General features: G+C 39.7%; 2 protein-coding genes and 1 long non-coding RNA gene across 7 annotated transcripts in view; 2 read left to right on the forward strand and 1 right to left on the reverse strand.

Moving 5' to 3' along the window:
- CSTF3 (cleavage stimulation factor subunit 3) overlaps window positions 1-31,609 on the reverse strand; it is a 43,428-nt gene extending 11,819 nt beyond the window's left edge. The window contains exons 1-8 of the mRNA XM_079310146.1: window positions 31,413-31,609; window positions 23,865-23,966; window positions 23,640-23,735; window positions 3,205-3,237; window positions 2,728-2,825; window positions 1,369-1,435; window positions 1,237-1,271; window positions 1,020-1,146 (exon numbers count right to left, since the gene is read on the reverse strand). Coding sequence (XP_079166272.1) covers window positions 1,020-1,146; window positions 1,237-1,271; window positions 1,369-1,435; window positions 2,728-2,825; window positions 3,205-3,237; window positions 23,640-23,735; window positions 23,865-23,966; window positions 31,413-31,442 — 588 coding nt within the window. The 5' untranslated portion in view covers window positions 31,443-31,609. The remainder of the gene's footprint in view (window positions 1-1,019; window positions 1,147-1,236; window positions 1,272-1,368; window positions 1,436-2,727; window positions 2,826-3,204; window positions 3,238-23,639; window positions 23,736-23,864; window positions 23,967-31,412) is intronic.
- Window positions 31,610-48,579: 16,970 nt separating this feature from the next.
- Window positions 48,580-51,404, forward strand: LOC306803791. Its single transcript, XR_013774700.1, has 2 exons — window positions 48,580-50,444; window positions 51,292-51,404. It is a non-coding gene; the product is annotated as an uncharacterized lncRNA (long non-coding RNA).
- An 8,048-nt stretch (window positions 51,405-59,452) lies between these two features.
- Window positions 59,453-120,736, forward strand: HIPK3 (homeodomain interacting protein kinase 3). 5 transcript variants are annotated; one of them, XM_079310126.1, is made up of 16 exons: window positions 59,453-59,663; window positions 72,400-73,447; window positions 100,978-101,101; window positions 103,934-104,053; window positions 105,226-105,312; window positions 106,149-106,333; window positions 107,120-107,279; window positions 107,670-107,793; window positions 109,920-110,041; window positions 110,153-110,280; window positions 110,382-110,543; window positions 111,426-111,692; window positions 112,919-113,059; window positions 114,416-114,651; window positions 114,942-115,069; window positions 116,604-120,736. In XM_079310126.1, exons 2-16 carry the CDS (start codon window positions 72,402-72,404, stop codon window positions 117,078-117,080), a joined length of 3,507 nt encoding a protein of 1,168 aa, XP_079166252.1. In that variant the 5' UTR covers window positions 59,453-59,663; window positions 72,400-72,401; the 3' UTR covers window positions 117,081-120,736. The 5 variants fall into 5 exon arrangements, with proteins under 5 accessions (XP_079166252.1, XP_079166255.1, XP_079166253.1 ...); XM_079310129.1 differs by having other exon boundaries at window positions 110,156-110,280; XM_079310127.1 differs by lacking the exon at window positions 59,453-59,663 and adding an exon at window positions 59,975-60,092.
- The last annotated feature ends 1,806 nt before the right edge of the window (window positions 120,737-122,542 follow it).

Genomic DNA, 122,542 nt, shown 5'->3' on the forward strand with positions numbered 1-122,542 from the left:
ACTTCCAGGTGCTCAGCCAAAGCTGCAAACTGGGCAGGTCTGACCATTGCTTTGGCAGCCTCTCCAAGTGTATATTTATAATGGAAGCAGGAGGAACCAGCAGTGAAAGCCTTGGCTTGCTGTGTGGGAGGGGAAGGGGTGCTTTATGGGGCAGTGGTGTTGGAGATTTTCCTACACTGGGGAAGGTGTGGTATCCCCAGACACCTGTGGGGCAATCAGCTGTCATGGTACACTCATGGCTGGGGATGCCTGGAGTGCTCCCCCCCAGAGGTTTTCCCACCCACAGTTCCCCACCAGCTAAGCACCATGGATTATTATTGAGGGCACCAAGCTCACAACTTGCATAATTAGCAACAAGCAAAGAGAAACTGGCCCTTCTTTCCTGCTCAGGGCTCAGTGACCCACAGTGGCCATGCAGCAGGACCAGGGTGTATGAGCATCCCTGCCTGGCAGTGCTGAGCACGAGGAATCTACACCAGCCCTGCATTCACACCAGGGCTGGCTGGTCACCAGATGTGTTTAACAACACACTTTAAAGGTGCAGCTACAAACTGGCCTGAAAGGGCAGTGAGCTGAGCCGAGTGTGGGAGCAGACTCAGCTGAAGGGGTGCTGGAGATGTTTCAGGTGAAGGATGGTGAGGAGCATTTTTAAGCACTGACACCATGTAACTTAATGCTGTGCAGGAAGTCCAAACCATCCCAGCATCCAAACCATCCCAGCTAATGCCATCTGACCCCATTTGACTCCAAGTGAAAGATGCTCACTCACTCACCAGCAATTCCCCTGGGCCAGCTGGGAAACGGGACAATCAAATGTACCTCATGGAGAGTCTTTGAAAGAAATTTAAAAATCACTTGGATACCTGTAGAGTTTTGCCACAGGAGCTGGTACACACTGCACACAAAAATGTGTTTCTACTGCTTTTACACACCCTTGTTTAGTGGATGCACCTGGGGCACCACATTAGACCACAAGATAACCCTTTCTGAATGCCACAAAGAGCCCCATTGCTGGTTACCTCTTCATATTTGTTATAATCCCTCCAGAGCTGCTCTATGTTTATCATGGGGTTGACACAGCCTCGCTGGTAAACCCTACGGACAGCTGTGATCCTCTGGTTCTCTGCATAGGATCCCACTGCTTCTCTAAACAGGGGAGAGACAGCAACATCAGCCAGGGCAGATCACAACTGGCAGCAACATCAGCTTCCAAAAAGGGAATTTGGAGGTACTTACACGCCTTTCAAAAAATTGATGTAATCCACCCAGATCTAGGTGAGAAAAAAATATTACATATAGTGAAACCAATGGTTAGCTGTACTTGTCATAAAGGTAGAAATAAAATGTGTTTTGATTAAGGAAACATACCTGGTATGACATGATTTCCATGCCAATCTTATCCAGAGCAAAATCATATGCCTGAGCCATTTTTTCTCTGAGGAAAAGAACCACAAAGACCATAAAACAAGTGTTTAGTATTTCAAAGTTCTTTATTTAAGAGTCTTCTTTTGTGCAGCAAATTCTAACCAAACACCAAGGAATGAGAAATATCATTCAATAGCTGAGAGCAAAAATTGGTATTCAGATAGCTTTAAATTATTTAGATTCTGTTCTGGCTGTTTGTTTTATTCAAGAATTCTTTAAATCCATTGGTGGCAATCCAGTATTTTAACAGTTCCTGGCCCACCCCAAGTCAGTGGAAATACATAAACATGGAAATCCATAAATCCATGAAGTTGAGAAGAAACCAACTGCTCTCCACATCTTCTGAGCTGAGAGATGCACCCACAGTTTCTTATTTTTTCCCCTCATAGTTCCCCAAACCTTTCTGTAATTCTCCAGGAACCCCAAAAGGCTGGGACAATTAGGAGTAACTACCTTGTGTGGAAACTGCCCAGAATACTTCACATGATTTCTCATTTCCCCCAGATTCAAAGTATTTTTCCTCAAATTTAAAATGTTCACAGAATTTCCTTGGTTAAGTTTCAGTGAAAACTATTTTTTCTCTCCCCAGCTATTCTCCTAGTTTCCTTTACTCAAACACACTTCAATACCATTGAATGAACTGACACTTCTAAAATTGTTCCAAAACAGTCTTGTAAAAATAAATTAAAACCCCTTGCTTATTTTCTCTGTTAATTCATCACTTATTTTGCCAATTATTTGCAAAGAAATTATGGTGGGCTGGGAAAAAAATAGTTTATAGATACTGGAAGTCACTGCTATTTTTTGAAACTCAACCCACAGGAATATAAATAAGCAAAATGTAATAACTGAAAAGGGATGAACACTAACATATCCCAAAATTCTGACACCCTACATTTTATGATTTTTTTATGCATTCTAGAACTTCCTCCAATTCCTGAACTCTTTGCTGCTACTGGTGTCAGCTGGAACCAGTGCTAAATTTTGTGGACTCTAATCAGGACAGTGAGGGCAAGGACAAAAAGGAAGAAATGTGTTTCAGGCTGGCTGAAGCACCAATCCCACCTGCAGGGAACTGGGATTGAAACCCCAGCTCTTATCCCATCCTATCAGAGGAATTCAGGGAGCTCAATTAAAGAGACTTTAATGTGTTCTAAATACAGATTATATGTGAACCCCCCCCAACACTCTGACAGAAAATGCCCAGATTTGTCACCCAGGTTCCTCCCCATCCCCTGGTCAAAAATCAAGAAGAGATTCACCATAAAACTAAAACAATTCAGAGCAACTCTGGCAACTTACTTGTAACTAGGTAGCTTCCCCTTGGTTTCTCGTACATAGGAAAGGTAACATTTCCATAAATCAATGTGTAAAACCTTCATAAGGCAGCGCTGAAATAACTGTTTAATACATCAAGAAGATCTGATCAGGATTCCAGATATAAAAAGCAGGTTTCTACTTTTAAAGCTATGCAAAATGATTTTAAATAATCCTTGTAATTATGATTGGGATTTATAAGAAAGAATAAGTTCAGCTACTCATTCTTTTGCTTAAAGCATCTCCATGCTATGCAAGGGAACTGGAGAGAATTAAACAGAGAAATCCCCCTGCACAATTCACTGATTAGAGCTTGGCAGCAACAAGAAGTCAACTTTAGTGATTTTTTTAATCTGTTTCACATTCAATGACACCTACAGCATTTTTTCAATCTGATTTAGCCCAATCACAAGCTATTTGTTCTTGCTATAGAGATATATTACATATATTAATATGACTCACCTTTTCCACTTTGTCATAATTTTTTGCTTTAATCTACAGGGAAGCAGAAAAAAAAAAAAAACAAATCACTTAAGAAACTATTTTAGAATTGTAGGAATATATTCTTCATACAGTATTATAGCATTCCAGTCTGTATTTTGTCTGCCTAAACTAATTACACCAAAACACCACATTGCAAAAATTTAATTAAACATACAAAAGTAATGTACTTTGTTGCAAAATTAGCAGGTTTTTTTTTATTTTTATGTCTTCAATTCCAAAATGTAGGTACCAGTAAGCAAATTTGCTTTCAGGTTTGAACATCCAGACTTTGCCTTTTCTTTCAAGGAACCTATTGCAGATATAGATTTAGGTACCAGAGCTTCCAGACCAAGATTTAGTGAATTAAGGGTAAAATACTATATTTACAAAACTACTAGGCTAATAAATGTATCATGCTTGAATATTCATTTCTCCCAGTGCACTTTGCTGAGTAAGGGAATAGCCACCATGGAGAACCTGTTTCTCCAGAGCTGCCCCAGCCCTGTGCTCCCCTGGAGGAGGGACCAAAGCACACTCACAGCCAGCAGCAGCTGCACTCGTGCAGACACACACACACACAGGGGCAGGGGGAGAAATTCAGACCCCAGCTAACAGGCTGCCTTTCACACAGCACAAAGGAAAGCTGAGGAGGAGGGCACAGTGGCATCCTGCATGGATTTGTTAGCTCAGCTATGGGCTAGGAAATCTCTACAGACACACCCTGATGACACAAGGAAAATCAGCAACACCTTTTATGAAATAAAGCTTTGTTATGCTGTGCTGCATTTCTGCAAAGCATCAAACTCCCCTTTTAAATCTCTTTGTTGACTTAGAGGATTCCCAGCCTTCACTGTGGTGTGAAACACAAGCACCTCCCCATTTCCCTGAGGAGCACAGTGTATGCAGCAAACCACTTTTGCACCAGGGGTTCATCATTTCATTTTAGACCATTCCCACTCTAGAGCACAGCAGAATTTTGAATGGATGCATTAAGAGACAGAGTGCAGGGGATCTAAAATAAGTACACCCCACCTCCTGTTTCCTGAGCCTCAACTTCTGCAACACCCAGGGTCTGAGAGGCTTAGAAGAACCATCCCCATTTCTCTCACTCCCAGAAAAGATCAGTTAAAAATGAGAGAATTGAAATAATACTGAAAAAAACCAAAACTTTATTGCCACACAAGGCAGACTGAACCCTTGTGTCTGTACCATACTTGAACTGGAGCACTATCCCACCCAGGTTGAAAGAATTCCACACAATCCAGGATGGCAGGAAGGTAAACCTAATTGTGTCTTGTAAAGAGTCCAAAAAAAAAAAAGACATTTTTACTTCATCATTTTTTGACAGCAATTTTTCATGTCTCTCAGCACCTCTTATAATATGAAAAGAATTCACTAGAGACAGAGCTCTGCCTATGCCTCCCACTCCCTGAAATCTCCTGCTATCCTTGGCTGAGTGAAAAAGAACAAATGAATCTTGGTTTCTCTGTCTTAGCACACAGGACAGCTGCCTGCACCTTCTTTCTCTTGTACTTAAGTAAAACCTTCAACAAGATATGCAGGATTAATTTTCTTTTTTAAACAGAGTGAAATAGGAGACAGTATGAACGCTTTTTGTGAAAATTAAATAATTAATTCATGGCTTTGCCACTGACAAAAGGCATCACCCTCTAGTTATTCAGTAACAAGATGAAAAATAATTTTTAAGAGCTCAGAATGAAAAGCTGTAAGCAGACAGGGCAAAAAAAAAAAAGAGTTTGCCTCCCAGGTGCAGCCAGGTAAACAGTGTCAGCAAGTTTAGTAGCTCCTGGCAGCACTGTCACCAGGCAACATCAAAGGATGGAGCACAAGGAATATGTATCAATTAGAATGCATGCACTTCCCAGAACCAAAGACCTTGAAAAGAAAACTACTTTGCTAAGAAAAGAAGGTATATTCTTTATTTGCATGTGCTATGACTCAAAGCAAAATATTTTCTCAGTGATTATCATATATATGAAAAGCTGCTGACCACATCTGGACTTGGAGTCAGCATTCTGTATTTGTCAAATCCACACAAGTGGTTTGGTATCTGAAAATTCCCAAGTCTTGGCACCAGTGAAGTTAGGAGCTTGGCAAGCAGAAGGATTTGTTTAAAAAGGAAAGCAAAGCAATATTGGCCAGTGCTTACTGGGTCTCTCAGTGGAAAAGCATCTCCCCTGCAGGAATCTGCATTTCTTGGCTCACCACTCTCAGGCACACACCAAATTCCACCCCCAGTGAGGGCAGGTGCTGCCTCCAGCACCCACCACCACACATTCCTTGCTTTTCCTATGACACACACTGCCACAGGCAGTGATGAGATGTGGGAAAGCATTAAGAAGGAACTGACATCAATACTGTAATTTTGTCCTTAAAAGACAAACACAGAGACAACTATAAAGATTTACAGCAGCTTATCCTCCAGTTTCTAAGGCAGCCAGGATTCCTGTTCTGACTGTTCAAGGGGCAGGTATAACCCTCACAGGCTGACACAGAGGAGAGGCTCCATCACAAATCCAGCTCCTACCCAAGGTAAAATCCATACCATGAGTGTCTCCCTCCATCATTAAAGACTACACAAAGACCACCCAGTCTGACCAGCTATGCTGGGACATTCGTGCAGCAAAGCACACCTTGTACCCTTGACAAGGAGGAATTCCACCTGTTTTGTTAGAAGAGTAACTTTAAATTTGATGCTCTAATCAGAAATTTAAGTCAACACTGTATTATCTTTGAACAAGATGAATTTGTAGTATGAGTCAAATTTCTCCCCAGAATTCCCTCTAATGAGCTCCACAAACACTGAAGGGCAAAACTTAATCCATAAATTACACAGCACTTCACCCATTTAAACAGACTTTTACAAGACACATGAATCATTTATGATTATGCAAGGCAAATGATTTTACTAATCTAGAGACTTAATACTAGTTCTAGTTGTCTTAATGTTTGGGGTTTTTTAAAAAAAATGGATACACAGCATCTGTTTCACAGTACAAAATTACAACTAGAGTCTAAATATATGTATTTGGAAATATTGCTTTTGTTTGTTAACTGAAGGGAACTCACTGTAAAAGACTAATATTCAGTTACATGATGGGGGAGTAGATAAAGAAAATAAAAATTTAAAAAATAAAATCAGACTACACAAAATTTATCATCACTGAATGTATTTGTGCTGACAATTTGCTTTCTTTTTTTTAACATCTTGATTGTCAGGGTGAAATAATCAACTCCCCAGTTGTCAAGCACAGTGGGGTGCAATTTAGGTCTCTAGCAGTATAGAACAGTGGGTGTAACAAAATACATTCACATTTCTCTGCTGCATGTATTTCACTTGTGCCAGATATTCCAAACCCTTTCTTTAAAGCATGCGATTGCAGATGCAATTTCTGTAATATATTGTTTTGGTACAATTTGTACCAGATAAGGCTTGATATATTAGCTATTTCTGCTCTCTTCATCCAGAGTTTTAATATTCCCTGTGAAAATACAGCTTTTATCTTGCTATTAGTAAAGCTTGAAAGGAAGAGATTGAGTACACTGGCCATGGGAAAACTCATTTTCTCAAAAGGCAGCAAGATGAGATTCTACATATTTTCATTCAGAACTGTAATTTTTCACATTCACCTGGTTATATGTTTCAATTTCAAAGTCTGCTATAAATTGGGATTTGAGAAGTTCCTTAAGATTATTCTAAATTAAATGCCTCCAACTCCTCCAACAAGGACTATTTACAGACCTTCCAGAACCATGACATGAAAATTTAGAAAATGTAGAAGTTGTTTCCACTAGATATATCACGGGAAAAACAGGATTTACTCACAGCTGCCAAAAAAAATAGCAAAAAACCCCCACTATTTTGCAGACTCTTCTGAGGAAACCTAAGAATAGAGTATTTCAGTTGGAAGGAACCCACCCTGAATCAGCCAGTCCCACTTCAGGGCTGACAAAAGGTTCAAGGATGTTCTTAAGGGCACTTAAACCCCAAGCTCTGGGCACTGACCACCTCTCTGGAATGCCTGTCCCAGCATTCCACCAGCTGCCTGATCCCCATCATCTTTGAGGTGCCACTATATTTCAAGTTAGATACACTTTCAATTTGCTCTCAGTATTTAAGAATAAAAAAAAACTTCACAGTAATTGAGAATATTGGCCTTGCTAATAAAGCAAAGCTGGAGTTCTGTAAATCAAATTACCAGTCAATATCCTGCACTCCAAAATAGCTGAACAGGCACTTACTGAACAGATAGTGAGAAAGCTGACTTTTAATAGCAACATTCTGAGCCACATTACCATTTTCAACAGAAAAGGGTGGCCATGTCTACAGGAAAAATGATAATTAGGAAATGAAGGGCAGCAATTTTCATAAGGAGCTAAGTGGCAGCAGGAACTGGGGACAGGGCAGTGGCAGAGAGCCACTGCATGAATGGGCAGTAATATGCAAGACTGCTCCTCACTCTCTTAACTTTTTGAAAATTCTCATTACAGCCTCATTGCCCTAAGCCTTTAATAAAATCTGCAACAGCCTTCAGAAACAATTAACCAAAGCATATCAAGCTAAGACACTCTGCCAACATCTCTCCTCTCAGAGGCAGCAGCCTGGAGAATCCCTGCACTGACTAACTGCAAAAATCAGACTGAAGTCTTGAAAAGGCTATTTCTGAAACTGCAAACACAAGACTGGATTTATCTGGAGGTCTGAAAAGAAAGGAACCCAGCTGCACCAGCCTGGGGGTGGTGAGGGAGCAGCTCAGAGCAGGCAGCTCTGGAAAAGGGTGCAGAAGAAATCCCCTCTGCAGAGTAACATTCCCCAGCTAAACAGTGTTAAGAGTCATTCTTAATTAGAAAAACTATGTAAACAAGTAATTACCAATTACAAAACTCTGCAAGTGGAAGATGTATTTCTGTTTAATCTATCAGACTGACAGGCATGATACCTTTAATTTTCAGATGCATCAGGAAAGGAATCAATCCATACAAATACATGAATAGAAGATGTATGAGCAAACTGCATTGCAGAAGGGCAGTAACACAAGGCCTGAGAATATGGACAACCTCTCTGCTACTCACAGTAAACATTGATCTAGAAGTGATGGAGGATTAATGCACTGCAGGAAATAAACTTTGCTACCAGTAATATAGTTTGGAATACAAAATACCTACCCCATCTAATTCCTGAATATCTACTCTAGTGTAACTTCACTAACAAATAAGGGCTCAGAGACAGAGCTACTAAAACCAGCAGTTGTGCTTTGGTTTGCACCTTAGTGCAATTTGATTAATTTTCACAAATAGACAAATCTGCAGGATTAGCATCTGCCCCCACCTTACAAAAAAATTCTGACATCCTGGTCCTGTAGGGAGGGCCTTCCTTCATGTTCATATTTTGAAAAGAATGCACAATTTTCTCAAGAGACTAGACAGAGGGTATACAGAGATATATTTACTTATAGGCAGCCTTAAAAAAACCAAACCTATAGTAACAAAACTCTTCAGTGATTTTTCTGATTGAAGAATGATTCTGAATTGCAATCACTGATTCACTCCTACTGCATTTATTTCAGACATCAAATACATCTCTTTTGTTTTTAATCTGATTATTAAAAAAAAGCAATTTCCCATGTGTCTCTTCTCTTTCTTCCTATCTACAGCACCCTACAGTTATCTTTTCTCATTTTGGAGTTTTGCTTTCTTTCAAGAACACACTTCCATTGAAAAAACCCCAAACACACCCCTCACCCTAATCTGCAGTTAAGTTTAAACACCAAACCCAGCTGTTACTACTTGCACTGCTTTTTTTCCTGACTGTGAGATGTTTATCTCACATATTAGTAGTGAAGCTGCACAAACAGCCCCTTTAAGTCATGATGAAAAGCACACTCTGTGCTCTTCAAAACAAAAAGACAGCATCACTCCTCTCTTACTTTACCACCCTACAGCTCTGACATTGAAAAATTGGGGATGAAGAAGAGAAGTGCTCCATGTCTAAGCTTTCTCTTCCTGTGAGTTTACTGAAGTGGCTGTTCTTTGATGAAGCTCCCAGATAATAGAGCTCACATAAGCACTGCCAGCTTTTTTTTTCCCTTGCTCTGTTTCTAACAATTCTTTACTATGCTCTCAAAACTCAGGAAAACCATTACCTTTGACATTTAAGCAATTTGCCCATTATGAAATGGAATGTATTATTAGCTGTATGAAGTAATTTAAAAATGCTAAGCACCCACTACATTCTAGCCAGGTTCTATTTCATAACCAGATTCTCAATCTCATTTTAATGAAAAGTCAATTTTCAACACGCCCTGTGGCTTGTAATTTCCTCTTCAATTTCACACTCCCTTTAAGCCACAGCAGAAAACACCACCCCACATTCACACCCCTGAAGACTTGTTTCCTATGTGCTTTAGTTCACTTCTGCCTGTCATTCCTTTCTCAATGTCTTTTATACTTTACAGAAGTAGTGGGATGTTCTAGGATGTGTTTTTGGACAGCTAACATTCACAGATCTACTGGGATCCTTTGCAGTTCTTAGGAAGCATGCAAAGCAGCAGTGATTTTCCTCCTAGAATTAATTTTTTTATCATTTAACTCTCAAATTATTCAAAAGCACATACTGCATCATGGATTGCAAGTTGGTCTCTAACATGACAAAATGCAAGTGTAAATTAAACATTTGCAGTCTTATCTGTTGGCCAGATCACTGAAGTTAAAGTTATATTAAGAGGGAAGCCTAAAGCCAAAGTATTTGGCCTATCTCGTTGGGCTAGAGACCTTTAATTTGTAAAATCAAATTACATCCTTTGTCTACTTCAACTGGTTTTCAAAAGAGAACAGTCCCTCAGCAGGGCCAATGGAACTGGACACAAGCACTCCTCTAATGCTTTTTTCAGCTGATTTAATAGGATAATAGGCACCAGGGCCTATTATCTGAGGAGCACAGATCCACTGCAGTCTGCCAGTGCCACCAGACAGGCTCCACCCCATAATCCAAGCTGGAAATTCCTTGCAACACTCAGACCTAAAAAAACAAGGCAGGGGTCAGATCACTGAAACAGATTACATGGAATAAAGGGTATGTGAGGCATGACCACCTAGGGGAAAAACCCAATTGTTCCACTACACAGATCTCACACCTTACAAGGTCTGACCTAAGATTTAATTTATTAAGACTCTTAATTTGAAATCATGGGGTTTTTTTTCATTTCTATCAGAAATTAGTGCCCATTACAGTAAGGTACAGGTGTTTAAAAAAATCATTCCTGCTGTCATTTTGCTATCCTCCAATTTTTAAAGAAAGTAGCAATTTACTATGTCATTTGAGGTTACAGCTGGAGAAAATGGGTGTTTTAGGGGGAACTGGGTTCCCCATTAGGTTTATAACTTTATAATTTCTCACTATACTCATCACATGCCTACAGTTTAGACACATTCTTTTCAGAAGAAAAGGATTTGCACAGAAGGGCAGAAAAGAGTAAGTTTGATAAGCATTGTTTTCCAAGCTGCCAATTATAGTATTTCAGAGAATCTGTTTTAGTAAAATACAGCTATCAAATAATTTTTATGGAAGAAATCTCTGCTCATTCACCAAGTATATGTAAATAATACACCTGAGCAATTTCAAAGAGATCTTACTTCTTAAAGAGATCTGTGAAAATCAAATTTTTGAAAAGCTACACATTTGTAAGGCAGCCTCCACAGTGACTTTGCAAAAGGGGCTGGTACCCCAAATGAGGATATCTTAAGACCTGAAAGAACTGCTGCTCTTTTGAGTGTTCAAATTAATTCAATGGCCATGCATTAATGGCTCACATTTTCTAGCATGGAATTGGTTTCATAAAGGATCTCCCCAGTAAGGCCAACTAAACAATTAATTCTCCTAGGGAAAAGGAATACAGGTTATTCAAAGAGTAAAAATGGTACCAGAAGATGCAATAATATCATACAGCATAATGTTTTTACTGTTGTAATATTAGCAGCAGACCAGCTTGGCCCATTAGCAGAGAATAAATTATTCTTAGCATTTTGCCTCTGTTATTACAACATAAAGAACAATTTTCCAATAATTTGTAGCAGAAATGGCATAGAGAATGGTTCTCAAAACCATTAGAGTGATCCTCAGCCTCCAAAAGGGCCTAAGGGCTCTCTCATGTCTGACCACACAAGCCAGCTGTCTCATCCCAGGAAACCATAAATCAGAAATCTGGAAGTTAATAGTGCAGAATAATGCTCAGGCACAAGTAATTCTCTGCTACTGCATCCCAGCATCAATTTGCAGCTGAAAAGATGTTGTATTTTGTATACAAAATAAACCCTGCTCAAGGTAACCCACTAAACCCAAACCAAGCACACTCCAACTGCAGTGCTACAAAAAGAATTTTTAAAGGAAAGGATGTGGTTCCTGGGTTTGCTGTGGATTTTCTATGAAATCATTAAGAAACATGATTATGTCAACCATTTACTGAACTAGGATAATAATCTGCCTCAGATGATGACTGAGCTGCTTCTGGTTTACATTAAAGAAGATTCCTGAATTAATTAATTAATGAAGTATTCCTACTGAAGTTCAGGGAAGTTATTTTTCTAATATAGGCAGCTACCCTCCTCAAAAATCTTTCACATGTCTGTGAGAAATCAAGGGATTTCCCCCATCTTTTTTGAGAATGCATAATCTTAATCATAGTCACTGAGAAATCTCATCCATAATATTAAATTAATATTAGAGAAGGAAATACCCTATCTGAAGAGTGACTCACAGAATCACACACCCAGATTTCTGTCTTTTGGCCATGAAGACAAAACAGAATTCACTACAAAAACAGCATTCAGTGGTAAAATAGTTTCCTTCAAGATAGCAGTTTTACTGCAGGATCTCCTCAATATCTAGTTACCATATCTAGACTGATCATCAACAATTTAATACAAAATCATGTGAACAATGCAAATCTTCTTAGTAAAAACTTGATCCAAAAACTTTTTATGAACAGGCTCTGCATAGCTACTGTGGATCCTCTTTCCAGAACAATTGAAATTGAGTGCAATTACTGCTAATGAGACTGCTTGTATTACAAAGCCCTCACGTTTCTAGAATATTTAAATGCTATACTGCTTTTCCTTTTAAACAATGTATAAGTAGAGTTTTTAAAGTGGGTTCCTCTTCTCCTTCCCAAAATTTCAGCTTCATGCCCTCAAAGGTTAAAACTAAGTCTGCTCAACTTCCACCCACAGGAATAGTCCCTTTATTCAAAAAGTAGGATCAAGACAAAAATATTTGTATAGCTACTTTTAAATCTATGAGTTGATGTTAGTGCTTAGATAATTTAATATGGGATTTCACACTTGAGTAATTGGCTACATAGAGATGCACTGAAGCTGGAAAATAAAACCACAGATCACATTCCCATGCTTTAGAAATGAAATGTAGGGGACACTGCCACTGAAAGGTGAGAGGGGTCAGCTCTACACTGAATTCTTTCAATTTTCAGGTCAACTGAAAATGACTGACACTTTGTGTAAGGTTGGTTCCTGTTTGTGGGCTTTTTTCCAAACACTCTGTACTATCAGAATTATAGGATTAAAACCCATTGAAGTCAGCTACACTTCTAAGATAAAAGACTTGTAAAGACAATTCATTACATTGCTCCTATTTGAAATTCACAGGTGTTGGGTTAGGACAGAAAGAGCTGCTCTGATGTCAGATTTCAGTCTAACAGTCAAGTGCTAGTGTTCATTTCCCATGCAGCCTAGACAGGTGTATTTGCAGCTTATTTCAGCTCTCAGGAGGAAGATGAAATGCAGAAGCCCATCATAAAAGCAGTACAGAAACCCACAGCCCTTGTAGCCTAAACAAGAGAGACATGCAAAGTTCCCTCCCACCTATCCCCCTCTCATTATATTGAGAAGAAATACCATATTTAACAAATAACATATTTAAGAGGAAGACTCTGATTTTGGAGCAGTGAAAAGAAACTGGCACAGCTAAACCCCTAGCCTTGCCAAAAAAAGGTCAGCCATGAGCCAAATGCTAGAACTGACCAGAAATGTGTACAGACACCTGTACACAACAAATACTGCTGTCAGTCCTGGCCCCTTTGCTAGAGAACACTCTGAACAATTACAGCTTCTCTGCAGTAAAGCCCTCTTTGGTACTAATAATCTCATTTCTCTGTTGCTTTTCACAGGGAAAAGTGTTTTCTTTTGCACCCCACCACCACCAAGTGCTGGTCTTGTTCAGTTTGATACTTCCCTACCCCTCTAACCAAGCATTTTGGGGCTCTTCTGCTATAATTGATCATTCAGAAGCCCATGGTAAAGTCTTCTAAACTTTCTGGAGAATAGAGTCTCTTCAGTAGATGAACAGCAGGCAATTATTTGGTCCAGACTGTCAGGACTTGGCTATGACTGCTAAGCTAGGTGCATTTTTATGCAAATACAGAGTACATTCAGACAGCACATTACAGAATGCTGCAAATGCCTAAAAGAAAATTAAAGCATAGTGTTAAAAATGGCATGTAGGCTCTCAGCTAATTCAATTTGCACAAAAGCACATGAGGGATGTCAGAAATTTAAGACAGCTCTTTTTTCTTCTATTTTGCTGCTTTAAGCTAGGATGCCAGGATGGTTTGATATAAAACCACCAAGCACGTGACAATACCAAAGCACTCTGTAAAAGTGACACATAACTAACACTTCAGCTTAACTGCTAACCTCCAGCATATTGCAAAGTACAAAACACAGATCTGCTACCAAAACTAAATTGAGAAGGTGCAGCTCCCAGCAAGGCAGGCCAAGGTTCCAAAGGCAAGATGCCCAAACTTTAGCCCAGGTTTGGAGGAGAATGGTGCTTGGCAATGTGCTTGGCTCGGTTTGGGTGCACGTCGCCATGGTGACACAGCAGGTTTAAAAATCCTCTCTGAAGGCTCAGCATCACTCCAAAACCGCTGTGACTGAGTCAGCCAGCACTTGAGAAGAGAACTGGCTTCCAGTATTGACTGCAGCAGAAATCTCTGCCCACAGGTAAAAAACAGAATTTTCTAGGCCAGCCTAGGAGGCAAACACAGGTACTACACTGGGCTCAAGCAGCTGCAGCTACTCAGCAGTTGCTCAACATTTCTGTGCATTAGAGGCACAAAGGCACACTCCAAGGGCAGTGAAAAATGTTAGACTGGGAAGCTTGTGCAGAAATGACAGACTGCAAGCAGGGTCTTCATCTGACTCAGACAAAAGATCAATCAAAATTATCAAATTTAATTTATTTACAAACACCAGTACTTTTCTCTGGCAAATTAAAAAGCTCACAGCTGACCTTATTCACAACTTTTCTAGGGGTAAACCCAAATTTTGGGAACATCAGTAAAATGACAAATAAATATGTTGTATCTAACTTCATGCCTTTTTTTCTTTTGCAAATAGCTGATAATGCAACAGTAATTTCTTTAATAGCTAAGACTACTAGCACAAAACTTACCTCCATTTGCTTAGTGCCAGAAAATATTCCTGAATTCAAGTCTGTCAGCTAATTTTAAAGTTCCACAGTTCTTCCCTTTTAATACCCATCCTGTACACATACAAAAAAGCATGTGCTTTTGTGTATCAATCTGAAATTGAATCCCCCCCTAAAAAGAGGGAGACCTGAATTAAGTTTAGTCACATCTTATATGGGAGAACTTAGTTTTATTCTTTAACAATAAATCATACAGTCTGTTTCCTGCTCAGGCTTACAAGCACTGATATTTTATCAAGAGCAAATACTGTGAAATACTCTGAGGTGCTTGCCCATCCTGCTTAAGTATTTCTGTGCAGAATTTCAGACAAGCTAAATTTATTGATAACATTTCCCTGGGGAATGGTAACTGGTGGACAACAAATGAAACCTGCTAGACTAAGGCCCTCAGTGTAGTGTTCTTATCCAGCATGAAGGAAATGTTTCTTCATGTATGAACCTGTCAGCACTGTCAGGTTGTGCAGTGTTCCAAAGCACACTGCTTGTAACTAAAACTACTAATTACTGCAATACCATGGAAAATCTTGAGAAGGGGTCAACTGACATAGCTGGTGGAAAGAAAACTGCAAGCTAAGCTTCCAAAAGCAAATGTGTTACAAAAGCAATTTTTTGTAAACTTATTCACTCATCTTCAGCTTGTATTAATTGTATATTATAAATGCTTAACACCTCTAAGTAGCTGCAAGCCTACAAGTATTAAAGTACCTTCATTCCAGCCCCTGCTGCACTACCATTGATGGCAAGGCTGCCTGTACCTCAAGCTCCTGCATGCTGAGCATCTGTGACACCATAAGAGTAACCAACAGAGACTAACTAAACCATGATTCAGGGAAAATTCAAAAGAAATTAATTCTAAACTGTTTCTACAATACAGTGCCCAACACAGGCTATTAAATGTGTTTTACAAATGCAACACCATTACTAACCAGCAGCTATTCAGCTGCATAAGCAAAATTCAGAGAGAGCAAGAGTACCAGATTTCTTCTGCAGTAATTACAATGTCAAAAAGTTTGTCGTGGGATTAATTTGAGATTTATTTTTATATCAAATCAGCAGTTACATTTCATTACTAGGGAATCTCCCCCCCAGTCCTCTGGCTGCCCCATCTAAATGGTCAATCCAACTATGGCATGCAGGAACACATCTGAGCTGTGCAGTGCCAGTTCTTGCCAGGGCCTCCTGGGACCTCCTGACCATCTAAGGACCAACTGCAAGGACATGCTGAAAGATACAGCCCCCAGCAACACCTGAGAGTTCCCAATTCTTACACTGAATACACTCCTGCATCTGCCCATAAAAACACACAAAACCAGTACAGGGATGGGTAGGTAGAATGGAGAAAAGGCAGGCCAATGCTGGGTTCAAGACAATAGAAATAAAGAGGAAATCCAGCTCTGTCTTCCCACTCCTTTATATACAGCACTTAGCCTTGCTTTTGCACTCAAACTGAAACTTTTTCACTGAAATTCTAATTATATTCTACAAACATTATTTTTCTAAGTAACTATGAACTTTCAGGTAGCTTGAGTAAATTACCTGTAGACAATTTGCACTGATAAGCTTACCCACTCCTATTTCTACTCTATGATTTAAAAAGAATATTATTTATGCTGTGTGACCTTATTATCTAAATGTATATATACACAAATAAACACAGAAGCACATCCATAGTCTGAGAGATTCCTGAGGAATCCACAGGCATAGAACCTATACTAAGTCTCCATTTAACCATAAAAATTAAAATAATCAAAATCCTAAATTAAGAGAATGCTTTAAACATAGTTTGATGTTTAAATGCAGTTCCACTGAACACAGTGAAGTTAGCTGACATGCTAACTTCCTGTGTTATCTGCAGGACAGCATATGTACAACTACACACCATTTTTGCAAATCTAAATTTCAAACAGCTCATTTTTATTTTGTTTAAACAGCAAAAACTGTGTTTGAAAACCTACACTTTGAAGGTAAACAACAGCTGAAGGAAGTTGACTTTGCCTCAGTCTGCATGTAGAAAATACTATAAATTGAACATTTAGGTATTATTTTAGTCCAAATGCAAGACCTGAAATGTATTTTAAGCAATGTATTAATTCTCACAAAAACCAGAAAGTATCAGATTATTTATAGCAAGAATGTATAGTCATTTCTTGTTCTAGTTTCACACACCAGTTATTTCTGACTCTCTATGTCAAGCACTAATGCAAATCTTGAACTGGACAGTGTCTTGTCCTCATTAGAATCTCTGTTTCGTCCAGATATATTACAGGAATCAAAGGAGGCAAGACACTTGATCCTCTATCACAATATTAAACTTACCAAATTAGCTGACTTAGAGGAATAGTTTGAATTAAGGATAAGAACTATGCAATTTAAACATATGTACAGACTGCTTTGCTGAAACTCAGAGCCAGGGTGAAAGCAGGAGTAAAATTACCACAAATCCTCAGCATAGTAACTCTTCTTTTGGAGCATGTCAGAGATGTTAAAGCTCTGAAAGCCTGGAGCCCAGCACCTGCCAACAGACCAGCAGTGTGTGCTCACTGCAAACTAAGATGAATATTAATGCACAGCCCCTGCCAGGCTTGTCCAACCTGCTTTTGAGGGAACAGAGACAGCCCAGCTGTTTACACTTTCAGGTTAACAGGGAGGTCTAGCAAGCAGTCTTGCTCAAGATGCAACAGGACTCCACTTCAGAGAAGTTAGTACTGAAAACTGTGCAGAAACTGAATCAAAAAAGAACACCTTTCTAGTTAACTGCCTATCCTCAAAATGCAACATTTACCATGTTCCAGTGAACCCTGGAAATGCTCCCATGCTTTGGTATTAGGAATGTTTGTCATTACCAAAGCAGCTAAACCCCAATACAGATCAGATTCAAATTACTGTAATATTTCCTCATGTGTGGTTAACTACATGTATGTAATGTGCACAAAGCAAAACCTGTGCAATGCTACAGAGTTATGGACCACTGCATACTCCTTCTTTTCACTTTTGAACTCTTTTATGTAAGAAACAAAAAAAAAGATGTCATAGGATATCAGGTACACAACATGTCATTGCAGAAATCCAATCTGGACTGCCACTGGATATGGAGCAGCCACCACACTGAAGCCACTGGGGAGAAAAATCAAGAGAAAAACAAGGGGGCAACCCAACATACACCTGTAAATGAAGACCACTGGTACTAAGAGAACCATGGAATGCCATAGGGAAGGGCTTGTTTCCACAGACCCTCCAGCTAAGAAAAGTCACTGGATTTTATCCCAGCTGTGACTCCAAGTCTTCCCACAGTCTGTAAAGGCATTCTGCAGCAGTCACATTAATTTATGTAGTAGCACTAGCAGAGAAGGTTTAATGGAAAGTGTACTCTCAACCATCACCCTCCTCAAAATCTGAATAAGGAACATCAGGAAACTCTACCAGCTGGCAGCTGGAAGAGATGTAGAAAAGAATCAGAAAATTGGGAGTTTCCCAAGCAGAGGGAGAACCAATCCATACTGAATACAGGGCACACAAGAAACCTGTTTTTACCTCTAACCTTCTTTTACTATGCTTTCAGGTTCAGACATACAAAGCCCAAGTTTGTGCCTGACCTGACACACAGATCCCCCCCTCAAAATATCAACAAAGAATCAACAAATGACTTCAACAAAAGAAAGCACACAATGAGATTAAGTTTTCACTGTCCTTGTTACATTTAAAAGTCAGACTTCAGAAGTGTGGTGAGTAAGAGTTTGTAGCTAACATGTCTAATGGGGGTATATTTCTGTCACCCCACATGGAAAGAATACAACAGAACAGAAAGTAGTTTGTGTTTATTCATGTGTAAATAGCAACACACTATAGAAGAGGGTTCAGAGTAATCTCTTCATTAGGCAACACTTCCACTGCAAAAATTTCCTAAAACTTCTCCATAGTATTTTAAAGGACCAAATACAGAAAACAGAATTATGAGGAAACCCACTAGCATTGTACTGCACACATCTTCTCCAACTACAGATGTCAGTATGTGGGTAACTTTCTGATATTACACAGCTTGCAGGACCAGGGGAACTATGCAAGATGTACACACCTGTAGTGACATTTTGAGCAGAAGAGACAGGAAAGAAGTGCATTCACTTTCTAGTGCAAGTCTACAATAACCACACAGACAGAACAACATTTATTAACAGGAATGGAACAAGTCCACACATGAGTAAGAAAAGATCATAAATAATACAGTTGTAAAAAAGATTGAAAATCTCAGACTGAGGGAGTCAAGACTGTGCAGTATGGGTATTTGTACAGAGCACCTGTACAGCAGTTTCTCAAAGCAGAAGCTTACCATGAGAAATGTGGCTGGCTAGTGGGGTGGGCATGGATTATCATGGGGATGCCTTCCATTAAGAAATTCACTAAGATCAGCAGGTGATACACACAATATTTTCAGTTGAAAGTGCCACTAAACAGAATCTCAGCCAAGTCTATTCTACTTTGACTTCTGATCACTCCAACTTCATCCTGACAGAAGTCAGTTCCCATTTTTCCCCAAGCAGAATAATTTTGGTGATATGTACAACATTCGCTTTTCTGAATTCATAACCAGACTAAAGTAAAACAGGGGAAGAAAATGCTTTGAAGAAACACAGACATTTTAAACAAAAACAATCATTTTTCTAAATGGTTTTATTTACATTTTCATATACAAGTATGTTAAATGATACATTCTGACTAGTATCCACACCAGTGTGAATTACATGGATTAAAGATACTGATGTATTGCATATGATGAAATGCAAAACAATCAACCCTAAGCTGTGACCCCACCCTTGAATCCTCATACAGCATCTGGTTTGTTACCAAGACATTTAAAATTCAAAGTGACTGTATGAAATAGAAATTATCTAAACAAATGTATCTGGTTGCATTTCTTTAGGACAAGCAATAACACAGGAGTCTTACTTGCAAAATTCGCAAGACAAAAAATACATATTAACAGCCAAACCTTTTACATGCATGGTACCAGCTTTGAATTTATTGTTTCTAGCCTTGGGCTACTTGTCACAACTGTCTTCTGGATATCATTTTTATGCTTTTAATTATGGCAACTTTTCAACCCCTACTAACAACTGTTCAAAGTGACCAGGACATAGTGCTGTACACTCAATAAAAAAAAAATAAATGGTGTGGTGTGAACTGGCCTGAAGCATTCAGGACAATTACAGAGGAAAATTTCCATGCAGAGTAACTGGAGCTAAAAATTCCTTAGCTCATAAAAAAAAAATGTTGCAAATATGTAAATACAGTTTAATAAATGTGCCTAAGAAAATTTTTAACCTGGTGACTTCATAAAGGAAACTAGCAGAGGAAAAAAGTCAACTTCAAATGCTTGCTTCAGAACTACTGAAGTATTTATGACACTGGTAAAGTAAAAGTTCTTTCATGAGCATGGAAAGATTATCAGGTCTTCCTGCATCTAAAAGATGGTTCAAACAGTCAAAGTGACAAAGGAAATAGTAACAGACAGCTGAGCCTACAGGACCATAGGGTATTAAATTGGATTTATTTTCACATTTCTGCAGCACCTTTTAGCCAGGTGCTAAAAGCACTTTAATCACTAAAGCAGCCTCACAACAACCCTGTGAGGTAGGTAGGTATCTGTTTCATAATGGCAAACAGGTTAAATAACTTACCCAAGGAGACACAGCACATCAGCAGAGCAGGCTAGAGTCCAGATCGTGTGATCTATGAATTTAACATTATTGCACATGTGGGGCTGAGATTTAGACACTCCTTTACACAACTGTGAAAGAGGCACTGCCATGTGAATCAAGTCAAGTTTTCTGAGAGGAGGTTTTTATGAGGAAGGTATCAAGAGAAAAAGGTACTTTAAGTAACTAGAGAAAACAAGATTCTTGGAAGAGTAGCACTACTGTTTCATTTCCTAAATTTAAAGAGATGCAGAACAGCAGGTTAACTATTTTACTTGCTTACATACTTATCAAATCCAAAACTCTACTTAGATGTTCAAATAGTATGACCCCAAACCAGCTTTGAACTGGGAGTTGTTTCATCCACTTATTTCTAAGTCCTGCAATTCTTTGAAGGTCAGAAGAAGTAAGAACCAGTGCAAGAATCCAAACTTTTTCATCAATTTCAACTTTAATAGTGTAATTTCCATAACCAACTGTCAAAGCATACTCTTCCAAATTAATCTCCACGCTCTACTGACTACCTAACCAGTCACAAAGCAGAGAGCAGAGTATATAAATCAGTGCTTGCCAGACCAAATGCTAAATGTGAGGTATTTGGTTACTTGAGCAGGCTCTGTGTATCAGTAGTGGTGAGCTGGATGATACACCAAGTGCTGAGCACTGCTCTCCACTGTATTCCACTAGGGAACACAGTCATACACAAAAAGCAGAACAGTCAGTGAGCTGAACAAACAGTCATAACACCAAGAGGCAATCATGACAAAAGGAACTGGCACATGCAGTTTTTGTTCAGATAGTTTATCAACAAGTCCTACTGAAGACTGGAAGTGACTCAAGAGAACACATTTGTTAAGTCAGACATATTAACAACTTTGAGAGTACAGAATGTTGAAGGGCTAATTTCTTTTTCATAGGGCCATTTTCATAACCCTCACCCTGGCTCATCTTCTAAGACACCACAACTAGGTCATGTTATTCAGCTCTGATTGTCTTTCAGAGGGCAAAATTCTCTAGGGAAAGACAAGCTACTAGAAAAGAACTCCCCCTTCCCTCCCCCTTTCTGTTTTCCTGGGATGCAAAGAGCAAGTGTTTCCATGTTAAAGAGTAAAATGCTTGTTTTGACATCAGAGGAAATGAAGGTTACAGATGACTGAAGATTTTGCAATTTTCAGATTTCAATAATGAGGCAGCAAAAGTAAATTGAAAGCAGTGCTGGAGATCTACCACAGGTTTATTTTACTAAGCCATGGCTAGAAAGTTCTATACTTCTGAACAACCCAAGAAAAACTTTCTAGCAGGAGGAGACTATTAAAATTGCCAAGGAAAAAGCTTTTGGAAAACACTTTCCTTGTACATCTCAAGGCTGCAATAAAAGAAGCCTGAACACAATTCCTCTACTCAGATAGCCTTTAAAACTTAACTGAAGCCTTAATTTAACCACAGGGTTAAAAGAACATTGGATTAAGCATTTTCATTTGAATTCACCTAGATGGACTGTACAAATGATATGCAACTGAAAGCAACGCTGACAATGGTGCTCAATTCTGTGAGTTTTTTTAGAGAGGAATTTGGAAATAAGTTATTTCAACTTTTATATGCTCACATATGTTTAAAAAAACCAGAGAAAAGTATATTGTTTCATTTAAAAATTGGCCACTTTATCCCCTGTAACATTTCTGTAACCAAGAAAGTTGAAAAGTAAGTCATAACTGGGATTTTACAAATTTGGCTGTTAAGACAGAAGTTATATTTCTGAAAATTGCCCTCTTAATTTCTTTCAAATATAATCCTCTTCAGGTGCAACCTCTACCAGAAATCTACAGTTCCTACATTTCCATTGTTTTGAATAACAGAATTATGTATTCCATTTGTCTAATATTTGAAGAGTATTAATAAGCAGACACACAAGAACTAGTGATGGTTATGACAGCTCTTTCCCCCTCAGATTTACCTTGTGTTCCCTGCTAACCATTAACTGCTGAGGTGCTGATCTGCCAGATTAGATTCTGATTAGATTCTGAAAACTAGAACCTGTAGCAAGCATTTCAGGGTACAAGAGGCTAATGGATTTGGCTGCAGGGTCCAAAAAGGAAAAAATATGTATTTGTATGTTAGTCCATTTGCAATCTCCCAAACAGGAATAACCACCAACATTCTACCTACTGCTACAAACTGCTGGAAACAAGATAGTGAAAACTCTGTATACTTAATTTGGTAGCATTCAATTTAGATGACACTATTTTGCACTGTAGCATTGTATAATAAACTGCAATACAAAAATTTCACAAATTCCCATGATCCCAATTTTCCTTATCTTCAAAATTTACTGCCAGGTATTTCTGGATACATAATGTAAAATAAGATATGGTAATTATGCAATGGAATTTCACATCAAATGGAAGAGAGAGAGCTCATTTCTCATCTACAGAATACAGGTCCCCACCCCTGAAGTTCAGCATATCAAAAATCTGTCTCAAGGAAATGTGCAGCTGGAAGATGCCCACAGAAACCATGTGTATTAGTATTAAATAACAGCTACAGAAAGGAATCAAACCAAAATGAACACCACAACCACCTCCCCCCATGATTATACAGGGAATTTCATGGCATGTCATTAGAGGCAGTTCAACTGACCAATGCACTTAGTGGTAAGTCTAACCCAGTTATGGAAACAATCACAATTTGTTGGGATTTTTAAAAGCTAATGAGTTGGGCTAATGCATTTTCATTCCAGAAATTAGCTTCCACCCCCACACCCTCCCTGCAAACATTGTTCACAGAAACATTCAATTTCCTAAGAAAGCAAGAAAAAAAAAAATAAATAAAAGAACCAAATATTCAGAGTAAAGTCACTCAAATAAGTTTGTATGTGTAAATAAAAAAAAATCCTCTAAGTAAATGACACGGGAGGCAATAAATTGACACGACAAGCAAATAAAAGGCTAAAGCACTCCAATACCATTGAAATAGTTTTAATGTTGTTGCAATTCCATAATGCAACAATCATCAACTCATGAAAGACCCAATACTTTAGAATTCATTTTAATCATTCCTTTGTACCTATTTTACAAAATAAAGGCAAGGTATATTTAAAATCCCCCTTCCCCTAGATATTATGTGCCTATCTTATTCATGCTTATAAAAATATAAACTTAAAATCCTATGAAATGTTATATAAGAAAAAATGTAAAAATATTAACCTCTGCTTCAATGTACAGTTTCCAGAATCTGCCAGAACTGGGGAACTGGGCAACAAGGCGTTCATAGGTCTTCCGTGCTTTGTCTATAGGCTGATTCTAAAAATTGAAAATCAAAACAGCATTTACAATATTATGATTTCTGTAAATGAATATGCTGATTTTACTCCAGAACCAAATAGTGTGAGTGGACCATAGATAAGGAAATGTAATCCTATATCACTAAACCTGTGCCTCTCGAATGAGAATGCTCCAAGCGTCAAGGTCATATGGATTTTCTTCTAGTTTCTTTTCAGCTTTCTTCACTTTTTCTGGGACATATTCAGCAGTCTAGAAAAATTAAAAAGAAGACATGAGAGATCACAAGCAGTGTTTGAAAAGTTCTGTCCCACCTACACAGTCAAGCTAAAGATAACATTCTGACAATGTAACATTCCACAGCTCAGCTTTTGGGATGGAGTTTCTAAACTGGAATTCAGCAGGAAAACAAATTGTCCCAGGAAGATAAAGCACACTTAGCACAAGTTCTACATGTTATGGACATTAACCAAGATGTTAGACTAAACCAATTCAATGTCTCTAAAACATAAAAACAAATTTGAGTTTGCCAGAGTATTTTACTGCACCATGAATTTTTAACATTTTTACCAACCTGGAACTTTAAGATGTAAAAAGTAAATTCAGCCCAGTATTTCTATTACAGAGCTCAGGCAAATAAATCCAGGTTACTGCAGGAGTCATTCTGCACATTGGTATCACATGTTTAACAAGAAAACCAGGAGGTGATGGTTTAGCAGAAACAGATACACACCATCCAAGCACAATTTCTGATCTCTCAATCCTACAGATGCCTTCCTGTAGTTTTGGCACTGACATCACCTTTTTTTTTTTTTTCTTAACACTTAGACATTCCTACTGAAGTTTATTTAAAAGCTTTACCAAATTCAATGCAAACTTGTTAACATACTTACTAGTACAGTAACAAACATTTTTGGAAATAACTTGCTTTATGATTTTCAGGGTTTTTTTTTTTCCTAGATCTAACACTGTTAACACAAAGTAGAATAAAAAAATTACATTGTGAAGGTCATGTACAGACACCCTTAAAATACACGCTTATTACAACCCTAAATGGACCTGAATTTATTATAAAGCTTGTTTTTTATTCTGACCTGTACTCAAAACCTCTTATTCACTAACTTTGAAAACTCATTTTTAGGCAGATAACAGTAATACAAAAACCACACCAACTAAATTCTTATATTTGTGAGATGTAACAATGGTAACCCTTAAATTGTTACTGTAGGACCTTGCTGGTGAAATTTCACAATTTCACTATATAATTACTGTTAGAATATTCATCTCTAATGTACAGTGTGGTGTGACTCATTTACTGTGCAGAAAATCCTAAAAAAATACCCCAAACCCTGTCATTTGCTATAATATTATTTCAAGGAATTGATTTCAATTCTGAATATTGGGTCTACATCCCAGAATCCCAGAGCAAGAATACAGGTCAACACATCCTTCTAAAGCTGAAAAAGACAAAACAGCACAGACAGAACCAACACTCCTCTCTGTCAAAATTCACTTTTTAGAATGAGAAGTAGAAGGTAACCACACTAGTTCTGAATAATTTTCAGCATGACAAGTTTTTGTGTCAGTCCTATTAACAGGATATAATTCAAAATATATCCCTAAGAAGATATTTTTAAATAAAACTACTTAAAAATGGAAAAAATTAAAAATGTTACAGAACTGTTAAATAGGCATGTAGTGGCAGATATGCAACAATTGGAGAAGTAAAAAAATCAGCAGGCTGGGCTTTATAAGAGTTTAAAGACCATTATTCCTTTTGATTCACTTTTCAAGCAATTCTTAACACTAATTAATGCAAAGCAATGTAGCTTGGAAGGCAAATATCAAGTCTCACAGTAAACTACTATAAAATTAATTTTGTTAAAAAGTAGAAGTAGCTCAAAGCTGTCAGCTGTAAAGCAGTGAATTTATAAACTTCCATAGGAGTAGTTTTATTTCCCTAAGTCCATCAAAATTTTGATTCTGTAGTACTAGGCTGTAGTTCAAGTGATACAGGCTTAAGATGTAAAACAGTATAAAATGAACTAGTGGTTTTATTTCTTCAAAAAATAACATGCATAAATATAATTCTAGAAACAGCACTGAAGCTGAAATTTCAGAAGTTTAAAATTATTTCTGTCAGCTACCTCTACAGGTGACCCAAAGCTGAAATGAAACAAAAAAAGCCCAAACCCCTCCCTCCCCCCAGAAAAAAGCAGCAGCATTTCACTGTAGTGGCAGCTGAGTTAAGACTTCCAGGAATTTGATTTCACCTATGCAGATACAGGGTCATAAACTCAGAAAGGAAGAAACAATTCACAAAAAACCAGATGGGGATAAAATGCACAAGCACTGCAATCCTAAATTAATTTTTTATGTTTGATACATGAGTCAATCTGTGCAAGAAGCACAATTATTTTAGTGGAAAATAAAAAGGACTAATTTTTAAAGTTGGGAAATAATTGTTTAGCAGCAGCAGATCAAGTTCTCCATCCAGTTATACATGACAAATTACAGGCACTGTACAACAGCCAATATCCAAAACAGTGAATATGTAACTATTGGGTGTTCACTGCCATTATCCTGCCCCTAGACAAGCATTTCCAGAACAGGGAGTTAATCAGCAGAAAAATAATCCTGTTAGAAAAGTGATTAACTTTCTAATGGTTCAGCCCCCTGCTTTCAGGATCAGATGCAGAAAAGAGGTTGCAAAATCATTCAGGACTCTAGCAGCCCCAACTTAAAGCAGCTCAAATAGCATCAAACTGAGTATGGTCAGATATTGGCTTTTAAATTTTCTTTACTACCTGAAAAACATAGTGCACACAGACTGTAAAAACTTTTTTTCCTCTGCTTTTGTTAACTATGTTCAGTAGATCTCTACATCACCAGGATCCCATCCCATAAACAACTCTTTGAAAGTCATGGAATTATTTTAGCACTTAGGATTTCTACAAATTATTACCACCTAGTCCAGTTCACAACTACCCTTTTATTATTTATACACTGACAAACAGCAATAGATTTGAAGTTTCACAGATATCAGAAGTACAAAAAGATCTTTCCAAAAGCTGAAGAGACCTAAATTCAAATTTTCTAAGGAGAAATCTAGGAGCTCCTTCCTGCAAAACATATCAACTGCACAAAACCAATTCTGAATTCATAAAGAATGTCTGAGAGAACAAAAGCAGAGGGAAAAAAGTTCACTTTTAGTATCTGCTTATTTATCAATCACCACCCAAGGGAATACTCTTGGTTTATACCATATTCCTAAAATCAATACTTTCCTCAAGCCTCTTGAATGAATTTTCCAGACTCCAAAGAAAATACCTAAACACATTTAAAATTATTTGCAAGACTAAATACATCCAATTGTTTAAAGCATCCTCCTGTTTCCACAACAGGATCCTCTGCAGTGGAAAGGAAATGTGTTTAAAACAGCTTTTATATCCATGAAATAACTTCTACAAACTATACACATAGGCTGTTGTATACAAAAAGGCAGGAATTTTAGTGGCTAGTTTAGTCAAATTGCTTCAATATCCAAAAAGAGGTTTCTGGCCATTAAGACAGAGCCACTGCTTGGTGGTTTTGGCTGAGTGTTTCACTCTTTAGCACAGCCTGGCCTGCAACAGACCCAGTGAATGAAATTTCTAATATATTAACATGTAAGTTAACAAGCATTCTTAGTTGTCCAGTTTGCTAAATTTACAGGTTGGTTTAGTCTAAGGCCTTTTTCCCATAAAGTTTATTTATAGCTGCATATGCAGAGAAAAAGTTTTAAAATCCCTTCCTCAGTAACACATCCCTTCACTGGGGGAACTTTAGTTTCAGCTCATCAATCCCTGCACTTTCTTAAATGTTTTTGATGCCTTGACTACTTCTACTCTACACTAAACCACTTCAACTGTGAACAGCCTTGAAAAAAAGTCCTTTTAAGTCTGGGTCACCATGAGCAGACACAACTCAGCATATTCACCTTGACCCAAAAAGGGTCCTTTTGTCAGTACTGCCCCATCCCAACATAATCTGGCCTCAAAACTCCAGATAAAGTTTCAGATCAGTAATGTTTACCATTCTTTCCTCATAGGACCATTTCCCAAATGTTGGACTGACACATTTTTGCCTGGAACTTCTTACTGGTGTACCTGGAACTGACTGACTCTGCAACACACCTAAATTATAATTTATTTACAGCTGTGTAAAAATTGTCATTAAACCACTGCATCACAAACTCAGAAGTTTTGTTTCACCAACACTTGTACTCATTTTGTCTGCTCTTAAAGAAGTTTCTCTGAAAAGGTTTCTTCTGTGCTGTTAAACACACACAATCCTGTAAGTAAAATCTTCTTTCAGCACTGCATTCAGTGACATCTCTTTTTAAAATACTAAAGTTAACTACAACATTTACTATTGTCTTTAGCATGTGGAAACTTTCATGATGTACCACATCAAACAGACACAAGACAAAGAGAGGAAGGAATCAAAAGGGATCAAAAGTACCATCAAGAAACCAGAACAAACTGTTTTTGAGTTATTTTCTATAGTCACAGGGGCAATACAGACATCTTTTTTCCCCCACAGTTTAAGTCTTAGACCAGATCCATATTCATGTAACATGAAAAAATTTATCACAGACCGGGGTATGTATCTTAGAAACTCTAACTGGAAGTGTAAAATGCATGTTCTGACCTTAAAACATCAAAAAACAACTAATGCAGGAGGCAAAGCAAGTGTTATATGACTTTCAGATTAATCTGATGCCTGGCAAGTATTTATAAAGTGGGGGGAAAAAGTGGGGAATTTAGTTTTTGTTAGCAAGCAGACAAAACAACCACCACAACTGAAATGAAATTAGATGTGTACATTAAGGACCACCAAAATGTCAAGACACACACACAGGTGCAAGCATGGGCTCTTTGTAACCCTGGCACATTTAACTGGGATGAGCCTGGCAGGGAATTTTCTGGCAATCAGTGGCAGATGCAGCCTTTTCAGCCTACAAAAGTGCATTTCTATACTACAGACAGGGCTGAGTGCTTGGTATTCCAGAAAGTGACCCTGGAAATTCTGGTTTGTTAAACACAGGCCTGACAGATTTTAAGTCCTCACATGACTGAACTGGTTCTTCAGGACTAATTTGGGCCCAGCACAGTTAACACGGAGCAAGAACTTGAAATGCACTCCAAGTGTTGTAGCTGCATTGTATTTCTTTGTCCTCCTGCTCCAGTCTACTCCACAATAAGATAATGAGGAGACAACATACATAACACAGATTAGGCTCCTGATTCACACAGTAAAGCAGCCCAAAAATTCCTGGAGCAAAGCTTGGCCTAAAGGCAGCAAAGCCACATTTCACCTGCACTGCATCTGGTACAATAAACCTCCTAAAGCCCAGCTTACCATCTTAAACCTTACATTCCCTGTACCCTCCCTCTCTTCCTACAATCAGCATTCCACTCTGCTTTTCCTTTCCACACTGCCACAGCTCTCTCTGCTTGCTGCAGACATGGCAGTTTATTATTCACCTGGCTGCCTTTTGGCAGTAAGCTGGGATCTGGGAAGCAAGATGCAGAGCCTGAGAGTGAGTCAAAGCCAGAGCTGTGCCTTGTCAAAGACTTCTCAGCCACATCACACTCTCACATCTAACACACAGCACAGATGCAAATTAACCGGGCACTCCCCGTTTCATACTGAGCACCAACCCAAAACCTCAGAGCTGGCAGCAGCAGATGAGACCTGGAAGAGCCAAGGCAGCTGCAATCCCACCTCTGGCCAGCTTCAGCTTCCTCCAGCTAGGCACAGAGCACTGTGCATGCTCAGCTCAAGGCCTTTGGGGTGTCCCAGTCACCAGGCTCTGCTGCTCCTCCCTCCAGGGACACTGGATTTACATCCCCCACGCCAATGCAGAGCACAGCCAGGCTCACTGAGGGGAGGGAGTGCTCAAAACTCCATGGCAGTGCTGCTAAAAACCCTGGGATCTGCATACGGCCTATGGCAACAGAGTCAGAAACTAAAGTCTGCCAGGAAAGAAAAAAGCTGCTATTGAAAGTGAAGAAAAGCAATGGAAGGGAGTAATTGACCATAACAAAATTAAAGACTTGTTGGAAATCAGAATTCAGAGGCTTTCATCAAGAAGATGGAGCAGTATAAATGAAAAAAATTAACCCAATCTGTAAGAACCTATAAGAGCTGTTTTAATCTGAAGCACATCCAATATGAACACAAGAACTGTAAAAATAAAGGGCAAGAAAAAGAACCTTAGTATGGCCCAAAGGCCAAGTCACAGGTTAGACTATGTGGTTTACAGAGGCTGCAAATTACAATTTACAGGTTTGGGAATGCTAAACTCCTCTGAGATACAGCGTAACAGCCTTACACCTGCCATTTTTATGCACTGTACAGACAGGAACTCAACTTTTTGCTTATCAAATTGTCCCTTGCAATTGAAAAAGTCTAAAGTCAGCATGGCTGAAGTTAAACAGTAACACTTTACAAGCAACAGAAACACACATGCTACTTTAACAGTTCAATTAAATGAAACATCTACCTAGCCTTAAAAACGTATTGGGGTGGGAGATTAAATCTGGAACATGCTACACACCAGCTTAAACTAATTTGCTGAGGCATATTCTTATTTCTCTGCAGCCATCCATCTCATGAAGAAGAGAACCATCCTGAGGAGCTCAAACACTCCAAATACCCTCAGCAGCCTGATCAACTTGGAGCACTGGGAAATTTGGGGAAATTATCCTAACGAGGCAGAAACTGAGTGTTTTACACTCTGAGCATTACACTTCCTATACCCACGTGATCTGATAAAATGTACACACCCAGACACACAGAAATTCACTCGTTTTGTAAGAAATTAACATTCTACCAACAGAAAGGCACCAACTTGGTTTTAAGTATTTCTAAGGACTGCACTGGCCACTAGGACACGTGATTTATCCATAACTCTTCCCTCCACCAGGAGCTTTCATCCCCATCCCTCCAATTAGTAGCGATTTTAAATATAATCCCGACTACTAAAAAAAAAAGCCATTTTGGAGAAACCCTGCCAGTAATTTAGAAATCGTTGAGAGCAATAAAAAGGGACATACAACATTCCGGTGGCACCTCTCTATAAAATAAGAGATTAGGGTAAATACATATGTTAGTCTTTCAAAAAACCAAGCCAAACTCCGCTGAAGGTGCAGTTATTTCACAGAATCCGGTGGGTTTTAATTGCGCTCAGAGAGGGAGACTCCAGCCCCTTCGGCCGCCCTAAACCTAAACAAGTTCTTCCTCCTGCTGAGGTGGCACTTCCTGGGTTTTAGTTTAGCTCCCTACTACACGGAATAAACGCTGCAGCACAAAGAACACCCTTTATCAAGTAATCCCGTATTTACAGTTTCTGGTTAAAGGATTAAGTGTATTTTAATGCTTTATTCTGGAGGGAGATGGCGCCGTTAAAGAACGCCCGAGCCCGGCCAACGCTCGCTTTACATAACATCGCAAACTGCCGCTGTAAACAGCTCGCCCGGGCTGCAATTTTCTTCACCCACCACGACGGAGCGATGGCCGGGGATCCACTGCGCACCTCGCGCGGGCCGTGAGGGCACAGCGAGCCCGGCTCTCCCCTCAGCCCGCCCGCACCGAGCCCGCACCGCCCCGCCGCCTCAGGGCGCGGCCCGCGCTCCCCCGGGCCCCGCTCACCTGGTCGCCGGCGGTTCCCTCTCCGGACATGGCGCGTTCAGGCCGGGCTGGGGCGGGGGAGCCCCGAGCGGGTTAAAGCCCCTTAACAAACGCTGCTCCGGCCGCAGCCGCCGCGCCCGGAGAGCGGCAGCGAGCGAGCGGCAAAATGGCGGCGGCAGCTCCGGCCCGGGGGCGGGGGAGCGGGGCTGGCGGGCGGAAGTGCGTCATCGCGGCGCGCGCGGGCGGCCGGAAGGGGCGGGGCCGGGGCGGTACTGAGGCGGGGCTTCCTCTTCCCGCTCCGCTCCTTTTTCTCTCCTTTTTCTCTCCTTTTTCTCTCCTTTTTCTCTCCTTTCCGCATTATTTCGGCTCCTCCGGCGCTTTGCCGTCGCTGAGGTAGCGCCAGCCGCAGACGCGTCCCTCCCACCTCACAAGATTTGCTAATGGAGGCGAGTTCAAAACACAGCTCGCGGTCACAAAAGACCTGAAGCGTGCAGGAGGCGGCTCCCCGTGAAGTTACTTAGTTTTGTTTATAAAATATCCATCAGCTTGTTCTTGAGAAAAGCGCCTTGAATCAGCCACCGCAGGGAAACCGTGCTATATGAAAAATAAATAAAGTAAAATAAATGTAGAAGGCTTGGCAGATAGCAAGGTGATTTAGCCGCCTTCACCACAGCGGTGTAAGTGTTCTTAAATTTGTGTAATGCAGAAATGCATGAAGTAACTCGGTGTTAGAAATGGGGTTTATTACGCCTGATCTTCCAGAAGTCACTGTCTTAAACCACAGAAACGTGTCCATGAGGAAATCTGAAACTTCGCCTGGAATAAATAAAGGGAGCAGGGGAGTGCAGTGACATTACTCAGAATTCTGATTCTTCAAAAGTGAAATACAAACATGTCTTGGCAGGTAAGCTGGAGAACAGAGACTTTGTGATACGAGCCTAATTTGTTTGAAAACATTTGAGAAATAAATGCTATTTCTTTTCAAAAACCCTGCAATTTTCCAATTCATTCCTGGAATATTTTCCCATTTCTAACACATGAACTAATTCCTTCCGAGTAATTGCTTGAAGCCATGCCGGTGAAACCTCTGATTAGACAATACTTGTGTTATTTTGGGGCAGCTGCCCAGGAATTGAAGACTGCTGTACTTACAGGTCTGTGGTGCTTGTAACTGGAAGAAAATGAGAACCTGAATAGGTGTTGAACCTTAAAGGCTGCCAGGCCAAGATCTTGGCAAAGCAAATTTGGAAGGAAGCTGCTTTCACAGAGACAGGACAGAGGTTGGCAAACAGACCTGACATACCTGTCTCCCAAAGCATTTTAGCAGCTTATTTTCAATGCTAATTATGAAATCACAGCAACTACAACCACTAAAATCATTGTTTGCACCTTTATTTCTAAAGGGATTCAATCAGACATATTATTATCACTGCTCAGCGCTAGAGAGAAAGTTTAAGGCCCGTAGATTCGAGCTGCTCTGTTAATTAAAAAATAATTCCAGCAGTCTACATAGTTGCAGAAATGTATTTTAACAGTGTAATTAGCTGTGACTCCCCGGGAGGTGGCAGGCAAACACCGCGGCGGCTCGGCTGGAAGGGAGCCAGGGGACGGGCTGGAACCGGCATTGAAGAGCCACATCTTGAGAAGATGAATCATTTTGGAAGTATTTTAACTTTATTTTAGGGAAAAGTCACGCGCGTGTTGGGTGTGAAGGTTTTAACTGTTAATTAGAAGGGCAGAAAGTAGGAGCATATGGAAGGAAAATAGAGTCATCAAAGGACGATTGGAAATCAAAGAGGGAACTTGCCAGTAGGCAGCATAGAGATCATCCAACAAATAAAAAGGGAGAACAAAATGAGGTGGGGCTGAACATACTTACTTATAATTGGTTTTGTGCTTTTGCATACCAGTATTTAGCCTCAGGTGTTTTCTAGTGTATGCTTGCTTACTCTGGTTGCAAATACACAAACAAAGCTGTGTGGAAAACACAGTGGTAATTGCAGTTATTTCTCACTTAAAAATTTAGTGTTCATTGTGATTAGTGGATATAATACTGAAGTGCTTCCAAAAAATTGCTAGTGATTAACAATAAATAATTGACTATCTAAGCATAATGTTGCTTGCACTCAATAGCTGAATAATCCAATCATCATAAGATGACATGTAAGAGTGGGTTTATAAGACATTACATGCTGTTCATTTTCATAATATACTGGAGAATGTGAACACAGAACACCACAGGTTTCCAGGGTGTTTTGGGCAGAACTCTTGTTTTCTTAAACACAAAGTGTCCACAGCTAGGAAGCTTACCCTGTCACCATAACTCCTACCTGTGCAAGCTCCGTGTTTGTGCAGCCTGGAGAAACAGGAAAGGTGGAACTGGCCACCCGGTCCACCTGTATTGGGGGTGGGGAGGTTGCTATGCAACTTTAGTATTTGATGTTTTGCTTGAAAGCTCAGCTCCAGGAAACAAGGGTTTACATAAGAATCAATCAATCTTTCTTTCTTCTAAGTTTGTTTCCTTCTGTTATGAAACAAAGCTTGTTTGCGTGATGCAAGTACATCATTGCAAGATTCCCAGAAACCTAGGAGCAATGGGAAAGAAACCAAAGTTTGGGATTGTTTCAATCTCCTCATGTTAGGTAAACTTGATTTACAAATCCTGGAAATGCCAGTATAATGGAATAGTAACCACCCCCTCCTCCTGCATTCATGGTGTACAGCTTGATCCACAAAACACCCCTTGCTTCAGTTCACCTTCAAAACCCACGGTGGCTGTGCTGTGTGTCCCACCCTAAGCTCCATCTCTGTCTCTAATGAGGCCATTATTGTTATCAAAGCTAATTTTGAAGAATTGAGTGATGTTCCTGACCTCTGTGTGAATCTCCTGTACTGCTGATGTCACCTCCTCCAGACCTGCACATGAAATCCCAGCCCCCTACGAGTTTGCCCCTGTGTAAATTTACCTTGACAGATTGCATGTGCTTTGAATTAAGGACTGTGTTTTCATATTTATCTCTAAAGCATCTGGGTGCCATGGTGATCATACCAGACAAGCAGACAAATACACTTATGCTTAATGGTAACTGCAGTGCTGGGGTCCTTTTCTGCAAGAGGCTGGGATTCATGTTAACAGAGCTCTCTTCTGCAGTTAAACCAATGATTCCAAGTTTTCTTGTGGGCCTTTTTTTTTAGTAAATTTATAAGGACACAAAGCTAAGGAGGTGCTTGTATGTTCTCTTTATTAGCTAAGCTTGTGCTGCATTTGAACCTGGAATGATACCACAGCCCAGTCACCACATGCTACAGTAGAATTTGCTTTGTTGTTGTATTTCTGAAACAGTATAACACTGCACTTTGAAATCTCATTTAAGAGAAATGTCTCAGCCTAAATATAAGAAAAAGCACCCTTCAGGTCAACAGTCCGAGAAGTATTGCCCCTTCCAGGCAACTCTAATTATGTATTGATTGTACTTAAATCTTGCATTACAGTTCATTTCATGTTACATTCATTCCTTTGTTATTTCTTCCCTTGTGTTGTTTTGACAGTTTTTAAATAATAATACATGGGTGAGTGTTTACTGTGGAACGGCCATTTCATTTTATTAGCATACAGAAGGCAATGAGGCAGAAAAGGAAATGTCATGCTTATATATTAGTTAGTACTTGTTCCAAGCAGCATCTTTCCAAAGACTGGGGACAGTTCCTGGGGAAATTACTCAAAATGTAATGATCCTGCAGTGATTTAACACAAAAAAATGAGGTGCCTTGGATTTTTATTATATTTGTTTGCTCTTTGACCAGAAATGATGTGTCTTTATTTCTCATCATTCAGGCTTTCTGTTGTCACTCTCATGGCAGTCATTTGTCTTGGTTTTGTTCCTTGGAGCAAAGAACTGGAGCTGCTGTGTATCAGAAGTATGCATCCATTATATGAAAAACAGATTTTCAATGCAAATTTCGTCGAAAATGAATGAATCTCACATTTTTCCCTCTTTTTCCCCCCGTAATTCGCTAGAAATCATGAGCACAGAAGGATGTGTATATCCCAGCTCAGTTTGGAAGCGCCATCCGCTCAGACATGACAGTAGGTTTGGGAACACTGTCAGCACTAATTACCTTGTAAATCCAGGCGCCCATTGCAAGAACTGCAGCTTTCCCAGTGACAAACATAGTGCCAGGAGATTTGGAACAATTAAGCAGTAATTGTTCTCGCAGAATGGGAGAAACAAGCCTCTGGGCTGTAGTTTGGATGCTGAAAGGAGCAGGGCGCTTTCCCACAAAGCAGTATGGAAAGCTCTGGAGCCGCCGTGGCTCCAGCTCCCATTCCTGGCGAGAGCGAGCCCGGGGAAAATCGCTGCTCTGACGGGACAGAAGCAGCCCGTGGGCTGTGTCAGGCCAGTCTGACAAAGCTGCTGCTGATGCTTTTGTGCAGCTTCTGAGCCTCCCGTTGCTGTGTCCCCGCAGAAATGCTGCGTGTCTCAAGCGCAACAGGTCCTTAATCAGGGAGAACTGGACCGGTTTCTATCTGATAACTTTGCTACTATTAAGAAATTCTTTTCAGGAGCCTCCTTTGTTTCGTGATCCCCGAGATGAATAAAGAAGTTATTCCTTAATTTCTTGAGTGTACAGTCAAGAAATAACCGCGTGCTGCGGTCCTGCGTGAGCAGGAATTTTTGGAATACAGAGCCGGGCTGCTGTTCCTGGCTGATCGAGGTCTTGGCAGCAGCGTGGAAAACAGCACCGGTGCTGAGGTATTACCGAGGGATGTCCGGGGGAAAAGCAAGTGGCAATCCTTGGTTCAGATAACGCAGACAATGTTAAGGGGCATGATGGGCGGACTGATGTCTGTGTGTAAGAATGAAGGGTGGCACTGCGATAGCGCCTTGTGAGATGTTTGCTCATCAAAGGATGTAATTGTGCTCAGAGACTGAAAGCCAGCAGGTTTGGCGGGTTGTGTGCAGTACTTGAAGGACTGAGTGCATTGTGTGTGTTATCTGCTCGATGTGCTTTTCTCCAGCCCTGTCTCTGTCCTCACACTGCCTTTTGTTTCAGCCTTTGCCTTGTGACTCATCTTTAGAATACGCGTTTGCTGGGTTTCGCAATGAATCCCACTCCTTCCCTTTGCCACTCTTTTCAGGTTTGCTTTGAGAATTCGTATTTATAAATTCACGAGGATGGTTTTTTGGTTTTTTTCCTTTTTCTAACAGAAGGTACTGGTTACCAGCGTTAAAGAGCCACGCCTAAACTATGTGCTAAATCATTTATTTTCTGAACTAATTAAAGTCTGTAGGGAAAAGCACTGCTCTAAGCACCAAAAAAGGGAGAACACTGTGAGAAATGTTAATACCAAGCAATAATGAAGAAAAATGTCACTGTTTTAAACACAGTGGTAAGTGACCCTTACAACTGTGATAAATTTCAAACCTATATCTGCTCACATTTTCAAAGGTTTCAGAAGAACACTGTGGATTAAAAACTGTTATTAATTGCTTTACACTTCTCTTTTGTAGTTAAAAGCAGGAGCAGCTGTCACTCACACAGAACCACTGCTATCTGAAAGAATTAACTGCTTAGATTAAATACATTAAAGTATCTCTACAGCTTTTTAAAATGCCTATGTCTACATGCATATATTAAATTGAGTACACAGTTTCTCTTTCCCAATTGAATTTCATTTGTTCTGAGTTTTGCCTTTATCTGCTCTTAAAAACGAGAACACCCAGCACAGGATGGTCACAACATAGACAAAGGCATTTATAAACTCCAGACATAAGGCAATTTCAGTCCTGCATTTGGAAGTTCTGGGGTTTTTTTCTTCGAAATCAATTTAAAATATTTTGTATTATTAAAATGCATTTTAGCTAAGACTGGCCTTAGGAGCTATTTTTTCAGTGCTCTTGCTTCTGTATACTCAGGGCATTGCTTATACATTTTTCTCATATCTTGTGTGCTTGACATCGGGTTCTAGAACATGAACTGAGTTGTTACCAAATGTGGGCCAAGAGCTACATTTAGGGTGATAAAGTGAGTTGTCTGAGAGCCATCTGACAGAACTTTCTGGTAGCATTGCCATCTATTTCAGTAAAGCATCCCAATGACACAGAACAGCAAATGACTAAGAAATTCCAGCAATGTAAGAAAGAGGAATGAAAACCAAGCAACTATTTTAAGAGAAACTATTTCATCTTTTATTTTTGTGAATTCACAAAAAAATATTATTCCTAATGTTTATCTAAGTACATAGGATTCAATTCAATTAATTAGTTTCGTATTTTAGAAAGATTTTGTATAAATACAGCTTCCCATTTCAAGCTGAGAATAAAGGGGTAAGTGAATACTTTAGGTACTTGTAAAATGACAAAATTCAGAGAAAGAATTTGTGTTACTATTTTGTGATTGTGTTTGAAACAATATTTAGAATGCAGTCAAAATGATAAGAATTAAGCCTGCCATAGACTAAAGCAGATACCCAGAGCTTGAGGGGGATAGAGTAAGAGAAGTGTAGTAGCCCTTTGCTTTCTCTTCAGCCAATTTTGTGAATAAAAAAAAAAAAATGCAAGGTACAAAGTCTTCAGTGTGACAAAGCCTGTTGAATTTGTCTCCTTCAAATCCTAGGCACACTTGAATCAGCACTGAAATTTACTGTCAAGTTCATATTCAGGGAGTAATCAATGCTTAATATTGGAGTGCATTTTGAAAAATACTATAAAAATAAAAAAAAAACCAGACCTGGCTTCACCATTGCTAAAGGAAGAATAAGTCCAAACATGCCATCTGAAGAGTTTGTTCTTTCCATGTGACTATCTCAGATCTTTATTTCTTCTCTTTAGATTGTTCTTGGATTAAATTTTGAACCTAGAGAAGTTGGTTGTAATGCTCACAAAGATCTTACTGTCTTACTCTAAAGAGTCATCACTTGCTGGAATTTGCAAATCTCCAGCTCAAAATGGAGTTACAATACATTTGAGGTGGCCATCTCATTTCCAAGTGCAGTGCTGTTTTCTGCACATCAGCTGTGTCAGATCCTGTAGACTGTTGCATTTGTCCCCTAATTGCAAGAATAATATCTTGTCCCTAACAATTACTATAAAAATGTGAAGAGGTGCTATAGTTCCAGAGCAAATTTTTTCCTTGACACCTATTGACCCTTCAAATCCTTTTAGGAGCTGGCTATCTTGAAAAGAAATCACTAAATCCTTATTGAATTTGCTCTCTGGCCTCCATCTTTCCTCTCTGCCTGTTTCCTGACCAGAAAAGCAAAAAGGTATTTTTAAAAAAGGCATTAAAAAGAGGGGAGTTCAGTCCAGACTGGTCTGGCAGCTCTAGGCTGTTTGAGCAGAGGAGGAGTAAACAGCTTTTATAAGGATGTTTACAATTGCAAAGAGTAAAAAGGTAAACCCAGAAAAAGACATATAAGCTTGTTTATTTGCTCACCTCTTAAACTTTCCCTGCCAGCTTTTGAGTATCCTGTCACATCCAGCTCTGCTATTCATAAAGCATCTGCCCTGCTTTTTTCACTGCTGTTTCTGCTACCAATGGTGTGCTTGCAGCTCATCAATTCTCCTTTACTGTAGGCTAGCTCCCCTACAAAGGCAGCATGTGAAATCCAGAACAGGGTTAGGGTACTGTAAAACATCACTAATCTAGTGGGTGCTGAACTGGAATGTGTTCCTCACAAGATCTGGGATCTTCCCTATTCCGTCTGAAGGCTAACACTATTTTTTCCCCTTTAACTTAGTTTTTTGTCTCTTCTTTCTTACAGAATATTTAATTTAATAAATTGCATTCAGACAGGATTAAAAAAAAAAAAAAGGTTGAAGGCATTTAAGAAGAGACACCAAACTCAATATTTTGGTCATTTCTCTGGAATAATCTGTGCCAGTAACTGTGTCACATCACTCTGCACAGCCCTGGGGTTCTACATGTGTCATGGGTGACACAGTCTTCTTCATATTCTCTTTGAAAATGGGGAGGTGGAAGTAAACAGGCTCCTCCCAGACACTTCTGAAGTAGCTTTAGGACTGCAGAGTAGGTGCCATGGTACTCATTAAGTTGTGCCCTGGTTTCCTCAAGTGTCCCAGTGTAGGAGTTGTTACTGAGGCAACTCAGGGACTCCTGTGCAACTCCCATAAAAACAAGTCACTGGGGCGTGTCAGGCGTCTGCTTGTACATACACAGGGCTCTGCATTTACATTTGCCTTCTTGTTTTTGAAGTTAAGCCACTGGGAAAAGCAAATGGGGATGGAAATAGTGATTTAAACAGAATACTTGAAGGATTTTTCAGTATCTTGATTTTATGTTCTTTTTCTGTGTTCGGCTTTGGGTAGAAGAGAACAGAAATGCTGCTTGTTACTGAGCTCAGTCTTCATGAGATGGGTGGGTGGCTTTACCAAATGGCAGTCATCTCTGTCAACTCTGGCACTGAGGGTTGAGCAGAATCATTCCAGCTTGGACTGGGAAGGGTAATTTCTCCATTTGATATGGAGAACTTTCTCCATGGAGCCACCAGTGTTGTGTCCATTGCAGCCACATGAGAGTGCAGGGTGACCCAGTGAAGGATATGATCATGTTGTTCTATACATGTTAGTGATGGCTGGAGTGCTGTGCTGGAATCACAGCTATTCCCTTGGGCTGGAAATGGAAGGGAGGCAGGAACCTGTCATTTAGCCCCAAGTGGAAGAGCAGACCCTGGGGCCAGGCAGCAGACATGATTCTCTCTTATTAAATCACAAGTTGCATATAGTAATTTGTCTAACCTTTTTGGCTTTTTGTGTGTATAGAGCAGATGCTAATGCACCTGAAAATAGCAACTCTGAAATTTATCTATTCATCCTTGTTGCATATTTTAATGCTTGCGTGTATATTTATATGCATATGTATAAAAATATGTCTACAAATACATCTGACAGGAGCATTTCCTGGTAATCCCTGACCCACTCATTTCCATCATGCAGAGCTGACTCCCACATATCTGCTCTGCTCTCCAGAGCCCATTCTGCACAGTAACATCCATGCTGCTTCTGCTGCTAGGCTGAGCACAGACTCTTACTGGAAATTACAAGGCACTCACAGGCTGCCTGCATATGCCATCTCTTGGAATAAAACCCCTGTTTATTCCCATCCTCCCCTGGAGCAGAATATGTGTAGATACTCTTCTATGGAGTATTTTCTTCTATGAAAATCTTGGTCAAAGTATAGAAGGCAGGCAAGACTTGCAAGTTGTTGCCTAATACAGTTTTATCTCCAGATGTGTTTTCTGCTCAAATCCTGCATTTAGGGCATCTTTATTTGTGATAGCTGAATGTCCTGATAAGGGGAATCTCAGACAGGTAATGTGAGATCTTCATGTAGTGGTGCTTGTTGGGTTAGCTAATTTCAAAACTGCTTGTTTTGGCAAGCTGCTCTATGTTGCCTAACTCTTGTTCCACAGATGCCACAAGCAGATCCCAGAAATGAAAGATTCCTTTGAAATGCATCCAGGGTTTGCTAGTAGGACTTAGAGGAGTTTTGGAGTAGCTCAATTTGCCGTGGTGATGAAGTCTAAGGGCATCTCTGAATTTAAGACTGGCTTGACAGACCTGGGAGGAGGCATATTTTAGTGAGTGCTTTGGCTGGTGTGAATACCTGTTGGGAAAGGTCCATCCCAGGCTACTTGTCCACCTGCTGCTGGGTTTCCTTGCCAGTTTAGTCAGACAATTCATTTCAGACTGTAGCCAGATGATGAGATGTCATATAGGTGCTGATTGCAAAATAAAAAAAATTTTTTTAAAAAGGGGATGAAGTGCTAGAAAGTGCTAGAAAGAGAAGAAATCACTGTAAAGACTCTGAACAACTGATGGTGTTAAGAATGATCAGGCTGAAAATTAATTTCATAATCCTAAATATATGCTTAAAATACTGAGACCAGCAGAGTGTCAGGATACTGACACATGTTGGCAACATCCAGGTGTTTGAAAAGGTTAGGCAGAAACAAAATGTACTCTGCTCAGCAGTACAAATTAGGGCCTTGTCTTAGTGGGGTGTCCAAGACAAGTCTCTGCATCTCCTGAATTTTTTCTGCATGGGTTGCCACATCCATTGATCTCCGTGCACAGGTTTTATTGTACCAGCATGGAGGTACTGGGGAAAGATTAGCTCTGAAAGCAAGTTTTAAAATAATTGCTTTAGAGCAATTTTGAAAGATGTTTTTTTCCTTTTATTCAACCATGAAATGGAAGTGTCCTGCTGATGGCTCCAGCATATTTTTTAATTGAATAATTAGCATGGATAATAGGCATTCAGCAGCGTTTTTGTTGATAATCACTGGATTTACTAATCTCCCAGAAGGTGGGATGATTCAGAATCTTTTAATGCCCCAAAATAGAAGATAATTAAAACCCTACACACACAACTTGAAATAGAAATGAGTACAAATGGTGAAGAGAAATTAGAAAGTGAGCTTGAGGGAAAAGGATGGTGGTGGTGAATAGTCAGGATACTTATGAATTGACACGTTCAGTACTTGGAGATTTCCTTGCACTGCCACACTTGGCTCTCACTGTGCTGTGCATGGTGGGGCTCAGCAGACTCTGGTCACACAAGCTGACAGGAGTGGGTGTTGCAGGAGTCAGCTGCTGAAAATGGTGTGTGCAGCAATCCCTGGTGAGCTGGCACGGGGAGAGGACACTGGCAGGGTTTGTGGGGAGGGTTTGCTCACAGAATCGCTGGTATGCTGCTCCCAAAGAAAATCCAGCCAGGGAGTGCCAGCCCTGGCATTGAATTGACACAAAGTAGGCTTTTTCTCTTGAATGTGGAAGAGATATTATTTTGACATCAACTTTTCCTCTTCTGAAAAAGTGGGAAAAACCCTGCAGTCACAAATCTGTCATTTACTTGACTGGATGAGGATAGTCATGCTGAGGTGACTGGGCATGGGGTGGAACCCAAATGGAAAAAGGAGTTACTAATCTTATTTCCAATGTCCATAAAACAAAGCCATTAATTAACCTGTTTAATAAGTACTGTTTCTGAGGTACAGTGGATACTTGAGACTTCACTATTCACTTTAAAGAATGAATGATTAAGTTTGTATTGGCACAAGCAGGGCAGAGCTGGATTTCTCACCAGTGTGCTTCTCTGCCAAATTCTGGCTATTAAAATACATGAGTGTGTGTTTGAAACATCATTTTCCAGCTTTGTAAAAGAGATGCCATTCAAAAGCAAACATTATTTGCTAATTTGGAGGCTCTCTTTGGTTTGTGGCAAACATCTGTCATGAAATTGGGAATCTTTAGAGAGGCCTGGTTTGCTCCCACAGAAATTTTTATTGACACATGGGTGGAAGAGAGAAAGAGCACAGCAGTGGGCAGTGTAACCTTAAATTGCTCTGACCCTTCCCAGGCTGTGATGCCTTCCTAGTGAAGACTCAACAAAGACAATTGTTCCTTGAGGAGCAGTGAAGAGTGGAGTATCCTCCTGCCACTAACCAATTCCAGATTAGATAAACCAGTGGATTTCATGGAGTAACCCTGACACAACAGAAGGATATTTACCTGATTGTGCCTGCATGGGAGCTGTTTTGGGCATAAACCCACACAGATCACTGCACCAGGATGGCTTGGCAGCCTCTCTGTGAGTGAGCAGTGCTGTGATTTGGCAGAACTCAGAGGAAAAATTGGGCAGTGTCTCTGGAATCCTGCTTGCCTCTAGCACATAGCATTGTTCTCTGTCGTGTAGCAGGACTCTGCTGCAGACAAATGAACACCAAAATAAAGCAGATTTGGAGCACTGCTTTCGATGAAAAGGCAGACTGTGCCTGGATTTTGTGCATCAGGCAGTGTAAGAGCTACCCAGAGCATCGTGTATCCTTCACACAGCAAGCAAGCAAGAAAAAATGTATTCATTTCTCCAGCTAGGTATGTCCACTTGGGGACACATGTTACCAGGAAGGGAATGGCCAAGAGGATCAAAATGGTTTCATTCCCCATTAAATCTCCACAAGACACAGAAAGGAGGAGCTGCAATGCCTTCTATTCAAGTGGCATGTCTTAGGAGTCTCTCCTCATCTTAGTGTAGCTGGTTTTGGGTTTGTTTTTTCTTAAAATCCTGCTGTTCTTGAAAAATAAGTTCAGTTAATTGAGATTTTCCATGGGCAACTGTTTTAGAAAAGAAAACGAAGCAGTGAGCTTTAAAAACACAAAGACTGGCATTTAAACAAACCCAGTATTTATCATCATTTTGAGGTCCTTTGGATGTCTGACTCTAGTTTATAGGTCTATATCATGCTTTCACAGACATTATTGTACCAACTATCTCTGGGATAAAAGCTTGTAAAAGCATTACTTTTGCCCCAAAGTTCCATGGGGTAGTATAGTATTTTACCACTGCCATGTCAAGGGGGTTTGAGTTGGAGTTTTTTTGAGCATAATATTCATTAAATACTTAAGAAAGATCTGATACTGCAAACTTAATCCCAGAAGATCATGTGGGGAATTATTAGGCAGTGATTATTCACATAACTAAGAATTCTTCATGTGGTAACATTTTTACAGTAATGAAAGCATATAGCCTAAATATTGTAAGGTATTTGACATATAGGGAGTTCTAAATTAAAACTGGACTTTGTTAATAGAATACAGTTATTATCACTGCTGAGCCTTCCTACAATATCTTTTGTAAATTTTCCCCTCCTCTTGTCTTTTCCTTCTTTCAAAAGCCATAATCCTGGAATAGAAGGTTTTGAAACTGAATTTTATATAAACCAAGTGGTAGAGCCATTTCAGATGCTTTGAATTCACTTTGGGATGTTCTGTGCTCCAAAATTTTATTCATTTAGTGCTTTGGAGTACAACTGGGATCAGAGAACACATTGTCAATGTTAATAAAATCATGTTACCTCAACATTATCCATCCAGTTTTGTAATAGAGGAGGGATGGTGCCTGTATTATTTCACATAATCAAAAGAACAGTTGTTGATTAGTTATTAAAATTTCCATTCCATATATACAAAGCAGTGGGAATCTCAAAGATTTCCAAGATGCTTTTAATATACATAGGGCTACTCTTTGTCCATGTGCTGGTGGAATTATTGGGAATTCAAATCCATGCAGAGTTCACTTTTTGTTGTAGTCACAAGACATTTTGTATGGATGACAATCTTTGATTTCATTTTTTTTTTTTTAGCTAGGTATTACTGTTTTGAGCAGCTTGGGATTTAAGAACACATTTTGTTTAATGTACATTGGATCTGTTTTGATTTTCAGAAGGCTACTTGTCCCTTGCATGGTTTATTATCATTTTGATTGACTGAATGACATTAAGCATCCAGAAATTTTGAGTGAAAGTTGCATTCAAAGGTAATGCTGTTCTCTCTTTTCCATGTGCCAAACATGCTGCTTGATTGCTGGGGAGACAAAACTCTCCATGTGCATCCCAAGAGTGAGCATGACCCAGGGAAGGGAAAGGAAGCTGAGCCTTGGATTGTCCCATCTTCAGCTGCACTGGCAGAGGGAAGAAAGTAAGGAGGTGGGAATTTTCCTCTTCTCTTGTCCTGTGATTGAGGAAAATGTAGATTAACCTTTCAGTTTCTCTGGGAAGTAGGATACTAAGCAGCATTCCCCTGTGGTGGTTACAGAGTCCATGATTTGAAAGAGGAGGAGGGTGGTGGGAACCTTCCCTGTTACCATTGCTGGGAACTTTGTAGTGATGTTGCTTTTTTCACTCTTTTTCTTTTTTTTTTTTTTCCCTAGTGAATTATTACTTTGGTCAATATACATTATTTCATGCTGGTAAAAATAATTAGCATATGAGAATGATAAATAGCTTATGGCCATGAGGTACAACTTAAATTGCCTGGATTATCCAAAGAAAAGAGGGAGTACAAGTGGGGATTTGGCACTGGAGACTTTGCTTGCTGATAACTTCATGTATCTCCTTCCACTTTCAAATATTAAAACTCAGGCTGAGAAAACCAGTGCTAAATGTTTTCTTTTGTTTAGTTGCCCTGGTTAATTTTGCTTTTTTTTTCCTGTAAGTTATATATAAAGAAAAATCTATTTTAAAAGCTTTTGGAGAAGTCTTTGTCTTCCATCTGGCATGAAGAGCATTTCTGGAGGGGAGGGGAAAGAAACAGAGTACTGTCTGAGGTAAATTTGATAGTAGAAGATGGGATAAAACAAGAGGCACTTAGACTAATTTAATTAATGCCATGGTGGATTTAAGAATATGCTGTCCTCTCCAAGCATAAACATAGATCAGTGGCTGAATTAAGGAGGCAGTATTAGACTGCACCTGTTGGGTTTCAAACTGAATTCAGACCTTGTTTCAGTATTGCAGTTGGGACTGGCAGTTGCTGAAGGGATTAAATTATTTAAAGCCTTCAGCTGGCTAGTGTAGGCTAGCAGTAGCTTATAAAACACTTAATCTATTTTTTTAATCTCTTCATATGTTTGCTTTACTTAGACAGTAAAACTATACACGACACACACCTGCCACATTCTGAAGCCTCTTTGTCAGATATTTTACATTTATCAATTAGAGCAGCCTTTAAACTGTAGCCATTTGGGTTTCACACACAATACACTTCTTGTTAGCCTGCACGTTTTCTTCAGTGAACTCAAACCCAAATATGCAGACATAAAGTCATTTTCCCACAATTTGGCCTAAAAATGATGTTCCCTTCTAAAGGCAAATGCTGCTCTCCAAATAATTAATGTTTACTGTTACCTTTTGGGTCGTCATTTAAAAAAAGAAACAAACAGTTTGGAGCTCTGGAACTATTTTTGCAGTGCATTAGCTGACTGCTTATAACATAGTAGAGTAAAGCTGTTCAAAAATAGGTGATACTGTTCAGCTTGTTACGTGTCTCTTGTTTCTAGAAAGCCAAGAGTAAGTAATGAATAGCAGCAATATGGATTGGTAGGAAAAGCCATTTGGATAGCTGTGCAACACAGGATTAGTTAGGCAAATCCTCTTAGGTTTGATAAGCCATTGCTTAGACCTACAGTTTATTTTGTCATTGGTTCTCCTATTAATGTCTTCTTTCTGTCGGAGTTTATTACTCTGATTTCAGTTTTGCATCATACCTTTTTGTGTCAAAGTGAAGTGCCACTTCCATCCTTGTAAGAGCAACTTACACCCTTCCTAATGATAAGCAGAGAAATGCCTGGAGTCAATTCAAATCAATGCTGGCATCCTCTTAAGAGTCTTTTAAATAATCAACTTTTTATATGGATCATTTCTGTTGAGCAACTGGTGTATGACATCTTTTTAATTTGGCCTTCAGTGTTAAGTTACAGGACAAGCAGGCATATGTGTCTGCTAATAAGGATGAGCAAATGCTAATTCATGGAGATGAGATGGTTTCTGCAGCATGCTCTTCATAAAAAGCATATAGTTTTGATATTTCTGGGCAACCTTTAATTTTTTTCTTCTTTATGACATTGCAAAAAAAAAAAAATTATTTCTGTAAAAGGGGTTTTTCTAGTACCATCAATACAGAATAACTTTGCTGCTTGATCTCCTCTAGGCTGGGATTTTTTTTTGGATAATGTGTAGAATATACTTGAAAAATATAAAGTACACATGTTGAAGTCGTTTTACTAATTAGTGTTCACACTCTGTCTCTTTTTAAAACTGGATAACGTGCCATTTTTCAGAAATAAGAACAGAAAAAACAGAGGAGAAATGAAAAGTTTTAACCTGCTGTTCAAGAGATAGAGACTAACAAGCAGACACCTCAGGACTAGAGCAAGATGGCTCAGCCAGCTGGGTGGGGGGAAAATGTGCAAAAAGGCATGGGAAGAATTGGGCATTTCAGTGGGTGGTAATCAGAGTTTCATCAGCACTGGGATTTCAGATTGCTAGACAATGCTTTGTACGTGTCAGGGCTCGTGGCTGCTGTGTGCATGGAGCACAAAATGTGGGAGAATGCTGCTCCCAGTGCTCCTTGTTAGTCAGAATTTACTGCAAGTCTTTGTTCAGCAGTCATCTGAATATTGTTTCTTCTCTAAAAGGGTGTTACACCTGAAATTCACTTTCACCCTGAGTGACCTGGGAAACTTTTCGTGTGTGATTCATCTGATGTGATCTGTGAATTGGGTTAACCTCTGCCATGTCCCCCAGACCAAACCAAAATAAATCTGAATTATAGTAGAAATTTAACTGTGAGAATACAATAGAAAATCAATTGAAATCAGAGCTGCCTGTAAAACCTGCAGGAAAAGACTCTGGCTGCAAGAGAAAAGTGGGGAATGCACATGACTGAGTGGTACCTTTGGGTTGGTGTCTGTGAAAAACGAGAGCTGCTGCAGTTTGCTCCTGCCTGCCAATGCCCTGGAGGCCATTCCAGCAGGGAGTGGAGCACAGTGTGTGCCCTGGCACACCTCTGTGCTGGAGGCTCTGGTGGCACAGGCACAGCACCTCCGTTCCCAGAGCCTGCTGGAATTACAGCACGCCAGGAGAAGGGGTCTGAACCTTTGGCTGGGCAGGAGGGAGGGCCCTGGAAGTGAAAAATAACCACACAGCCTAGGAGAAGCATGTTCTTAATATGGGATAAAAATTGCTGAATGCAGTGAAATTTAATAATCTTGAATTTATGGAATGTTTATAAAGTTTAAGGGCACCTCATTCAAATAAAATGAAAACCTTGCTGATATAACTACTGATTTTTTACTTCCTCACAGACCCCTGCAGAGCACCATGATCTCCCTTTAGCTGGAAAGCAAATTTCCTGCAAAGCTTTGTGATGGCCAGAAGAATAATCTGATTTTACCACCATTTCTCTTTGATTCTTTGGCTGTTTTTCAGTCCTGCTGTGTTGCTGGGACCATCAAGGGCATGATGTGGACACATCCAGGATGCACTGAAACAGCATCAGGGAGAGGGATGTCCCAGTGAGCCTCAGGAGACACACTCATCTCAAGAGCTTTAAAAATAAAGCAGTGATGATCAGTGCAAGAGGAAACAGCTTAGCAACTTTTTGTAAAAATTATTTTAAATTTTTTTAAACCAAACCACGCAATTTGCAGTAATTGCATATTCCCAATGCCAGGATGGGATTATATTTGTAAGGTTTTCTTAATGAATAAAATATTCAGTGAGTTTTCTTTTGGTTAATATCTAGATTAAGGTCAGCACTTTTGCAGTATTAACCATTCTTTTCTGGAAAATACTGATTAAACCTGACTCTCCACTAAGAAAGACTGATTCAACTGAGCTGGAAGAATTCATGAAAATGTAATGATTTTGTAAGAATCTGTAATTAATAATGTCAACATGTTGCAATGTAATCAAACTGTTGCCTTTAAATCATGATTTCCTTCCAATGTACTTCAGCTCAATTACTTCTCTGGGCTGTCTTGGTGTGTCTTAGGTAGAAGAACCTTTCTACATGTGTCAAGGCAAACATTTTAGGGGATGTGTTATCCACTTTATTTTACATACTCATTAGCACCAATTAAGCAAGAATGTATAAAGAGAGGTGAAATTATTTTAATTATTTATTTGAGGAAAAAAAACCCCATGGATTTGTCATTCTGATTTGTGGAAATGAATTCTTTTTAGGCAGCATTAGTGATATTTCCTGTGAAAGGTTACTTTTAATGGTATAATGTATGCTCTCTGGCTCAGACAGAATAATTTTCTGAGCAAATATTGATTTAGGATTAGAGTGAAAAATAGATCTCACTTTCTCATGTTAAACTAATTTCAAATTAAGATTTAAATTAAAAGGTTAGAAAGAGGTCTCAAAAATAAATCACTTTGGAGGCCTCACAACTTCATTATTGTTTGTCTAATAAACATCAAGCTTTAAAAATGATACCCTGGATAGAAACTAAATGAAAATTATGATTCAGAAAGGAGCTTTGCCAAGATGTTTTGATGAGGAAGTTTGATTCCACAGTCACTTAGTGAGTGTAATAAGGTACAAAAAGCAAAGTAAAGTTGTTGTAAATAATGTAAATGCAAATGATATTAGAAATGACAGAACTGAGTCTGCTGGAGCAGAAGGGATTTCTGAGGCTACTGTGGAAAATATGAGATAAAACCACTGAAATGAAAGGGGGGAAGGATAAATGCCCAGGTTGCTGCCATCAAGATACTCCACCAGCCATCAGAAATAAAGGCAGGAGATGCACTTTTGTCTTAGGTTTAAAGCTTAACTTAAGGGGCATGGGTCAACCAGCTCATTTTTAAGTATGACTTAGTGCAAAAGCTACAGACAGTGATTAAATTAGTTTTAAGTGCCTTACACTAAGAAGTACATTGCTGAAGACTAGATAACTAGGCAATTTCCTTTTGTGTTTTTAATTAAAGATAATATTTTGTGTTTGGAAATGCAACACAAGGAAGTTAATTATTGAATTAGGCTAGGGCTTTTCAGTATCATCTGCTGAGTGGAATGCTGTTCTGCCTTAAAAGCCTCATATAAGCAGCTAAAGCAATCTTTCACACATGTAACAGATACAACTATTTAATAAAAAATGAATGAGAAGCTACTCATGCCCTGCTGTGAAATAGTTATTAGTTCCTACTATAATACATGAATTTGATTCTCCTGAAGAAATGCATTTAAATGATAAAGAACAGTTGATGTCTGATTGTTACATTTCATGTGTTAAACCAAAAAATATTTATACTGCTTTTAAGTTCAGGAGACAAATAGCTGTCATCATGCCAGGCTATAAAAAGCTGATTTCCATGTCTTTATGATGGTATGTGATAATGAGTGGAACCACACTAACAATCCAGGTTTCTTTAGGATTTTATTTTAATACTTTTTTCATTAAACTGACATTTCCAAGGGCTCTCTTTTGAGGGGGGATGAACACGTTTAAACACTACTTGAAGAAATGGAAAATGTCTGAATAAAATCTAGATCCCACCCATTCTACTAAAGTTGTGTTTTTTTAAGATTTCAGTGGGACTTGCATTTTATTTATTGAGCTTTACCTGACACACACATTTTTGTCTTTCAGGAGAAAAAACAAGTCTTGGCAGTCCTACAATAATGAATAAAAACTGGCACTGGCAGAATTTCTTCCTTCAGGAAACAAGGACTCCTGAGGCAGGTGGGCAGCTGGTGCCCTGCTCTGATGCTCCCTACAGTGCTGGCCAAGGTTGTCTCCTCCTTCCCTGCACACTCTTCTTTTTCTCTCTGAATCCATCTGTTGTCTCTTGTCTGATACTTGGATAGCAAGCTCTGGAAGATTTCATTTGGAAGCCATCTTTGTGGTTTATATTTATTATTTTATTGACTCCTGACCATGAAATTCTCTCCATAATTTGGGCTACTTTGTTAATTAATTAAAAATAGTACCAATATTCTGGGTATTCCCTTAAATGTTTAATATAAGCATTGTGAGAATTTTGATTGATTCCACAAAAAGCATCAGGAGATACTTCAATGAAAATGGAACTTCTACTATTATTCCAGCATAGATCTGAAGAGCAGCACACATAAGAAAATAAATAACATGTTCAGTGTGCAAATTTTCATCTTGAGTATTCAGCAATTTCTTCTTGAGTTTCTCTAAATAATGAACCACTTGCACAGTCTGGGATGTTGCTTCTCAAGACCTGTGCACATCCTTTCCCTGTTCTGTAATCTCTGCTTAAGCATAAGTCATAAACAAGTGATTTAAAAGAGATATGAAACTGGCTACATGTGTGTACACAAAGTAGTGCTCAAAAATAAACACCTTAAAATACAATCAGTGTTTTAAAGTATCTACTCTGCACACAGTCTGCTTGAAGAGCCCATACCTATTGATGAAAAAATGATTTTTCCTGCTCTTTTCCCTGCCTTAATTTTGAGATGTTTCAGTCTGTGCTCCAACTTGCCCTTTTAGTTATTACCTTCAGCTGCTTCTTGGTATTTTTGTGAAACATGAGTGACAGTGATCCATTTCCTCACAGGATGCACTTTTATCACATTTTGAGCATTATCCAGAATAAGAACCATCCATTACAGTGTCCCCATTTCTGTAATTAAATATTAAATTGATTAATAAAGCATATTTTAATAAAAATGTCTCCTCTCAGATTTGTATGTTTTATTTTAAATTATTTTATTACATGCATATAGAAAAATCATGGAGTCTATACAGATGCTTTTTGTCATTGAGGTAGAAACAGGATAAACTAATTTGCACGTATTAAATTTGCAGAAGGATCTCCAGTTTTCTTGAGACCTTCAGTTGAAGTGGCATCTGAGACTGGAGCTTTTCTTGTGTCTCTGAGTCCTGATGGCAATTTGTCCATTCCTTGTGAGCCCCTCCAAGAGAAAATCCAGCAAAATCACTGCAGTGCTGTTGCCAAACTCCAAGGATGCCGTGAGAATTTTTGCATGTACATGGAATTAAATCTCACCATGATCTCACCAGGCTCAGTCTTCCTGGGCTATTTTGTGCTCTGAGGTTTCTGTCCTTTCATTTTCTCACCTGTTGTATCTCACTGCTGCTCATTTTGGTGTTGAGTATGATGTGTGTGACCATGTTTTTATTTATAAATATCTATTTGCCATTTTCCTTTCCATTTCTCTCTTTCTTTCCAGCATCAGATCATGTCTAAGGCTCCCTGTTTCAGAAGCAGAGAGTGGTAATTTTATCAAAATATGATAAAGCCATAAAACCCAACTGATTTCCTGTCTGCCTTCACACAAAATCAAATTAAAATGTCAGATGGGTAGACATGATATTTTCGTGTATTTTACACTAAAACATTTTAAAATTAAATTTATGTCTGTGCTTCTAAGAAAACAATGTGAGTTTTACATTTAACTAGCAAAAAGGCGTTAAAAAATTTAAAAATAATATTTATAAAGGTTTTATTGAAAGTGCTACAGGTCAGAGCAAGCAGTCAGCTCAGCAGTGTTACCTGATCTTCCCCTGCATTGTCTGGGGAAGGATTGCTCAGAGGTGACAGGGCTCTGTGCCAGCCTGCTGCCATTGTCCCTGCCATGTGATACTTTCTGCCCAGTGTCTCATTACCAGGAGGGGACACGGTGTATTTCACTGGGTCAAAACAATTCATTAAACTGCTGCCCAGCATCACCTTTTCCTTTGGAACCCATTGGGGCTGTTACTGGTTAGCAGCAGTAAAATAAAAAAAAAAAAAATAAGCGCGAGTTTTGTAACCTTTGTAAGAATTCTGCACCTCTGAATAAACACATTTACAGGGAAATATATTGTGTACTAAAGGAGGATTTTATTTTTCTTTATGATGGTTTGATCTGTTTTCATAACTCGTGTAATTAATGTGCCTTTTCTCTTGCTCATTCTAGGAGGAGAGTCTCTAATGTGGTAATTTAAACCCTTAGAAGATATTTTTAACTGGTTTTCCATTAAGGATGTCTCATGAGGGAGGGGAGAAATAAGGATATGTGCTTTTAAAAGGTAGGGGAACACATGGAGAAGTTGCTGATGTATTGAACTCTTAAGAGAGGGTGTAGGTGGACATTTGCAAGCCACGTGCACATTGACTGGGGTGAAAATGCTTCTCAGGAGGGATTTGTGCCACAGACAGATTAGTGACAGGGCCTTACACCAGTGCAACAAAAGGGGGTTTTGTGCAGTTTGGGTTTCATTTTTAGCTGCTGATAGCAAAGCCCTGGCTCAGTCCTCAAGTGCTTTCACAGTGAGGTTGGAGAGACCCAGGTAATCATCTTCCATTTAATTCTAGAATAGGCTTGGATGTGACTGAGTGCCTGGCAGAGTTAAAGCAGGCTCCACTCCTGTGTGCTGCAGCTTGTGGGGGAGACTGGAACACCCTGCATTGAGATAAAACTTCTCTTTGCAACAGCAAAACATCAGCCTGGAGCAGCAGCCAGTTCATCAGTGTTTACTCTGGGAGGTTTTGGAATATGCAAAAGCACAGCCCCAGAAACATTCACTGCTGTCAATAGTTTCCTTATTTTTAGTTTCCTAGTTTTCCTATTGACTCCCTGGAGTAATGCAGGATTATGTTTTAATTCTGTAATTTGACTGCCTGCTTGTGTTTAGTGAGGTTTATTTGTAGGAATGATGTGTTTTGGAAGGTGAGGTCAGCTGGAACATTTGTTGTGCTCTTTGTCATCCTGCAGCCCTTGATCTTCCAATGTGTCAGTCACCAAGGAGAGAAGTCATTACTCACCTGTAAAAATGAAATAATTTAGTGTTAGTGGATGGTACCCTATGGATATTCTTAAACTAGGGTGCTTATTGATGCTTATTGTAAAAGCCAGATACTGTAAAATATATTTGTCCTTGCCAAACACCTCAAAAATAGAAACATACTGCATTTTGTACACATTTAACATTCATTAACACTAACTTTCAATTCTTTTCCTGCTTGAGTGAGTGAGCAGAAAAATGTAATTATTAAGTACACTTATGTGAAAGACACTCAGACACCACAAAGGCTTCTGATCACATGAAAATAGCTGATTAGAAAGACTCTTGCAAGAAAATTTAGTGTCAAACTAGAAATGTACATTATCATGATGCATGATAAGAGTAAAACCAGACTGAAAATGAAAATACAGTCTGAAAAATACCACACCATGATAGATACTCAATTTACTCAATCCAGTAAAGATATTTCAACCACCCCACAAAATACTGCATTTCATTGACTCTTTGTTAAAGAAAATACGTTAATAAGAACAAGATCTCAGCAGAGTTTAAAACACAGCAATGAAGCACTGTCAAATCTTTACCTATTGATGCAGTATGAACACAAGCAGAGAAATGAGCATCTCACAGTGTCCCTGAGCAAAATTATCTGTGACAATTAGCAGGGTGCCATATTTTTAAATTATAGTTGTCCCAGTTAGCTGTTTCAACAGCTATGGCACTGAAAAGGACAATAAGGTTGAAAATAAATGATTAAAAGAAAAAAAGAGAGATAAATTCTGTAAGACCTTAATTGAACTTGTAGGTATTTGTGTAATTTCAAGATAAATTCATTATTTTTTTTTACTTTTTTTTTATTTGTTCCTTTTGCCTTTCACATAAACATCACTCTTCTGTTAAAGGTCAGATTTGATGATCTTGGAGGTCTTTCCAATCTTAATGATTCTATAGTGTAGTTATTCTGCCTTTCTGTGATGTGAAAAATTAGGGGATTAGTGTTTTAGTTTGGATGAGGAGTGCATTTCATCTCAAGTTTCTCAGCTTTTATCCACATGATAACCAAAAAGATTTTGGATTCCTTCTCACATTTTCTAAGAATGATCATTTTAGTCACCTTTAAATGCCATACAAGTTTATTTCCTAGGAGTTACCATTACCTGGCAGAATCTGAAATAAGTGTCAGGATGGTGCAGGAGATCTCTTGGAACTGAGTTTTAAAGGCTGAGGAAGGAACAAGTAGAAGCACAGGCAATCTGCAAGATGCTTTAATCTGATTTTCTTCTTTGGAAGAGCCACAGTGGATCACTCCTCATGCCTTGGGAGGTGCACAGAGATCTGTGGTGTTTTTTAAAAAATCTTTCTAGAGTAGCCAGGATGTTGAATTTGTAAGTTAAACAGCAAACAATAAAAAAATATTTTCCCCCACCTCTGCTCCACTGTGTATTTTTTTTTTTTTTTTTTTAGTATAGCATTAAATCTGCACAAAATAAAGTGGAAATAAAAGGTAAAATTTGGGCTTATTTTTGCAAATGACTCAGTGTAAAATGCATAGAGAAACCTATGTGTTTTTAATTGAGGAAACACAGTGCTTCTCAACTGACCTTCCAGTTGTTGCAAAAAGGAGCAAAGTGTATGTTTGCTTTAAATTTGAAAGTAATTTTCCATTTACACCCAGCAACAGGAGGCTGGATTTTGGATATATCTAGCAAACATATCTATGGGGAGGGGAGATGGGAAACTTTGAACTGTGCTTATCTGAATATGATGGCAATCAGTGGGAAGTGTAGAATTAAATTTTTGTATTTTAAATGAGTACTTTTTATCAGTTTAACAGTGATCCCTTTACAGGTTTCCACAGGAATTGGGATCTTGAAAAACTTTTGATTCATATGCAGAATATCGAATGTTTGTTTCTTATAATACTTAAGTGACAGTAACATCTGTTTAAAAAATGCTTTAGATAATGAATTGTGAGTAAAAAAAACACCTAATTTTGTCCAGTCTTTTGTCTCTTTGGGAAGGATAAATAATGTAATTTTAGCCAGTGTGAAAACCAGTAAATATTGTCATTTCAAATCCTATCATTTGAATCAATTAATTAATTCCCTGCTTAACAAATTACTGAATACTGTGAGAAAGAGTAGAGACTGTGGCCTGCAAGTTTTAAAAAAAGACAAATTTAAGTGGAACCTTTGCTTGTTCCACCTGTGAAGGCCTGGAAAGCTGCAGTGCTCACACCACCACATTGCCAACCAGCTTCTGGGTTTTTTTATTTCATAATTTCTACCTAGAAAACACAGCTGGAGCCTGCAGAGCTCTCCCAGAGCTGTGGACAGAGGGAAAACTCTGCCTTCCTCTTTGTGTCAGCTCTGACAGTCACTGAGTGTTTTCCTGAACCAAGAAAAGCCTTTTTTGCTGGGTGAGTTGAATCTGCTAAATGGGATGTTCAGTGCCAGCAGTGGAGAGCTATCCCTGGGAAAATGGAACTGCTCAGGAGGATGGTGAGAGGCCAGTTCTGTCCCTTTTCCCTGGGAATGTGGCTTGCTGTTCCATGCACTTGCACCTGTGTTATTGGGGACTGCTGGATGGAATTACAGCCCTGTGCTCTTGCCTTCTCCTGTCTTATCTTTGTGGCTTTGCTCTACCAGCAGAGACTCATTCAGGACTCCAGCCTGTTCAAAAATTAAGAGTCTAGCTGATACAAGCAACTCATAAACTGATATGAACAACTCACACTGGCTGTAAAAAGTGTTTTGATGATACAGCTTACAGCAGTTTGACCAGTAAAACAAATTGTTCTAGCCAAAGCATTTTTAGTCTGCATCTACACTTGGGATTTTGATAACAAAAATAGCACAAAATGTCATTGGTAGGTGTTCTGCCAAAAGCTTCTTGCCTGTGTTTGTCCTCATATAGTTTCTTTTTGCTGCATAATAGATTACATCTGTTGGAAGTACCTTCTTCTTCCAACTTCTGGGTTTTTTTTTCCACTCAGAGCACTCTCACCTAACTGTTATCCTCTGCAAAGGTTTAGAGACAAGAGGAGCAGGAGCCCACAGAGGTGTGTGTTTCAGAGCTGAGCTTCATAAATGAATCTAAATGACACGGGGCCTCCTTCCACTGAGTTACTTAAGCACTTTGAAACAAAACACTCCCCTCCAAACGCTATCAGGAGCCCACAGTGCTGAGAAGTGTAACAGGAGTTTCCACATTAACCCCTCAGCTGCCTACCAGCACAAAGGATGTGCCAGGAGAAAAATAGGACAGGGGAGTGTTTGCTGTTTTCCAGGTGACAAAAAAGAAGTAATGTGAGGGTTTCTCAGACACAGTCACATTTAACCTCTGATAGAAACGATCATCAGTGTGTTTAAAGCTCGCTGATACATCTAATGTTGTTTTACTGTGCTTTGTGGGCACTTAAAAAGTATTTTGTGGCCAAAGTAATCCTTAGGAGTCACTGCCAGAGGAGGTTCATCACTTGAGCCCTCGGTCCCAACGCTGAGGAAATGTGCAGTGAATGAGGAAAACTTTTAATCGCAACAGCTCCCAAAGAAGGGAGCTTACTGAGAGAGGAAATAAGGACAAATGGTGGATCTGCAGAGGGGTGCTGTGCTCCACCAAGCAGCTGAAGGAGTTTCAAAGAGATTTGAGAGTTTGATTACACGCTGGTGATACTCCTGTTGCAAGGTGAGTCTAGCTTGATCTAATTAGCAAAAACTGGAACATGAGGACAAGAACTGACAGGGCTGGGATGTTTCAGGAGGTGCTGTCATTTAGCAAACGTGACCAACGCAAAACTCCAGTGAGAGAACAGTGGTTAAGAGAGGTTAATGAGCCCAAAGTCACCCCTTCTTTTCTAAATTTAAATTAAAATCTGTTCCTGAAAGTTGGTTAAAATTTGGCATATGTATCCATGGAGCACTGGATTCAGAATTTTGCCTGTTAGTAGAGGATTGGTGTCGTTCAAATTTACAACTGTATTTGGATTATTTTGGTTATCAAACTGTGAGAAGGTACATGGTGAAAAATGAGAAATTTGCTAAAAATAGATCCTAAAAAGGTGCTGGAAGAATTATGGTGAGACTCATCAGTGAATCACAATTTGGGGTGATATACACCAATTTAAGTTTGCAGATGAAGATTGAATCAGCACATATTTAACGTGCTTTTTTTGTTAAGCCATTTTAGATTTTGTATGGTTAAGTAATCAACAAGAATGTTTATCAACATTTACTGTCTATTTATATGTTAATAAAATGTGTAGAAATAACTCTGTAGGATGTTATTTTTTAGGAGCTTGATTAATATTTCTAAAATTAGTAAGCAATAGATGTGATGAGCAGCTCTTGAGTGCTATAATTTACTACCACTGACACCCACCTATTTCTTCCCAATCCCTAAATTATATGGCTCATTACTTACAAGACTGAGAATTGGTGGTGTTGTGGTGTTAAATACAATGTTAGGTTTTAGCATTTCTGTACAATAAGTCTGACTTCTCCAATTAATTAATTCAAATTCTGACTTCACCTCCTAACAATCTTTATTACAAGGATTAGTCCTAAATAAAGGTTAAAATCAAGCAGACACGTGTTGAAAATACTGGAACAAGTAGCGAGAAAAAATAGCAGAGTACGTGTAGTTGTGCAAGTAAATAAAGAAATTCTTTGTTATTTTTGGCAAGAGGTGGAGAAGCATGTGATGTCCAGTTGTAGCTGCAGCCAAGGATTTATCTTGGGGCTAAATACTTTATAGGCAAACAGTGTAATTCCTTTCTCGCCCCACATCAGCTGAACACTATTTCGGGTCAAGAATGCTGTTTGCACAAGTTGACCAGTCCTACAACCAACCACTAAAATTTAAGTGATGTATAATATTAGGGACACGTTGTTGCTGGGGTGGGGGTGTATCCTGTTATTTCGCGAAGCGTGGAGCAAGGCGGAATGCTGAACTGTGATGCAGGATGCGAACTGGTCAATATCCCGGAGCTAGTGATGGGCTCGGGCTAGCGGGGCAAGCGATGCTGGCCAGGGAAGGATGTCAGACCACTGGAAGGTTGGTGTTTCACGGCTATTTGCAGGGCTGGCTGGGCGAGTATCTTCGTCTTACAAGGCCAGAGCATCCATCTAAATGAATCGGGAGTTTCCATGCTCATTCTCACCTTGTCATCTCCGGCTTTTGAGCCGGGCCTTTCTCCGGGCACCAGTTCGCTCATCGTTGTGTTAGGTGTGAATGGTGTTAGGGCAGCTATCGAGCCGGGGAGAAGAGCTCACCGTGCGGGGAGCGGCGACTGGGACGGCAGCACCGGAGGGGCACCGGGCTGTGCCTGGGAGAGCAGAGCAGCGGGAGCATCTTTACCTGTCCCTACCGGCACTTGCGGGGGGACCGTCAGCAGGCGCTGTCCGGTGGGTGCGGAGGGCAGGGGGAGCGGGGAACGGGCGGGAGCGCGCTCCGGGCGGGCGCTGCCGGCGGAGCGGGGAACGGGCGGGAGCGCGCTCCGGGCCGGCGCTGCCGGCGGAGCGGGGAACGGGCGGGAGCGCGCTCCGGGCGGGCGCTGCCGGCGGAGCGGGGAACGGGCGGGAGCGCGCTCCGGGCCGGCGCTGCCGGCGGAGCGGGGAACGGGCGGGAGCGCGCTCCGGGCCGGCGCTGCCGGCGGAGCGGGGCCGCGCTGCGGCGCGCGGCGGGGCCGGGCGGGGGCGCTGCCGCTGCCGGTGCCGCCGGGCCGGGCGGAGCGGGCGGGCGGCCGGAGCGCCCCGCAGGCTGCGCCCCGCGGGCCGGGCCGGGCGGGGGCCGGAGCGGGGCTCGGCCGGCGCCCCCTCCGCTGCGCTCGGCGCGACCGCGGCCCGCCGCTCCGGGGCCATGGGCGGCGGCGGGCGCCGCTAGGCCGCCGCGGGCAGGGCGGAGGCGGGAGGAGGCGGAGGCGGAGGAGGCGGCGGCCGGGGGCGGGCTGGGTTCCTCCCCGGGAAGATGAGGCGGAGGCCCGGTCTGTCGAGCGGGCTGAGCTGGGGCTCTTCCCTCGCAGCCGCCAGGACAAGATGGCAGCGGCCGAGGCGGCGGCGGCGGCAGCAGCAGCAGCGGCGGCGGGGCTGAGCGGCTGAGCCCGGCCGGAGCGGCGCCTCCCGGAGCGCTCCCGGACATGCCCAGGGCGGCGGCGGCAGCGCGGCCCGACCCGTGAAGGTGAGCGCCGAGCGGCGGAGCGGGGCCGGCCCGGCGGGCGCTGAGCGGCGCTGCCTCCGCCGCCGGCGTTCGCGCCCTGCCCGCGGGGGCTCCGCGCAGCCCCGACCCCCCTGCCCGGGCTGGCAGCCGGCAGCGCCGCTTCCCCTCCGCGGCGCCTCCCCGAAGTTTCCCGTTCCCGGGCTCCGAGGCAGGCCGGAGGGTGAGGTTTGCCCGCCCCTCGGGCGCTGCCCTCCTCCGCGCCTTGTATGGAGCGGCGGGGCCGCGGGGGGTCCGGGGTGGCGCCGGGCGCTCCTCCCGGCGCGGGCGCTGCTCAGTGCCGGCGGGACGCGACCCTGGCCCGCTGAGCCCCGAGCAGACACCGCGGCAAATGCAGCCCGGGGCCGCTATCGCTCGCAGCAACTGGAGGGGAAGTGGACGCTTTAAAATCTGGTCAGTTCCCAAGAGCGAGCTGTGTGGGAACAGAGGGGATTGTTTGCTTTTTGAGGGCTCCGCCGTAATGGTTGCGGCAGGGATCGTGCGGGGTTTGTTCTGGATTCGTCGTGGTGTCGATTGTGAAGCTGGCAGGTGCGTTTGCGTCTGTTTAACGCGGGGGGAAATAGTGATGAGTTTGTGAAAATTATTTTTGTTTAAATCCAGCCCTCAGTCGTCAGTACTGTGTCCTTACGCGTATGTAATAAAGAGCTTTCTTTTGAGGCTATACTTTTGTTACTAACTGTTGCATCTGACTTGAAATGTCAGAAACTGCGATTGTTTCCTTTTTTGCTAACTTAGTTTTAAGGACTCCAGGGCTTGACTGGCCAGAAATTATGTTGCGCTCTGATATTTTCGCGTCTTCCTCCTTGTATATCGCCTTGTTTATTTCAATTATTGCGGTGCCTTTAAATTGTGGGAAAATATGTTACTACGAGAGACGAGGTAAATCTACAGTTGGTGATAACAATGCATGTTTCGGTGATTATTTATTTTCAACCCAGTGTTGCCTCCCATGACATCGTTTGCGAAAAGTTTAGGCTCTGATTGAGCAGGGATGGACTGCGAGGACTTACTTTCTGACATAATAATAATTCCATAACAGACTTAATTCGCTCCAGCTTTTCTATAAGTTTCAAACACACGCAGCAACTGCCCAACAAGTGTGGAAGCCAGCCGAGAGATTAATTAAGCACCTGGAAAATAGGTCAATACTGTATTACGGAGCGGCGTGGTGAGATGGCAAATAAATAGAGCGAAGTGTTAAGGCGGGTTTAAGCGGGGGAAAACTGATCCCGCTTTATCTGCGCTGCCGCGGACCTTTTATGGTAGCGGCACCCGGGGGATGCTCGCAGCCCTGCCAGACGGGGCTGGGGTTTTTCACTCCCTCCACCTTCTCCTGGGGGCTTTGCTGCCTCAGGGTGTGGCACGGCTTGTGCTTCTAAAGGATTTTATTTTTTTTTTTTTTCCCCCGTAGATAAATTTGGCTGGGTGTTCTAATTCCGATTGTGGTGTGTGGCTGGCCGGGCTTGGGGACGGTTTGTAATTGGATGGATTCCACGAGCTGGAATAAAGTTTCATTGAAAATTTGCTCGGGTCTCTGCGGTGATTCTGTTTTTTCTTTGTTTCAGGTTGGTTTTTTTTTTTGTGTTTGCATGTTTCCTCCCTCCTCTCTTTCAAACAACTACCTACAGAAACAGGGAAATGAGACCGGCTCCTGCATAACAAGATAGCAGAGACAAAGACAGGGTGTGGGGAGGAAGACTGAGCTTGCAACTCATCCCACAGAACTAACTGATGGAAATACTAGAATTTGCATGAGCTGCTTTTCTCTTTGTGTCCTCCAATTCGTAGCAGTTGCTTCCAAACAAATGTTGTTTTGGAGGTGATTTTTTCCAAAAGCATCTCTCTGTTAAAGGGAATGGGAGCAGCACTTTCAGAGGCAAAGGGTTGGGTAGGGGAACAGAATTAACTGTGCTTAATTCTTGTGAAAACCCCAATCCAAAGGTGCAGGAATGTCAGGCTGTGTTTTTCCAGGCCCATGTGTTTAGGTGTATATATCCCTCTTTGTGTACTATTTCAAGGGATTGCACACTTCCTGCTTTTAGAACAGTTCTCTTTTTACCTCTATAGGTTCTCTTTCTTGTATTTTCTCTTTTGCCACTGTGCTGATCAGGGCAACAAAGGCTCTTTTGACAATGGGAATTTAGTAGTTGGCTTTCTTGTGTGTGAGGGGGGAGAAGAGCAGCATTGGTAACAGGAACAGCACTGTCATTTGAGGCTGAACATATATTTTGGAGGAATGTTAAATACAGATGGAGAAACTGCTTTTAGTGGAGCTAAATTTTGCTGTTGCAGTGTGGGGTGTCGTGGCAGAGTGCTGAACAATTCCTGCAGGCAGTGTTGCTTCCTGCACACAACTTTGGGGAATAAAGGAGAGGACAGAGGGGCCTCCTTATATTTTTTTTTTTTATTGGATCAGCCTCGACTTTTCTGAATATATGAAATTATCTCATCTGATCTGCAGAAGCACTGCAGCTGAATTAAATTGCTCTGACTGACAGAAGCAGGAGTTGGGTAGAGCAGGCCTGGTGATCCCTGGTCCAGGGAAGAAGAAATGTGGAAGCAGCATGGTGGTGCTCTATTCTATTCTATTCTATTCTATTCTATTCTATTCTATTCTATTCTATTCTATTCTATTCTATTCTATTCTATTCTATTCTATTCTATTCTATTCTATTCTATTCATCTCATTATTTTGGGTAGGTATGGGATGGGACTTTAGGTATCTGAAGCTGTGTTTCAGAGCCCTGGCTGGGTTAAGCACAAGCCCAAACATGGGGAAAGGAGCAAGGATGGGCACTGAGCATGTTTGAGATGACTGCTGTGTGTGCAGTGCACCTGAAATGACTGTGTGACTCTATTTAAAGCAGCCTAAAATAACTGATGCTTTGATATGGGTTAGTAATGGGTTACCTTTTCTGACTTCTACAGGCAGTGAACACCCCCTGTTTAACCTGAAATAACCTATAATGAAGGATAAAGCCTGGAAAATCCTGTTACCTGGTCTTGGCTTCCCCCACCTCCATCTAGAGACTGTTTTAGTTTAGAGCCTCTACCTCTTTTGCAGAATTTTAGAGAAATTGTGGCTTTGTTTTTCTTCAGAGTCCCTGAGCTTTGAGTGACAGGTGAGCAGGGCAGCAACATGTAGTTGTGAAAGTGGATTTTAGTTGGTGGCTTTATTTGATAATGGAATATTTTCTGCAGGCTAAGTTCTTCCCCCCCAGTTTTTCAGTTGTTTTATTTCCATGTAGTGAGTGTTAGAAAAGGTGACAGGAGTTGCTGTGAGTCTTGATTTTAGGTGCAGTTTGGGGATAATACTTGTAAAGTTTTGTAGTATTTTTTTCATGGTATGTCACTTTTTTTCCATATAGCTTCTTAATCCTTCATTTCACTTTTGAGAGTGGGTAACTTCCTGACAGAAGGGAGTTAATCTCTGCTATAGCAGTTGGGCTTGGAAAAGGAAGAAGAGCCAATTAAAAAACTGAACTGTTTTTTAAGCAAGTCAGCTCAAATAATTTAGTTCTGTTTTATTTTATTTTTTTCTTCTTATGCTGAGACTTGGAATCAGTGTAATTTCAAAATACCTCTCCTAATATTAACTTTACATATTTGTTAGTTTCAGCATTATGTAAACTTTTTGTACAGTCTTTTTTTACATTATATCTTCAGAAAAAATATTGTAAAATTATTCCTTTTTGTAAGTAAGAAGTAGGATCCTTTTCCCCACTTTTCTCCAGCTCTCTTATGTTCTCCAGTATTTGGGTATAACAGGAAAATGCTAAGGTTGGGTTCCAAAACAGAGCAATAAAATAAGATGCAGTCAAACATCCAAAGACAAAACAGATATAAGAAATATTTTCCTATCTTTTTGGATGATCAAAGCTCCAGCAACTCCCACTATTAATAAAGTAATTGGACTCTTATGTGCAGAGGACTCTTTTTGCATGTTAGGAGGGACACTCCCATCAAAAAAGCTAATTTAAATCAGTAATCTCAAACTTATGCTTTTAATTCTTGATGAAATAATGTAGCAGTTCTAGAAAACTTTTTAGTGCTTTTTAAGCCACGTTAAAAATGAAGTACAAATAACATTTTTAATGTAAAAAGTCGATTATTGCCAAATGAAAATTCTGCTTTTATTTGTGAACATCAGTTGCTGGGTACATGTGGTGCTGTAGTAACCACTCTTTTAGAATAAATGCTAAGGAAAACTCCTGAGCAAGAAATTCCTGAATCCCAAAAGCACCCATAAAGAAGAGGTTTTGGAGGTGCCCATGGCTTTTTTCCAGCCCTGTTGAGTTTCATGCTCCTGTGATCTGAGTGTGTTGAGCTGCTCTGGGTCACCACACTCCACTCTGCTCTTCTTTGTGTGACCAGGACACTAAACTTCCAAGGAACTTAAATTGCTGGGTGAGGCAAGATTTTTATCACAAAGCTTGCCTTGGGACAAGCAGCCACCAGTACCTGAGGAAACCACTAGTATCAGGTATCCATAAAGAATATTTATGGATATTTACACAGTTTTTTACTTATTTACACAATTACAATTGTTTACACATTTTTTTTCTAAAGCTTTATTCATTTACTTTTGCAAAACTAATTTACTTTTTCGTATATAGATAGAATAAACATTTCTTTTGTGTTTTTTGTTGGCACAATTTAGACAATTTCCAGGAGGATTTTTAATTGTTTCTTGTAAGATGCCTTTTTGACTGAAGCTGTTGATGTGCATCATTATCTTGTCAACATCTTCCTTCTTGTGTTTTTCCTAGAAAATTTGGTCATAGTCTACTTTTTACTCCTTTCAATTCTTCCCTTTTTTTTTTTGTTTTTAAATATTGGACTGGGTTGCTTGTCTACAATCTGTGTTGTTTGTTTTTTCCCTCAATTTCTTTTTGAAGATTTATAGGATTGTATGTGGGTAGAAAAGGTACTCAGATAATCTTATTTTTCAGCATTTGAATCTGTTAAATATAGGAATTTTGGTGTTTGAGATCTTGTCAAGTTCTTCAGAAGGAACCAGATTTGTTCCTAAAAGGAGAAAAAAAAGCTCTTTGTCTCCTCTTAACTTTTAATACCAACTTATTTGGTGATTCATGGAATTAGTTGGTGTTCAGCCTAGTAAGATTGCTTCAATGAGATATTAAAAAGTGATTTTAATAACTTCTCTTTATGACTTTTGTGCTGATGCTGTGGGTTGCCTTCTTCCTCTGAGCCCAGCAAGAGGACATTGTGCAAAGTTTTCCCAAGAAATATTTTGGGAGCTCTTTGTGACAAATGTTGTCTGAGACTAAATGTGTTTTTAAAACTCTGCCACGGAGGTGTCTAAACATTCTTTTGAAGATTAAAACAAGAGTGGCTGGTAAAAGTTTATTTATCCTACAAGTGGAAAGATTATTAAACATGGAAGGGAATACAACAGAGAAAAAATGTATGCACATTTATCAGCATTATTATGGCCCCCAGGTAGTAGGTCATATGCTGCATATAATCTTGCCTTTCTTTTCACATGCTTTCTGGGCAATTAAATCAATAATTTCCTTTGCATAGGGGAGGGGGAGAAATTTCTTGTCCTGGTGGCTTTGGGAAATATGGATTATTACAGTTATTGATTCATTAGGAGGCAGAAGGCTGATCCTTCTGTGAGAGAGAATGGATTTCTAATGCACTGGTTTTTACCTGTAGGAAATTCTGCTTTCCTCCCCATCCTTAAAAAGCTGAAAAAAGTGGTAAACACCTTTTCCCTCTAATTTTTCTTTACTATTCCACATATGCCATGTCCAATTTTTACAGCTGTTTTTGGTAAGCAACCAATGCTATTTTCATGTTATTGTTTACAAGGAAAGAAAAACACCTGCTGTATAAAAGCACTAACCACTTTGAAATTACAAATTTTTATTATGGGAAAAATACTGGGACTTCATAGAGCTTTTTTTCTGTCTGTGTATGTATAAAAATACCTTCCAAACATGTGCTTGCTCTGTGTGTGTGTGTGTTTACCTCAGTCTGTATATGTTTGCAAATTGTTACTGGGTGTAGCTGGGGCAACCAATCTGAAAACTGCAGCAGAAAAACATCAATCCAGATAAGTATGTTGGATTAGATGCCTTAATTATTTTACAGTTAAATCAGTTTTAAAACAAATAAAGGCTGAAGTTCTTATTTACTCTTGGCATTTTTATTGCAGAGGAAGTTGAATGTGCTCTAGGTGTGCTGTCATGACAACTCAGTAACCACTTGGTAATGACATTCTTGTTGGTTTTCTTGGAAGAGGGATTGATTTTTCCATGTATTTGGGCAGAGATTTAACTCAAATATTACTTACTAGCAGGTAGTTCTCAATGTGTAGGAAACAGTTTTATTTACCTCCTTGGTACAGGAGAGCCTGATTTGCAAATTTTTGCATTGCATGTCATACTCAATGAGCTCAACAGGTTTTTTTGTGTGTGTGCTGCTGCAGACTTAATGTGCTGCTCCTGTGGGGAGAACAGGAATTTTGTGGTGCTGTTGTTGGTTTTGGTATTTTGTTGCTTGTTTGTTTTTGTTTGGGGTTTGTTTTTGTCCAGCTGAAAATCTTTTTTTTAATGAGAGGGAGAAAGAATTTTGGATGAGTTTCTTCCTCCTTGAGTAGTTGAGAGGACTTGATGAACTCTGTGTAAGTAGAACCCCGTTCATGTGCATGCAGATGTGCTGCCAGGCATTCTCTATCAAATTTTATTTCTGCTTTAGGGAAGGTGGCAAAATCTTTAGGAAATACTTAGGGCAATGAAAAAGTGTCCTGCCTGTCTGCTTGTCCTTGGTCCCTCCTGCATGGAACAGCAGTTTGAATAGATTCTTCAGCACTACTCTCTGCAGAAGGTGTGGGCTCTCCTAAACCCCACTGCTGGGGTTTTATTTTATTTGAGTGTGCCTGCTGTTTCCAGGTTCACAAAGAATTAGTCTTCTAAAAGAAGAGATTAGGCTGGCTGGTTGAAATGTGCTGTTTGTGTTGATGGTGGCACATTCTGATTTGGAGGGCATGTTCTCACTGGGGGCTGGTGGCCAGCACTGCACTGCTTGTGTGTTGCTTTCCAGTTGCACAGCAGCAGCTTGCCCAGAAGAAAAAGAAATGCTTCAAGTGTTGTTTCATTTATCTTTTCAGCTATGATTGCAGTCATATTGGTATCACAAGATTTAGCTTTTGATATTCGTGGAAAAATATGAATAAAGCAATTGTATTCTGGAGAACTGCTGCTGGTGCTATGGCAGCATTGAGTCATAGCAGTTCACTGGGATATTTTATGTAAAATATGTTTGTGCTCAGTCTATGGCGTCAGTTCTGTTTCCAAGTATCCATACAGTGATGCAATTGAGGCTGGTTTGTATCACACTTGAACCAATTGATATTTTCAATTTCTGCTATCTGTGCAACATTTGTGGTGTCTGATTAAAAATATCTCCAGTATTGCACAGATCTAAGCACACCCTGTAACTTTTTTTTTGGTAGTTAGTAACTAAGTTCTCCAAGGACAGAATTGGATCATTGTATCATTTGCTTCCCACTGAAACTCTAAAGCTTGGAACCAACCTTTGGCCTTTCAGCCTGGACCTGAGCAGGACTGAGGTTTCATTTGGGGCAAAGGCTACTTTGGCTCAGCTGAATGCTCTGGGTGTGTGATGGGCCAAAATCCCTGAGCTCTGAAATGCATGTTTTTATCAAGATTTCACTTGTCATTTAACTGTTTGCTACCCCAGAACTGGCTGTTGGTTTCTTTGAGTTATCATCAGCATCACCCAGTTCTCTCTGGGGGAGTGTGCATGGAATTTTGTGTCCAGAATTGCCTCTGTGGGTGTGTGGGGAAACCATTTATACAGCATGAGTTACCTGAAACACCTTGGTGCTTCCTCCTCTGCCCTGCTCTGTCCCTTCTGAGGGTCCCTGATGTGCTCTCATAGCTGCTTTGGAGGTGGCTGGAGGCTGGGGCTCCCTGGGCTTGTATTTCTGGGCACTTCACACTCTGAGGATGTGTTTTCCTTTATAAATTGCATGAAACCTCAATTGTCAGTGTTCTGTTATTAATTGTACAGCTGGAGTGAGGGAATTCCTCAGGGTGAACAGGTCATGGGGTATGAAAGTATCAGTACAGCTTGTTCAGCTATGTATCCAAAATAAACAATAACATAGAGGTGCTGCTACTACTGCTAATAAACTTTCATCTGTGTGGAAAGAGAGGGCAGCTGAACCAGCTTTGTGTTTGCTAAATAACTTGAGAAGTTGGGTGGCACCTAATATAAGGAGAACAATTGTTCTACCTGGAAAAAATGACAGTAAGTACCCCTACAGTGTTTCCAAAGTGATGCATAATGCAAACAAAACATTTCCTAAGTGCCACTGCTCAAATTGTGCATTTGCTGGGAGTTACTGACTGTTTAGAAAGCTGCACTGTTGAGAAGATGTGAGAGTTTTGGAGCTGATTTTTACCCATGGAGGCCAGAAAGAAGTTGGAAAACAAGTTTTCTTGGGTTACAGTGTAACTCTGTTATTAGGTGAATTTACTACAGCAGGAGGAAGGAGCTCTGCGTTTTGCAGAGGAATTAAGGGAGCAGTGTGGCAGTTTTTCCTGAGCTCCCCTGCAGTGGATTTATTAACCAGTTCCTTTACCACACACCTCCCTCACTCAGTCATGTGGAAATGTCACTGTACAGTTAATTATTAATGGTGCTCAGCCCTGGAACAGCCTGTGCTGCTCCAGGTTGTCACAGTCTGCCAAATCAGTCGTGTTCTGAGTTTGCCTAGAACTGCCCAGAAGGCTGGAGGTGCAATTTTGAGAATTAAAGAGCATTGTTACACTTAGGTGAACATTAGCAAGGTGTTAACCAGAGGTGCCTCATTTTGCTGAGACACATCTGCGTGTGTCACATTGACACATTTGCTGCTCAGTTTCTGGGGGAGACAAACTGAAGTGCCTCCTGTTCACTGATATTACTTGATGAAAATATGTTTGTTAATTTATTTAAAGGAATAAACAATGAATTTACTTAGTTGAAATTGGTTTGCTTCATTACTTTGTTCATGCTTTTTTCAGAAGCACAGAATTCACAGTCTTAATTCTGGTCAGAAGTCACATGTTTTGTATAGTTTCATGTTTATTAAGCCAAGTTTTCCCAGTTCTCTCTGCTTCAAAGCAAGAAGACTCATTCCTTTGCAGGAAGCCTTTCTAGAGATGGTAGGTTATAGATGGGATGCTTTTGCTTACTCTGCTTTGGTTTGCATCCTCAAGGAGTCTTGTATGGCACACATGTGGTTTTTATTTTAGATTAAATTGAACTGTAAGATGTGCACCAGTTGCTTATGTGTGTTCAGGCTCAGGTAACCTCCCTGAAATGAGCACAGAATATTTTTCTTTATACTGGTTGGCTTTACACATCCCTCTCATTCTGCTGCTGGGCTTGTTAATGTAGATGTAGCTTCAGTTTGTATGAGGAAGCAGGAACAGTCTCATTAAGAAGTATGCACTCAGTTAAATGTTTTGTGACAGGGGAAAAGAAAGATCCACTCTCTGCTAGGTGAAAATGTGCTGTGCATTATTTTATTTTGCTGGGAGTCCTGGTTTATAAAAAAAAAAAGGGGCAACAAAAAACCTGTAACACAATAACTCTTTATTCTTTCAGGTGTAGCTATCCATAGGATTGTAAAACAATCCAAATACCTCTTAAAAAAGCTTCTGAACTCCACAAACAAATCAACCCAGTAAGAAAAATAGAACCAAAATACCAAACCAACCCCAACCACAAAAAAACCCCCACAACCCCCAACCAACAAAAAACCCCTTACAACACAGCAGTGATGTTCTGTCCAGGGTGTTGTGGTATTTTCCCTTTCTCTTGAAGGTTTGTTGTGCAGCTCTTTTGTCTGTGGGGATTTATTTTCATCTGGATAGGGGGGGAAATCAGTTCTGTTTATCAACTTAGCTTCTCAAAGCAGAGCCCCCCCAACAGCTGGTTGCATTGGATAGTTCCATGCTGTGCTGATAGATGTCATTGCATGTAAGTTGGGTAAAGTGTCTGAAATGCCTTCTGAGCACTCTGAGTGTGTGGCTGAGGTCTTTAAGCTGTCTCAGGTGTAGGATGCTGCAGGGTTTTGTGTGCCTGTTTCACCTTATTCACTGGTTATGTGAAGATACTGTAGCTTCCCCAAATGATATTGGCATCTAGAAGTGTGTGTTTAGAAAAAGACAAGCACAGTGTTGGGAGTAATGAAGAAATGTTTAGGAGAAGGTAAGAAATTAGATGATTGTACAAGTCCATTTTTATTTGTGTAGAGTAAATTTTTATTAGTCCAGTTTGTCATGATTGTATCAAAGGTTGATCTTCCAGGGTATGTTATCTCTTCTATTTAGTGCTCAATCTTCTTTTTTTAAATTTTTTTTTTTTTGAGTTCTTGTAATAACTCAGTAAACATTTCTTATCTGTGAACAGAGCTGTTACTGTGGTCAGAGTTCAGGGTTGTGGAGCTCAGCCTGTGAGAAAAACACTAACCCCAAAAGATGATAGTCTAGTTTTTCTTATCCAGCTGAAATTAATGTTGAAAGAAAGCTGGGACTGTGTTCCTCCAGACCTTCTGGATTGGTTTGAGCAGCATGAGCTATAGAAAATTTACTTGTTTTTAAATGCCAGGCTCAGGTGAGGATGTCCTGTCTTCTGAAAACATCTTTAATTTCAGTGGAGCTTTTTCAAAGTAGTTATAATCATCATCTAGTGCCTTCAACTTTGGTGTCATGCTTACCCAGGCAAATATTTCTCCAGAAGTTAAATGGAGCAGGATTTTTGCTGTTAGGTCACAGCAGATCCAGAGCAAATAGAGCTGCTAGGGTTGCTGTGGAAATGTTTTTTTTAGTTTGAATATTCTACTTGTTTCATGCACATATGTGTCAAAAAGTAAGGGGATTGTGATGAAAAAGCAAGCAGAGTAGTATTTAGTGAAAACCTCAAGAAGGTTTTAAGAAGAAAACTCCCAAATATAATTTTGATATTTTGGTATCGTTGGCAGATGTGGTATTTGAGTCATCCCAGAACAGGAGGAATGTAAGGTGCTGATAGAAGATTTGGCTTTGCTGAACTGTGCAGGTGCCACTGAAAGCTCCATATATGGATGGATATATGCGTTTTTTGGGGCAGTCAGTGAGGACTGATTTTTGGGTATCTAAATTATGTGATCAATGTAAGTGATGTATTTAAATACAATTATGAAAAGGCAGTAGTAAATGCTTATGCACCTTGTAATGAGGCACATTATTTAGGAGAGAAGTCAAGAGCTTGGGGAATTTTTTCCCCCAAGTGTTTTAAAGTTAATAGTTAGTGTGAAATCCTTGGTGTGCAGCAGGAGGCCAGTGGCAGCCCCATCATGTTTGGTGGTGGGAGAGCCCAGCTGCTGGCTGGTTCCTGGCTGTCTCCAGCTTTCTACACCTCTGGCTCTGAGAAAACACCTTTGGGAAGGAGAGAGCTTTGAAGTTTTTCTCTGCAGCTGGGACAAAACCCATTAGAGGATTCTAAACTGAGGTGTTGGTATGATTATTTTAATTGCTCTTAAGATATCGAAATGTTCATTTGCATAAATCAAATCACAGCTTCAGAATAATTATGCTGTGCTTTTGGTTAGTTTTCATTTGATCACAGTCACTGCAATGTCTAGCTCAAGTTTTATGTGACTCATCAGCAATTTAAATGCCTATTACCAGAATTTTCATGTGCTTGGTATGATTAAGTGATCTAATTAAGGTATTATTGGTCTTGAATTTGTCTCTTGGAGCTGATCAAGGTTCCAGGGAAGTTATGGTTTATACCAGTCTGTAGTTACACTGGGGTCCATCCAGAGCCTTTTTCTTAGTATTTACCTTACCTACATGACAGACAAGTTTCAGGCTGGTATTTGACAGGTCTGGGAGGGGACACTGGGTCATAGAGGACACCTGGAAGATAAACTCAGTGCCTTTACCTCCCTGACTGTCACTGGAACACCAATTTCTGCAGTGAGGCTCAGGGAGGGCACCTGCCTTTGGTGAATGGATTGGGTTACTGTACATAGTAAGTTACTGGAACCTTGTCGTTGTTTATGTGTACATACCCATGCTCCCTAAGCTATTTTGGGCCCCATCACATGGCTTGATCACTTTCATTTTCATCCCAGTGAAATTCTTTGAGCTGTGGCAGTTGTGACATTTGTCTGTTCTTGGAAGCCTGGTGGTGTTTACAAGGAATAGGTTGGATACCTTGTGTAACAGGTAGCATTGACTCACAATTAAGATCTTATGAGTTATGTCTTCATTGCTAAACATTTGAATTGGTTTTTTAGAACGCTGTGCTACTTTTGTGTGTAGAAATGGTGGGAGGTTTTAAATGAAAGTTGAGTTTAACAGCACAAAGGTAGGAGCCCTGCTTGAAAAATGAGCTGTAGTGCTCTGCTGCAGCCTGTCTCAGTCCTGTGCAACCCAGCTAAAGCACTTAACTGCAGTGACCTGCTGCTGCAAAAGACTTCCTGTGGGCACTGGTGAAGTGTGAGGACCATGTTCTGGCCACAAGAAACTAAACAGAAAACAACTTTAGACCAGCTCATTTGGAGAGCATAATTGTGTCCTGATTTTTTGTTTTCAAAGTAGCAGCTTCTGGAAAGCTTGAAAACGTGCATAATTTTCACTTCTTTTTTCTTTTTCTCTTCCCCCTGTAGGTATGGCCTCACAAGTCTTGGTCTATCCACCATATGTTTATCAAACCCAGTCAAGTGCCTTTTGTAGTGTGAAGAAACTCAAACTAGAACCAAGCAGTTGCGTGTACCACGAAAGAACCTACCCGCAAATCTACGTGAATGGTCAAAACTTTGGGATTTCTCCCCACAGGGTTAGTACTTTCTTTCAGACTAAAAACCCATTGGACAGACCTCGAGGACAGAGCTTTTGGTCGCAGTCAAATGCTGTTGCTTTGAAAACCCCTGCAGGTGCTAGCAAGGCTGAGCTGGAGGCCCCCGGGGCCGGGAGCCGCTCGGAGATCCTGGAAGGAGCGCAGAGATGCGGGTTGAAGCGTAAGAGCGAGGAGCTGGAGAACCAGAGCAGCAGCATGCAGATCGTGGATGAGCTCTCCATCCTGCCCTCCATGCTGCAGGGCAGCGTGGGCAACCCGCTGGCAGTGGTGGCTTCCAAGCAGGGCAGCAGCGGGGACGGGGATTACCAGCTGGTGCAGCACGAGGTGCTGTGCTCGGTGAAAAACACCTACGAGGTCCTGGATTTCCTGGGAAGAGGCACCTTTGGGCAAGTGGTGAAGTGCTGGAAAAGGGGGACGAACGAGATCGTGGCCATCAAAATCCTGAAGAACCATCCCTCGTACGTGCGGCAGGGGCAGATCGAGGTGAGCATCTTGGCCAGGCTGAGCACCGAGAACGCCGATGAGTTTAACTTTGTGAGAGCCTACGAGTGCTTCCAGCATCGCAACCACACGTGCCTGGTGTTTGAGATGTTGGAACAGAATCTCTACGACTTCCTGAAACAAAACAAGTTCAGCCCTCTGCAACTGAAAGTAATAAGGCCTATTCTGCAACAGGTGGCCACTGCACTGAAAAAACTGAAAAGTCTGGGTTTAATCCATGCTGACCTCAAACCAGAGAACATTATGTTGGTGGATCCTGTTCGGCAGCCTTACCGGGTCAAAGTCATAGACTTTGGGTCTGCCAGCCATGTATCAAAGACTATTTGTTCCACTTATTTACAATCTCGGTATTACAGGTGGGTGTCTTTTATTTTGGTTTTTTTACCTGTTGTGGAACAAGGTTTTAGCATTTCTTAATGGCTTTAATAATTACTCCTCCAGATAACGAGTGAGAATAATTTGGAAAAGATAAAACCATCAAGGAGTGTGAGAATTATGTAGCTGGTTGCCATTTTGAATGTGAATACTTGCTTTGAATGTTTTGATAGTGTTGTCCTTTTCCTGGAAATATGTTTTGTGTTGCTCTCTGAAATCATCACATACTGTTATTTTGAGACCTCTGTGACTGTTCAGAAGGAAAAGAAAAATAATTCTCTTCTACTTGCTTGCTTAGGATGTCTTTCCAGCCTTCCTAACATGATGGATTTTTTTTTTCCTGTAAGCAGCTGGACAGTGTACTACAAGTGCCATGTTTCTATATCCTGTTGCCAAAGATTATGTAAATGCCTGTGTTTTTCTCCAGCACTTGTAAATATTTTCCCTAGTTCTTAGAAACTCCATTCTGACTGAGTGCCTTCAGCAGCTGTGGAGTTCAGTAAACTTCTGAAGTTAGGGGGTGATGGGATGCTTAAATGTTTAGGGTGATACCAGAAGGGCATTTAAAGCGATTTTGGTATATGGTTGCATTCTACTTTTGCCTGAAAATGGATGCATGCTTTTGATAGTTTTGTTTGATTATTTTTTTAAACTTTCTTTGAATAGTTACCCAATCTGCCTGACATGTAAAAATTATCAATATTTAGTCCTTTTGTTTTTCTTACAAGCTAAACTTGTCTTGATTGAAGATCTTTCTCAGTTCTGCTTTGCATCATGGGCAGTAGTATGTGCTGTGCATCTCCTGTCTGCCAGTTCAGTAAGAAACTGGTGAACTAGAACAATGAGTACTTCGTAAAATATTTAAAATTTTCTTCAGCTATTCCTGCTGGAAATGAAAACTTCTGCAGTGCAGTTCTAGGCTTGGTGAAATTAGTGATTGGAGTTCATGCCAGAGGAATCTATTTTGTGACTGTAGCTTGTAAACAAGAATGCTTCATGTACAGTGCTCACATAGAATATTCTGATTCATCACCTGCACTCTCTATTACTTAATTGCAAACTGCAGCAGAGGATTTAAAAACTACACGAAGTTCATCAACAGAAAACTAAATTGGGAAACTTAAATTATGGATTGATGCGTGTCCACATTATACAAAAATATATACGAGAGGGAATAAAAAATTAAGTAACTTGGGAATTCATTTTGGTGTAAAAGCTGTGCACTACTTAACATACTGTGGTTCAGGACAAATCAGGCCAGGCTTGCAAAGATGGCAGGAATTCTAGACAAGTGCAAAAGTCTTGCCTTCATCTGGTCTGTCCAGAGTCATAATCCAGCAGATACACAAGATGGGAATGTTTCCCTACCTGTTTTGGGTTTTTTATTTATTACAATTACAGATTCCTGTGAGCTGTTGCCATTTTCCCTTCTCTCTCCCCAAGAACTGACAGAGGGAGGCTGTGCACAGCCAGCCTGGGTGGTCCTATTGTAGTATTTCAGCCTCAACTAACTACTCAGCTATTTTTTTTTCTTCTGTTTCAGATGGCTCAATAGACAAGATACTGTTCTTTTTTAGTTGCCTACATAAAAATGTAGTAGCTGTAGTTCTGTTTTACTTGGCTTGATGTTGCTTTGCAGCTCTCAGTAGAATTCTGCCATTGCTGGCAGGATCAGCCTGCAGCTCCTTGGCATTTTGGATGCTTGTATTGCACTCAAGTGTGTGTAAGTGGGGTTCCCTGTGGATGTTTATTCAAAAATAGCATCCCCCAAGAATAAGATAAGATTTGTGGATGCATAGACTTGTGTTGCCTCAATGATGTTGAATGATGTGGACACGTATGGCATGTGCACCTGAAATTTCCTAGTTATTAAGTTGTGCTTAAGTGCTTTGTAAATATTCAGGCTTCAGTAGATCTTATTCTTTGTTCTTTATAGTTTTGTAATCCTTCTATAAAGTAGCATCTAAGTCAGTAATGTGTGAAAATCAAAAGGACATAAAGAGAAGAAAAATGGTTAGGGTCCATTTACTTGGTGGTTTTTTTTATTTGAATATATAAATATTGGTTGGGATAATTTTGAAGAAAAAACAAACAACTATACTTCAAAGTTATTTCCAACAAAAGTTTTTGCTTCTGAACAAGTTTTTAGCATGCTGGATTTCATCATGGATGCATAGCTCTCTACCAGTTGAGTAACTCAAATTAACTTGGTTTGCAGGAACCTGGTATTTCCTCAAAATTTCCTTTTTGTTCCATTGGAAGCACCAGATTAATGTAAATAATATAAAAAAATAGGTATTTGATTCAAAAAGTTTTAAAATAGATGATGCTGGGGAAATTTGAAGTGAAAAGTCTTAGAGAAGAATGAGAAGGGCCTTCAGAGAATTTTAAGAATCTTGTTTTAAGAGAGATTGTGCTTTTGTCAATCAAATAAGGAGCAGTTATATATAAAATATAACTGTACTTAAATGCTTTTGGTATTAGAAAAGCCTGGGAGTGATAGTGCAGGTTTGACCTGTTTGAATATGACATGTTGAAACAAGTTTTACAAAACTGAATAAAGAGAAAAGGTTGTTGTTGTTTGGTGGATCTTTTGTTGGTTTGGGGGTTTTGTTTTTGGTTTTTTTTTCTAGTCTGATCGTTACTTCTGTTTTTTTTGTTCCTGTGACCATAGGGAACTAATGATCATGAGAATGAAGAGTGCCCCAAAGTCCAGTGTTAGGGTGTTTATTTTGAATTCTCATGCCACTATTTTGCATTTGTAAGAGGAAGTGAGTAATGAGTTGGAAAAATGAGTAATAAGAGGATTAGGACTTTAAGAGGGGAACATAATTTAGCCAGGTGAATGGATAATAGGCTGGCTTACCTTAGCCTATAGCAGAAGGAGAGGTGGGTGACCTGATGATGACTGTTAGAGATATTAGGGTACTTTTGTATGAGGAGAGGTCCTAAACAAGTGAGACTAAGTGGATTTTAAAAGGGTAGAAGCTAGCAGAAAAATGGAAACTGCATGGGGTGATAATGGCTTGATATTTTCCTGTTTCTGTTTCAGCTTTGTCAAGCAAAGAGAAAATAATAAAATGGTTAAAAGAAGTATGGAAAATAGATTTTGACATTTTGTTACCTTTTGGAAGCTCCTGTTGGTTGTATTGCTAGAAATTGTTGAGTATGGGTGTGAATAAATGCCAGCTACACAGTGTCTGAAGTCACAGATGATTTTTTTTATTTGTTTTAAAGATCAGGTGTTATTCTCACTGCTCTTTTCCCTGAAAGGCAGTGCCTGTGCTTACATGCTCTTTTTATGCTGGTCTGGATTTTAATAGCTGTGGACTAGAGAGATCTGGTATTTGAAGCCCTTTTCTGCTTCTGGCCTCACACGTTAAGACTGCTGACCTTTTGTGAGTGATCTAAGGAGGTAAATAACTAAGCAGTGTGTACATTTTCAAAAGAAAATACCCTCCATGCAGCATAGGTGATCAGGCTTTTATCATTTATGGAAATGGTATGAGGAGTGTGTTGCTGTGCTTTTGGTCAACTGTGCCCCAAATCATGGAAAGGGGAGTGTTGCATCCCAAATGGGAAGCACTGCAGGCTCTGGAGGAGGAGAATCAAAACATCTGTTTCTAAGTCTGGTCTCTGGTGCTCATCTGGGAAGGCAGAAAGTTTTCCCAGGGCATGGTGTTTGTCTCTGGAAGTCATTTTCCTTTGTTTTGCTCTTTCCTGAGGTGAGATGCGTTTGGGAAGGCACGTATGAGAAGAAAGGCTTCCAAAAGGCTGTCTGTAGTGGGCAGTAGGCTCCGAGAGGAGTGCAATGGGCAGGGTGGTGCTGCCCATCTGCTTCAGGGAGCCAGGCTCCTTCCCTTCTCTTGCCATGGGAAGCAGTGACCTTCTCTGTGTTGCATTCAGAGGTGACTTTTCAGGGAATTACCACCTGTTTTTTGTTTTATTTTTTTTTTTTTTTTTTTTCAAGGGGAATCACCTTCATATTGATTTAATTTGGGTTGTCTTCCTAAGGGGATTTTGAAGATGAGTCTCCAGTAAGCCTTACCAAACTCATCATTCATAAAACCCTCCAATATTGTGGATGTGCCAGCAGTCATTGCAGGCGTAGGAGTGAATGTGTAACTTGATTGCAGGCTCCTGCAGCACAGCCCCAAAGGGAGCTGAACAGTGGCTCATCATCATCCCTTGTAGCTGCCTCCGTGGTTATTTCATCTCCTGTCTCCAAAGAAAACATCATCACCTCTGTGCTGTGTCAGATTCTATTGCTGGTAGAGTGCAGCTGGAAGCTTGACTGAAAATATGGTGAAAAGGATGTTCCTTTTGGCATCCAGGGGTCTGTTGTTTAGCACAGCCAAATTCATTGGGAAAACAAATCATGGGAAGCAATATAAGTGATCTCCAGATTAAACTGGGCACCTGTAGGCAACTGCAGTGATGTGGCAGGATGGAAGGTGTCTGGTTAGTGAGAGATGCTCATAGCTCAGAAATGCTTTTCTGTTCCACTGGTGAGAGCAGTAAGATATGATCCTGGGTATTCTGCAGTGCACTGATAAGGAAAAGCAAGTGATGTGAGTAGGTGCACTCAGTGCAGTCACCCCATTCCAGAGCTGGGCAGTGATATCCTCCCTCCAGCCTTCCAGCTCAGGGTAGTTGCTAATCAACAGGCTCGTTCCAGACAAAATGCCAAATGTCAATAGTGTTGCAGGGGAGCTCAGAGAGATGGAAAAACTGCTGTTGGATGTGTTCCTGGTGGATGAGAGCAGCCTTTCCCCCTCTCCTTCTCTTACCCTGCTCTCCCATGAAGATCAGAGAGGACAGAGGAGAAGTGATAATGATTGTGTTCTGTGGTCACAGCACTGTTTTCACTTGCCCAGTCAGTCCTGCTGCAGCTCCAAGAGCAATTTGGTCTGATATGGGCCCTTGTGTTTTAAAGGGTTTTGGAAGAAGAATAAAGTGGTTGAGCTGTGTGGTTTAATTACTGCCCGTGGGCTGGGCTCAGCGAGGGCTCTGTGCGTGCTCTGAGGCTGTTACAGCAGGACAGCTTTTTATTTATGACTTTTGCAGCTTCATGCTAAGTTTCTGAATAAACCACCATCAGCTTATGCTGGTTTTCCCCCCCTCTAGTTTATGCAATTTGCTTGACTTCTTGTTCTCCTTTCCTTCAAAATTAGGAAAAGAATTCTCATGGCCGTAAATTCCTGGGAGGTTTGTTTTTTCCCTGGCCTTTTTAACTTGGTTAGATGTGGTCCTTGTCACTCCTGAGAACACAGGGTGACAGTGACTCTCCCTGGAGTGGATCTTGGGAGTTGAATGTTTTCTCTCTGTAGGTTGGGGTTGTCAGCAGGATGGGTTGTTATGACTCAATAACTCAACTATTGCATCTGAGTAACTGGAGGATTACCTTCCCTGATATCAGATCAGCATACAACTTGTGTGTGTTTAAAATAGGATTTAAAAACCTGTATACAAATAGGCATCTCTCTTCATACAGCTTTTCTTTAAAGCAGTGAGCAAGGGGAGAAGTTGTGCAAAACTGACATCTTGGGAAGCAGCTGCCTTTTAAGTTCACCCATTGCTGTCACATACTTGAAGCTTTATCTAGAGTGGGGTGTCATGGGGTTTTTTCTCCTTTCACAATGCCTGAAATTCTTGTTTAGTATTAATTAAATTTTGGGGTTGGTATGTTTAAATGAGAAGCAGAGCTGTGTTAATCAATCGATTTTTCTGTCAGTTTGGGAAGCACGGTGTGAGATCAAGCTAAAAATGCCTCTGTAAACAACTTACACTTCAACATGCTAGCAGATGTTATTCTATCACTTTGAACTGTGCATCACTGAAGTGTATTGGGATATCTTAAAATAGTCAGGGGTGGTGGCCAGGAACGGTAGACTTCTATAGATGGTGAGGCTGTTTTGCTGCTGCAGTGAAATAAGCCAGAAGTACATGCTGCTGAGGTCGTTGGCTTGCTCAAGGTCAGCCTGTTCAAAGTCAGCTGCTCTGCTCTGAGCATGGGTACTGTCAGTGCTATATGTAAGAGAGTCCTGATAATGTAAGGAATTGCTGTTACAAGTGAATTGGGACACTTCACAAATTCCCCCCCCCCCCTTTCAAGTCGCAGAGCTGTGGCTGCTGGTTTATTTCCTTATCTGAGCAAACTGAGCTTAATGTCAAGATAAGCTTTTGTGGCTTGTGTCTGTGAACAAATTGTTTTATTGATTTGGCAAGACTTTGTTTGTACTTTTTGCATTCATTAATTGTTCTATTGAATTCCCATTTTAAACTCCTCCTTCATGATTAATAGGACCTAAGGAAAACCATTACGAGCATCATCCAGGAGTGGCAATCTTAGCTCATCATAACTTCATGTTTATGTTGCTATTTGATAGCAAATGTATTTTCAATTCTCTCATTATTTTCTAGTCAACATAACATAAACATAATGTGATCTCTAATACCTTATTATTCTCTTATTATTCATAGATGCAGAAAACAAGAGTAGATTTTTTGATAATGATGTGGGTTTTTGGTTTCATGTTTGGGACTTCCTTTTAAAATTCTGTAGAAATGAGTGTCAGGGTTTCTGTAACTTTGCAAGGTATTTTTTGAGTTTTTTTAATCCTCTCTGAAGATCCAGAGGAGAATGAGGATGGGAGTGGATGAAATGACATCCAGCCTTCATGTTGGGTTTTTTCCTGAGCTGGGCATTTTCTGAGTAGCATAATCTGGGATAACACATGAGGCATTTGAAGGTACCATGTACCTGCTGGAGGTTCTAGTAATGTCAGCCCAGATTTCAAGTTAATCATGATGACTGGAGCAACAATGTGAATCAGAGTTCAGATGAGGGTTTTCCTAATCTTTAGGTTGCTTCAGTTGAACAGAAGGGAAATTCATGATTTTCAAGGCAAAAGACCTCTTGGTTCTTGCTATATTTCATTTTTGCTGAGATTAAATGATAGATCTGTTTGCCACAGCTAAAGGGAAGCAGCTTTTATTTTTCACACATTAAAATAGATCTGCTGAAACGTGATCCTTTTTTTTTTTTTTTTTTTTTTTTTCACTGCACTGATATTTAAGTCTCAAAGATCTGTTAATCATCCATCTGCCTGTACAAGTGTGGCTGTATCAGATATCTCACTGCAGAAAATATCACTGGTGGCTGCACTGCTGCATTTGTAAATATTGTGACAGATTGCTCCCACTGGGCCTTTCTTGCAAATAAGGCTGTGCATTCCTGCTGTGGTACTGGATCTGAAACAGTGTGATGGAAAGCCAAGCCTCTGCCCATCCTTGGCTGCATCCTTGGAGTTTGGTGGCTGAAGGCTCCTCCTGCATCCATGGCATCCACCAGGAGAGAAGAGGATGGAGCAGACATGTGGGAAGTGGAGTCAGACCAAAACCAGCAGGAAAATCCTAGGGAATTAAAAATCAGCACACTGCCTTTGTGAATTCAGGCACTGATTGGAAAGTGGTGTGGTGTCTAGGATAAAAAGAACTGTTTAAAAGTTTAAAACTGTTATAAAGTTAATATGAAAATAAATTGCCTGAAATGCCTGGACTCTTAGATTTTATACTGTACATTTGAAGGTCCTTAGTCCTACAGTGCTAGCTAATGTTTTTAAGGTTGTTTTTTTTTTCTTTTGTTTATTTGGACTGCTAAAACAGCTTCTAACAAGTGAAATGAGATTAGAGGGCTGGGAGGAACAAGCCAAAAGCATTTCACAGATAAGGTTTTCAAGCAGTTGCATTTTGACACCATGATGTTACCTTAAGAACATTTTCCCCTTTGTAAATACCAAGGATATTTTGGTTGTCCCAGGACAGTGCAGCAGTCTCTCACAAAATATCATCTCTTTATGTGGTTGCCTCTTTTCAGAATTGCACTGTTGAATTTTCATTAATGTTTTGAATGCCTTCTTGGATGTTTTTGAGAATGATAGGATCTGACTCTGGTAGTGAATCTTTAAGTATTCAAAATGTTTAACCCACCCAATACTTCATGATGAAATCTTTCACAAGAGTACACTTCATTGTTTCAAGTGTAGTGCACAGAACATTTCTTACTGTTGAAGATTCAAAATTAATGTGAATTTTAAATATATTTAATTGCCCAAAATTGATTCTAGGAATTGAAATGAAACAGATTTTACCATTATTTTTGTTACTTCCTTTCAATAAAACATAATTCCCTGATAATTTTCAAACATGTGCACTTCATGGCTTCTTTGAAAAACTGCTGGCATCACCTCACTTGTGTACAAGGCTTTTGTATAAATGTAACACTATATGAAGCTTTTGTACTCTTATTATTGTAGATAATCTAGATCTAGTTTGTTTATTTATTTTAACATAAATTATGATGTATGTCTACACATATTTTGTTGAGTGTTTTTAATATCTTGAGGTATTCAAGAATACAATGAACCTCTTCTCCAGCTCTCTCAGCTGTTCCTCATAGGATTTATGTTCCAGACCCTTCACCAGCTTTGCTGCCTTTCTCCACAGTCATGCTGGCTCAGCACTGTGTGGAGATGCAGCTGGTTTTGGACACTTCACCTCTCTGGAAAACCAGCTAGAAGTAGAGCAGAGAGCCTCAGCATTTTCAGTACCAAGAGCTGGAAAAGTAGAACAGGAGGATATAATTTGTAGATTATATGGTATGGCTGCTTTGGTTTTCATATAGCCTTGAATTATTTCAGCAATTTCCAGTAAGAAAGTCACTGGAAAGCTTTCCTGTGCCACAGAGTAGCTGGGACAGCTCTATAGTTGATGTCTGTGACTGTGCTAACTTCTGCAGAGAGAGTAGAGTGCTTAACTCATTCTCAAGTTTATTTCTGCTGCTTTTTAACTGCTCTCTTGGCCCTGCCATGAGCTGTGAGTCTTCTCTCTCTGAGTTGGCAGTGATCTGTTTTGTTCTGACCAGCACCACTTCCATCCCTGGTGTTACTTTGCTTTATGTGATTTTTTCTATTTGATGTAGTGTTTAATATAGACAGTAGCTGTTCAGCTGCTAAAACTTACAAAAAAGAGGAAACTAACTGGTATTTAGCAAGGGAAAAACCCTGCAACCCTGCAGGCTGTTCCATAGTGGGATAATTAGGAATTAACTAGTGTCATTAGTGCCCCAATGCTCCACCCTGCCTGTGGAATGACTGTCCCACAGGGATGGTTGCTGCTGGAGTGGTGCTGTGTGCCATTTGGGATATTCAATTTGTAGCCATGTCCTTGCCTTCCTGAAAGAACAACTTCAGGATTGCCTAAGACAAATTAGCACTAATTTTGTTCCACTTAATCTCTCCACACACAACTTCTTCTGAGGGTATGATTATTAAAAATCTAGGTATATAAAGGACCTTTTCTTCTTCATGTGTGTGTCTGTAGCATCATTATTAGACTAGTTCAAATATCATCAAATAACTCCCCACTGACTCTGTTCTAACAGTAGTATCTGATATAAAATTAAACGAGACACCCCCAAACTTAGTCTAATATTTAATGTATTAAATTGGATGGATGCCCATCTGTGGTTTCCTGGTTTTCCAGGTATTTTTTAACACTTCACCGTTTTCATTCTGTGTATCCAGAGGCCTGAGTTTGTGTGAGACCACTGACTCTCTCTTGCAGGTTGTATGAAATAATGAAATTACCCCTTCAGCCACTTTGTCAACCAATGTTAACATTCCCCCAAGATGCAGAATCTGGATCCATGGAACCATTTCAGAGAAGGTGGTGTTACCTGAATGTGGAATGCCAAATGCATAGCAACAGCCTCAGCCCTTCCTTCTTCTTTACTGACACAATGAAAATTCTAATAGAAGTTAATCACTTTATGATTAGTGCTGTTCTCTCTCCAGACACAGGAGACCTGCAATTTCCTAGTTTCAGCATGGTCCTTGTTTTGGGTTTCCATGTGTTTCTGATGGTGGGTGCCAGGCTTGATTTTTAGCTTTGCTTTTTAAGTTTTGAAAAGATATTTTCAGACATTTTTCCCTTTTTTTTTATTTATTTTATTTTTCCCTTGTGGTTGTGCCTTAAGAGATGGCTTTTCCTTCTTGAGACAAACTTAACATTTTGTCAAGCATGTGATTTACATGCTTTGAATTACAAGGCAGTACACAGGTTAGTGTGTTTTAGCAAATCAAAAAGTACAATGGAGTGGATTCATTCTGCAGTTTTGAAGTTGCAGTAGCATAACTTAATTTTTCTTCTGCACGAGACTGTCCATTTAGTTCCTCTTAAAGATTCTTCAAATATTTTGAGTTTTTCATGAGAGAATGAAAATACTGAAATGTCTCTGTGTATGTTGCATCTCTAACTTTCCAGTGGTTGAGCTGTGAGCACAAGCAAAAGCACCAGTTTTGAAAGTGGACTGTGATCAGCTTGTTGGAAGGGGCACTTGCACTTCTGAAATGAGTACTGCAAGAAACTCCTGCAGTAAGAAATCTGATGTTTTCTGGATGGGATTAATCTAGTGGGCATTTTTGGAAAAACTTCAGAGCTGACCTCTGAGCTTTTTTTGTCTGACTGATTAGTGTGCATAAAGTGTGCCTTTGTCCCAGTACCACTGAACTTTCAAGTAGTTCAACCCAAATCTGACAGGAGATGAAAATGCCCAAGGTGCCAGTGCCAGAGGTATGAACAGCAGCTGCAGGGTAGAGGGAAGATTCAAACTAGTGACTCCTGCAGGGTGAAAAGGGAGAAGTTGGTGGTTGTCCCTGCTGTTTTGCAGTAGCTATTTGGCAAGTCAAAGTGTGCATAGCTCTGGGCTAACTCAATAATATGTGTGCTGCCTTTGCATGCTATAGAAAGCAAAACAGAGATTGAGGGTTGTTCATTGTTGTCTGGGAAGAGTAGCAGTGCAAATTTGAAGAAACAGCAACAGCAAAGTGTAATTAAGTCCAGAGGTTGTTGATAGGTTTGTTTACATTTGTGTGGCATGACAGCAGATTCTCTTCTTCAGCAGAATGTGGCACAAGTGAGAGAAGCTTCCTGACCTCTGAAGTGGAAATAGTTTCCTGATGTTGACTAAGAGTGTTCTTAGTTCTCTTTCCAGCTCCTTGCTCAATGCTTCTCATGGCACTGCCACTGCAAGAGGAACAAAAAGCTCTGCAGACAGGGCAGGGAACTTTATTTCAAAAGCAGCAAGACAAAACAGCCATACCCCTGCAAATGCAAACAAAAAACCCTCCACCCAACAACCAAAGCAACCAAACAAAAAGCCACAAACCCCCAAAAGCAAAAGACATCCCCACCCAAAAAATGTATTGGGGAATGGGAAGGGAGTGCATGCTCAGAGATAACTGTAGCTGTATACACTGCACTTAAAGGATTGCCTGCTCACAGCAGTGTACTGCTGGATTTAATTTTTCTTCTGTTAGTTCCTTTAGTTGGGTTTTTAATCATCCCATGGAGAAACAAATACTTTATAATGTTTTGCTTGCTTTAACTAGTCTGTAGTATCTTGTGCCAAGCTTCTGCAAGTCTGAGTAAATATCTCAAAATTTAAAATTAGCCCAGATTGTTCTAAAATATGTTTTGATGTTTGACATCTGAAATACTGCAATGTGGGGTTCCAAATATATTTTCACTAAGCACTGCCCTTTGACTGCAGGAGCTTGAGCAGGAAGGAAGAGTTCTTTGTGCCTGTAAATGAACTTCAGTGGGAGTCATATTTGCCTTGTTGATATAACATGATTAGTTGTGTGGTTGGGGAATTCTTCCATCCCTTGGAAGTGTGTGGGTGCAGCAGGAGTGGAGCTCAGTCCAGTTCTGCCTCCTGGTAAACACCAAGGGTCAGCATCTGCCAGCTTGGTGCTTGGGGCACCAGGAGAGGAGGGGGTGTTGGAGCAGCTCCCTGCTGCTCTGGGTCAGCAGCACTGTGGCTGCAGTAATCTGTGTAATTATTTGGAGTATTTAAGTATCTGCAGTTAAGCAGCCAGGCTTTGCTGCCCTAATAACATCTTATGCAATGGGACCCTTCCCACGCTCCTGGCTGGCTCAGGGCGACCTGGCTCTGTGGGACTGCACTGCAGAGAGGTGGGAGTGCAGGAAGGCACTGGGTGCAGTTAACAATATTTTCTTTTGCAAGTCAAAATATCCATTTTGTTCTTTTTTTTTTTTTTTTATTTTTTTTTTTTTTTTTTTTTTAATTGAATGAACTGTTACATGTTACTAGAGGACTGCTAGCTGAAAGGGATTAATGCCCTAGGTGTTAATTTATGATGTGGTTTAACACAGTCTTTTTTTATTTTTTTGTCAAATTTAGCTTTTAATTTAAACTGGATTTTAAGGAAAATTTGCACTTTTAATTTATAACCAGACTAAGTTTCCAATTTGTTTTTTGTTTTTCATTAGCTATGGTCTTTTTTGGTTTATTTGACTCAGGTGTGGCTTGTGTAAGAAAAAGACATAAAATTTTTCGTGCCTTGAAACCTGATTTGTATAATTTGCATAATTGACAGCTGCATGCTTAGGGGTGATGTTTTTGATACATTTTAAAATAATAAAATTAAGTACTCAACATACATTTCTGTGATCCACAAATGTATCTCAAGTAGATTGTCATTACAATATAATTTCCTCTGTAAAGGGGGAACCTTCCTATGCTCAGTCTCATTATTTTTCCTGCATCAAACATAACCCATTCAGTAAAAGATGGGATGAGGCAGAGAACTGTCTCTAATAACTTCATGAAGAATGAAAACTCTAAGATGCTGTCAGTGCCCAGTCTCTATAGCACATTAAAGGTAGTTTTTTGTTGCTTCTTTTCCTTTTTTTTTTGTATTAATGGGATACTGCACTTCTTGCCTGGCAAAATTGCACAGTGAAACTCCCCAGTCCAATTCTGTTTTATGGAATAGATTCTGTATTTGCTGTGTGAAAAGTTCCTGATGAGGAGTTCTGTGTGGTGCAACAGGCAATTTTATTGCATGAGTGGCCAGCTTTGAAATGTGATCACTGGCTGCTGATGTTGCAGAGGCAGACAAGAGCCCAGGAAAATAGGGGAAATTGTTTTGGAAGGATGGGCTGATGAAATTTCCAAGCAGCCCTGTGTCAGTACAGTAGGGTGGCACTTTTTGCCAGTACAGGATGTGGAAATTGTAACTTGCTTTCTTGGGTCCTTTGTGCAGCCAGCACAGTGGCCTGTCCTGCCCCTAACAAACATATTTTCTTTGGATTGTGCTCTTGTGTGCTTTAACCTCTTTGGTTATTCCCCTTTGGCCCTTCCTAGGGGTGTTTTGGGGCCCTTCATTAGGAAAAGCTGGGCTCTGTCTCCCACCCAGCATTATCAACATCAGGAAACACAGAGTGTTGTTGGGAGATGAGGAAGGAAGTCAGGCTTCAAAATTCCCCAGTTTAGAACCCATTCATTTTTTTTATTGTTTTTGTTCCTGTTACTAAGCCTGACTTTAAAATAAATTCCCTTTATGTGAAGTACAGCAGTAACAAACTATGATGTCACTTTCAGGGTTTTTTTAACTATCTTTCTGATTTTAGTTAAATGCTGCAAATGGAAATGAGATTAAAAAATGAGGGTTCTGCTTGTATTGACATGGTTCTTGATTCCATGAAAGCACAGAGGTCAGAAGTTCCTCTTGCTTGTTTACCTCTGAAAATAAAGTTATTTCTGTTCTTTTCCTATCTAACATCTCTGTGGAAAACCTGTGTATTGTGTGTGCTAAGAAATGGGTGGGGAAAGTGAGTGTACATATCTGAGGGTTGCTTTTGATAAGAAAAATGTAAACATTTTTATGAGAACTATTTGCTGAGAATGCAGAGCTGGATTTGCTTTCCCTAGAAAACATTTGAGAGTTGAGTTCCAGGCAATAATAAATTTTCACAGCATCAAAACTGAATCATCTTTGTTTTATTTTTTTTTTTTTTAATTTAATGTTGAAAATCAGATGAGAGGTTCTTGGTTGGCTGCTAAATGTATTTAGGTTTCCAACCTGTGACTGATGTATGGTCTCATTTCATTAGAACAGGTAATCCTGTGTCATGCATCTCTTGAATGTTCTTTGCAGCAGTTTCTTTTTAGAGCACTTTGGGAACAAATTCATGATGAGCTTGGTGTAATAGTTGCACACAGGATAAAGAAAATAGCTTATAGGTTTGTTCTGGAAATGATGACTTGACAGTAGCCTCTGGCAGTGGAATTTAGCTATCAATAGTGTGTTAATCCAGTTAAGTAGAGAGCCTTTCATAGGGAAATAAGAGTCATGTGTTCTAGCTAAATAATTACCTTTAAAGTAATCATGCAACTTGTAAACATTGCCTCGATATTTTTGTGATTTCTTTTTTTGACTCAGTTATGACACAGCAATAACTTCTTATTGAAGCAGTGGCACAGGCAGTGGATTTGGGTGGTTTTTATTTCAGAACATTCTTATCTAAAGCTGTGTTGATACATGCAAGCACTGACTTCATCAGCTAGTTTTTGCCTGTTCCTGTTTACTGCTTAGAAAATACCAAACATATGACAATTGTAATTAAGCTTGTGTTTATACACCACTTCTAAATCACAGCAAGCTTGCATTGAGACACACTGGTGATTTGGAGAAGTTTATGAAGCCAGTCCTTTGTTTTGTCTGGTTAGGTTTTCCCAGGGGTCAGTTTTACCCTAGAGATGCCCTGGACACAGTTCAGCTCCCATCCTCTTCCCCCTCCAGAGGCTGAGTGATGAAATCACCCAGAGGAGGAAGAGCCAGTTAAATGAATGCATGATGACTTCCTTCAGTTAACTCCTGGTGGAACTACAGTCTCTCAGTTCATAGATTTTTAACAGTTTTCTTTTCCATGCTGAACAGTGAAACAAAAACCACTATGATTTCACTTGTCTCTCATTTCAGTGGGTATACTGGCACCAGTGGGCATAAGAAATACACAACAGTCAGAGGTATGTGCTCATTCTGTAGAACAAAGCCTATTTTTGGGAATCCTCTTGAATTTGATAGGCTTGTTTTTTTTCTTTTTCTGCTGATGAAACTATAATCACTGAAATTTGAACTCCCTGTCCCCCTGACCTTGGCAGATCAAGTCTGATGATGCTTGTTAGGTTGGTTGGTGTTCCTGGTTCGTTTGCCATGCTGCTTTGAGGTTGGAAGGGTGATGGAATCTACTGAGTGGCAACCTGTCATCTGCCACAGTTCATATGAACTTAAAATGAAGTCAGGGATATTTGAGTCTGTTTTCATCACATTTAAAGTAATAAAATTGATTTAGAAACAAGCCTGGTGTCTTTGAGAAACCTTCCCACCTATAGTTTTATAAATCAGCAGGCCTGTTTACATCAGGTGTAACTGCTGCAGCTCCATCAATTTGTTGCTTAGTTATGGTTTTAAATTGCCAAAATGGTCACTTTTATTCTATGGAGCTGCAAGCACCTTGGGGAAAGCACTTAGTAATCATAATGCACTTTATTGCTGCATGGTACTTAATAAGCTGCAATATTACACTGGCCATCCTGAGAGCAGCAGAGAAAGTAGCAGAATGTAATGTTCTGTGTTTTGTAACAAGGCCATCTTGCCTTTTATTCCCAGGGACACTTGTTTGAGGTCACTGAGGTAAAGGCCTGTTTCCTTGGTACCTGACCAAAGCAGCTTTCTGTCTTTAGGGACTTACAGTACCCTGCAAGGCTTGAGAAGTCAGTGACATACTTCTTGTAGACTTTAGTGATTTTCTTCTTCAGATGAAAATTTATTTCAAAAATGTATCTTTAGGGATTTTTTTTGATGTGTGCTGGATTTTATGTCTTTCTCTGTTGGTTATTTTTATTTATGTCTGTAAAAAATCTGAAATCTTAAATCATAGTACAATCTGATTTGCCCTAAGTTCATTTGCAGTGTCAGAGACAGAAAATAATAATAATAAAGAGTTTGTCTGGTTCTGAAATGACTAATGAAAATACCTGTATTTATCATTATGCTCTAATGGACTCTTCCTTATAAGGTTATGTTACCAGCCTCTAAATCTCTTCTATTTTGATTTTGATGTAGATCTGATATTGTTCTTGTTTCCAGCTATTTATTCTCAAGAGGTTGTTTCTGTGTAAGGCTTCAAGTATTCCAGCATCTCAGCAATTGCCTGATAATGGATAAATTTGCTGCTCCTTTCCCAGCATCATCATTAATGTATATGTTGTTTACAGAGCCATGGCAAGGCTGCTTGACAGCACCTCTTCCTGGGTAATTGTAAACAAATTTGTAAGCTTGTCTTGGCAGTGGGATTACTGCCAAGGATTCATTTAGTGTATTGGCCTGCTTGGTGGTTTATGCTACCTTTTCATGAATAATATAATTTCTTATTCTCGTATCATCAATACTCTTTACTGCTTCAATCTTAAAGTTGCCATTTTGCAAGGAAGACATTCAGGAAAACTGATTATGGGGAAAATCACATTACACAAAAATCCCACTGAGCTGATGATAGCGATCCTGTCTGATTTCACCTCTGAACTTTTGGGTCAGGGACCCAAAAGAACTATAGAACTATATGAATGTAGAAGAAAACCACAAAGATTTCCCCCAGCCATTGAAGTGTGTGTGAAGGGACTGCAGGCAGCAAAGTAGGACATTGCTGAAATGGAGCTGGAGGTGGCTGCTTTTGGGAGGTGGTTTTTTTTTTATTATTTCAATAAGATTTTTTTTTTCTTCCCTCCCAATTTTAGCATATGCAGGTTACACTTATTTTTGTAGGTTGACTTCTTCCTAAAAGTGAAAAGCACAATGTAAAACTGCCAGAAAACTTAATGAACTTGACTCAAAGGGAAATATTAATTCTGATAGCAAAGACACAGCAAGGCCAGTGCTGGGAGCCTTACTGGAAAGCAATGACATAATGCAGGGCTGGCCTTTGAAAGCTTGTCCTATCAATTTGTGGTGTGACAGCATAACCTAAAAATAGTTCCTGGGACTAAGAAAAAGTAGCACTTTGATTTGAGGGTTATTTTTTCCCCCATGGAAAATTTGTATATGCTGGAAACAAACCAATGTGTGATTCTACACATATCCAAGGAAATCACATGTAACTTTTTAGTAGAGATTTGTCGACTGGACCTTAATTTTCATCCTTTCAAGGAGCAGGAGTTCCTGGTAAATAATCCCCATGTGCAGACTCTCATAATACCACAGCCTTTAGGGCACTGTTCAGGATCTGGCCATCACAAGCAAAATAGTCCAATTTCACAATGATTTTATTTTTGCAATTTTTGTTAGTTATTGATGCTTTGCATAAATTTTTAGTTGGCATTGTCTTGGTTTTGTATTTTGGCACAAGTCATTTGAAAGCTGAACCCAGAATATCTCCCTGGCCTAGTATGGTACTTAGATGGATTATGGGCTTTATGTAGTGTATATTTTTATTCTTTGTTCAGGATGTATCTGGGAGTGCTTAATAATCTTTATTGATATTATATTAATGCATGTTTAATAGTTCAAATTAAATGTTAGTTATGTTCTTGAAATAAGTATTGCTGTTATTTTTTAAAGTCCACTTTCCTGGCAAAGCCTTGTGGGGCCTTGTGAAATTGTGTATAATTCTTTCTGTGCACTCTGAGAAGAGCAGGCAGTGAAGATATCTTCCCTTTCCTTTTCTTCTTGGAGACAAAAGTTCTTCAGCCCCAGTCAGGGCACTGAGCAGTTTTTGTGCTTCAGCCCAATTTGAGCAGCAGCTCTTCTGTAAATGAGGGGAAAGTTCCCTGTCTATTTGATCCTGGTTGCTTCTGTTATTATTGTCAACAAGTGTGCCTTTTCCTAACATGAGTGTCTGGCTATATTGGGAACAGAATGAAGTTTTTAGCCATAACTAATGAGCTGCTTGCACTTATTAGTGTCCTGGATCAAACTCAAAGGGTTCACTCAGATGAAAGGCTCCCATTATTATCCAGTTATTATCTAGATCTCTTTTTTTTTTTTTTTTTTTTTTTTTTTTAAACTGCACTACCTGTTTTTAACTTCTGTTTGCTCACAGCAACATTCTAACATTCAGCACGATTAAAAAGAATTCCCAGGATAATCTGGTTACCCTGACTACTTCTTCTAGTGTGCTGGTAGAGGCTCTGGGTTTTAGTATTAGATATCAGGCAAGAATTGCTTGAAAAACATCCCCATTTATGTAATGAGAAGAAGAAATGGAAAAAAGTCCCTACCCAATGCTTTAATGTTTGGGTAGATGAATATTTGAATGTAAATTTACTTCAAGAATCTTTGCAAAGCTGGGCTTGCAGAAATGCTGGGGCTCTTTGCTGTGGCTGCATTCCTGTTGTAGCATGTTGTCAGGGTCTGATGTGACATCAATTCTGAATGTAATAGATACATAGTTAAGCAGTTTATTTTAGGATGCAAAACTCTTCTAAGAATAGACAGGCTCTCCTTTCAACGGGAAAGGACAAATAAACTAAAATGGAATAATAGGGAAGGAAAAATAGGGAAAAAAACAGGGAATAAAGCATCTAGGGAGAACAATAAAAGGAAAAAACCAGGAGCCCCTTGCTGGTGGGGTTCAAGGCTGGGGTAAAACTTTTGTAGGGATCATTGCATCTGGATTTTTTCAGTAGACTGGTGTAATGGGAAGCAGGTGATGGGATGTGCTGGAAGGCTGAGGTCCTAACAATACAGCCTACCAAAATAGACTTGTGTAGTTTTCCTCAATAGGTTAAATTCATCAGGGAGGGAGAAAAAAACACCTTTAAGTTCTTCTTTATCAGAGCATTAACAGGTGGCTTTGCATTGTGCCCCAGAGTTGAGGTGCTGCTGTGTTTCCCCATGGATTGCTAAGCCATGGGTAAGGATGAGACTTGTTCTGCTGGTGTCATATTCACACCATGGGTCTAATCATAGAAATCTGTATGGCAGGAACTGGCCAAGTCAGCAGAAATTACTGCAGCAGCATTCAGGTGAAAATTCAAGTGAAGTATTGGTGTTTACTGGGTGCAGGGTGTGGAAGTTACAGATTCCCACAGGACATGGAGCCAGGCATGTAACTCTTGGGTATGAATCCAACAGAACATTTAAAAATATTTTTATTCACCAAAAGGTCTCTACTAGTGTAACCCTGAGAAAGCAGATTTAATTTCCTGTGTGTTCATTCATCTGCTGATCTGTAGGCTTTCTGTCATAACTTTCATGTTACTATTCTTTCTGATTTTTTGTGTTTAATTTAGCATCTGGCATAGGTACTAAGTGTCTAGATAACACTTTATATAGGGGAGTATCCAAAGTGAAATGGATTCTGGTGTTCCATTCATTCAGTGAACAGGACATGAATCTCCAGTGCTAATCTGTTATATCAAAATCCATTTTGCAAGACACTACTGTTCAATTGAATATTTGAATTCTAAGTTATCACGTTGCTGTTAATAGATAATTTTTAAATACTAGATTCTCCTACAAGCCTGTTGCTTGTTTGTCTTTCAAAATTAAACAGCTTTGACAAGCCTACCATTTCTGTTTATCCTGATGTCATGTTGTCAGTGTTGAATCTTGATTTGACAATGTTTTTATAATCCAGTATCACTTCAAAAATAATCTGTAACGAAAATACGGATTTTCCCTAAGATTACAATTTTTAAAAACTTTTTTTTTTTGGTGATGTTTTTATAATTTAAACAATCTAATTTGAAGTCAAAATTTGTCAGTCTGAGTTGCAAAATTTCCCCATAGCATCACTCAGATGGGCACATATCAGCAGTTTCAAAAATCCTTTTCACAATGAGCGAGGATGTGAGCAGATTTTCTTGCTCTCTGCAGTGTCGGTGGGGTGTGTTCATCTCAGGGCACTGTGCAACAGCTTCATGCTGGAAAATGATTTCAGATAGTTCAGTAATTCCATGGTTTGTTGAACTCTTGCAGCAGGCAGGTCTTTTTGCCTGTGTGGGAGGGAAAACTCTGTTACTCTGCTGAATAATTGAAGAAATGCTCCTTTGTGTCTCAGGCTAGACTTTTCTTTGGCATTGTTTTGGGATTTTATTATTTTTTTCTTTTTGTTTTTCTGGGCAGGTTTGTTTTTTTTGTTTGATTTTTTTGTTTGCTTGTTTGTTTGTTTGTTTTGATTAATAGCTGGTTAAATGAAGTTATGATTCACTTGATTCTTGACATAACAGCAGCATCCTTGTGTTCTCTGTTTTTTTTACTTGGATTATGCCAGTAATGGTTCATGCTAATCAGTGATATTAAGAAGTAATTCCTCTTTCCACTGCCTTGTGTCTGCTGGGTTTTGTCAGCAGGATTTCCTTCAGAAATAACCCAGACAGTTCAGTTTTGTTATGTCCCAAACCTCTGTACGAGGTTTTGGATGTTTTCCTTTTCTGGGCAGTGTCTCTGTGACCATCTCTTGCAACCTTGGACCAGTGCAAGGATGAAGCACTGCAGGGTGGCCCCAAAATTAAAAGTAAATCCTACAAGCACACAGAGGGTATTGTCTAAATTCACTTATTGGTAAGTAACCTCATTTGACACTTCAGATATTGACACTTTCCTATCCAAAATGGAAATGTATTAAATAGCAGGCTTTATTTATCAGTAAAGCAGTTTATATCTGCACCATTTTGTTCATTCTGTTGCTACATCAGTATCTACTTTTCTTAATTTTCATGTAATTCAAAAAACTGCTTGACATATCGAGTGTATAAATAAATCACTTGGTAAGTCTTTTCAAGGAAAATCAAAATCATGAAAAGGCAGAAGCATAAACATCTGGTTTTAATAAAATCAACTCCTCCTTTCATGAGAGATAGTGGATAATTGGAAAAGAGTTTGCTGAAATCACTTGTTTCATTATTCTCATCTGAATAAATCAAACAGGAATAACTAAATTATTTTCTTCAGTATTTTTGCTAAGTACTTAGAAGAGCAAGTATATTAGCTTAAAATCTGTACTTGCTCTTTCAAAATTGTTTTTCAGTATCAGGATAAAGATCTAGGACAGTTTGAGAATTTTTTTTTTTTTTATTATTTGAGGAAATGACCTAGGATTTAATTTTTGTCTGAATTTTCTTTTCCCTATTCAGTTATGAGCCATGAGTTCTAAAGAATTTTTTTGTGCTTCTTTTTTTAAGTAGTCACATATGTGGGCTGCCTTCTATATAAGATTTTTAAATCCTTCTCTAGGGCAGACCAGGGTTCAAAGTTGAACTGGCAGCTGCATGACAGTTTTGTATGTTTTATATATATATATATATATATATATATATATATATATACATATATATATTTATGAGGCTCTGAGGGGAAGTAGATTTTTTTCTACCTATTGAGCATGCATAGTCCTGTGAAAATGTTTTATTAAGCAAAAATAAGATTTTATCATTTTGGGGTAGAAAAACTCATCCTGTGGCCATAGGATTTTACAGCAGATCCAGTGAATGATTTCTGTCTTCACTACCACTTCCCATGCATCAAACTCCTTCAAAGGAGGAATGAAACTGGGAATAAGGGGGTAGCTTCCCAGATCAGCTTGAAAATCTGAATTTTCACTGTATTTTAAGGTTGCATGGCCATATTGATTTGGAGGGTGGGATTGAGTGTTTCCTGCTGCCTTCAAGACAAAGATGCCCCTGTCCAGTTGAGCTGACATTTCATGTGTCTGTGTCTGTCCACTTATATTTTTGATTTCCAACTCCTCTTACATTCTTAGAGTTTAAAAATATACAACCCTATCAGAGTTTGCTACTTATGTACTTCGTAATGCCTAATCATAAAAGAGTTAAAAGAACCCTAGAAAGCTACAAAGGAGTGTGAATGGAAATCTAGAATTCAGTTTTTCATTACTGGAGTGTGAATGGAAATCTAGAATTCAGTTTTTCATTACTGGTTTGCAGGAGTGTTCCTTCCTCTTTGTCTGGTTTTGTGTACCCTACTTGCATTTCTAAGATCAAATATATGTCAGCACATGACACTGCCAGTCTGCATTCTGACATCTCAGTGGGTTTAAAAGCAAGAGAGAATAAAGGCAGCTATAAAAGTGTTCTTAGCAAGTGAAGTTGAGTGATTTTTTTATGTGTAACACAACTATTTTAAAGACACCTATAAATTTTATTGATACAATCCTTATTTTAACAAAATGACATTACAAGTAGCAATTATTCTGGCCATGAGGAAAGATTGTAGAGACCAGAAGATTGTAGCTTGGGTCAAGAGATTTGCTTGGGTAACTCGTATATTTGTGCAAGAATAGTGGTTTTAATATGTAGAAATGAGATATATGTGTGTTCTCAGATCAGCAGCCTGTATCCTGGTCTTTTGTTGCTGGAGAAAATTTACTGTAGCACAAGGTTGTACTTCAGTGTCTTCTGATGCAATTTTCTTACAGCTCTGCACAATTGATGGCTGTTTTTGTTCTACATGGATTCAACCCTTACTGTATGATCTAGAACCCTTGTGGATATTTTCCTGTCTATCCATTCTTAAATACTCCTAATATTTTTTATCTCAACAGGGACCTGTGATTCTGAGAGTAATTGTAATTCTGGCTTTAAAAATCCACTTTTATATTTACACCAGTCTTTATCTCAAATTGGGTGGGGGATTCCTTGGTCTTCTAGAGTGAGGCAGGAAATTAGAAACACCTGTCTCCTTCTCTTCCCTTATTTATTATATAATTTGAATAATGTTACTATCATTCATTCTTCCCTGAAGCTTTATAGTTCTAACCAGGGTTTCTTCTTGTACCCAAATCTCTTCAAGTCTTTAATTTACATTGTTCTTTTCTGCGTCTTTTCTATTTGATGTATCCTTTTTCAGATGGGGGTGACCAAAACTGAACACAGAATTCAAAAGTGAACACACACTATTCAAGGTGAGGGAATATCACTAGTTTTATATAAGGCATAATATTTTTATATGTCTGTCCTTTAAAAAGAAATACTGGTGTTCTGATTATTTTTTGCTCCCAATTGTAAAATATTTTTCTTGAGTAATCTGTATAGCTGTCTAGATTTTTCATTGAAAAGTTGGTTAAATTATAACATAATTTCTGCTGGGTAATTAATTAATGCCTATGGTACATTAATTTTCACTGTGGTTTACTCTACACCATGTATGCCTTACTTGTGTTGATTTAACTGCATATCTGAAATTCCTTCTGAAGATGACCATGAATCCACTACAGAGCCAACTGATCTTGATATCATTTCCATGGCTCCTTCCCATTTCATCCTTCAGATTACTGAAGTGTACTTGCCTGGGAGTTTTTTGGGTATTGCCACCTTGATTTTGATCCCTCCAGCCAAGAGTTTTTCCTGTATTCTTGCAGATCTTGAGGGAAGGTTTGCATTCCTTCAGGTACATGGTAAAGACTGGTAGTTGAAGAGAATTAATTGGGGGGAAACTCATCAGAATGCCCACTGCCATATCTCATTAACTTACCCACTGCATCTGATCCTTCTCTCAGGCTTGGAGGAGTTGTGATCTCACACCCCATGGGTGGTTATTCCTTTCAGAAGGGATGTGCTTGCTTTATGTTTGTCATGGTAGCAGGGGAAAGAGCTGTTCTCAGGCTGGTAATCTGGTTTTTGACTTTAACCCTTGCAAATTGGATTCATTTACATCAGTTTTCTTTACTAGGACTTCCATCAGGTCATTAATTAAAAAATATATATATAAACATCCCACCTTTTTGATGGCTTCCTTGCATTAATATTCCTCATCATGGTGACATTGTGTTGTACCCAGTGTAGGTAATTATTAGATACTGTCAGCACAATGGTAAATAGAGGTGGAGAAGTTTAGCAGTAAAGTTTGAGGTTATTTCTATTCTCCCTACTCTGGAGAGCAGCAGGTGGGCAGTAAATAAACCAGTGCTGTGATCAGCAGTCCACACACTGACCCTCCCACACTGCCAGGGAAATGAAATAAAAACCACTCAACCTTTAGTCTCATTTCCTTGATCTGCTGTGCAGTGTGACTGTGTCACAGAACCTTCAGTGGGAACATATTTGAAATTATTCCTGCATTCAGCTGAATTTTTCATGAGAGTACAGTTCTGGGAAGCTGCTGTTCTTATTGTTTTGTGCTGTTCTTCAGTTGTTACTTTGTACAGTGACTGTTGGGTTTCAGCTTTTTCATGTAACTTCTGTTCTAAATTGCATTTCTAACCAACCATTTCTAGGTAATGGACATCTGAAATGGTTTGACTTCTTACAGATTTTTTTCTGACTTGTTTTTGTGGTATGAGTAATTGTTGCTCTTCATACTTTGTTCCCCCAGTGTAAGGGTTGGAAGAAATTGTCAATTTTATGTTACTAGGCTCCAGTTTTGATTTTTTTTTAGCAAGTTCTTTTTATTTTTTATTTATTTATTTTTTTTAATCCTCCATCAAGGAACTGCCTCATTTTTCTTCACATTTGTTTATTTTGTTGCTTTTGTTGCTGGCTAACATGCTGAAGCTAAACTATTTTATGAAATATTCTGGTCTTTCAACAAGTTAATGGAACCAATTGTCTGATTTCTTTTCTCATAAGATTACAGAAGGTTATAGGGTAGTATATGTATTTATGACCTCTGATGTCATAAATAGAAATGTGACTATCTAAACAAGCAGCTGAAACAAGTATTCATTTGTATCTTTCATCTTTTTATATCTAATTGTAAAGTCTAAGCTGTGCTGGTTTATGATAATGTCTTTAATAAATGTTTAATTAACACTGATAAAAAGGAAATAGGTGATTTATCTCCAAAATCTTGCTCTAAACATTTAAGTAAGATTCTAAACCTAAGTAGTTTAAAAAATTCTGTGTTCTCTTTGTTGATGTCTTGGTACTGGTGCTGTTTGCTGAGGTGGAGACTGTGGTGTCATCTTGTGATCTGCAGTAAAAACCAAGCAGGAGTGTGTGTGTGATGCTGTTTTTAGAGAGAAATACTAAGTTATACTGTTTTTTGAGTAATCTGATGTTAGAGTGAGTGTTGGGACATCTGCAGTTCCTACCACTCTCATGTCTATGCTTGTAATTAGGAAGGGGAGTATGGTGAAATATTCCTTATAGGAGAAAACAGCTGTGGATCATCTTAAAAATAAAAACTGAAGAATGATTCTTTCCACTTTAGCACTTTTCTCTTCAGCTCTCCAGACAGATTTTTAACAGGAACTTTAAAAGAAGGAGAGACAGAAGCAGGTGTTTTTGAGTTAACAAACTTTGATTTAACAAAAATATGTGAGCTGGTTAAGACTGCTCCAAACATGCTCAAACTCAGTTACAGTTCTCCTGCAGCTGTGAGAGAGTTGCTCCATTTAAAAGACTAGCATGAGACACATGGTAAGAGACATTGGCCCCAAAGGAGCAGCAGCTCTTCATGTTCCTCTCTTCAAGCTGGCCTGAAAATGTTTTTTGTCCCCTGTGCTGCAGAGTGGTGCAGGTAGCTGTGCTCAGGAGCACAATTATTTCTTCTTCTTTCTGCATGGTACATCCAGTGTTGGAGCACCTCCCTTCTCCTTAGCCTTGTTTATTAGTGCCTTTCTTTGTGTAAAACTAACAGATTACTGTATTTTTGAAACACAGTTGGTTTTTTTTTTTTTTTTTTTGGCATTGTGTCTACCCTCATCCTTCTTTTCTTTGCCCTGTGTCTCTGGAGGGACAGACCGACAGACTGCAGCTATTTTTGTTTGAACCACTGAGTAAACCTAAGAGGTTTTACAGAGCTTATTTTAGCAGAAGCATTTGTTAAAGCCCCTGTATCCATAGGCTGTGTGTATATTCATTAACTATTCAGGGCTGTAACATAATACAACAAAAGGAAGTGTATTTTAACAGAGATCTGTAACAACCATAGGCAGACTGGCACCCAGCCAGGGGAAAGGCAGACGTTTCTCACTGCTATTTCTGTCTTGTGGCATCCAGAGATATTGAATTGATTTCTTGGATAACAAAACTAGCTGAGACTTACTGCAGTGTCATGATCCTGCATTGCAAAAATACATATGTTTGATCCCAAGAAATTTATTGTAGTCAAATCTTCGGGGGCAGTGGAAAACTGAGCCTCTCCAGTTTCACTGCCAGCGTGACGAGATTTAACTCCCATATAATCACCAAAATGGTTTGTGGCAGGGATGGGGAGAGCTGAAGTGCTAGCATGAATGGAAAGTACAGAATTATTTAACAGAATATCCTGTCCTACATGTTCTCTTATCCATGTAAAGTGTTGGTTTTTCCCTGTGGCTTCACTGGTCAGAGATGGGGCAGAGCATAGGGAATCCTTTCCCTTTTCCCTGGTGGTGAATGTGCATCCTTGGAGCTTGAGATATGTCTGTGCACAGCTTCTACCAATACTCCTTGTGAAAAGGGATGGAGATGCCTCAGCTCTTGATCTGCTCTACAGCTACATGATAGCTGCTCTGTCCCAATCTAGCATAAAACCAGGAATTTTTTCCCAATCCATGTCTGTAATGTAAAGAATATTTTGGTGAAGGTGAATGTCCAAGGGGAGTGAGATAAGTAGGTATTTGCTATGAGCAGAGTCTGTTTTGTGTGTGAAATGTCAGTAGACTACTCCAGGATGTGCTGAAGCATAAGATTTGTGAGCTTTTACCCAGGTGAGAAATGCCTGTTTGCTGATCAGCTGGATGCTCCTGTTCTGCCCAGCTGCAATGGGAATTACCCTCTTGGTTTTAACCACCTTCCTACTGCTCTGTGACATGCTGAGCAAACACCAGATTGTCTGCTTTAAAAGTGGATCCCTTTATAGTGTGATGCTTTAAATAATACTTTACATCTCCAGGCATCATTAAAATGCAGATATTAATTAATTCTTTTTCCTTTTGTTAATAGCTTGAATGAGCTGGGAGGGAAGGTTTTAAAAGGATAAATACAATGAAAATGGATATTTGTGAAATACTTGAGTTCCATTCCATGTGAACAGAGACATTAAAAGCCCCTCTAGCAGCTGTGTCAATACCAATTTTTCTGGTTCTTGAGTGCAGACATAAATTCAGATGGTGTTGGTTAAATAATTCACATTTGTTTTTGGTGAAAAATAACACCTGCTCTGTTTAGCAAGTGCAATGCTTTCATTTAAGTGATTTAAAAATTGATCACATTCAACTGATTTGAGTACATTAAGGGATTTGCAGTTGTGTAATTAAATTGATATTTTAAATAGCTTGAACTGTACTGTACAGTTGAGGAGTGTTGAAGTGGATTTTCAGATAACACTTCTAGTTGGTTGGGTTTTTTTGAGATAAAAGATTATTGTGTTTGCAATATAGTTACAATATGACATTGAGTGGACAATTCATTTGAGGCATACTGGAGGAAAGACAAAAATTCTGAATCAGGGACATGCTGTTTTCCAGGCATATCAGTTATTTTCATGTACATAGCAAATGGTACTTGTAGGGAAAAAAAACCAACATCTTGGAGCTGCAAAATATTAGATAAATAAAAATGCAATTTCTTATGCTGTGATTTTATTGAAATTATTATCAAGGAACAGATTTTGTTGCATTGTTTTTGTCATGTTGGATTGTTGACTGACCTCTCTTCCCCAAGGACAAACCTTCAGTAACTTTGTTTGATTTGCAGAGCACCAGAGATCATACTGGGATTGCCATTTTGTGAAGCCATAGACATGTGGTCCTTAGGGTGTGTGATTGCAGAGCTGTTTCTTGGATGGCCTCTCTACCCAGGAGCATTGGAATATGACCAGGTAGTAGAAGAAATTCCACAACCACACTTTCTGCAACTTAAGAATTTCAGATCATTAAATCCAGAGTTTTAAATGCTAATAATATTCCCTTTTATGTAAGCATCTCTTCAAGCCTGCTCAATGCTTTTAATTTAACCTTATTGATTGTCCTAGAAACATAAATCCTCATTCTGAACGAGGCTGGAGATTGTGCTGCTTTTTTTTGAGTTAAATTTCCATTTGTCCTTTTGGTATTGAAGTTTTTGGTATTGAAGCTGCTTTTTCTGATGGAAACCAAAGTTTGCAGCACCATCACTGCATTACAGTCCCTCTCTTTCATTTGCCATGAACAGGGTTGACTCTGGAATGTCCATTCAGATGTCAGGATTAATTGTGTTCTGAATCCTTTCTGATGCTTTCTGGAAACCCAACAAAGCTCAAGGGTTTGAGAGCCTGCACTTCAGAATGGGCTGTCACAATCCTGCTCTAGATAGGCAGGGGTAAAGCTTGGAGCTCTTAAAGATTTTATTTATTATGTTGGTTTTCAGCTACTGACACCATCAGTATTAGTGAGCAAACTTAATAAAACCCCACATTGCTTCTAATGAAAGATGTAGAAGGCTTTTATTTTAAACACTTAGAAAATAATGTGGAATTTGGAAGGAATCCCAAAATTGCAGCATCCTGACTGTACCCACCTGTTTTTGAACTTTGCAAGTGAAGCAATCTCTTGGAAACCCCAGAACAGCACTGGCTTCTTGCTAAATTCTAATCTTTGATGCAACATTTAGTTCAGAGGAGATTGTTTAGGTTATTGAAGTGGGTTTTGGCTCTCTACATTTTTGATTTTTTTTTTTTCAGGGGATATATTAATTTTATGTTGATGTTGCTCATGTTTCATATTTCAGTTTCCTTCATTTACACAAAATGCAGCATTTCACATGTGGAAAATGAACTAGGAATGGAATGTGGGTTGATTTGTTGATGTTTTTAGAAGACCTTTTTGCACACTGTTGCTGTTAAAATGGAAAATTAAAGAGGAAACATCTAACAACCCATATAATTTTTAAGGATAAAATGAGGGATTTTTTTTTTTAAGAATTCATAATGCTCTCTCAAATTTCCAAGAACTTGGCAAATATTTTACCTTCTATATATAATTTAGATTTGCTGGAAGCCTCATTTACTAACTCATCCAGCAACTTGCCTGATGCTCATGTTGGGGAAGTGTTGGTGGAAGAGGGGCTGCACCTCCTTTGCACCATCAGGAATTGCTTTACCCAGCCTTGTAACTGCTCCAGCAGAGCAAAACTTGCTTTGGAGAAACTGAATTTAGGGGCCAACCACTGGCCCTTCAAAGGGCCTTATTTCTTAAATCCATTTGTGGTTAGAAGCAGTAACAGCTGTATTTCTCAGTGGAAAACAGCCCTGTCTTTTGAGCTTTAATACTCATCAGAAACAGGTGCTTAGCTGCTGAATTTTTGAATTAATGCACTGGCTTTTCCCCTCTGCTTTTTTTTTCTGAGGACATTATAAATGATCTAGAAACATTCTGGTCAGAGTAGGATTATCCTTACTCCCTGAGGTAGGGAATTATGGAGGATGCTAAACACCAGAAGTTGGCAGCATTGTGTTTGTTCCTCCCCACTTGGGTCTGTCACTTATTTCTCAGCAGAAATCTCACATGTTCCTTTTACTCTCCACTGCCCATCAGTTTTTCTCCTTTTAGGTGCTCCCAGCTCTCAAGTCCTTTCTCTTTCATTGACTTTATCTTCTCATCTCTCAATTTCTGATTCAGTGTGTTTGGCCACTCTCTCTTTTTGATTTTTGCCTTTCTTCTCTCTTATTCCCTGGCTGCTCCTCCTTTTCCAGGGGCTGGCTCACCCCAGCAGTGCCTCTGTGGTGTGGGACCCTGCCCTTCAGAAGTTCAGCCCTGGCTGCTGGAATCTCTACCCTCTCCATCCCAACCTGCAACAAGCTTGGTTTTCAATTATTGTTCCAATTCCAAGGTGGTTTTTAATTTTGAAAGCAATGCTGCCTCTGGGATAACTCTCTCCTTGTAGAGTGAGTTAACAGTAGTTAAAACATATCACGTTTCAACAGATTTCTATTGAAGCCTTGAAACTTAATTTTTCTGTGTTATTCATTGATCAGCAACTATGATATGCAAAATGCAAAGTAAATCATCTTCTCCAATAAATGCATCTTGATCATTTCAAAGCAGGATTTCTTTCAGGCATCAAGCCAGTCCATTCCCATCACACCCAGTAGCAGATTTTCTTGGACAACAACACTATCTTTTGCTGCCTGGAGCTTGTACAGGCACTCCCTTTCCACATGGAATGTTTCCTTGAAATGCAGGTGTGTCAGATGTGTAAAAGACTGATACACTGGAAACAGCAAATGGGAAGGATTGTTATCAAGTTACATAATGAGAACATGCAGGAAAAAAAAAAAAATCATTGAAGCACTGTAAGCAAACAGAGCACTCCTACTGATTCTCCTGTTTAGAATTAAAACAATACATTTAGGATTTGAGTGGGTTGAGGAGGTAATGACAGCCACTCTCCCCAGCTCCTCCTTGCTGTGACCCAACCTAAAAATCTTGCTTATATAGGTCACTGGAGAGGCTTGTTTATGTGTGCCTTTCTCTGGAGATGGAGACAGCAGTGCCAAGTGCTCAGGGTTAGGTCTCTCCCCTCTCTAAGATGCACCTGTCCAACTGTGATGCTCTGAGCATGATTCATTTTGTCATTTTTTAAAATGAAATTACAATCCTTTAACTGTGTGGGGATCATGTTTTGAAAAACAAGAGGCCAATTCTTTTCCCTGTTGTATTTTTTTTTCCCTCAGATTCGTTACATTTCCCAGACTCAAGGTTTGCCAGGAGAGCAGTTGTTAAGCATGGGAACGAAAACTGCAAGATTTTTCTGTAGAGAAACGGATGCACCATATTCTAGTTGGAGATTAAAGGTAAACAGTGGAAAGTAGTAGAAAACAGCACAATATTTTGTGAGCAGAGAAGCCAAGATGCACTATAAGACCATTCTCTTCCTGGTGCATCTCCTGTGGTTTTCCCCAGCTTTTTTTTTTCTTTATCCCTTCCATTTTTTCTGTTCCCCAGGCTGTGCTGTGGGCAATTCAAATTAAGCCTTGTGTCTCCAGAGGTACTAAATGAGTGGGTGTGTTTTGTTTTGCTCTCTTTCTTGCTGGGTTGCTCCTTTTCACTTCATGTAAGGAATACTGTCAACATTTGCCCAGAATTGGCTTCAGGATCAGAAGTTCTAGGAGAAAAAGGAGATTAAGAAATAACATGGCTGTGTACAGCTCATTTCTTCTAGATCTGCTAAAACAGCCTTTGTTGGCTGAAATCTGCCATACAGTGAGTGCAGACAAAGTTAAAACAAAATGCAATTTTATGTCCTGCACACCTTGCTTATCTCTAAGCAACATTATTGCACTCTGTCCATAAGCAGAGCTTTTGCTTCCTATGCAAATAATTTGCTTTTTTAGTTAAAAGCACTTTCCCTGAAGTCCCACCTTGCCTCTTGTCTGTGTTCAAGAAGGAAAATTGTAACAGAAGGTACCATACCAACTCATAAACCATTCATTCTCTAGGATGATTTTGTTTCTTACTGAAGTATTTAAAATATTTACACCACTGGTTGTGTATGTGGAGGAATAAAAGTATAAAAATAAAAAAAGAAAAAACAAGGGAGTTGAGCAGAGACTGCCTGGGTTTTGGTTTATTTCTTTTACAGTGATGTGATGCTGCTGCTTGGGTTTTAAGGTCTGAGTTTGAGAAAATTGGTAAAATGCAATAATAGAAAAGCTGTGATATATAAAAATACAGGAGTTTCATTTAACTGCTCTGTGCTAGGCTTTCAGCACTTCATGTGTGATGCATAAACTATCTATGTAATCCAGTAGTGTGGTCTGTCAGATGGAAAATATTGCAGTCATTGTCTTTTGATTTAGAGAATGAAAGTAGCCAGTAAAGCAACATACAAATATATAATTGATATAATAATTATTTGGGAAAGAACCAATATTTTTAGGTCAATACATACATAAAGTTACTTTATAGGTATAGGTGACCTTTACTGACAGATTCTAAATTCAGCTTTCTCTTTTTTTTTTTTGAGACATTGGAAGAACATGAGGCAGAAACAGGTATGAAGTCTAAAGAGGCCAGAAAGTACATTTTCAACAGTTTGGATGATATAGTGCATGTGAGTACTAAAGCCTCCTTCCTCTGCAAAAGGAATGTGATTTTAAAACTTCTTCTACTGGTTTTGAAAGAAGCTCCTTTTAGAATATTATTTATTTTGTCTCCATCATATTCATTCTTCTCTGCAGCTCTGGGGAAAATATCTGGCTGTGTCAGCCCTTTGAGCTTTTAGTAAAAATCTTCCTTTTCCATTGCTTGTGTTAAACAGTGGAACTTGTCCTTGTGGTGGGGGAACCCTTGAATTTTGTGTAAAATGTTTACTTTCTCTTCTACCTTATCTGCCACTGTAGCAAAGAATAAACAAAGAATGCCTATGGAAGCTGCTCTGTTTATTGTATAATTTCCAGTATAATTCTGTTATCTTAACAATATAATTCTAAGTGTAGTTTTTTAAATTTTGTTTTTCAAAACATAACTGTTTCCTCACTTTTCTTTAGCTTTATACCTCTCCAGTCAATAAGAAAAGGCAATTTTTTGTTGTCTTTCATATCCTAAAAAAAGGATCAAATCTTGCTGCAAAGTTGGCATTAATACATGCTTAAAATTATTTTTTGAAGATCAACTCTGTAGTCTGAGTTAGACCATATAAAGATCTTTATTTCAAATCTTACTTCTTAAATTTCAAGTCCCAGACTGGAATAAAGCCTTCAGAAGTTTTTGACTGGGGAGATTGTGAAGGGGGAGTAGTGTGCATACCTAAAAAAAGTCACCAATTCCAAGTCAGCTGTTTTGGGATAAGACAAATCCACTAATGTTGAATATTAATGTTTTATAGCAGAAAACAATAGCAGAAAGAGTTAAACTAATATGCATACCTTCTGTTTTGTTTGATGCCAGGTGAACATGGTGATGGATTTGGAAGGAAGTGACCTGTTGGCAGAGAAGGCAGATAGGAGGGAATTTGTCAGTCTGTTGAAGAAAATGTTGCTTATTGATGCTGATTTAAGAATCACTCCAGCTGAGACCCTGAACCATTCTTTTGTTACCATGAAGCACCTCCTTGATTTTCCTCATAGCAACCAGTATGTAACATAGAAATCTCTGTTGTTGCAATTCATTTGACTAAAAGTGTTGTTTCTTCTGCTGTCAGAGAAAAAAAAAAAAAAAAAAATCTTTCATCATTTTTTCAGCATCTTAGAAAATTCTTTCAAGTGCTTGCAGTACTAGATAAATCTACTGGGTCAAGGAAACTGCTTGAATAACTATGTTTATCTCTGAAAGTAACATTTAGAGCAATAGATTTCCAAGTTGTTTTTAGGCATGATTGTTAAAATTCCAGCACTGCAGAAACTTGGGTGTGATTTTTGGAAGTATGAGGGGCCCTAGTTCCTGTCAGTCATTGAGGGCTGGGGTAGGCATTTCCTCTTGAGGTTAACATCTCAGATGCTTTCTTTCATGTCTTGATTAATGTGGAATACATATATATATATATATATATATATGGAAAGTTTTCTTGTAGTTCTGCATTTCTTAAAGTTGCAAGCATTTCACTGCAAAAGCAAGCTTTTCCCATCTATTTAATTTCCTATCTTTCCTGTTTGTACCCAGCTGTTAGAAAATGATGTTAGATAAGAGGAGAAGGAAGCAGCAGTATTTTTCTTGAATTTAAAATATGTACCACAGAGGCTTGATGGGACCATAGTAGCAGCAGAGTTTCTGTTTTTCTGTCCATGTGGATGATCCCATTCTGTGAAACTGGGAAATGTGGGGTTCGAACTAATTTTTTTCCCCCTTATTTTGGGGAATTTTTTTTAACCTTTGACAACATGAAATGGTGATTAAAGCAACTTCTTTTCTGGTTCTGATAGAGTGAAGTCCTGCTTTCACATCATGGATATCTGCAAATGTCGATCCAACCTGTATGACTTAAGCAATTGCAATAAAACATCACTAATGAGATCAGTTGCCTCAGGCAGTGCAGCCAACCTGACTGCAAGCTTTACCAAAATTGGTCCAGTAAGAAGTCAGGTAAAAACAATGGTTCCTGTTTTTCTTGGTTTTGTTTTATTTTGTTTAGTTTTAATTGTAAGTTCGATTATGGTAATTTTAATAATTCATTTAATAATTGAAAAAATTGCATCTGTTAGGTGGCAAAATCTTTTTTTTTTTTTCCCCTAATGTTTTCTTAAACAAATAATTTAGAACATGTTTCAAATTAAGTTACAAGCTGGGATTGCCAGTGCTGTATTCTGGTGCCCTCCAGTGGCCCAGTGTGATGGCTTCCTGTGAAATAGATTTGAAATGTTCATTTTTTAAAGTTGTTTTAGTTATTTACTATGTGAAGTGGTGGGACAAGTGTATGAGAGATGTAGATTCACCATTACAATAACTTAGCCTGTGTTGAATCTGTTCCCATAGGCATTAACTGCATCTGCCCACTCAGTTCTGCACCAAGGGATTCCACTGCAGGCAGGAACTGCTCAGTTTGGTTGCAGTGATGTTTTCCAGCAAGCATTGATTATATGTCCTCCAGCTATTCAAGGTATATTTATTGGTAATTGTCACAGTTCCTAAAATAGGAGTGTTAGTGCCTGTCTGTTAGCAATATTTGAGTTTTCTGTTATATCCACTTAAGGTTTATATTTAAACCAACTTAATTATGTCATTTAAAATCAGTGTGTGAGTCAGATGCAGATACATGGTACCTTTCTGAAAGAAACAGCAAATCAGCACCTGCAGAAAATTATTTAAGCAGTGCAGAGCCCATCTTCATATACTATACACACACATATAAATTAATGTCTTGGTTAAAATAGGAGAAAAAAGTGTGAAAGGAGGTGCAATAAAGAGGGTTCTGAAATAAAATTTGAGAGGAAACAGGAAAGATGAAGGGGGAGTATCAGTGTCTTATCCTAGTAATAGTCATTTATGGAAATGGGAAGGTATATTGCTTGCTTATTAACTTAGCTTGGTTATAGTCTTTGTTCCAAAGATGTGATTTATTTGTCTTGGTGATGTTCAGCTTCATGTTGAGATCAAGTCTTGAAGTTACAAAATTAGAGTAGTTTCTTTTAAGAATGACCTTAGTTTTCCCTCTACATGTTAAAGTTTCAGAAACCACACTAGATGCACTCTGAAATGAAACAAACCAAAAATATTCAACCTACACTTAAACCCCAGGAAGTCTTCTTCTGAGCAGTTAATTTTTTAAATTGTATATGTTCTTTACACAATGGCATACTCCATAATTAAAAAAGCCCAAAAACCCCTATTGTTTTCATTATTCCCAGATGAATAAAATGATTTGTAAGAAAGGAAACAGTACAGGCAGACACTTTATCTGTGATTTGTATACTGTATTCTTAGGATGATGGTAACTTTCCAAATTTAAATTCTGCTACAGCTGAAGTGAAGGGGGATATATTGTTTTCATCACATAGGTGACGAGTTGCTGGCACAGATGAAAAGGGGATATTAATGGTATCTGGCACTGCTTCAAAGTTTCCCAGCTTGGCTGCTCTGTGGAATATCTGAGTGCTAAAACTCTCTACTTCTGTCAGAGCTAAGATGTTGCTCTTCTAGATGGCTGTGGGGAAAAAAAATCAGCCAAGTGCATTTCAAAAGGAAAAGCTTTGAAGTGCGTGGTTATAACTGGGTATTGTGTTATGACATGAGAGAATTACATCAGATGAAAACTTTCTTTCATCCTGTGCTGGAAAGATTAAAAAAAACCCAACCAAAACACTTATAAACTTTAGAATAGTAATTCTGTAGTAGTTACCTGTGAACACAGATTGCTTAACCTTTGAGTAAAGCACGAGGCATGAAGTGCAGTTAGAAGATGAGATCAGGGATATCTTTCCCTAGCCAATAATTTCTTCAAGCATGGCTGTTCTGCTGCAATGCCTGTTAAGAAAAATACCTCTTTCATTACAGTTTTACATTATTATGTAAAAAAAAAAGTTATTATAGTAAGCATTGCAGCATTGATATGTCTTAGTTTCCTGTGACAATAATTAAATTTAGGGCATGAGATCCATCTTTTTTATTATGTTCTTGTGAGCAGTGCTGTAGTTTGTACTATTTTGTTGAAGAGAGGAATAGGATTGTGGATTCTACTGCAAATATTTGGTGAGGTACACAGAAGATTTTCCATTGTTTCCCACCAAAGAGATGTCAGTGAAGAGGAACATTATAGATGTGGCATTGCCAGCTATGAAAGCTGAGAGGAATGTGTTTCAGCCTGCTGGAAATACAGAGCATGAGCTGTGCAGGAGTCCATCCTGAGAAGCTTTGAAATTCAGTTCTGCTTACTTCTGCCTGCTTCTTTCATATTCTTTTAATGTAGCTTGTGATAAAGAGTAAATGCTTAGCTCTGCAGAACTTTTCTGCCAAAGTCATTCCCCTTTCCAGTAGTCTGTTTCCAACTAGTAGCTATTCTGGGAACTACAGCTCAAATATTTGTGCAGATAAGTTGTAGTACAAAAATCTTCTAGGTGTTAATTTGTTTGGCTTGAAAGTCTAAATTATGGAATTGGATCATAAACAATTAGATCATTTTAAAAAATGGTGAAATGTTTTAAAATTGTCTTCCCTGTTTGCACAGAAAATATATGCAAACCTGCTGTTTGCCTAGAGCTTGGTTGTGTGTTTTTTTTTCCCTGACAGGAATTCCTACAAACCCCAGCAAAGCCACCAGTTTCTCACTGAGGGTGGATAATGCAGTTCCACTGGTGACCCAAGCCCACGCAATTCAGCCACTACAGATCCGAGCAGGAATCCTTTCTCAGGTTGGCCTGCTTTAAAACTCTTCCTTATTTAGTTAGTGAATGTTTTTCACTATAGACTGTAACCCTCCTGTCTGTGTTGAGTGTTACTCAGTGAGTTGCTGTGCTTCCCAGCAGGCGTGGTCGAGCCAGACACAGCAGATCCTGGTTCCTGCATGGCAGCAGGTGGCACCAGTGGCAGCTCCAGCCACATCTCTGCCCTCTGATCCTGTGGCTGGCCCACAGAGGCTTGGAGACTGGGGGTGAGTCCAGCTGCTCTTGTGCCACACCTCAGTGGCTGTGATTTGCCAAGCACCAGGAGTGCAGTGACCTGCAATATAAACCTGCCTCTCCTTTTCCTCAGGAAGATGATTACCCAGGGCACCCACTACAGCTCAATGATACCACAGCCTCTTTTAGCACATCAGATAACCTTGTCTGCCCCTCAGCCAATTAGTGTGGGCATTGCACACGTTGTCTGGCCTCAGCCTGCAGCTACCAAGAGGAACAAACTGTGCCAGAACAGGTTGGTAGAGTATTTCTAAGATAGAACATTCAAAGACAGTGTACCTGTCATTGCTGTTTTGTGGGCAAAGGAAGGAATTGTAAAAGTGACATCTTTGTTGGACACAGTTCCTCTTAGTCTTTTGGAAGAATGTGTCCTACCTCCTTAGGTTTTCAATGTTATTTTGGTAGTAGACTAGATGGAGCAATACTTGCAATACTAATTAGTTTTAATTCTTTTTGATTAGTCTGTGCCTGTCATGGTGGAATGTTGTCTTTACAGGTTTTAGGAAGGTGTAAGAGTATACTGAGGTAGCTCTAATGAGATACTCCTAAGTTTACATGAATGAGGTTATATCGGGTTTAGACAACTGACAATAAAAGAGAAGTTGTATAACAGGGCTGCTGTGTGCCTTGCAGTCATCTTTCACTGATAGCCAAAAATACTTCAGCTGCTTGCTGAAGAAAATAGAAGAAAGTAGTGGCAAAGGTGTGGGGTGCTCCATAAGGGGGACAGTGTGGGTTATGTGGGCAGTGTCAGCAGGCCTGTATTAAGCAAGGGGTTCATCTGGAGGCTACCAGCTCTTGTTTTTAAGGAGAATATTTACAGGAAATCTGGCTGGATTTTGTTTGCTTGTTTTTCACCCAAATGGGATTTTCATTTGTTTTTTGCCTTTATAAGAAAGTGGGATTTTCAGTATACTGTATTTGATGTTACGTACTTGTTAATGTCTGAAACCATCCATGCAGAGTATTTTTGCTTGTGTTTACTGTTCTGTGTTTTTCTAAACTGGTGGTTTAGCCTACCATTTTAGGCTTAGCCTACCAATTGCCTGCTTTGGTTTTGTTGAAAACAGCAGAGTTTCCAGATCACTAAACACCAAACAATGTGTTTCCTTCACAGGAGCAACATGCTACAAAACACCAACATCCAAAACTCAGCCTTCATCTCTCCAAAGATCCTCAACCTGAAGGCTGTCAAGAGGCTGAGTTGTGTGGAAGCACAGGACAATCTGAACTCAGAGGGGGGGCTCAGGCTGGCCCCTGACCCCTCTGTGGCCAGTGGCCCACGCCAGGCTCTGTTCCTGGCCAGCCCCAGCCCTGTCAGTGTCATCACCATCAGCAGCGACACCGACGAGGACGACGTGGCTCGGACGCACTCGCTGAGAGAGTGAGACCTGCCTGCCTTAAGCTTGGCTTAAACACAGTCTGTGCTGCCTCAGAGGCTGCTGGAGCAGAGTTAAAGGAATATTAGAGGGATTTATAAAAGCCCTTCCAAGGATTTCACTTTGGGCAGTGCAAGAGCCTGGCCAGGGCTACACCCAAGATAGACCCCGAGTCACAAATTGTCACAATTTTATAAATTTTGCTCCATTGGGGTAAATTGTGCAATTCCAGCTCCAGGTTCTGCAGTCCCATCTTCCCAGATTCTCTCCTCAATTCCCTCTTTTTTTGCACTTTTTGGGGCTGAAGCTGCTCCTTGTTTCTGGGGCTGGAAAAGGATTGTGTTGTCTGACTGAGCTGTGAGGAGAACTTGCTAAAACTTCATATAAATTTCAGAGTCACATATCAATGCAGTTCAGAATCTAAAAAATATGAAAGCTAAAACTTAAGGCATCATTTTAGCACAGCTAATGAATCTGAGTTTAAAAAGGACAAATGGTGTGCTCCTAATCAAATTTCAGCAGGAAGTTAACTCTGTAACACCCTGTTACTGAAAGGGAGCAACACCAGCAAAAATCTACCTCATTAATTGTGTGTGTTACACCTTTTCAAACCATGGGGATTTTAGTTTTTTTTCATATTGTCATGCCCCATTTATTTGTTGAAGAAGAATATTCTTGCTGTGTATACTCAATGTCACCATTTTAACAGTAGCCTCCAGTAGATACTATTACACTTTTTTTACTATTTACTGTTTTTTACTATTACATTTCCTACTATGGGTAGAAAATAGTTCTCTAACAGTGTAAAAGGGTGAACCTTTGGGTGCAAAAGCAGGAGCTGGGTATTTTCCTCCAGTAAAGTTTTCTTTCACAGAGCCATCACAGAAGCAGGCAAGGCTTAAAAGTTTAATGTTAGTTTGACTTCATCCTTGTAATAATTCAGAGCTGAAAGAACTTGTATTTTAAATCCAGGCTTTGTTAAAGGTTTCACGGCTCTGAACTGCTATAGTAAAACATTTTAATCTATGTGTTTTAATATTGATTAAGTAAATTTAGTAGGTTTCAAAAAATTCTAGGCTAGGAGAGAATTTTAAAAGAACAGCAGTTTAGATGTAAAAGAAGCAAGGAATTGGGTGTTAATTTACACTTAAGGAGCCTTGTGTAATCATGTACCATTTTTTATGTCCTAATTGCCTGTAAGAGAGTGGTGAGTGTGTGTTTCTGTGTGCAGGTGTAAGGGGAGCCTGGAGTGTGAAGCCTGCCAGAACACGCTGAACATGGAGCGCGTGTGCTCGCTGAGCAGCCCCGACAGCACGCTCAGCACCAGCTCCTCAGAGCAGTCCAGCCCCTCTCCCTGCAAGAGACCCAACAGGTGACACCTCAGGCTCCCTGCAGCAAAAACAAACAGTGTGCAGCTTGCACTGAGACATGCACAGCTTTTATGTTGTCAGCCGGTGGGGGTAAATGGTCTGTTTAAAAATTGATTTACTGGCCTGCAGTTGCACAGCACAGACTGATCTGTTCTCATTTCTAACTGATCTGTCTTGCTGCATTGGAAGCTTTGAGAATGCTGAATGAATGGTGTTCACACAGAAAATAGAAATGTTGCATGCAACTTCCTTTGGAATAAAAATCTAGAGTTGCAAGATTAAAATAAGCCAAAGTAGTATGTGACAGATTTGGTCATCACATATTTGTAAATTTTTGCAGCTTCTGGTTTTCCTATTGTGTGTCTAGTAATCTTTTCTTCTACCAAAAGTAAGGCTCACTTAAGTGAACACTGTTCATGTGAACAGCTTTTAAATGCTTTTATCTTCACTGCCTCGTGTCCAGCTTGAGCCTTCAGTTTCATTGTGCAAAGTGAATTCTAATAAAGGTCCTAACGAAAAAAGTTTGTTTAAAAAAATTAAAGATCCTATCAGAGCATGTATTGACAACTCCAAGTTGCACCAGGTGGTCTTACTGGCTGGTAGTTAACCTTGTCAGTCCTTTGATATTCTTTAATAACAAAACATTCCAAAATTCAGATAAGTTTTCATAGGTACCTGTTTGATTTTATGGAATTATCTTTGAATTGTAAGGAACTGACCTGTAATTTAATTCTCCTTGGTAATTCTACTTAATGTCAATAGCAGAGGAGTGTGTTGGATTCTGGTTTCAGTAGCATTCTACTTATATTAAGTCAAATAATTAGCAACTCAAATCAAAAGTTGTTAATACACAAGTACAATTAATTGCTCAGTAGTTGTCACATTATCACTATTTGTTACTTGATAAACTACTCCAAATTACCTGGTTCTGTTGGTTAAATCTTCAGACTTTTGTGCTGGCCCAGTGCCAAAGTGCTTTTCACAAAAGTTAATTTTCACAAGTGGTTTTATTTGCATTGTCCTATTTTAAACAGCATGCAGAAAAGATGTGTTATGTGAGTTGTAAAATCACTAAAGGACTTGATCATATTAGTGAATTCATTGCTGTTTCTTGTATGCTGTAAGTTAAGCATATATTCCATCAATTTTTAATATAAAGAAATTCTCTCTTTTCTCTGAGCCTTGCAATTTGTGGGCAGGGTGAGTTTGAATGGATGTGCTTGTCTAATTACAATGCATCAGTTTTATCCACCTTTGAGTAATTTTACTTCTCTACATTTAATGTGTTGATTTAAGAAAATGTACCTCTGTCGTGAAAATCTCTTTGCTTCATTGCAATACTTTTATTTTTTTGTCAGTATGTCAGATGATGAACAGGAAAGTGGATGTGATACAGTGGATGGTTCCCCAAGCTCAGAATCCTCAGGACACGACAGCCCCTTTGTGGAAAATGGCTTTGTAGACAATAACAATAAAAATAAGGAAGCAAGAGCCTCAGTTAACCCTGATACCAAATCAACTGTTTGCACAGTAGTGGTACCACCCATGAGACTTGAAAACAGGTTACATCTTGAGGAACAGATGGTGAATACAGGTAAGTTAGTTCAGGTGTTTTTTCTTTCTATGCCAGTAGATAAAAATAGAAGTATCACTCTTTATTCAATATATATGTGAAGATTTTGACCTGCTCATGCAGCTGCTAATCTGTAGTAACCACTTCTAAACAATGCTAGTGTTTGACTTTAATTGGTGTATTGTATTATTATTTCTCCCTGCATGCTTAAACAAATGAAACCTTGTCTAACTTTTGCCAGAAGAGAATAGTGACAACAAAAACATTTAAAAAAAAGCATAAAAGAGAATTGTTTGTTTCTGTCTTGCAAGATGCTTCGTGCCAGCCACTGAGAAAGGGTCGTTCTGTCCTGGGAAGGATAAACCAGTCTTGTGTGGCAGGAAAGCGTCAGCAGAAACTGGCAGCAGCATTCCATCAGCAGCATGGAAACTTCAGTCAGGTATGGGCACTCACATCTGGCAGATGTGGGGCTGGAGGAGATGAGTTCCAAACTGAGTGCTCGCAGTTCCAGTTGCTGTTTGTGGCAGCTGCAGGTTTTCAGTAGATTGATTAAAGAAGTGCTAAAATCTTGAAAAACAGTTTTGGACTCATTGGGCAAGTCATAAGTGTCTTTCATTTGGGGTCATCTTCTTAAACAGAAAAGCCACACTGGGAAAATTGGACAATATCAAAGCACAAGACAAAAATAAAAATATGTTAGCATTTCTTTTTCCTGCATCCAAATGCTTGGTGTGCAGTTAAAATCTGCAGCTGTATCTCAGTGTTGTTCTGTCAGTAGTGTGCATGAAAATCTTTTAGTTTGAGTATCCAGAGGTGAGATAGAGCTCAGCAAACCCAACTGTTTCTTACCTTTGCTGCCAGGTAATGGAGGGGAGTTCCATCCAATGTTAGAAGATACCTACAGCTAATTTAAAAGTTACTTTTATCATTGCCCAACAACACAGTAAATGTGTCTGCTGTGGTTGAGAACTGAAGCTGACACATGACACCAAGCTTAAGCCCCTTTTAATTAATTATCTTGGAGCTGTAGCTGTATTGAGCTTTGGTTAGACAGCTGGAGGTACATTAATGTGAGAGCAGTACCTGTTAAAGTCTTGCAGAGAAACTGTGAATATTGTAAGTTAAATGCTAAATGAAAGCATGCCATGTGTAGATAAGAGGATTTAGCAATAATGACTTGAATAGGTTAGATTGAAAGAAACATTTGGGTGGGTGACACAGTCTCCCCTTCTGCTCGATTATGCAAAAGGATTGGTTTAATTAATTCTAAGCAAACCTTAATATGATCAGCATGGTATTAATTTTTAATCTCTTCAGTGTCTGCAGCTCCTCAGCCTCTTGGCAGAAAGTGTAGAACGTTATTTTTATTACAAAAATTTATGCTGATCCTTTCTTCTTTGGGAGATGCCCTATGTAGTTTGAAGTCTGCATCATTTAATGGGAGTAATTGATTTTTAGTCTTTTCTCTTTATAACTGTTAATGATTGCCACATCTTCCTGTGATCATAGACCTAGACTTCTGTTTGCCTAGTTGTCTCAGATATTTTCAATCCGTTTATTATTTTTCCTGCTCTCCTCTAAAATTTCTCTATTTGTCCTCTTTGTGCCTCATTATGGTGCCCAAACTGAGTGCAGCACTTCCAATTGATGCCAAGCCAGTGCTGAGTAGAGTGGAATAAGCACCTTGCTCATGTGATACATGGTATTTCTGTTAAAACAGCCCAGCATGGCATTTTATCCTTCTTTTTTCCCCTTTGCAAGAGCATTAAAATAAACTTGTGTTCCGTTTTCCATCTCTTATTGTCCGTGCCGCTACCTACATGGCTAACACATCTTTTTGTTCTATCAAAGCATTTAATAATCCCTGTCTCTATCCTGATTTTAAGTTGACTAGTTTTAGTGCATTTTCCTCCATTTTTCCCCACTCTCTTTGCCCTTGAATCTCTAAGCCCTGCCCTTTTCTGTGTTGCCAGGTCCAGCACTTCGGCTCGGGGCCGCAGGAGCGCAACGGGAACTCGGCGCCGCGGAGGCAGCAGCAGCAGCAGCAGCAGCAGCAGCAGCAGCCTTTCCTGGCAGCCACGGTGGCCAGCCACGCCTTCTCCTTGCCCCAGGGCAGCCCCAGCCACCTGGCAGGTGGCAGCTCCCACCTGGGAGCCCAGCCCGCCCTCCTGCCCTACGCGTCGCCCGCGCCCGTGGCGCACCTGCTGGCGTCGCCGTGCGGCTCCAGGGCGCTGCTGCAGCACCCCGCGCACTGCTACAGCCTGGCCCGCCCTGGCGTGCTGCACCAGCTGCCCGTGGGCATCAACCCCCGCCTGCTGCCTTCCCCCAGCCTGCACCAGACTCAGTACAAGCCCCTCTTCCCTCCCCACTCGTACGTGGCGGCGTCGCCCGCCGCCTACGCCGGCTTTCCGCTGAGCCCCAGCAAGCTCAGCCAGTACCCCTTCATGTGAGAGATTGGCTCGGCAAGAGGCATGGTGGTTGTTACCTATTAGCCATGGCACAACAGGAAAATTATTTTTTTGAATCATGTAGACTTGGGTGCAATTTAAACAACTCTGAGCTTTAAAAAAAAAAAAAAACCACAAAAAAACAAAAAACAAACAAACTCACTTTTAATGTGTTTTGCACATTTGGTATAACTTGTCTTTGGTCATGTTATCTTCTTATATAGTAACTTTAGACAGGTGACTTATGGGAGCAGAAATCTGGTTTTGCTCCTGCTATTTTTTATAAAATTGCCTTCTAACTAGTGCAAGACACGTCTACATTTGGGAAGCCATTCATTGTACAGACCTAGAGCAACAGATGCACATGTGTCAGCAGTACAGTGTAGGAGTAACTCGTTTGTGTTGCGTACCTTGGTGTTTAAATGTTGAGTCACTTATCTAAAAGTTGAGCTGTTGTTCTTCACATTGCATGTGTCTTTTGCATGGGCAAAGAAAAGGCCTAAACATTGCTCTTAAATGTTGTTGTCCTAATAATCTCAGCTGCATTGTAAACTGTTCCCACACATAGTGCCTTAAATATTTGAGGTTGTTAATGTTATTACTTATATATAAATGTTGAGGACTGCAGCACTTAAAAATTCAGATCTGCTGATTTTTTGATAGCGTAATGCTCTTTTTGGGTTTTGTGTGGTATTATTTTAGTATTGGGTGTATTTTCCTGATTGAGAAGGCAGCATGTTTTGCTGTAGCTGAATTTTGCTGTCTCTTTTGGTTTTTTTCCCTCCCCCAGAATGATCTAGCTTCAAGACAGGACTGTAGTAGTGCTTAAAGAAAGTTGATTCAGTAGCTATTGAGTAGTGACACACAGGACAGTATTTCATACTGGTAAATGGAACTGCAATACAACCTAAGTAGTTTATTTTAAAAGTGTTTGTCTAATTGGGTATAATAAAATGTTTAGAGGTGAGGTAGGCATGACTGACTAGCTAATGAAAGGAGAAGCCAAGTGCTCATTGATCCGTGATGTGGTTTCATCTTAGCTTGAGCAAACCATGCAGTATTTAATAACTAGTAGCAGAATATTTACTGTTGAAGCTTGAAAAAGATGTGAGTTCTTTGTGTGCAATCTTTCATTTATGCATGGGAGAGATTTTAGTCTTTTTACATGACTAGTATTTGTTTTAGCCTGTTGTGGGTGTTTGCTTATTTAATACATTCCGTCAGGGACGTAAATTACATGCTTTTTGCATAATTATTTTTTTTTTCTTTTTCTTCTCCTTAGGAAGTGTGTCTTTCTATTTTTTGTTTTGTTCAAATGAAGTTGCTTTTGCAGCACCAAAGACTTAATCATCCATTTCCTATAAAAGGTAGCTACTTTTTCATAGACCTCAAGTATACTGTAGTGTAGAGATGGGATTTATGGAAGGTATTAAGCTGAGGCTGTGTTTTAGCTTATGGGCAAGTAATAAATTGTATCATTTATCTTGAATGTATCATAGATAAGCTGCTATATAATGATTGCCACTTCAGATAGCTGTGAAATTAGGTGATTAACTAGTTCTTTCTTAGCCTTCTAATTTCTGTACAAGTCTAATTACATGAAATAGAAGCTGGGTTTTGGGTTTGGTTTATTTTATTTTGTTTTTTAATTTCTATTTTGTTTTCATGTTTGAAGTGTCGTAACTACTATACTGTAAATGATGGAAGATGATTGCATATGTTTTTTTGGGGTGTGTTATTTGCATCAGTATTTTATCTCCATTAACTTTGAGCTCATCACTGCATATAAGTGGATGTATTAATGTAACTTAATTTTTTTTTATGTTTTCATATTGGCATTGTGTAGACACTTAAGGAGCTGCATCTTGCAGGCTTGACTTAACTTTTTTTAAAACAAAATCTGGAATACAATCCTTGCAATGTTGACTGGAATAAGAGTGAGAAGCATTTGAGTTTAACTGTGTCAATAAGCTAATAACTGGTAATCTTTTTCTTTACTCCACTAACACAAGCAGTGTTTTATTTAATGAATGTCTGAATGAAATAAATGTGCCTACATTTGATTTATTTTATAAGTAATAATTAAAATACAACAGTATTAGATCGTAAAGAAAAAAAAAAAAAAGAAAATGCCAGCAGTACATTTTTAATCACACTGAAAATTAAGAAACCTAACTTTTCCCAAAAGTTTCAATGTTTTTAATAATCAACTCTATGCATTTTGTACAAGTGTGTGTGTGTATAAAGTATACATTAGCAACTAGGAGTATCCTGATGAATTTGCAATCTTACCAACACATGTGTAAAGCCTGAACACAGGGAGTCAATTTGGATGTCCACCTTCACCACTTCCAGCTCGTGCTGTGTGGTCCAGCAGGCAGTTTTCTGTTCACTCCCTTTTTTTGGTGCTCACTCCATTGCAGGCAATGGACACACCAAGAACCACCAATGCAAGCAGAGCACATCGATTTTTGTATCCTGATAACAGCAACAACAACAACAAAAATACTGTTTTGTTTTGTTGTTTTTTTTTTTTTCCTGGGGCCACGGGGATCATCATGGGTCTGATGTATTTTCTGTACTTTCTTTTTACTGTGCTTGAGGTTTGGAGCTGATGTGCTTGTTGAATTGACACGGTTCTCTGTGTATCACCACAGTATCCTGCCCTATGCAGGAAAAGGTTGCTGTAAATGTGCCCCAAATTAGATCTGCTGCTCTTTCTATGTGTTGTAACCTTAGAAATGTCTGCATTTCAAAGAATGAAATATTTGGGATCCTGCCACTGCTTAAATTGAGCACACCAGGTGACTTTCCCCCCCTCCTCCCTCAATACACTCTGAGAGAACGGACTCTTGTCACTGCAAGTGTCTGGGGCCCATCTGCAGAAAATAAAAAACAAAAAAAATGCTTTCAGGGTGAGGGCTTTTTCTGTGAAAAAAGTCATCCTCTGAGAAGCCTTTTCACACCAAACCATTTTATTGCCTTTTTTAAATAAAACACTGCATGACTACGGAATTGCATATCTGCATTTTACTTTAATTTGCAAGGTTTTATATGAATTTCTTGTGTTCGGTTTTTAACTTCAGGGTGTTTTATTGGTCAAATATGCTACTGTATTAACTTCTCTTTTCTTTTTTTTTTTTTTTGTGTGTTTTGTTTTAGTTTTTAAATTTCCTGTTTTTACTGCTAATTAACGTGGTTTGTGTTAAGTAAAAGTTAAATCACACTGCAAGCTGTAGGAAGACTTGTTCTAGAAAACACCCAGTGATAGAAACTTGATTAATAAGGTTGAACTGTTACTGTTTAACAATTTGTAGACTTGTGGCTTCTTTTTTTTTTCTTTCTTTCTCTTTCTTTTTTTTTTTTTTTTTTTTGTTTGCTTTGGATTTCTCTGCTACACTAGTTCGCCATGTAGCAATTGCACTGTGCAATATTACAATATGAGGACTGGGAAAATTTTTTATGGATGTAATGTCTCTTACAGTTTGCGATAGTATTTCTTTCTAGTTCTCAGTGATTTAAATGTGACCAAGCCTTCTGTACTTTGTCACAAAAAGCGGGTTTTCCAGGTGACTATTTTGGTGAGTGTCAAAATAAGAATTTATGGTGTATTACTGTCAAGATTCACTTTGAATTAAAATATATATTGCAGCAGGTGACTTTTGGTGGCTTTTTTTTTTTTTTTTTGCTGTGTTGCATGAAGGCAAAGATAGTGAAATTCTGATGTGATCATTCAACTAAGCTTCTTTCTGAATTCAAGGAAAAGCTTCCAGATTCGATGGGGCTGTCACATGCCACAGATCTGCTGTAATTTAATAAATGTAACAGGCCTGTGATGTTCAGCAGGTGGTGTTGGAGCAGAGCAGAGCTCTGGGAGCACCAGGGCAAGGCTGCAGCCCCTCCTGCCTCTCCCCACACTGTGGCTGTCCTCCTGCTGTGCAGGAAGGTTTATTAAGTCATGGGTAAGGTTTGATGGTGATTAATGTTAATTATGTCTTCCTGCCTTTCACCTGGGGGAAGGAAGGAAGTTGCATTTTCTCTCTCAGGAGGGGTGGGTTTGTGCTCTGAGTGGGTTCAGATAATTCCACCTGCCCTTGTCCTGGTGCACAGTGCTGAGTATTCTTTGTTAGAAAGATAAAGCTTTATGCTGAGAGGCTGAAATACACATTACAGAATGGATTCTTCTCCTTAGACCCTGAAATAGCAGGGTAGGAGCATCTACACCCAGTTGGCAGAGATGCTTGGAGGCTGGACTCCATTCTGTGGTTGTATTTGAGGAGTGAGATGTTCAGCAAAATGAAAAAATGCCAATTGTTCTCTTGCAGAGGTACCAAAGCCTGCCAGCAGCTTACAGAGAAGTCACTGCCTGGCCACAGTCACTTCTCATCTGTGGATGAGATCCTTGCCTTATCCCTTATATAAAGAAGCAGGACTCAGAATGCTTGCAGGAGGTCTGCTGCAAGCAAGGCACTTTTGGATCTGGACACAAAAAAACCCCAACCCAAACAATATTAGGAAGCTTTAGGAAGTAGCTAACTACAATTGTTTGGTAAATCCCCAGTGATTTTTCACTAGCTGTGAAAGATCCATTCCTCATCCTGGAAAACACACATTTTTAAAATCCTTCAAAGTAACAATCTGCTGTTTGTATTTTATACATAATACACACACACACACAGAGTCATGGAAAATTAAGAGAAAACCCTAATGCTTAAGGTCTAGACTGAAAAAAGTGCTGCAAAAGTAGTTTATTGATGGCTCTATTACAAAGCTGAGTTATGACAAAACCTAGAAAAACAAAAAAAAACCCCGAGGTTTTTTTGTCTCCCTGGAGGTGCCAGCAGAGGGCCCTGGATTCAGCAGAGTGATGAGCCAGCTCCATTTCACCATAATAATCATAAACTGCCATCTTTGCTCTGCATAATCATCAAGGGGAAGCTAATTTTGCACGGAATGAATCAGTGGTTTGGGGGGAAAGGAAAACGGCGGAAATGGGACGGCACAATGGTGTTGGTGACACCGGGAGTGTGCTGCAGCAGCCGGATCAATTTGTAATTATGGGTTGTCAGGGCTTTGGGTGCTGCTTGTCAAGCTGTGGCCGGCCCATGCTGAGGCTTGCTCGCCCTCAAACCTGACTTCTAAGAATTTCTCAGCACGGCAACTTCCAGCAGAGCCGAGTTGCTGGGAGGCTGGGGCAGCTTTCCTTCATATAAGCAATGCTGCAGCTTTTCAGGATCAGCTCTGGGGTGCTGGAGCTTTCACTGCTCCTGCTCCCACCGTCACTGCCTGGGATGATCACTGTGGTCTGGGACTGAAAGAATTCAGGGATGCAGTCCGGGCAAGAGGCGATAGCAGAAAAAAGAATTCACGCTGCCTCTGCTGCGGAGAAATCACGGTCCCAGTGCTGGTGTGACCGGGGCAGCAGCTGGGGCTCACCCCTCTGCTGCCCATAGCACATTTCATGT

Source organism: Erithacus rubecula, assembly GCF_903797595.1.
Source record: "Erithacus rubecula genome assembly, chromosome: 6".
Classification (NCBI taxonomy): Eukaryota; Metazoa; Chordata; class Aves; order Passeriformes; family Muscicapidae; genus Erithacus; species Erithacus rubecula.

What these genes read in the sequence shown, in the direction of transcription:
- HIPK3 (XM_079310126.1), top strand. Translation starts at nt 72,402, where the DNA reads ATGGCCTCACAAGTCTTGGTCTATCCACCATATGTTTATCAAACCCAG. An exon ending in ATGTCCTCCAGCTATTCAAG is followed by an intron (nt 107,794 to 109,919) that starts GTATATTTATTG and finishes TTTCCCTGACAG; the next exon opens with GAATTCCTACAAACCCCAGC. An exon ending in GAGCAGGAATCCTTTCTCAG is followed by an intron (nt 110,042 to 110,152) that starts GTTGGCCTGCTT and finishes TGTGCTTCCCAG; the next exon opens with CAGGCGTGGTCGAGCCAGAC.